The sequence below is a fragment of the Liolophura sinensis genome, chromosome 8, assembly GCF_032854445.1.
Source record: "Liolophura sinensis isolate JHLJ2023 chromosome 8, CUHK_Ljap_v2, whole genome shotgun sequence".
Lineage (NCBI taxonomy): Eukaryota > Metazoa > Mollusca > Polyplacophora > Chitonida > Chitonidae > Liolophura > Liolophura sinensis.
In genome coordinates this window covers 54,287,485-54,431,663 of record NC_088302.1, presented here as the reverse complement: position 1 = coordinate 54,431,663, position 144,179 = coordinate 54,287,485, and the positions used below count along the sequence as shown (strand labels likewise).

At 42.5% G+C, this 144,179-nt stretch overlaps 1 protein-coding gene across 1 annotated transcript; it reads left to right on the top strand.

Annotated features, from left to right (window-relative positions):
- The first annotated feature begins 24,377 nt into the window (after positions 1 to 24,377).
- On the top strand, positions 24,378 to 131,886 carry LOC135473922 (uncharacterized). Its single transcript, XM_064753863.1, is given in 118 exon segments — positions 24,378 to 24,850; positions 26,090 to 26,201; positions 30,477 to 30,724; positions 32,247 to 32,444; positions 33,394 to 33,735; positions 34,356 to 34,560; positions 34,898 to 35,013; positions 35,327 to 35,590; positions 35,882 to 35,970; positions 36,442 to 36,555; positions 36,795 to 36,878; positions 37,686 to 37,913; positions 38,375 to 38,452; positions 38,454 to 38,538; positions 38,816 to 38,856; positions 38,858 to 38,935; positions 39,565 to 39,753; positions 40,599 to 40,849; positions 41,139 to 41,362; positions 41,835 to 42,526; positions 42,528 to 43,608; positions 44,063 to 44,204; positions 44,760 to 46,483; positions 46,863 to 47,054; positions 47,398 to 47,532; positions 47,972 to 48,238; positions 48,592 to 48,948; positions 49,822 to 50,001; positions 50,338 to 50,454; positions 51,389 to 51,541; positions 52,181 to 52,333; positions 52,684 to 52,899; positions 53,269 to 54,699; positions 55,102 to 55,335; positions 55,696 to 55,883; positions 56,397 to 56,808; positions 57,062 to 57,997; positions 58,454 to 60,358; positions 60,676 to 60,793; positions 61,153 to 61,376; positions 62,158 to 62,800; positions 64,227 to 64,441; positions 65,069 to 65,302; positions 66,772 to 67,023; positions 67,385 to 67,519; positions 67,742 to 68,065; positions 68,376 to 68,543; positions 68,954 to 69,064; positions 69,359 to 69,544; positions 69,919 to 69,959; positions 69,961 to 70,014; positions 70,016 to 70,064; positions 70,067 to 70,101; positions 70,103 to 70,139; positions 70,709 to 70,752; positions 70,755 to 70,992; positions 71,182 to 71,421; positions 71,829 to 72,095; positions 72,547 to 72,726; positions 73,213 to 73,320; positions 73,557 to 73,826; positions 75,330 to 75,539; positions 77,469 to 77,768; positions 78,240 to 78,395; positions 78,706 to 78,888; positions 80,039 to 80,200; positions 80,500 to 80,709; positions 81,058 to 81,225; positions 81,951 to 82,223; positions 82,638 to 82,772; positions 83,522 to 83,746; positions 84,295 to 84,426; positions 84,758 to 84,922; positions 85,345 to 85,467; positions 86,155 to 86,326; positions 86,729 to 86,904; positions 87,156 to 87,347; positions 88,361 to 88,582; positions 89,137 to 89,157; positions 92,744 to 92,997; positions 93,803 to 94,023; positions 94,535 to 94,755; positions 95,041 to 95,184; positions 95,786 to 95,950; positions 96,270 to 96,596; positions 97,676 to 97,784; positions 98,074 to 98,333; positions 99,613 to 99,768; positions 100,179 to 101,190; positions 101,550 to 101,700; positions 102,171 to 102,303; positions 102,848 to 103,184; positions 103,688 to 103,836; positions 104,182 to 104,365; positions 104,670 to 104,737; positions 105,025 to 105,354; positions 106,085 to 106,236; positions 106,730 to 106,901; positions 107,033 to 107,208; positions 107,661 to 107,855; positions 108,084 to 108,287; positions 114,801 to 115,007; positions 115,692 to 115,808; positions 116,331 to 116,531; positions 117,136 to 117,342; positions 117,732 to 117,935; positions 118,421 to 118,525; positions 119,102 to 119,242; positions 119,726 to 119,914; positions 120,648 to 120,795; positions 121,074 to 121,237; positions 121,660 to 121,929; positions 122,302 to 122,584; positions 123,038 to 123,370; positions 124,545 to 124,845; positions 126,097 to 126,248; positions 127,232 to 127,347; positions 130,778 to 131,886. Coding segments are annotated over 118 exon segments (29,511 nt in total). The 5' UTR covers positions 24,378 to 24,753; the 3' UTR covers positions 131,075 to 131,886.
- The last annotated feature ends 12,293 nt before the right edge of the window (positions 131,887 to 144,179 follow it).

Genomic DNA, 144,179 nt, shown 5'->3' with positions numbered 1-144,179 from the left:
GTTTTGATGCCTGAATTTTGTAGACGTCCGCGCTGCGCAACCCATGAGGGAAGAGCGTGACGGACCGATGAGCAACAGGGGAGCGAAAACGTCGGTTTGTAAATGTTGAGCACGCGGTCCGCGCTAACCGACAAAAGAAGGTGTCACCCTCACCTACCTCTCCCATTGGCGAAACCTAGTAGAAGCCAAACATCGACATGTTGCAGGTGGCAGCCGAGGAATATGCCACCGGCACTGGCGGTGGTGGGGGTGGCGGCGGCGGGGATGATGACGACAAGGTGAAGGCGGAACCCGTGACATTCAATCTGGAGCAGCGGAAACAGACTTCCATGACGTCGGAGGTGGAGGCGGTGCTGACTCACTTGCTGTGGAATGCTTACGACGTGGCTCTCCACCCCCACATTGTAGCACACGTTGCCGCGGAAGCACACCCGGGCGCCATCGACGAGACCTCCCTTCCACCCTTGCTGTAAGACCGAGAGCTGGTCGTCAGCATCGTGGGCGAGACCCGTACCCGTTACCTGAAAGAGGGACCCGTGCTCATCCAGGCTCGTAAAGGCACCATCACAACCTTGGGCAAGGGAAGAGAGTGAAGCAGCAACTGCGTCCGTTTTTGAACTAGACGCCTATCAAGAAGGCCAACCGTCACTTCGCCCGGATGTACGTGGAGCATATGGCAGCCAACCAGCCCAAGCCCTCCATGACCGGCCAGAACAAGTCCGCAGACGATTAAGTGCTTTTAGCCACTCCACTCTCACCTCTTTTGCGTTTAGGTCTTACCACTATTACCCCCCATTGCCCCAGGCCTACGGTGATCATTCTACCCATGTGTTTACAGGGACGTGACCAGGGTCCGAGTTTTGAACATAGAACATTGCCAAGACTTTCATATCGGTGATTCATTCTCTGTTGCCTCTGTTGGAGTTCACATGCAATAAAATTTTAACGTTGAATCTCCAGTCTCTGTGTTGGTTATTTCTCACCTACACCGCGTGTGTTATTTTTTATTTTTTTTTTAGCTATGGTTCACTCAGCGTAAGTGAATTTTGATTGATAGATACATGGCTCAGTCGGTGACGGCACTAGAATGACGGTGTCTTCTTTGTGTCCTTTCTAGCCTGAATAAGCTGCACACCACACCCAGATGGAAAGAATGGGTGGATGCGGTCACTGTCCCGCTCGACGGCGCTACCCTCGTAACCGAGTTGTGGTTGGGGGTATAGACAGTCAGTGGCAAGCGGACTTGGTCGACATGGGAGCGTTTGCCAAAGAGAAAGACAGCAAAAGTTACCTACTTACCTGCATCGATATCCTCTCCAAGTACGCTTCGGTGGTTCCACTTCGCACCAAAATCGGTTCTCGTCTGATCGAGGCGTTTCAACGCATTTTCAAGACGGGACGCCGACCGTTCTACGTGCAAACGGACGAAGGCAAAGAGTTTCTGAAAAGACCGTTCCGGGCATTTTTAATGGATACGGGGTCTTTTTCTTTCACATGTTTAACGAGACCAAATCCGTGGTCGAAGGGTTTAACCGTACTTTGAAATGACGCATGTGCAAATATTTCACCGCTCACAACACTCGGAGGTGTCTGCATGTCTTACCGGCGCTGGTCCGTGGCTACAATCGAGCGTATCACCGGAGTATACGGCGGGCCCCCATCGAAGTCACCGCCCTAAACCAGAAAGAAGTGCGTTAAGCGTTGTACGGTCCACCCACGTCCAAACAATCGGTGTACCGTTATCGCGCGGGCGATCTCGTGTGTATAAGTAAAGTGAAAGAGAAATTCCCGAATTGGAGCACGGAAATGTTCCGCATCGTCCGCACCCACCCTCGTCAGCGTGTCGTGCACACACTGGAGGACTTGAACGGGGAACGTTTGCTCCTGACGTTTTACAAGACCTAACTGCAACCGGTGACGGCAGCAGCAGACAAGTTTAATCAGGTAGAGAAGATGTTAAAAACGGAACGTTGCCTAGGAAAACTGAACAATTGGCCAAAGAGAGTCGGCTATCCACCCAGCTATAACTCTTGGGTGCCGGCCACAGAGGTCAAACGTATTTAACCCAGAGGATGATGGGGGTGACTCTCATTCCCCATCGACCTACCTCAAGGGATGGATTAGTGGGTACAAGGCTTGCGCGAGAATAAAGGAACCGTGGCAGCCGTGCTCGGAGTTCTCTTGTACATCGGAGTTTTGATGGGTGGGTGGGCCAAGGAACTCAACGTGCAACTCCTCCAAGACCAGTCGGACATTCAATATCTAAAAGGGCAATTCAACAAGACGCTCCTCCGTTGGTCCGGGAAGTCTTTTTTCCCGTGGGCACTACCACCGACGCAGTCGACGAGTGACATCGCGAGTCGGCTTGACAGCTCTGTCCAGGCGACGACCTGATGTCCATCCCGCTACCCACCACGGCGTTTACCTCCGAGCAGGACGCGTCCATGGACCAAGCCATCACTCCCCGGTTTACAGGATTTACAGGATTTCCAAGTTCACCCCAACTCCGCCCGCGTCACCGACCATCGCTCCCTAACAACACTTCGGTACCGATCACCGTTTCCACACCTGTCTATTCTTCACCCACCACGACGCGGCATGGCAGCACCAGCAGCACCAGCAGGAGCAGTAGTAGCAGCCCGTCTACCTCATCCTCGCCGCCCGTGGATACCGCGGCGGTGACCACAGCGACCACCCGAGCTGTACCTCACCCTCACCCGCACGAACCCAGCTGAACTTACTCACCCAGCTTCATCCATGGATACTCGATGGGAGCATCCGTATACCTGCATCGTCAGCGGACAGAAGGGGTGTGGAAAGTCCGTGTTTGTGAAACAGTTGGTAGAGCACTCTCAAGCTCTAATTTATCCACCCCGCAAAGCGTTGTGTGGTGTTACGGGAGGTGGCAGCCATTGTACACAGCGTTATCCAACGTTCGGTTTGAAGAAGATGTGCCTACGCCGGCAGCATTTGTGCAGAATTTGTTCAACAAAACCAAAGATCATCGCACCATCACCCTGAACGCACTCTATTTGGTGTTGTTTAAAAACCCTCGAGACACGTCTCAAATTACCACGATCGCTAAACAGATGGCTCCGGAGTGAACGCACTACGTGCGCGAGGCGTTTGAGGATGCCACCGGCGAACCTCGCGGGTACTTGCTGGTGGATTTCAAACAAGCCACACCCGACCACCTGCGACTTCACACTCACATCTTCCCCGGTGAAATTCAGTACGCCTACCTGCCCAAGTTATAGAACTTCGTACGCATGATCCACCCGCGATGTCTCACCGGCTCCAACGTTACGACCCCTTGCTGTCCCTACTGGCTCGAGCGGCCTCCACCATATGACTTGACGTGCTGCGCGGCGACGATCCGCGTTTACTTCAGTTTTTGTGTAAATGTGCCAAGAATGTGTTAAATGGGAACGTTCCACTTACGCGGACTCGGAAGATGGAGTTGCAGGGTCTTCGCACCTTGGTCAAGAAAAGTGTTCCCCTGCATAAGAAAGAATGCAGTGGGTCTCTCATTCCAGCGATGCTCACCCCCCTCGCCGGCGTCGTAGCATTCCTCATCGGTATTAGCCTCACTAAGGCCATATCTGGGAGGTAATGTAGCATGCCAAGAAAATGACCTTCGTCGAGCCGCGGCGCTTAGACACGCTCACGCGGCAACCACCCCTCTCCCAATACCCTGTGCCCAGTACTGTTAAGGCCCTCAACGCGCTTGACCAAGAGATGTCACCGACACCAGCGTTCGAGAAGGTCGCTGGGATGCCTACAGTCCCATCGCCAGCCTGAGCGAAGGGGGGCCCGTGGAAATTCTCGTCACCAACGCGGACGGTGACACTTCTTTGGATTTGGCTAACACCATGTTGACAAGCTGAAGCGCCTGCACTGCGACATGCTCTTTCAACGGCGTCAACCGCTCAAAAACGTGACCGCCCGCATCCGTCTCACTCCGTCCAAGGATGCGTTTACTTTGATGTCCACTGAGGAGGGTCTCGATTACAAAACCAGCTTGGAGGAGGTGTTGATTTTTGTGCGCAAAGTCAAAGTCACCAGCGGTGTTCAACTGGGGCATTTGAAAGCGTTGGCCAAAGCCCCTGCCAAGTACCCTATGTGCCGCGTGCTGACCAAGTATTTCTCCGTGCCCAAAGGGGCCACACCCTCACCAAAGAACAAAAACCTATTTCTGGGTAGCTTACCGACACGTTTAGTGGTGGGATGCGTGAGCAAGACGGCTTTTAAAGGGAGCTAGCACTTGTAGTTTTCCAGTACTTGTACACAAACTTCGTCGCCTTGCATGTCGGTGGACGTCAAATTCCTGACAAGCCTCTGACACCCGGCTTTGAGACCGGGAATTTCGTCAGAACGTACATGAACCGCTTTACAAACACGGGGAAAGTGTTTCATGACGAGGGGAACTCCAACCACGTTCGACAAAGGCAACACGCTGTTTTTTTCCATTTGATCCAACCTCCACGACGATCACCAACTGAACCTTTTCCAGAAAGGTGATTTGTGCCTGAAGATGCGGTTTTTCAGGCCACTGCCGGAAACCATTAACGTGGTGTGCTACGCCGAATTTAACAATGTCATAGACATAGAACAATATAAGCGTCATGTCCGACATTCCTACCATGAATGCGACGTCTACGTTTATGGCTGGATGTTACTTTGCCGAATCCTACAACATTATCATTCAACCCATACGGGAAGACTGAACCAATCTCTAGCATCCAGAAAAGATCGCAGTCACGGATTTTACGTTCAAATTCGACATCTGTCTCATTTGCTGATGGATAAACCGATTCTATTATTTGAATGCTGAAATGGTCCCAGTCGTTGTCGGAGGCAGAGAAATGCTTGCCTATTTGCAATTGTTTCTTGCGCACGGACTTACGGCGCCGGCTCACCCGTAGATGTAGTTTCTGGGTGGGATTCCCAACATACTGCTGACCACACTTGCATGTTACCAAGTAAATACAGTTGGAGGCAATACAGCTTAAGTTAACGTAGGAATTAACAAAAAACATATACCGGTCAGTGAAGAAATAAAAGTAGCGGATATATCAAATGATGGACATGTAAGATAACTGCTATGTCCACATTTGGAAATAGTTCAATGTTTGCTTTGGGAATTCAGTGTCAAACAATCGTTCCGTTGGATAGAACACGGTTTGGTGGAAATACCATGTTATATTTGGATAGAATTGAGTCTTAATGCAAACGAAACATTTATTGCCGAAAAGTGTTCTGTGACTTCTCGAGTTAAAAAATTTTTTAAAAAAAGCAAACAAAAAAAACATGGACACAATGCAATTGCGACGTGTGATACAAGCGGACGTATTCACCCTGGCCGTGATGGGGGATATCTACGCTCCAGACCACTCCCCTTACCAACTGAACAACACACCCTGAGCCTGCGTCATCAACACAGGCACGTGCACCCGCCCCAGACAACACTGGATAGCTGTCTTCATAGACGTGTGCCCAGACCCACTCCGTCTCCGGGGAGAATACTTTGATTCGTAAGGACTGCCACACATCCACACCGATATCACCGCTTCAAGGCAACCATTTGTCATGCTCCGCCTCGTATACCGCCCGCAGCTCACGTTTAACCAAGGATTCCCAGTCCGGGTCAGACCAGGCCATGTACGCGGTGTCTGTGTCCATCTCCCAGTACTCCCAGTCAGCCTTGTGAAAACGAACCATGAAATCATAATAGACCTCCAAAATACGGAGTTTGGCGTACTGGTACACCATGCATCCTATTTGCAATGGCAGGTTGTAACGAATGGTCCTCTTGCTGCTCACCACTTCGAAGATGTCGTCATCAATTTGGTCGACGGTACGGCACAGTACACTCTACAGTAACTTGCTCGTCTTGTTAGGTCACAGATTTTCACATTCACGTGTCGGTTTTCTTTTGTCACGGTTTTGCCCTAGCCGGAATTTCCCAACAACTTCATCGTTTCCCTGAAACCGAGTGTAAGACGGCTTGGTGTAGGATGAGGTAAGCCATCATCTGTTCGACGAGAGCATGGGGATCACCGGGAGAGATGAAGCACACGGCCTGGTCGTAGTCGTGCACATTGGAGTCTACGCTAACACTCATGGGGATGTGATAGGACGTCCATTTCGTTGAGCCGGTAATCGCTTCGTCCACAGGGGCCAGGTAAGTTTCAAAGTCGTAACATGCTCGGTAAGGGAATATCCTGTCGTCACCTTCCAGTAGGTAAATACCCATGTCCGCCAAGACTTCGAAAACAGTGTGTTGATTGAACGGCGTCGGTGCATGACTGACCGTGCCGTCGTAATTTATATGGCCTACTAAACGCCTTATGACACACTTCGCACGTGATTGGGTGTAACGAGCCATGTCCTTGATGTAGCTGAAATGCTGATTGTGAAGGTTTAACCGCATGGTGGAATTATAGCGCTGTGCACTGCGATGGACGAGTTGAGCCGAGTAAAAGTTGTTGCTACGCCCAGGTGAATGGATCTTTGCTGGGGTAAAAGTAACGCACCTGTCCTGTCTCCTTGTGGCGAAGGATGTAACCGAAGCTGTAGTAGACGGTGAACGCGGTTGGCTTGTCGTCATAGATAGCGTTCAGATATTCGTATATGGGTCCGAGATCACTGACCCGGTACTGGTAGAGGTCCTGCACAGGCCTGCCGCGATAGAAATGCTTGCGGATGGAACACTAATGCTGCCTATACAGTACGGTAGGGTACGGTACAGTACAGTATGGTATGGTACGGTATGATATGATATGGAAAATAGTAATGGTAGAGTATAGTATATTTATAGTAGAGTATAAATATAGTATTTTATAACTATAGTAAAGTATAACTATAGCAGAATATGACTATGATAGAGTATAATATAAATATAGTAAAGTCACATTCCATTGAAACAAATGGGCTTAGATTAGCCATACAGCGCCATCTGTGATGTCCAATAATTATTAGTTTTTTCAGTATTACATAAAAGGCACTAAATCCAGAGAATATGGCCACAGAAACGTGTTCGGCAACATATATTTATTATTTGATTGGTGTTTTACGCCGTACTCAAGAATATTAGGTAAAAAAAGCTTATAATTTATCATACGCCCCAGACCTTTACACCAAGTCACCCTGCTATGCGACCGTACCATTACCAGACTGTAGGTTTACTATATTATAGCTATACAATGTTATAGTTATACTGTAACATTGTACTCAACACTACAGCTATACGATACTATAGCTATACGATACTAGTGCGTGTGTATGTGTGTGACTTCCTACACTAGACTACACTACACTACACTACAGCTATACGATACTATAGCTATGCGATACTAGTGCGTGTGTATGTGTGTGACTTGCCCTGCCGTGTTCAGCACGTCCAGGCGTCTTCCCATGCACCTGCTGGTGCCGGAACAATTGCGTCCGTCGGGCAAGCGTCCGGGCTGACGTAGGGCACGTAAACCTCTCTCCCTCCACGTGGTATGCTCTCTTATGCCACTGCCAGTTGTCCCGTCTGGAAAATGTCTTGTCGCACGTTCAACAAGTAAACTCCCCCCGTGCCGCGGAGGTAGGGGACGTCAAGCTTGCTCCTCCCTGCTCGGCGTGCTGCGTTTGCTCGTGTCGGAGCCGGCTGTCCCCGTCTGGAAAATGTCCTGGCGCACGTTCGACAAGTAAACTCTTTCTTCGTCGAAGTCTTTCCTCCTCCTCCCTCGGCACAGGGTCTTGCAGCAGAGGGTTAGCAGAAGCGGATCATTTCATACTGATAGCGTAGCGCCTCTCTTTGTGTGAACGTGGTCTGGCGTTGTATAGGCAGGTATGGTAGCCGGATTAACTTGCTCTCTTCACGGCTCACACACCTTAATTCTATCCCATCCGCGCGGATGTCAACGAAATTCATGCACCAAAACCGCGTGGTCACCCATTGGTCAGTTTTGGCACGAATGGAGCTGCTCAACCCAACTTTACAAGCCGACGTTTTCGCTCCCCTGTTGCTCATTGGTCCGTCACGCGCATGCTCCTCGAATTGGTCCGTCACTTGCCTCGCCTTGAGCGCGGACTCAACGACACGCCTGCATCGCTCATTGATCCGTCACGCATCACGTTCCTCGTTAATGGGTAGTTGCTCAAAGGGAACGTCAACGAAATTCAGGCGCGAAGACTGTGCGGTCACCCATAGGTCCGTTTGGGCGCGAACGAGCTAAAGGAGGTTCGCTCATTGGTTGGTCACGAGCCTCGCGTTACGCGTCTCGCTCTTAGCGCGGACTCAACGACACACTTCCACCTCCCAACCACGTCCACAATACGATACGTTCTGTCCCTTCTATACTACTCAGGTACGGCTGGTTGGTTGTTGGTTGTGGGTTGTTCTGTCTCCTCTGCCTCCCTGATGGTGATGGAGTAGCATTCGGAGATTTGTGGTGACGGACTTCTGGTTGTATTTCCCGAAGTACTGGTCTCCATTGTTGATATATAGATATATATATATATATATATATATATATATATATATATATATATATATATATATTTATATATATATATATATATATATATATATAAACGTTTTCTTATTGTCTTATTCTTGTACTCTTAGTTTTCTTAATATCTCAATTTCTTATTTTCGTGTTTTAGCGCTCTTGTGTTTTCGTATTTTAATAACAAGCGAGATTAAGAAAGGACGAATGACATAAATCAGCCACTACACATTTCCGATCTTAGGTGAGGTACAACTGAAACAGCAATTCTACACAGAAGTGTGTAAAATATTACATACGATGGAGCTTCATGGGCATGATGAACCAATGAGTTTCACATGCGTATTACAGACAGCAAAAAAGTGTGAATTAGTTCTCGTTTGTGGGACAGCAATGATTTCCACATTCCGGAGATTGTACCCTATGTTAACAGTTATTTTATTTATTTATTTATTTATTTCTTTAATGGGTGTTTTACGCCGTACTCAAAAATATTTCACTTGTACGACGGGGTCAGCATTATTGTGGGAGGAAACCGGGCACAGAAGTGCTCCAAACTATATCAGAATGTAGTCACCAATAGTTAGTATAAACGAGCTGTATAAGATAATGAGCGCTTTTCCATACTTAGCCTGCACTTTGACCTTCGCAAAGACTCAATCGTGCAATGACGATATTTCATTTGATTTATTTATTTTTTTGATTGGTGCTTTTCGCTGCACTCAAGAATATTTCACTTATACGACGGCGGGCAGAATTATGGTGGGAGGGAAACTGGCAGAGCTCGCGGGGAAACCCATGATCATCCACAGGTTGCTGACAGACATTCTCACGTGCAGTCGGAGAGTGTCGCGTTACCACGTGTTCACTCAGCAAATAAAAACAGCACAGACGAGTTGACTGATGTAAAATATGTCCGTTTACTGTCATGCCATGTGGCTCGGCTCAGCTGTCCCATCATACAATACGTTACATGTCATATGTGTACATGCACTAACATATTACAAGTACACATGTACTAAACACCACACCCCTTTTCTAAAGTGAACATAAAGTCAGCCACTAAAGTTGAATTAATTAATAAAGTAGTATTCCAGAAACGTTTTAATTTTTTTTTGAAAATTCTGCACTGCTTATTAATAACATAAATAGCAAACAACCGTCAATACCTAGCCACTCACTTGGTGACGCCATTTTTCCATGTTATGGCTATGTAGAGTGACGTCACAAAACCTAGGGACTCTCCCGTACCATCGGTATAAACAACACGACAATGAGAAAATACAAACAAAAACGCCTGATACCCAACCAAAGAGTATCAGCTCAGTTTCGTGCCCAAAGGGCCGATGTTTTTTTCAGTGTGGCGCTCGATCGGGGCGATGCTCGTAGACACAAGCGTCGTGTTTTAGCGGCCATGCTCGTCCTCGATCTATCAGGGAATTTTACCGAACATAGCAGGATCTTCTGACTGATAACTGACCCTTTCATCGATGTTTTGGGAAGATGTTTTCGTAATAAATCTGACTTTTCTAAGGAAAACATAATGCACAGTCACAAAATTTTACTTCCAACAATGACTCTCCCTCGGCAGTTTTCTTGCCAGCTCACCCTGACAAGTTGCTGCAGTATCCTGTCCAACAATTACGTATTAACAATGACACAGGCAGCTGTTCTCAGTTCCCTGCTCATAAATGTGTTCGTTCAAAATCATCAGGTTAAACACTTAAACTAACCTCAAAATCTAATGTATTGCATCGAAGTCTGTATATCCGCTATAAGAAACCACACTGACAATCGAGAGCTAATAAGTTTTTTGACGTGACAGCCTATTATCACGTGACAATTTCAGCGCTAGTGATTGACCTCGTTCATAAGGGCTTCTACAACATCCCCAATGCTGAACTTCATCTTCCCGGCTTTCAAAACTTTTTTTACATACATTTCTGTGATAACTGTGTCCTGTATCCTTTTTTCTGTATATATACAGTGTAGACTTCTATGTTTTAAGGAAGTCTCTATGACTATGACTTTTGTAAAGATCAATCTCTACGGCAACATCAGACTTTCAAGGCGAATTAAACTGCAAAGAACAATTCTTAAACGTAATGTTAAAAGAACCTTATCCAATTAAGTATTCAAGTTTCAATCAGTTGATTTGGTTTCTTGCAATCTGTTTCTAACAAATCTTAGCAGTTTATCTGGGTGTTAAAAGTAAACTCTTTTTAACTTTGAAAAACTGTCTTCCATTTCACAAAAATTATTATGTATTCACTGTAACACTTCAAAATCAAGGCGACCTGGCTTTCTCACTCGACCACCTGAACGTGTCGTTATGTAGTCACTTGTTTGGGACACTGTTCGGTGGTTCACCGATTGTTCTCTATCATTGTCCTGAAATTCCCTTGTAGACAGGCGTGAGCAGTTTTCACACGGAAGTAACGTACACATTTCCTTAAGGTTACTGGCCTTTACTGTTAAGGTTGGCTCCTTAACCACAAGTTGTGAACCGTTGCATCGTTTGATGTCTTTGGAGGTCTTTACCTATATCAGACGGTCTTGCTACTGAGCGCAACACAGTAGCTTCTGTCTGTCCTGGTTTTCTTACCTATATATTACCCAGTAAACATTACCATATTGGGCCAGTACAGGTTACTATCGGGTATGTGAAGGCTATACCGGGCCGGCACAGGATCGATCGCCTGCTGCAAATAACGCCGTTTGACGGCAATTACAAGCCGGCATTGACTTGCCGTAACTCTCCCTGTATTATACATATCGCGATATCGGCACTGTAACGGGCAAGCTCAGGTAAATATGGCTTAAATCAAGGTATTGGGCCAGTACCGGCCCAATTGTGACAAGCATGTTCCGGTGAAATGCATTGTGGTATACCAGGTATCGGGCCCATCTCGACCCAGATGTGACAAGCATGTTCCGGTGAAATGTATTGTGGTATATACCGCATTGAACAACACGTCGTCTGTGAAGTCTGTGAAGAATTTTTTGCAAAATTTGCCGTAAAAGCGTGAAACTTTGCTCAAATAAATTCATATCAGTTCAGTACGTTTTCACATAAATTTCGGTGGTAGTAACTAGTAGCCTTTATATCAGGTTATTTTTCGGAAAATTAGATCTTCCAACAAAACAACAACAACTTTCACATGTTAATGTATCCATACACAAATGTATCTGAAACAGAATGTCTCAGTGGACCAATAGGCGGAGAATAAAGAGGGAAATTAAAAAATTATCTTACTAATATTGGCGCATATAAGATCACATCTAGCTCAAATAAGGGTCACACTTCAAGACAGCCCATGTACTAAACAGCCAGCTGAGGTGAGCAGGTCTGGTGTGGAAAATTCATATGTCTCGGACGAGGAACCATAGCAACAAAACCAATACGATTGATATTCTTAACAGCTCTACCGATTATGTAGCTTCTGATTCTGAAGTAGAAAGTTCAGACACAGCAGATGAAAAAACACAAAATGAAATCCACCTTGCCCAAAATTGGGGATGTGGGCCACACTAAATAATATTCCACATGTAGCATTAGGGGAACTCCTAACCATTCTACGACATGATTACCCTTCATTACCCAAGGATCCTAGGACTCTTTTAAGTACAGGTAAAGTTCATGGTATAAAAGCAATTAGTGGTGGATCTTACTATCATGTTGGTATTGAAAGCTGTCTCATTCAACAACTTAAAAGTGACACAAATTAACAAACCCTGAAATCCTTAATCTGCAAATAAATACTGATGGTTTGCCACTTTTCAAGAGCAGCAGCACACAACTTTGACCTATTTTAGATATGGTTCAAAACATGACTAAGCCAACGCCATTTACCATTGTCTTATATTTAGGCACGGAAAAATCAAAAGACACTTATGAGTTTTTAGTGGATTTTATGTAAGAATATGAAAGGTTGCAAAGGGTAGGTATACACCATGAAGGATGAACGTACAAGGGCAGTACTTAAATCGTTTGTGTGTGAAGCCCCAGCGCGTGCATTTGTTAAACGGCTCAAATCGCACTCAGGTTATTCAAGCTGTGAAAAGCGCACACAAGAAGGGGTGTATGATGGAAAGATGACGTTCCCCGAAACTAACGCTCCGCTAAGGACTAATGAATCCTTGAAAAACAGGAAGACAAGGCTCACCACACCGGAGAAAGTCCACTAATCACAATGGTTTTCCATGGTGTCCTGTTTTCCTAACGGTTACATGCACCTAGTAGCTCTCGGTGTAATGCGCCGTCTGTTGATCTTACTTACGAAAGGGACCATTAACTTCGTTTGGGGCTTCAAGTGAAAACTGAAATATCAAATGCCCTGATACAGTTAGCAAAACACATACCAAGGGAATTTTCGAGGAAGCCTCGTTCACTCTCGGAGTTGGATAGGTGGAAAGCTACAGAATTCTGCCTGTTCCTCGTCTATACTGGCATGGTCGTGTTGTTTATCAGGTCTTCAGAGTGAATAAGCCCTTTTTCACTTATACGTTGGACTCGACACGTCTACAAATCAATGAAGTTTTCAGCCTGGAAGACAATCTCTATGTCGATAGTGTCCATGGCATGCAAAGAAATATGTTTTACTACCATACCGAAATATCCATGTAGTTATTCCAGTTGTCCACACAAATCTGTCACACTAAAGACTATAGTAGATGTTCCTGAAAATCTCTCATTCTGTTGACTGAAATACTTAGAAAAAGGATATTAACCTATTTATTTTCTCACGGTTAGCTTGTGAAACAACATCATCCAAGAAAAGTATAAAATAATGTAAATATAACACCACACAAGCCCATTTTGTGTAAATGTACTGAACAAATGAAATTTGCTCCAAAATGTCCAAAATGTATGTTGTTCTGGTTTTTGAAAAAAAAAAACAAATGAAATAGAGTTGGTCCACCTCCATCTGGCTGCCAACTAAAACGAAGTGCTATTGGCCTCCATTTCGGTATTAACAAGGCCGTCAAAGAAAGACTGCTGCTTGACACAGAGACATGGGACACATACACCATGCGAGTCCTGTCTGCTGCTGGTGAGTATTCAAGACATCTTATCCCTCTGAATGTTTTTCCCCATGATAGCCAAGTTGATACAAAAGTGCCATGAATAAAATGCTTGTGAATAAGGTTTTATGATTTGATGTAAATATGTGTTACTTTATTAAAATACAATATTGAAACCTCTTGGTGACCATATCAGGCATACAACGAGAAAAGTTTGGTGTTGGAAAGGAAGAAAGTTTGATCCATGCGAAAGATACACTTCACTTGTTCGTCGGGGGTGGGGGTGGGGGGGGGGGGGGGGAATAATACCGAACATGTCTATATTGGAAAAATAAGAATGGTATAATTGTGTGTTACCAAAGTTTTATCGCCTTATCCCACACAGATACTTACCGGGATGGACGATGTAAACTGAGGTTAGCTGAAGATACATCCGATTTACAGTAATAGTGTTGTACTATATAATGTGCATTCTACATATGTTTGTGTGATATTGATCATCACCAAATAATTCCCTTGCAGACACAAACAAAAGAGATATCCCTCAAGCGAGAGTGATGACGACGAAGCTCTCATACCAACGCAGCCGAAGCAAAAACGTCTTGCACCTGCACCTGCTCTGCCAGATTTTCCAGCATTGGAACTGGAGTCGGCATTCGACATATCCCTCTAAGGAGAGCCAGGTACATGTTTGAACGCAATACCTTACATGAACATCAGCTGATTAAACCACTTCCTTTGGCAGGCCGTTTTGGCCTTCATGACATTGAGTTAAGATGTTATAATGAATTCCTTTCAGATGTCTTAAATTCACATTCATATGGCGTATTAGTAAATGATTTTAAGATGTGTGCGAATAATTTTCACATAACAGAAAAACTGTACCAAAATGGCTCCTTGTATATGTTAGAGGATGATTTTTTGTCTTCATACGAATGCGAATGTCGGTTTCGACGCCTAGATTTAAGAAGGCTTCAGTCTGAACTCTAACGATTAGCCACGAGTTTGACAGTTGGTACAGTTGACTAACTAAACATTGTCAACATGCCTTATACTAAAATTCGTCAAACTTCTCCATTCAGAACCCTGGTCGCTGCCGAGACTGCAGAATCTCCTGTTGCACAAAATACAACGAAGGATCACATCCACTAACAGGTGCGAGCTTGGCAGTTTTGACACTGTAACGGAAATGTGTGTGGATTAGAAAACAAGCAGCAAAAAAAAACCCCACTACAGTGAATCCGATACAGATACTAGCACACTAGTGTCTGTTTAACAGCTGGTATTTCTTCTACGTTGATATTGTTCATTGAAATTATCACATATCATTAACATAAGTTTTGTTACTTTGTTACTAATTTCTATGAATTCGTAGGCGCCGCCGTTCAAATTCTGAAGGCAGTGAGTGCCATAAAAGTTACCCTCGAGGACATCCTGAGGGAACAGTCTTCTCAAAGAAGGCTATTAATGAAAATACTGCAAAAGGACAGCGATGGACCGGACACAGCAAGCATCGTTGACAACTTTCTGCCTGTGCAGTCCTTTGAAGATCTTGACACAAATGAGTTCAAACTTGTTGACCGGGCTACAAAAAACGCCTTGGTAATTAACTTATGTTTTATAACCGTTTTAGTCTGAAACACACATTTACTAATTGTTTGCTTGATGTTTTATTAAATTTCGTATGCATGCTATTGTAACATATACGTATCTTACTCTTCGCTCACTTGAGGTGGGCGTTCCACAAATTTCTAAGAACAGGGTAACTCGCAAAGTTTTTCAATTTTCCTGTTTCGAAATTAAAACTGAATATTAGCAAAGCTGACAAATAGTACACATTTAAATCCTTATTTGTCTTCATCTTCAGTCCACTGAATGGTTAAAATATTTCAAATTCTGCAGTATTATACAACTTTTTATCAGTTCGGTTGTTTTAGGTCCTTTGTTTTAAGGCTCGTCTGTAAAAGTTCGAAGAATAATGTCCCAGACGTTGAGCCATGCCGTCGACCTTAAAATGAACTGGGTGGGAAAGAAAGGATGGAAAGGGACCGGTGAAGTCCCGAAGAGAGCATTTGGTGGACTCAATGTCTGTGATGCTGTCAGAAGTTAAAATAATTAACATTCACATTTTTCCCCGGGTTGCAATAATTCTACTACATCTCCTTTTACCTCTTATTGTATGAGTGTGCGGATGCTAAAATACATCCATGTGGAGTTAAATAACACAGTTTAATCATATCACAGTTTGAGAAATTGAGATTATGATACGTAAATATGTGATGATGCAAATAAGCAATGGTCATGTAGAGCGTGTTGTCATATCAACGATGGATAACCATTATATACGTTGTTTACAATCATATGGTTGTTAGTAACATCAACAGAACACGTTTAAGTAGCACGTTAGTTTTACAAGGTATTAGTTATCGATGTATTTCTGTCTCTTTTTTATGTTAGGATCGGTATTGAAGAACAAGCTGTACTCAGCCACAGCGGCTTAAATTGATCGAGAAATCATGGTCTGAGAAACATAGCTGGCAGCCAGGGAGGAAGAAGGCAGAGAGAGGTGAACAAAGGTGGAGCCAGTGAAGAAAACCATTCAAAACAACAAATTACATTACATAAACTAGAATGGAATAATAAACCATCGTCTAATTTTAATGCACATTTTTGGACTTTAGGTCATCTTTTGATATTAGCTATTTGTTAATGGCGCACTGGTCAATCTTTATTACTTTTGTATATGTTATTTTGGGTTAAAAAAAACATGTATTTGCATTATAAATGCTCTGTGTGTATGCTCGAATGTTCTTTGTGTATATGATCGATTGACCTTGGTTTCCTTTCTTCCCCATTTGCCAACAGTCGATCCATTCGAGCAGATATTCTTTCGACCAGTGGACAAATACTCAGTTTTCGATGGTAACTGGCTTTAATAGTTTGTAGCATCAACTGTATTTTTAATTCCCTCAGGATCAGAAAGATTTATACATCTGTTGTGTTTACTGACTGAATTCAGGCGTCAACTGGTTACTAAAAATGGGTATTAACTGGTAGGTATGACTGGGCCGGTGATGCACAACCGGCTCTGGACCTGTACGGGTTTGATAATGGATTAATACCACTCAACGCGATTGGCCCAACACCGGTTTCCCACAACTGGTCCCGTGTCGTTCACGAACGGTGGAGTACTGGGTTAGTTCAGCTGCGCCATACGGGCCCAGTACCGAAAAACTACAATTGGCCAAATTTTGGTACAAAGCAGCCCACTGACGGTTTGATTAGGGCTATTTGTACAGGCCCAATTAGAAGCCACTGTGCACGCCGGTATGCCACTACACCGGGGAGCCAGAATCGGTGCGATAGTAAAAAGTAACTGGACCAGTACCGGCCCAGTTTGTAAATGTTTGTAAATTCTGTCCTGGTAAAAGTACTTGAAGCCGTTTCACTTTATGTAACTGATCAAAGTTACGTTTGTGTCCCTCCTTTTGCTTTTGGTCTGCAGACTTTATGTTGTTAGAATCAGACCACTGAACGATGATAGTGGACGGCAACACTAGTATTTTGTTTCATTTGTTTCTGAATTTCCGTCCCATTAATAAATTAAGATGAGCAATCTCAGTGAACCTCGAATAATAATCCACAATCACAAGGTAGGTGTTGCTCTTCCATTTGAACAGCTCTATCCCGACTTTCTGCCAGGGATAATCCGGCATCATCAAAGGAAGTAGTGATTCCGGTCGTTGTCTTCTCTCTTTTACACAGATAGGACACTTCTTGACTTTAATTTTCAACTCAGACGAGAGGTCTGGCCTAAATACAGAAATTGGGCTAGAGCACAACACTTTACAATACCTTGATGACTAGCGTGTAGACGATCGAGAATGTCCCTTCTCAAAGTTTCTGGATAACGAGTCTATTCCCGAATAGCAACAGTCTTTGCTGCTCTGAAAACTCGTGTCTTATACACCAGTAAGGTCGAAGCTCTGAGTCAGTCTTCGCTGTTGTCGGCCATGCGCCAGTACAACACGGCATGACTTTTTGTTATACCTTGTCCTCAGTCAGCGTACTACCAATTTCATCCAGTCGTTTTTCTGTGGCTGGCATGTTCTCTAGTACTATGTTTATTAACAAGTTTGTCTCGCCTTGTCTGGTACAGTATCTGGTGCTCGAGACAATGTGTCGGCGGTAGCAAGGTTTTTACCTGCTGCGTGTACAACTTCGTAAGTATATCTCATCAACCTCATCCTGAAGCGTTGGGTTCTGGGCGGCACAATATCCAACAGCTTGTTTTTCAACAGGGCCAACATTGATTTGTGATCAGTTTCTATCGCAAATTATTTTTAGTGCAACAAGAAAGTCAGCTAAAGCATCTTTTTCCACTTATTTTACAAAGCGTATCTTTGCTCTGTGGCCTTCATAGGTCTGGATGCATAGAACACAGGTGCTCAGTCACTTTGAAATACTCTGAAGAAATACAGCACCCAATCCGTACGATGACACGTCACAAGACACCTTTGTTGGTTTGTCTGCACAGTAATGTGCAAGTAATGGCGTTGAGGTAAGATCATTTTTGATGTAAGTGAAAGATTTCTCCTGTGGTTCACTCTCCACTGGTTCTCTTTCACAGGTAACTCTTACAAAGGCTTTGTTTTCTCCGGTAAGTTGGGGACAGATTTTCCAGCTTGGATGGCCAAACCTAACATTCGACGGACTTCAGTCACGGTTGTTGGTCTAGGAAATTTCTCGATCGCTGGTACTTTTTAGGGTCAACAGTGAGGTTTTCCGTAGAAATCCTGTGTCCTAGAAAAGCTCTCTCTGGTTGCGAAAACACACACTGGTCATTGAGGGTGACTCCTACATCTTATAGTTTCCGTAGTACTGTATGAAAACTGTTCTTGTTCTGTCATGTTCTTCATTGCCTTTCCCTGATATGAGAACATCGTCAATGTCACAAACGACTCCAGGAATACCATCCAGCAGCTGAGACATGATCCTGTGAAATACTTCCGGGCCATTGGAAATGCCAAAGCAGAGGCGTTGGAAACAATATCTCCCAAAAGGAGTTATGAATGTCGTCTGAGGCATTGGCGATTCATCAGGAGGAACTTGGTAAAATCCACTATTTTACCAAGTTTGGAGAAAACTGTTGCTCCTGACAGCTGTGCCAGTAACGGGTCTGTGGACGGAAGTGGAAAGTCTCTTTCAGCTTCCCAAGCCCAGAAAATAACTTTGGGTAACGTTCACTGTATTTGCCACCTGAGTTTTCACTGTCCACTACATTCACCCGCTGAAGTAATTCGAGCTCTGTAATTGCAGGCCGGCCTAACAAAGGTTGCCGTAGACCTTGTGCTATAAGTCTGCGTGGTTGAATGTTTTGACGTGTGTAGTTTTGCAGTGAAATGTCCTAATACTGAAAGCTGTTTTCCACCAGGACCAAACAACTTATTCTGCGAACTGTTAAGTTTCACTTTCAGACAGGGAGCGAGGTGTGACGGAATAACAGTCACGCCTTTTGAAATCAACCAGATCGACCCAGTCACCCACATGTACTTTCAGTTCAACGTTCCACCGATCAGTGCTTCCGCCACTCATAGGTTCCTGCAATGACAAATCCTCATCTTCCTGAGCTGCACTGACTAATCGTGAAGTAGGGCAACGGACTGCGAAATGTCCCCGTTTGCGTCATTTATTACACTAGGTGTACTCTGCTGAGCATTTGTCGTAACTATGTGGTTGCCTTCCACATCGATGCCAAGTTTTCTTCCCTGACTTGTAATTTTATTTCCTGGATCGTCACTGTCCTGTAGGTTGATTACTTTTCAGTCAGCTAACGTCGGCGTCGGCTTCGGTATCGCGTTCAGACATTGTCTTAGTCTGACTCCTAAAAGATTCGTACGCTCTGCGGATTTCTATGTATCGTGCTAGTGTTAGTTTTCATGATCTAAGGAATCTCTTTGTGAGAGGTCCTAGGTACAGACAAAAGAGAAATTTCAACATAACATCTAACATAAAAAATATCATCTCGGCGCTTGAGGAATATGTTAAAAAATGGTCAAAACGGGAGAAAGTGGATTCGTCGGTACTTAACTATTGGCTTGAGATTGTCAGAAAGAAAGTTAGTTTAACTATACACCGTCTAGACATTGATGCTCTATTTAAAGTTAAACAGGTTCTGAAGGATCCCACTGTGCAAGAAACACTCGCTGACCTTCATAGTAAATTTGTCATCACTGTAGCAGGCAAGGCTCCTAATAATGTCCTCTTTATTTGCAAGAATTATTATTATCAAATTCTTGTTCAAGAGCTATGTGCATCTACAAAAACATCCACGTATTCTGCTACTACATGTACTCTGGAGGAACTAATTAATAAACACAACACCTTTCTTAAAGAAAGGCGCCTAAATATACCTACCCGTCATACAGAAATATCACAACTTTACTGTATTTCTAAAATGCATAAATACCCATACAAGGATTGATTTATTGTGGGTTCAAGAAGTTGTACCACCGAACTCTTGTCAACCCTACTTACGAGAGCGTTACAAGAAATAAAGTCATTTTGGAATAAGTATTGTTGTGCCATAACAAAAAATTCCGGTGTTAACTGCATGTGGATTCTTAACAACTCCAAACGTCTTACAGAAGAACTTGATGCTCATATGCATATACCTTACAAAGACGTATCCACATGGGATTTCTCTACACTCTATACTACAATTCCTCACAAAGATCTTATCGTCGTTAATTGTCTCGGTATTTACTAAAACAGGTCACCGTTACATTAACGCCAGAAGCAATAAGGCTTTGGTTCTACTATATATAAAGGTTACCACTCATGGGATGTTACATTATTTATTGAATTACTTGAATTTCTCATTAATAACATCTATGCGAAATTCGGGGATACCATTTACCAACTGTGCATAGGTATTCCAATGGGTACCAATTGTTCGCCTCTTTTGGCAGACCTATACCTGTTTTCATATGAATACGACTATATGCAGAATTTACTTAAAAGTAATACCCTTAAAGCTCGATCCTTTTCAGTTACCAAGCGGTATATTTATGATCTACTGGCGACGAACAAGGTCTCCTTTCACACCGCGTTTACGACAAAAGGGATAATTTCAATTTTGATATTGTAAATTATCCTTATTTGGATAGCAATATACCAAAGGGCCCTGCATATGGGGTATACATATCTCGCCTTGTAGCATTTGTCAGATCTTGCGTGATTGTGATGACTTTAATCTGCGTCACAAGTTGTTATTTCAAAAACTATTTTGTCAAGGATACTCCATCAAACGCCTTCATTCTAACATTCTCAAATTTTACAATGATTATAACACTCTCGTTGGCAGGTATGGACAGAGCGTTCAGAATCTCTGGCGATCTGCATTGTGATCAACCACATAGACGGCGCTGTCATCCTTATGTACACATCTATCGCGTGCATGGTATTTAACAACATAGATGGCGCTGGATGCCGAGTGTAACCGTCTATCTTGTAGACAGCTTTTATACAGACCAACATGTATGTGTAACATCATAGATGGCGCCTCTTGTAGTATGAGATCCTTACATATTTACGTGAAAGACGTAATCGTCCGTTACTTTTGAATTACAATCTGTTCGCTTAAGGTCTGTAACGCTGGTCATTTTCGAACTGTATCTAATACCGCTTAACCTAGAGCTAGGGGCCGTAAAGGCAGCCATGCTCATTACATCTGCATGATGCATTTATGAACGTTTGCAATCAAAGCGCGACTGAGATACCTTGTTTAATTGTTATTTGACCAGGAACTCATTCATGGACTAAGAATTTGAACTTTGATATGGAATTCATGCCTGGAATATCCACTGTCTGCTCGGCATCATTGAAAACTGATGACCGCTTCTCTCTTGTGTGTTACCTATTTGTATAATTCCTATTTGTATAATTTCTTACATACCTTTGTCGTTGGAAGCTACAGTTAAACGTTGTTTTGGAAATAGATCTTGCGATTATCGACGTGGAACGCCCTTTACGGACTACGATTGTTATTCGAATGTCGGATATGACGCTTATATTTCTGTCTTCTAGAAGCTTTTCACGAACAGCGTCATCTCTCACACCAACAACTATACGATCACATGGATAGCATTCTTTCTTCCAATTGGCCAAAATTGCACGTTTTCAGAGCGGCAATGTACGCGTCAATCGTCTCAAGCGCTGCCTGACAACGTTTGTCGAACCTATTGGCTTCATAAGCCTCATGCGTTTCTCTCACGCAAAATTCCTCGAATTTCCTAAGAACACTGTCAAGGTCACTTTGGTCTTCCTGGTCCGAAAATGCCAGATCGTCGTAAACTTCATGGCATCCTCCCCGATACACGTTAAGAGAACTGCAGATCTGTACTGATATGTCTCCGTGTCTAGCCGTGATGCTACCTCATAATTCGCCCACTGGCGTTAAAATCTTCTTTTATTCTGTTCAAGATTTCCGTTAGAAACATGAAACTTGCGTGGAACAGGTATATTTGCACAAAATCGTGTGGGTGGAGGTTGTGTGTGTCCGTAAGGGGGGGGGGGGGGGATGCATCTTCCTGATCTGATAGCGACATGTTCATAAGGGACAAAGGGTAACGAATTTTGTCCTACAGTCGTGATGTGGCTTGAAGGGTTATCTCCCCTGAACGTCAAAGTGTCCGGTCGCAAAGGTGAAGAGACAGTACTCTTGTCGAGAGTTATGTGTATGGTATTACTGACAGAGTTATTGCCCTTTATGTTGGTTTCACTTATAGTCGCTAACCGTTTGGTGACTATTTTCTCACAAATCCGTTTTCCCTCACTTTTCAGTCCAGGTAAGTGAAATCAGCATCACATGCAGCACTTCTAACACTATGTCGAGTTACCAAGTGTTCACTTAGCACATAAAGATAGCACAGAAGAGTTGAACGATGCAAGATGCCCGTTTACTGCCATGCCATGTCGCTATGGCTCTATCAAAGGACCAGGTAGGCATATATTTTTTTTTAATCAAAGGGCTCTATCAAAGGGTGTATTACACGTCATACATGTACGTGCACTAACACATTACATGTACACATGTACACATGTACACATTATGGGTGGAAGAAATTGGAGTTCCAGGGGTGAACCACGCACCGAAATTAGTAACTTTCCTTCTTGTAAGGTGCATCATACCGGTGGAAGACAAGTCGTCTTCAAGAAACGGTACACCACACGTTCAAACGGTCCCGTCGTCGATCTGTTATTATTGAGAACAAGCATTGAGAACGGGAAATATACACCCGGTCCCTCAAGGCCGGGTTTGAGCCTTGTGATTGAAAGACAAACGCCTAAGAAGAAGCTGTGTATAAAGTATTACAATATTGAGCAATGACCGAAAGACCATGATATGTAGACACCAATCGCTTAAAGTATTTACACTATACTCTGTAGCAATCAGGGAGTTGGGATCCTCACTGCACGAGCCGTCTATAATATATACTCTTTGGGATCAACCCTAACAACACGGTCGTGTGTTCGATCCTAACTCCTGCTGACTTTGGAACGGCTTCACGTCAGGGGGTGTGTCTGCAGATGACTGGCGAGATGCGGTAGTGTCCTGTGGTATTAAACTTGCACAATAAAATACCTGGAACACCTGACGGTCAAATGTGATTATCTGAGGGGTCCAAAATGAAAGATTAACTATTAATCTTATTTAAAACCCGTCATGTGACGGACGACTTCCTATGACTTTACCAGTTAGCTGTCAACCATATTGGAGATTTCAAATCAATGATCACAAGACCATCTTCCAATACAACACATTTTTTGATTTTGTTATAACAATGAAACATTTGTTACACTGAGATCTGTGAAAAATGTTTCTTTTATTCCTTAGTGCTTGGTGACATTATACAATCGTCCGTACAAAAAAGCCTAAAATCGCAGGAATTTTTTTGAAATGTAGACCTGTGAAAGGTTGAAGTATTATCTGTAATGCTGCTCTGTATATAAATGTGCTGCGACTATAATATAACAGATATTAGTTTTAGATATGAGTGACATTTTGTAGTACATGCCACTGTTTGAGTTACAGTATAATACTGGTAATATCAGTAAATTATTGGTGAATGTATATAAACTATAGGGCTATACTAGTATATAATAATTACAACTGTCACTTAGATACATATTGTAGCTGGCTTTCACCTTATAATAACTTTTACACAAAGACCACACAAACAATGTACGTAGGCCTGCGGGGAAATCTACAAATTCTCTCTTTAATGCCGGGATCGAGCCCACGCTTCGTAGGCCCAAAGGGTTAGGCCTATGTCTTAGCCAAGTGCTCGGCCATGAAAAGTTCGCTACCCCTCAAATGCTAGGTCTACTAGACCTAAAACAAAGCCCACAAGGACAAGGTAGGCATATAGGCCTAAATATGATGTAAAGATCATATCAGATTTTTATACAATTACAAATTATTCATATATATATATATATATATATATATATATATATATATATATATATATATATATATATATATATAAATCTTGTACCTGAACTAAAACTTTCATAGAAAAAAAAAGCAGTGATTAAGCTGAACAATTGTTTTCTCAAGGACTACATAGACCTGCAAGGAATGATACAACTTGGTTAGTATGTATGCTTACATCAGTACATGAACTGATACATAACAGGTCGACATGTTGGAGCTCTTGTATAAGGGTGGATTACATGATGTCGACTCACGCCCATAAATAAGAAATGTCTGTAGGTCGCTAGGTAACGAGACGCTCTGCCTTTGATAGAGGTGAAAGGTCGCCATTTTGTAATCATGTTTACAATACAGGACCGGGCGTGTTCAAGGAAATCGTCCAGCGTGAACCGATCGCTTTTCACATGTGGTTTCATCAGGAGATTATGAACCCGTTTTTCTGAGGTTTAGCACATGAGTCAATTTAACCTTTTACGGGCTGTGGTAACTTTCGAATGAAAACACACAGAAGTTACGAAGTTTCTGATGCCTTTGAGACATTACAACATCAACAAGTGAAGTGAAAAACGGGCACTTGTTTCTTTCGATTCGAGCAAACTTGAGGAAAGTGCGAAATTCTTGTTTTTCGATATATGATTTATGTTGTGCTCTGTTGAGGTCGGCTCTTCGTGTTCATAACGCCATGGAATAACGCAGAAATTACTGAAGTTCGTGGAGTTTCGTAGGACCATGGACTGGTGGGTTGTACATGGTGGAGGCGGGGATAGGTCTGCTGGGAGAACACTGGTCATCGCGCTGGTAGTGGTGCTCTATTCTGCTTGGGCAGGTTAGTATCTCTATATTGTAAACATACACATATTTACTTAAACAAAATACACATCTAGGTAAAAATGTAGCGTATGAAAAAAAATTAAGTTAGTGTACAGAAAATATAGGCCTATGTACATTATAGTTTAGTTAAAGTAATGAGCGATTTAGGTAATATTTCATGATCTGATAGTTGACTGCCACATCATTGTGTGTACATGTATGTGTCAGTGAGAAAAATTTGCTTCCTTAATTTAAGAACACAATTGCATATTACAAGGCTTAACTGTGCAAGTAGATGATGTAACATTGGCATATTGGCGTTGAAGAAAATGTATAGTTTCCTTTTAGTATATTTTCTGTTGTCTGTAAAACACCGGCACTGTTGAAAGTGACATTAATCCTGTAGCTAAAAGCCAAGGAACAAGCTTCATGGGCATTTTTTGAGATCGCTTTTCGCAACATATGGCAGAGGGCATGACTTGGCTCGTTTTCACAATGAGACCGAAATAAGTATCATCAGCAACTAACAATGGACAGCAACCTACAACGCCCACATTAAAATTTGACAGTACTGTCCGGTACACCCTCACTTGTCTTCAGGTTTATGTGAAGTACTGACCAGTGGGCTTGGTCGGTGTAAGTAGGTGATTTGCTGGGGTGTCATGTTTGGTGTCTTCACCATTGTGGTTCAGTGAAGCAGCGTGATAAATTTGAAAGTGTTGAAATGGAAATGGAACAAACAAGGCTTTGAAAAGAAAAGACAACACTAGACCAGATGCATCTAGTAATAGAGTATCACACAAAGTTTAAAAAGCATACCTTGAAATTTTTATGATGTTGCATTACGGAGAGATACAAGTTCAAAATTTATATCTCTCCGTAACGCAACATCATAAATATATATAAGCAAAATCTCGTACAATGAGAAAATTGGTAATGTCGTTATTAATTTTAACCAATCAGGTGCAAGTTACTTCCTATAGCCTTATTGGTTATATTACTTGTTGTTATTTTTTTTTTTTAAATGCTGACATCATCATGGGGTTTGTGAATATTATTACTTAGCAATAGCAGCCTAATATTCTCTCAAAATGGATAAAAACATCACCAGCTTTACCAAGACAGGAAAGTGTGTATGTACATTTGGGCTTGGAAGTTAAGGTTTTACACAAAGTGTAATATTTTCTTGAAGAATTTATATATGTATATAACATGTTTTTCTCTAGTTGAATTAAATTTTGTTTTGTTTTTGTAGGTGTTGTGTCAGGCCAGTGTAATTGTACAGTGGACTGCGTGACATCCTGCAGTGCAGGGGAATACTTCCATTCCAACTCCTCTCTATGTGTGCCATGTGATCCAGGATACTAGTAAGTTCATTAATCAGTTATTGGGACATTTTCAAGTCTGTTGTTAATTGATTAATTTGTGCATATATACAGACAGTGACATTAACAGGAAGGATTTGATCCTTTAATGTGAATTATTACATTGCATGTATGTTTGAAATTAGCTACCAAAATAGTATCACTAATATCCACACTTCAACAGTTTAGTCATTTAAAGTGCCAGAAAACATGGGATATTAGGGCTTTCCAGAAAACTTTTAAAACGATTTTCTCTCGTGGACGGGACCTTGACCACTATAGGTTCAGCCTGCGGGTGTCTGAGGCAGTCTTGTGAAATAAACATGGATGGAATTGGTAGATAAAGTGTTACCAGCAACCCTGAGGTCAAAATCTGTAGTAAATCTTCAACCTTATCAGTGACTAAAGCACATTTTTCATTGGAGTTCATGCATACAATTATTGTGAAAATGAGCCCAAAATTGATTAGTTTTTGTCAGCAAAGACACAAGCTTCATAAAACTGTGCAGTTTATTTCTCTGCACCCAACAGATCTCTCAGAATGTTTCAAAATATTGGTTGTAGAGGTGGTTGAAAAGGTTGAAACAGTACACATATTTATATGTATTTCTGTATTTTTTTTGGTATTTTTTATTTTACATTTTTATGTGCATATTGCTGCTTGCATGCTTTGACATGGTCATCAGCTGTCAGAAAATTTAAATTTATAATTGTTGGAAATTCTTTGAGCATTAACTGAGGGCAATATCAGTATTGATCTTGAGAGGCGTGACAGACTGATAGCAGACTTTCTCATGTCCTATTGACTAGCCAATCTTAGGTATATGGACTACTCAGTGGCAGCTATGCCAGCTTGTCCATTGTATATGTTTAAGTGTGTGCTGGATTTGTATGCTTTATTGACAGGACTGTGCACAAATACCCTTATTATAAACCTTCCATGTGTACACAAAGGAACTACATGAAAAAAACCTTGGGTTCATACAGTAAGCTCTCCCCAGCCACTGTGCTGTGTGGAGGTCAGTGTGATAAAAACTTGGACTCAAGATATATATATATGTATATATGTATGTATATATATATATATATATATATATATATATATATATATCTTGAGCCTGAGTTCTTATGACATTAAATATGGCACCATTTTTAAGTAAAAGAATATTAAAATGTCCAGTTTAAATGGTCAATGCAAAGGCCACTGAAAACTATACCCAGATCTGGTTTTTATTTCATCTTTTTTTTTTCATTTTTCTTTTTTAAATTTTAGAAAAATAAAGAAAGTTAATTTTAGATACATTGCTGAGTGGTCTTTCCACTGATCCTTGCTTCCTCTCTGTAATCTTTCACTTACTTTAATCTTTCACTCACTTTAACTTCGGTGTAAAACCTGTTATTTCACAATTTGGTTGTTCACAAATATTTTATGATTCAGATTACATGAACTTGTTTTAGATTATGTATTTAGACTATTATAAACATATATGTAAATGATATTATAGAGCATGTTACAATTAATGTTGTTAATGTCAGAGCAGAACAAACAGACCTCATTGGTTTGGATTTTAACAACCACTGGTAATATTTTCTAAATGAGCTAGTAGTGGTAGATTATATTTGTCAGTCAGTATGGGACATGGCATTAAAGGTAGTTGTCAGAAATACCTGTGTTAACTGTTCTCATTGAGAAGTAAATACTAAACCAACTTTTCAAAGACTCTGGTTATTGTCTTCATGGATTTGTACATACTTGTGTAACTCATGACCAAACAGGCCAGAAGTAGAGCTGTGTTTGCTTTGTTGAAAGGTATTTATAATTTAGGAAATCTGTGGTATTACCCCCATGGATTGGAATCACACGGGCATGACACGGGTACAAGTGTGTACTTCTCTCTTTTAATCACTTGACAGTCCTGGCAGGGATCCAAGCTCTGTATAATACTCCAGCCGGGGTTGTGTATGTTTTTATGATTTCAGTTCTGATAAAACATGTTTACCTGAGTCACTGCCAGGCTGTGCCTTTCTCTAATTACAGGTAGCATTGTCACGTATCAGGCCAATTTAACCTGTCACACTCCATTGACCAATATTATGTATTCAGAAGTATAGAATTTCTTCGGCTAGGAGTTTTCCGTTCTGTATGCATTTCAACGTCAATGGTAACTGACTGGCTATCAAAATGTCTCACTTCCAGTGCAATGAATACACTGACAGTGACAGAGTGAAGTGAAGCAAATACTAACTGTATGGGGATGACAGAGTTCGGCATGTGCATACAGTACATTTCTTCCTCCCAGAAATGAAAAACCGCTTGCACATAAATGGAAATTATGATCTCATGCAAGTAGACTGAAGGGATGGCTGTGATACAACGTATTTTATCATCCAACCTCGTAATGACATACTGTATTAATCTACCAAACAGATAATAATTACTAGAGTTATTCAGGAAGAGGGGTGGAAACATACCTGAACAAACATATTTTTCTGATGTGATTTATAACTCAATAAATCAATTTTTAATCTGGAACTTTTGGGAGACTGTGGGATATACAATATGTTGAAGTGACAGGAAAGAAGATGTCATGTCACTTGTATGCCATGCATGTATGGTTAAAAGGTAAACTAGGGTTTGGGTGATATAAGTGGAAACAGCAATATGTTGAAGTGACAGGAAAGAAGATGTCATGTCACTTGTATGCCATGCATGTATGGTTAAAAGGTAAACTAGGGTTTGGGTGATGTAAGTGGAAACAGCAATATGTTGAAGTGACAGGAAAGAAGATGTCATGTCACTTATATGCCATGCATGTATGGTTAAAAGGTAAACTAGGGTTTGGGTGATATAAGTGGAAACAGCAATATGTTGAAGTGACAGGAAAGAAGATGTCATGTCACTTATATGCCATGCATGTATGGTTAGAAGGTAAACTAGGGTTTGGGTGATGTAAGTGGAAACAGCTGTGTTCTTGGGTTATAGAGATAACTTGAGTCTGATTGATCAAAATTAAAAGCAAAAGTGGCACTTTTGATTTTCTCTGTGTGTGTGCGACTTTGCTTACTTTGAACTGCAATATCACAAGGACAAAAAGTTATGCTTTTTAAGCTCAGGGTTTGCACACATGTAGAGCACAATAGCAGGAGTGGGATGTTCCATCGTTGATTGTGCATATTATATACCGTAAATTACTGAATTCCTGAATTTGTATTGTGTATAAGAATCAATGTGAAAGAAAGTGTTAGGGGTGGTTTCTCAAGAAGTACTGCATGTATTGAGCTCAGGGTTTGTACACCTGTAGATCAGAATAGCATGAGAGGGATGTTCCATCATTGATTGAATGTGTGCATAATAAATACCGTAAATTACTGAATTCCTGACTTAGTGAGTGCTTGTGGTTTGACGTCGTACTCCTGACTTAGTGTATTGTGTATTACAATCACTGCTAAATAAAATGTTAGGGCTGGGTATGTCTAGCTTGTATTGACCTGAAGTTTTACATGCATGTAAAGCACAATAATGCAAGGGGTAGGTACCATCGCTGATGCTCTGTGAGCATATTAATTACAGTAAATTACCAAACTGTGGATTTCTGTTCTTTTTGCATTGAGGTGAAGTTTTGTATCCATGTGTCTCATACAGGCGAGTTCTTTGGTAGCTACCAATTCTAAGTTAAACTTCATGCGGGATACATTATCAGTGCATATATATATTGAGTCCTTTGTTGTCTTTTCTTTGAAAATGTCTTGAAATACGCGTGTAAAATGCTCAGATGTCATCCTGTTGTTGACAGATTCTACAATGCCTTAATTGTGATGCCGGTTGGTAACCATTTGACACAGCAATTCTGCCACATGCCTTTGCCTTGCGTAGCTTTCTGATCTTGTTCACTTCATGGTGCTTGAGTTGCCGGTTTCATTGTTATGGAGTCAAAGTGAAATAAATAGGCTTTACCAATTTGTATATATGTGTCTACGCTAGAGCTACTATGCAGGTTTGGTGTTTGGGATTTGGTCAGTGTAAAACATTTCGAGATCTGGAAATCCAAGCCAAAAACTTTTGTTTGTCATTATTCATTTACCCCACCAGAGTGTTGTTTTTTTTCTTTTTGACCTTCAATACTATATCCCTGTTGTTCAACTAAGAGTGTTGTATGGCAGTTTGTGTGCATTACATTAAAACAGTTTTACCAGAAGACTCTAAGGCCGGGACATTTTACTTACATGTATATTAATATTGAGAGCACTTCTGTGATAGTCACTCTTGTTACATTGTAGTTGTGCAGGTGGGACCTCAGGGCAGGAGCCATGTCCTGTTGGGACGGCCAATCAGATTTCAGGCAGCTCTGATGTGGCAGATTGTCTCCAATGTAGTGAAGCTAGTGTAGCAATTTCCCAGGGCTCCGCTACATGCGTGCCTTGCCTGGCTGGTTCAGTGGCAAATTCTTCGAGAACAGCATGTGAGGTGTGTCCACAAGGGAGTTACCGCTCAGATACAGACTTAAAGTGTCAGCCATGTCCCGCAGGTGAGTTGTCATGTGAAGTGTACAGAGATACTGTATTCACACTGATTTGCTAATTAAATGACTGTTTTGTTCAGAATAATGTAACAACAGCATATATAGACCATTCTCCACTCCAAAAAATACATGCACAACTTTTTTTTTCTTGGAAACGGCTAACTAGAAAATGTATTTACAGTAATTAAGTACATTGATATTTCTGTTCTTTTACACTGTATATTGTGGTAATATTGAAACAATATAGTGTGAATTGACTAAACAATCAAGAATAGTCATTAACTATATAATTGCCATATTAATTTACAATGGTAAGTAAGCATGAGTAGATCCAAAAGTTCTAAGTATTGTTATTGTTGGATATCATTTGGGCTTTCATAGATATATGTATAACATAAAGCTTCATAAATTTTGCCTGCAGATGGTCGTGGGTTTCCCCCCATGCTGTGCACGGTTTCCTCCCACCCTTGTCACCCTCGTATAAGTGAAATATTCTTCAGTATGGCTTAAAACACCAATCAAATAAAATAAATAAATCCTTAAATTATGATAACAATGATGAATTTTTAATTGGTATTGTTAAACAGCTAAGTGAAATCATGTTTATGGTCTTACAAAATCATAAATAGTATATGAAAAGTAATTCTCTTTAATTGACATCTATAGGAGTACTAGGAGCATAGGGTGATGTACATGTAATTATCTTGCACCTCCCCATGTTCCCCACACTCAACTGCAAAAATCCAAAAGTTAACAATTACAAGTTATTTGTTACAAATATACTAGTAATAAAAGTGATCATGGCATGATAATGCTTGACTTGTGTATACAGGGTGTGCCAGAAGTCACGCACCATCCAGGTTGAGGTTGAATGCTTGAGCTACAGAGCGGTGTGTTGCCCCATCTCTTCCAAACATAAAAATCAATTCAACTCTTTTTTGTACTATTAGTTATTAGCCATAATTAACTCTGAAAGAGAGAAAAAAAAATTTAAAATCAGTATTAACTCTGAAACACAGAAAAAAAAATGAAAATCAGGATGGTGCACGACTTCTGGGACACCCTGTATATTAGGTGATGAATGCTCTAACCCCTCAGTCTATGTTTACAGGTTCTAAATGCCCGAATGATGGGATGTCAGCTCCTATAGCCTGTCCTGTGGGGGAATACCAGAATGATACCTCTCAGAGTGATTGTATCCCCTGTCCCTCAGGTCATGAATGCTCTAACCCCTCAGTCTATGTTTACAGGTTCTAAATGCCCGAATGATGGGATGTCAGCTCCTATAGCCTGTCCTGTGGGGGAATACCAGAATGATACCTTTCAGAGTGATTGTATCCCCTGTCCCTCAGGTCATGAATGCTCTAACCCCTCAGTCTATGTTTACAGGTTCTAAATGCCCGAATGATGGGATGTCAGCTCCTATAGCCTGTCCTGTGGGGGAATACCAGAATGATACCTCTCAGAGTGATTGTATCCCCTGTCCCTCAGGTCATGAATGCTCTAACCCCTCAGTCTATGTTTACAGGTTCTAAATGCCCAAATGATGGGATGTCAGCTCCTATAGCCTGTCCTGTGGGGGAATACCAGAATGATACCTCTCAGAGTGATTGTATCCCCTGTCCCTCAGGTCATGAATGCTCTAACCCATCATCCTCACCCAGTCAGTGTATTGCTGGACAGTACGCACTTTCATCCTCCACTAATTGTTCACAGTGTGACTCAGGTATGTAGTTTATCAGTCATTGAAACTGGTTTGTTTATTGGTATTCATGAAGATTCTGATTATCATAAATATGCTTATCTGTAATCTTTGTGTTTTGTGACAGTTGCAGTATTTCATTTTGCTGCTTGAGTCATTAATATGTTGTTTTTGTATTACTGTTTCGATGGACTAATAGTTGGAGCGCCCACCTCAAAGTCGGGAGACCCAAGATCAATCGCGGGGTCCAATCATACCAAAGAGTTTAAAAAATGGTTCCTGTTGTTGCCTTGCTTGGCGCTCAGCACTCAGAGGTTAGAGTAAGGAAACAGGACTGGTTTTCACAGTGTCATGTCTGGTGTCTTCGGCATGATGTTTCAGGGGCAGCAGCACTTTGGCAATATGGACTTGCCCAGTCACTAGAAGACACAGCTGATGAATCCTTTTCATCATATGACCGAAAAAAAAAGCATACATACATACATACACACATATATAAATAATATGTTTTTTTTTTTTTGCTTTTTTGTTTTTGTTGATTCACAAAGACAGTAGTATATTGTTTTTTGGCCAGTGATATTCCTGTGCCAGAAAGAGTTATAATTTTGGTATTTCGAAGGTTTCTCTGTACATGTACTTGCTAACCTGTCAAGGAACACTAACTATATCTGACAAACTACAGGGGACAATTACAAGTGACATTTATGGTTGTCTAACATTTGGTAAATTTTTCCTTCATGATTTCGTTGCAATTTTTTCTGTGAGTGAAATGAAAAATACATGTTTTTTTTACACCAAATTAACAAATTATGTGATATTTACAGGTGTTGGGCATCATCCTCTATGGCTCACACTGTCTGTTGTTATTTCATATGTGTTTAGACAGGAAATTTTATTACGAGTGTTTTTTGGAGCTATTGTATTAATTTATACCCGTGTACATGTATATATGTATCATGATTTCTGTTGACAGGTTACTACAGTGATGCACCAGGGTTCTCTTCCTGTCAGCCTTGCACAGCGGGGTACTACTGTACAGCTTCCACACGGACACCATGTGGGAGTGGGAAGTATAGCTCTGCCTTCTCCCTCAGCTGTCAGGACTGCCCAGAGGGTTATGCATGCCCAGGACCCTCCACCCAGAGTCCTGACCTCTGTCTGGCAGGGACATACGCTGCTAGCCGCTCTTCTTCTTGTTCTAACTGCACCCGTGGTCATCAGTGTCCTGCCGACGGCATGTCCACACCAGAGCCCTGTCTGAACGGGACGTATGCCCCATCTTTAGGGGCTGTAACCTGTGATCTTTGTCCTGCAGGTGTGTAACTCTGTTCTGTAGTAAGCTTAGCTTAATGTTAGCTGTCTGCACCCATGGCCATCAGTGTCCTGCCAACGGCATGTCCACACCAGAACCCTGTCTCAACAGGACATACGCCCCGTCTTTAGGGGCTGTAACCTGTGATCTCTGTTTTGCAGGTGTGTAACTCTGTTCTGTAGTAAGCTTAGCTTAGTGTTAGCTGTCTGCACCCATGGCCATCAGTGTACTGGTGACGGCATGTCCACATCAGTGCCCTGTATGAACAGGACATATGCCCCAGTCAAAAAGGCTGTAACCTATGATCTCTGTTTTGCAGGTGTGTAACTCTTTTCTGTAGTAAGCTTAAAAGGGCTTAGGTTAGTATAACAGCAGCATAGTATTCTGCTTTCACGTGATATTGTCTCACTACTAGGAGCTAGGAGTTTCTGAGGCGCAATTCATCAAACAACAAAACAAGATGACAAAGTTCAGGTTACATGATATATTTGACACAATTGGCATAATTTTTACTTACTGTTCAAATCACTATATCTATTAACCACCTACAATGCAGTATGAAACAATATGAAAGTGTTAACCTGGCAGTTGATGGAGGTCATCATCTTGTGTAAAATCTACAGGGATGAAGTGCCCGGATGTGACTGGCTCTGCAGTGAACTGCCTGGCTGGAGAGTTCAGTCCCCTGGGTGTGACTATCTGTAGCCCCTGTGATGAGGGGGAATACTCAGCCAGCCCGGGGGCAGACTCCTGTAGTGTGTGCCCCGAGGGACAAGCCTGCCTCAGCAAGAACCAGGCTCCTCGTAACTGTTCCATGGGCGAATACAGGTACTGTATCTAAGCACAAGATAGTGGATCACATAAACATGTTCACTATGTGACATTGTGTAACATTTTGATAATATTTTTTTTGTTTCTCAATTTTGTTTTTTGCTATAGCTAAATTGTATATAAAATGTTCCTAGATTAGTATTTAAATGTATGTGCACCATTGTTTTTGCTTAGGACAATCATTTTCATGAGTGCATATGTCATGGTAAGTTTTGTCAGAAGTACTTGTAAATGACTTTTAATCAGTAGTGTTTGATTTTAATTTCGGACTAAAGTTGTAAAACACTAACGATACTCTGTGGACACTTGCTGAACTGACTTGTGCTGGTTTCAGTCTTGGTGGCCAGAAGGTGTGTACGGCCTGCAGCCCAGGCACCTATAAGGATGTGGAGGGGGTTGGAAGCTGCCAGCCATGCCCAGCAGGTTTCTCCTGTCCTACACCATCAGCAGGTAAGTTAGTAGTGGGTTGGATGTTACAGGCACAAGACCTAGTGAGAAGAGTAGGATGGTTTTTGTTGTATGTACAACAAATGTCTCTTCAGAATAAGTGTTTGATGGTGCTTCTGATCCTGTGTAATATTAATTGAGAGATGCTGATGTGTGTTAAACATTGTAGTATGTTAACTGTTAAGTTCATCAGAAATACCTGGCTGAGAAGTGAACCATTTACTTATCAAGTGTGCAGCTCTTGATTTTCACAACACAAAGTTGACTCATACCTGTTTGTCATTTTGGTTATTATGTACTTGTGTTATGTGTGTAGCCCAGTCCTGTTCTGATGGAGAGTACTCCTTGGGTGGAGATGTGAGCTGTCTCCCCTGTCCAGGAGGCTACAGCTGCTCCAATAAGGATCAAGACCCTGTTGTTTGCTCTGCCGGTTCCTACTCCAGTAACCGCAGCCTTCTGTGCTCAGAATGCCCCCAGGGTCATTATTGTCCAGATAATGCAATGACAGAGCCCATTCCCTGCCCTTCAGGATGGTACCAAACCAGCACAAACATGACAGTATGCACAGAGTGCCCACAAGGTTAGTGAATGCATTTGTTCCACTTTCTCTTTTGTTTATAAAACTAGAAAAGTAGCAGAGTTTTAAGTCATTTCAGTGGCGTAAATTTCTGAAGGCAGATTGTGATGCTCAGATAGAAGAAACAAATATGATATAACATTTAATAGGAAAGCAGCACCCAACCTATTCTAACATAACAGTTGATGGCAAAACAGCACCCAACCCATTCTAATATCATTCTAAATAACTATAAATGACTTGTTGTACATCTGTTTTGTACTGTACTCTGTTTTATCTGTTTTATGTTTTCAGGTCACAAGTGCACCTCCCCATTTTTTTCCCCGACAGCCTGTTTAGCAGGACAGTATCAAGATGGGCGTGGCATGCAGACATGTATTAATGTATGTGAACTACATGTCAAAAACAATGAATTTTCACATGTTATTGTCACAATTTGTAGCTTAAAATGTTTATACTTACATGTTCATGGTTTTCCATATTGTACAGTGTGATATTCTTTTTATTGTGTATATTTACAGTTTCAGTATTGAATTATCTTCAAACGAAGTATGTCGCCACGATATGGCTGAAATATTGCCGATGTGGCGTTAAGCCATAATCATTCATTCATTCAAATGAAATATGCCTCAAACGTGAAAACATCATAACATGTTACGTGTACGCTGATTGTTAGGATATTTTTAATATGGAACGCAATGAGATATTGTTTTTTTTTTTGTCTTTGCAAGGAAGCCTTGATGTTTCCCATACAAAGTTTGTGGTAAAGAATGTTTTGGGGATTGGTAAATGAAAGCTTTCCACGATTTGCATTTTCTGAACTGAACTTGGGAACATCTACTTTTTGTTGACAGTGTCCATCTGGGTTCTATGTGTTGGGGACTGGGAATTCAGCCTGTACAGAATGTCCAGCTGGGTCCAGATGTCCTGATCCCTCGTCCTCTCCTGTGCCCTGTGCAAGTGATGAGGTCAGCTCTGCTTTAATCAAACTTCAATAAAGAGTTGTACATTTGTCTTCCATATTATAAATGTTGAGAAAGTTTGAATGTTTGATCATAATTTCCAGTGCACCATTGTTAAGATATTTAGAGTGATCTGTAAAAACAGATGCATGGAATCAACTCTTGTGCTAGGTCTACGTATGAAAAGCTGAACAAGACAATGAACTAAACCATTGACCATGTTTAATCCTTGTGTTTTTTGTCAGTACTCCAATGCTGGATCCACAAGTTGTTCTTCCTGCCCACCGGGTAAAACATGCGGATCTGGAGGATCACCCACATCCTGTGTCGTAAGTCACCAGATTCCCAGAAAGCAGAGCTATGATTTTAGCTGCTCATGTTTTAGCACACCACAGTAGTCTGGTGGTAGTGTAGATTACAGTAGGGTATAGGAATTATAGGGCTTTTCAAATCTTAATTAGAGGCTAGACCACAAATGTTAAAGGAGAAGAAAACATAAAAATGATGCAAATGTCAGATGAAAGGGTGTGGAAAGTTATCTGCAGATATGGTCTTTAATTTTTTTTCTATCAGGAGATAGGTATGGTTTTGTATGGTGGGTATTTGGGACCACCTCTTGGTATTTATTGTTTTCGCATTATAATGTTTTAAATAAAAATGTGATGCATGTCTAATAAATTTATTTCAGTGTAAATTGTTTTTAATATCCAAAGACATGCATTTATTCTTATTGCAATAAAATTTATAAATATATAAAAAATTAATTTGATTAAAATTCAATTTCAACGCATTTGTTAGCTGAAAAAAAGAAATTCTAAAATTAATATATTTATTAAACATACATTATATCCTCATTTGAAACATTATCATGCAGAGACAGTATATACCAAGAGGTGGTCCTAAATACCCACCATACAAAAATTATTTTCAAATGTCTCGAAATGTTTCGAAAAATCAAAAAAATTATTGAAGACCATATTGATAACTGACTTTTCCACCTCTTTCATATGACCTTGCAAATGCAAGCGGTATACGGGCAGAATTACTTGTTGACATTATAGATGCACACAAAACTACTAACCCTCATGCACTTTATATTACATTTGTAATGGGAAACCTTGTCTTCACTTTTACAGACTGGTGAATATTCTAATGGGACTGTTTGTGTGCCATGCCCTGTGGGGTATTATTGCCCCTCCCCTCTGTCAGGCCCACAGATCTGTGCCCATGGAACATACCAGGACAGTGAGGGCCAATCTTCCTGTGCATCCTGCCCTCAGGGACACTCCTGCTATGATGTCAGTGCCTCCCCTGTACAGTGTGATGCAGGCTTCTACAGTCTGGCAGGCCAGGTCGGCTGTACCGTAAGTTTGACGCTTTATATCTTCACTGGATCCCTTATTTCTGTCCCAAAAACTACATTTCCAGGTTATCTTGTGTACAGGGTAAAGACAGTGCTGATAAAGCTAATGAGGCAAAAAAATACAAGCAAATAAAAAACAAAACAAATAAAAAACACTGAAACTTTTGTGTTTGTTTACATTGCTTCTAATTTGGAGGAAATATGTAGCATTCAATAAAATGTTTGAACATTTGACACTTGCACAATCAATGGAGTTTATTTTCACTGCCGGGATTGAGTTTTTTCAGGTTAGTTTAATGATTTGGTCATTTAAGTGAATTTAAATCTATGAATGGTATTTAACTTTATAGACGTGCATATGCCTAGCTACCTTCTATTTTGTGTGTTTTGTTCTGTTTTTGTAAACCCTGTGACTTTGTTAGGTTTCCTCAAATTCTCTGTGTTGATACTGTTCTCCACTAGTTGTGTCCAGACGGGTTCTACAGTTCGTCTGCATCAGGGTCCTGCACTCTCTGCCCCGCTGGGAAACGCTGCTTTGACGGGAACTTCCTACATCGCTGCAGAAGATTGTGATGCAGGCTCCTACAGTCCATCAGGGCGAACCAGCTGCTCTGTTTGTGCAAATGGTAAGTTTGGTCTTGGGCATTGTTGTTGTGAACTTATCACCTGCAAGTGACCAGACGGCTCATTGCCACAAAACTGTTTTAAACTTGGTCTAAATTCAAATTTATTTTAAAATCTTGTTGTCTTCAAACTTAGGTATTCAAATGATAATTGTTGGTGGCTTGCTTCAGGTAGAAATTTATATTTCTGTTTCACACTTAGCAGTGAGTATATTTGCAAATGGAATTTAATTGAGATTCTAGCTATTTGACCTGTACATGTACTGTATTTTTGTTTTAGGTACATACAGTGGAGTGGGTTCCAGTCTGTGTTCCCTCTGTCCCCCCAGGCAAACACTGCTTTGACCCCAGTGTGACCCCTGTTACGTGTGGTGATGGCTTCTACAGCCTGGGAGGAATGGTAAGATGTTTACACATATCCCGGGATGATACAAGTAGTGCACAGTTTCCATTTGTCAGTATCGGGACTTCACAGGAATTGAGAAATGTCATGCATTGACCAGATGGTATATTCACATCATGCTGAATTGGCAGAGACTAATAAGGGAGACTGTAAAATACGATACATTGTCGTGGTCTAACGGTTAGGGTGTACACCTTGTAAACAAGATACATTGTTCTGGTCTAACAGTTAGGGTGTACACCTTGTAAATATGATACATTGTCGCGGTCTAGCAGTTAGGGTGTACACCTTATAAACACGATACATTGTCGTGGTCTAGCTGTTATGGTGCACACCTTGTAAACATGATACAAAATTAAATAAACGTTCAGGTCTGATGTACAATCATAGTACTTCTTTGCTTGTAGCTGTTCAGTGAGAGAGAATAGGCTATATTTTGATTGTTCCAGTGTCAGTTTAATGTGACTGCACAGGGTGTCCTGCCTGGTGTCTGTGAATAATGCTCCAGTAATGCAGCACTGTAACTGACAGAAACAGAATCCTCCCATTTCATGATGACTTTATGCTGATGTCACCAGATTAAGGTGAATGGTAATATTCACCTCTCACCTGCAATAATGTTTCAGGTGCAGAGTTGTTCCCCCTGTCCAGCAGGTTTTCATTGTGCTGATAAAACTTCAGCCCCAGTTGCTTGTGCATCAGGTTACCACTCCTCTGAGGGCCAGCTTAACTGTGATGCCTGTCCTGTTGGATTCAGTTGCCTAGACCCCAGCCAAGCACCAACAGCCTGTGATGCCGGATACTACAGTCCATTTGTAAGCATAGCTGGCATAAGTCTTAGCTGGTTTAGTTTGTTATCTCTATGAATTTTGTATGATTTAATCTATTTAGTAACTTTGAGTTGGACAATAATTTGTGTGGTTGAAAAGTGACAGACATATGGCTGAAACAAAAGGAAAGAGAAGCTTTTGTGTATAAAATAGTGAAGTTTGGAGCAATGTGGAATCAGATTGTAAGAATACTGAGCAAGTCATGAAAGTAGCCATCTAGCCAAGTCTGTGGGCTATCACAGTTACTTCATGTTGGCTTCGTCTCCAATCATAAAACCTGCTGATGGTCGTGGGTTTCCTCAGGGCTCTGCTCAGTTTCCTGCCTCCTTAATGCTGGCCACTGTCCTATAAGTGAAATGTTCTTGAGTATGGCGTAAAACATCAATCAAATAAAGAAATATAGCAATTAGTAAGCTGTTTCCCATGGCTGTTTGCCCACTCACTGAGGAAACATGATAAACAAACCGTTATTTCAATGATATAAAGTTTATTGAACATGATTCGATTCAACTGCACTCTGGTTTTTTTGCTTTCTTATACATTTATTTTTAACTTTTTTTTTTGGTGCTTATTGGTAATAATGTCTTTATTCCTGGCCAGTCCTTCTAGCTTGTTTAAATATAGTTTCTGTAGTGTACATGTAACTTTGAACTGATAATTCTTAGTACCGTCAAAATATGCAGCTGTTTATGATTGGCTTTACCTAGTTTCTTATGGAAGTAATTTTAAGATTTTTTGATATTTTAAGAATACAGGTTTGGCTGTGATAAATACCAAGTACGTAGAAATGAAGGTAGAATGTATTGATATGTCATTGTGTGTGTTACCAGGGAAGTGCCATGTGTATGATCTGCCCAGCTGGGTACGAGTGTGAGTCCTCCTCTAACAGTCTCAGTGCCTGTACCTCTGGCTGGTACAGTCTGTCTGGAAGTCTCAACTGTACTGAGTGTCCCGCGGGGTCCATGTGCCCCTTCCCCTCTCTACCACCCATCATGTGCTCAGTGGGAACGCATACCAATGGTCAGGCTGGCCAGACCAGCTGCACTGACTGCCCAGCAGGCAGCGAATGTCCAAGTATAAGGTGAGTCGGTTCGAGGATGTACCTTACCTGTAAGTAAATGCTGGAACAGCCCATGTAGTATGGCGTTGTACGCCATACTAGCCTTCTGTTTCAGTGCACACTTGACTCATTTCGGCAGATTGATTGCTTTTTGCACTAAACGTTGTAAGGGAATATAACCGTGAAGTCATATATTCTTGTGTATGATGTAAAGAAGCGACCAAAAAAACTAAATGATAGAAAAGAAAAATGTATATAATTTGCATAAAGATATTTTATCTCTTGTTGTGATGCATCTTGATTTGTACAGCTCTGCCCCAGTTACCTGCAGCAGTGGAAGTTATAGCCTGGGCAAGTCCACCCAATGTACAACCTGCCCTGTAGGGTACGAGTGCTCCACAACGAACCAAGCCCCAGTAGCCTGCTCCCCTGGAACCTATTCTGTTGGCAGTCAGACCTCCTGTACGGCCTGTGGGGCAGGGATAGCCTGTCCCTCAACAACCACCTCCACAGACAGCTATACCTGTCCGCCAGGTACATAGTGTTTTAGCTGGACTCAGTATTCAGGAACATGGTGTTCCAGTGAGATTTATATCGGCCTGCTACAAGGAGACAAAATATTTAGTGTTAAAAGTGAATCAAACCCAACTGCACTGTCCACACATAGAATGTCCTGGTGAATTTGTGTATTTTATGGGCATATACATCTGCGGGCAGCAGACCAGGATTACATGTGCAGTGGTTGTGATATAGCATTACATGTGTGCAAAAGATATACATAAGCCTCTTGTAAACTTCCCAAGGACATGTACATAGATATTGCCCAAAATGGGTGGTGTTGCAAGTATCTGTCTTATCTTAAAATGGTTTACACTTTATTGTTTTGTGTTCATTTCACAAAAAGTGAACAGCTGCCTACATCTGTGGTACCCTGATCTAAATGTTTATAATTCTTTGATCCCTTTTTTCAAAGTATACATATATACATTTTTTTGGTTTGTTTCAGGGTCTTACTCGACAGGCAGCCAGTCCTCCTGTACTTACTGCACTGCTGGGTTTTACTGCCCCTCCACTACAGCCAGCACCAGCACCATCTGCACCACTGGTACCTACTCCTTTGAAGGCTCCTCCTCATGTGACCCGTGTCCTGCAGGATGGCAGTGCCCTTCTCTGGACGGCTCAGAGAATTCCCCATGCCCCCCAGGCTTTTACAGTGCGGGTAATGCCACAATCTGCACACCGTGCCCAGCCGGTGTGGCCTGTCCTAACACAGACTCCAACATCACCCTGACCTGTCTTGCAGGGACATTTTCGGTCGGGAAGCAGACAGCTTGTACCCTGTGCCCACCGGGCTATGCATGCCCCAGCACCACTGCGGACACCATGACGGAATGTACTACAGGTTTCTTCAGCGAGGGTGGGCGCGCTGCCTGTGTGGAGTGCACAGCTGGGTATGCCTGCCCGTCTAAATACGACAGTTACCGCATCACCTGTCCACCTGGAACTTACTCTGAAGCAGGGGCCACAGCATGCACAGAGTGTGAGGCTGGTAATGAGTGCCCCAGTACAGATAAAGCAGGCACGGGGTGTGCCGCTGGTTACTACAGTCTAGGGTTCACCACAACTTGTACCAGATGTCCAGCAGGGTACTTCTGTGACACTGGGAGTAAGGGACTGCCTCCAGTGGTATGTCCAGAGGGGTCAGTACAGTCAGGCCGAGGCCACTGTGTGTACAAACTGTGATGCAGGCTACAGCTGTCCTGAGGGTAGCACCAGTGCCACGCCCACATCCGCCAAGTGTGCACGAGGCTACTACTGCTTGGGGGGAGAATTGGAAACACCCTGTCCGAAAGGGACCTACGGTGGTGCTGAGGGCCTGAAAGCAGATACAGAGTGCACCTCATGTCCCCAGGGCTACTATTGCCCAGAGGGCACAGCAGGTGCTCCTTCCTCTAGCCTTATTTGTCCCCGGGGTCACTACTGTCCAGAGAAGACCGGGGACTACAAGGAGCACCCGTGTGATGCTGGAAGCTACTACAACAACCTTGGAGCTGTAACTCAGAATGAGTGCCAGAACTGCCCCCAAGGTCGATTTTGTAGTGCGGGTACGGGAGACCCTTACTGTGATGCCTGTATCTGCCCACGAGGGTCCTACTGCCCCACATCCACTGGCACGCCTGTCCCGTGCCCTGCTGGTCTCTACACAGAAGAGGAGGGCAGCACAGGTCAAGAGTTTTGTAAGACCTGCCCTGCAGGTCACTATTGTGAGGAAGGGACCCCCACCCCCACCCCGTGCTCTCCGGGCACCTTTAACCCCATGGTCAGTGGACAGAACGCCACAGCATGTGCCCCATGTACATCAGGGACCGCTTGCACAGACTACGCCCTCACTAAACCTAACTATCCATGTTCTCCTGGCTACTACTGCCCTGGGGGAAACTACCGCCCTAACCAGACTGAGTATGCCTGTCCAGCTGGGACCTTCACTGACTTCAACAACCTGACAGCCGTCGAGCAGTGTGAACAGTGCCTGCCCACTGTGGCCTGCCTTCTGGGCACTGGAGGCATGCAGAAGTCTCCTGTAGCCTGTGGGATGGGCCACTACTGCCCTGCAGGGACTGGGTCTCCCACCCAGTACCCCTGCCCGGCTGGCACCTTTACAAATCTGACAAACCTGGCTAGGGCTGAGGACTGTTACATTTGCCCCAGGGGGTGGTACTGCCTGGAGGGGTCCTCTGCACCCACAGACCACTGTGACAAGGGACATTGGTGTCCAGATGGTAAGTTGTGCCACTGCTTTGTTTTTTAGTGGGTACTCGAATCTATGTCATGTGAAAATTTTACTCTTTTTGAGATAGAGGTAGGCTGCTGAATAACACAACTGCAGCTGGGTCAACTAGAGGATTGGATCCTGTGCCTTCTTTGCTATGAGACTTGGGGCCTACCTGCTGCTTCATGAACAATGCTAGGCATAATGAGCCAGGGAAATACATGTATTGTGTTCACCACTGAAGGAAGTGTTATATACACATTATAATTATACTAACGAATTAAAATGGCAAAACCAATATGTGAGTTAGATGAAAGTTCTTGTGTTATAAGAAGTGAAGTGTGTCGGTGTCTGTGTCTCCGTCTCCATTCACAAAGCGAATGCACCTAAAAATCTGCATTTACAGTAATGAGTCAGAATGGCATTGGGTGAGCTATAATATTTTAACACTTGGCTTGTTTCAGGCACACCTATGGGTGACAGTAACCCTTGCCACGCGGGGTCTTTCAGTAACCACACAGGTAACACCAGATGGGAGCAGTGTGAGGACTGTACTCAGGGGAGCTACTGTCCTCAGGCCTCTGTGTTACCTACACCATGTCCAGCGTGAGTTATCCCCCCTTCTATAGGCACCTTTATTATTATGTATAGGGTGGATGTCCAAGAATAACTTACATAATATCACTTAGAACATTTGCTAAGGCTTATTAATTTCCCAGCAGTACAAGTCTATAACTTCTGAGCATCCCAGTCATGCCATGTGGAGTGGTCAAGCATAGTTTGGGTCATTGTGATATCAAGAGACCAGTGTAGTATTAAGGTAGCAGAGACCAGCGTAGCTGAAGTTTACTGGGTAGGAAGAGCCTGCTTTATAGGGTGCGGTAGAGATGCATGTAAATTTGTGTTGTGCTGCTGAAAGACTTTACCAGTATGTGTTCTTGCCAAGAGAAGAATGGAGAGGAATATAGTTTCTTGTGTGACTCAATGTATCTAATAATGAACAATAAGCTCACAACCTCTATAAAGTGAGATGATTCAGCAGGTGCTCAAATGTTCAGGTATAGCATGAGGTGAAAAAGATATTATTTCAGCTTTTTGCCCCATGTAAGTGGTCAGTGGAATAAAACTTGTTTGTTTTTTCTCTGTTATTTGTATTTTCAGAGGTACGTTTCGCGAAGACACAAAGGGAGAGGCCCTGGCAGACTGTAGTGAGTGTACTGCTGGATACTACTGTCCTGGGGAGGAGAATGTACAGCCGTTACCCTGTGAAAAGGGGAACTACTCTGATAGCGGAGCATCAGAATGCATCTCATGTGAACCTGGCCATTATTGTGACCAGAATGCCACGAGTTTCAGCTTCATGGAGATGTACAGAGTATGCCCGGCCGGCATGGAGTGCCCTGAAGGAATGGTACGTGCGCCTGATCTAGTCCGAGACCAGTGTCGTAAAGGGCACTACTGCCCCAGAGGTGATGTGAACCCCTGGCCCGTACCATGCCCCAACGGAACCTTCAACGCAGAAGTCGGAATGAAGCAGGTGTCTGACTGTCAGAAATGTCCACCTGGCCAATACTGCATCCCAGAGGGTCTGAGTGAGCCAGCTGGTGATTGTCCAGGGGGATATTACTGCCCATTAGGGACTGGCGATCCAGAGTCCTTCCCCTGCCCGATAGGGTTTTACAGGAACAGTTCATCTAAGGAGTCATTCCAGGACTGTGCAGAGTGTCTCTCGGGGTACTACTGTGACCGTGAAGGCCTGGCTGAACCCATCGTTTGCCCCGCTGGTTATTTCTGTGTCAGTGGCAGTACTTACGCATCTCCTTGCCCCCTGGGGACCTACAGCTACTCTGTTGGCTTGCGGCGTAGCTCTGATTGTACTCCGTGCCCTGGTGGCTACTATTGTGATGGTATTGGTCGCACCTCACCCACAGACGTTTGTGATGCTGGGTTCTACTGCAGAGAGAAGGCCTATACCTCTGCCCCACCAGATGGAGCCACTGGTGGTGTTTGCCCTGCCGGAGGCTACTGTCCTCCTGGATCTGCTGTCTCCACCCCATGTCCTGTGGGGAAATATAGTGCCTCTCCTGGTGCGAAGACCGAGTATGACTGCATCCCATGTGACCCTGGTTTTTATTGTGCTGGCTCCAGTGGTACTGGTGTATCTGACCAGTGTGCTCCAGGTTATTACTGTACGGGAGGGGCGGGTGTGCCTACTCAATATGACACCCCGGCTGGCCACTACTCTGAGGCAGGGGCCTTTAAACCTGAACCATGCCCCCGTGGAAGCTACCAGCCAGCACAGCGTTCATCCTCATGCCTCGTTTGCCCCCAAGGTTATTACTGTAATGGAACAGGCACTGTTACCGAGACCATTTGCCCTACAGGGTATTACTGCCCTGAGGGAAGTGAAAACCCCACACCCTGCCCACGCGGCACCTTCCTAAATGACGTGGGCAAGTACACAGAGGGCCATTGTAACCCCTGCACACAGGGCTATGCTTGTGAGTACTATGGCCTTAGTGAACCCAACACACCATGCTACCAAGGTCATTACTGCTCTTATGGTGCCAACATCTCCACACCCATCGGTGAGTCCTTTGGTGATCTGTGTCCCCCAGGGTACTACTGTCCTGAGGGGACTGCAGAGTTCGCCCACACCCCCTGCCCTAATGGCACTTATTCTAACTACACAGGCAATGCTGGCCTCTCAGACTGCATGTCCTGTGATGCAGGGCTTGTCTGTGCTGGCCTGGCACTCACACAGCCTAATGGCATCTGTTCAGCCGGATATTTCTGCCGGGGTGGGGCTCTCACAGATAAACCGAATGATGGAGGAGCGACAGGATCTTACTGTCCTACAGGACACTACTGCCCAGAAGGATCGGGTAGGTGCATAGTAAAGTCTTAAAGGGAGAAAACTATAGAGTAATCACAATAAGCCTTGTCGTAGAGTTACATGGTTACCTTTCAAATCAAATTTTACACTCAGTATCAGGCTTCTTTTGTGGTATTTGTTCAGTGGAGTATTATCCTTCATCTTTCTAGATGCATGTATTTATTTACTTTTTTGGTGTTATATTTTTTACCTATATGACAGCAAGCATTTTTATGACTGGAAGAAACTGAATTAGCAGAGGTTATCTTCTTACATGTAGAGTATTTGCACAAAAGAAGTGTATCTCCATTCCGGTGACAAGATTCATGGTTCTCATACAGTCCATTGAAAATCACATCCTTGATGTGTGTTTTGTTTCTTGTGAGCAGGTGAACCAGTTCGCTGTCCGCCAGGTTCCTTTGTCAATGTCACAGGCCTGGACTTCTGCTTCAACTGTCCCCCGGGTTACTTCTGTACCGATGGAGAGGTGCCCCTGAAGTGCCCTCGGGGCTACTACTGCCCGGGTAACACCACCTCTGCTCAGCCGCCCTGCCCCAGAGGGACCTACAACCCTGACTTGGGTAATGTCAGAAAGTTATGATTTAGTGGAACAATACCTTGAAAACAACACTTTTATGTTTAACTTGTCCCATAGGGCAAGTAAATGTTCCGTCAGAATGGACCTTATATTGTATAATTTCACAACACTCTCAACTTATGAAAATTCAGGGTAGGCTTCAAATGGGTATAAATTCATTTTGCAGAAAAATATCCTCTCTGTTTATCATTCCAGTTTTTTTTTCTTTTTATTAGAAAGCGTGTAAACTTTAAAACAGTCTGCTATTCAACTGCTGTAGCACCACAGTGCATTAAATATGACAGTTTATATGCCAGCATTTTTATTAACTTGTGGTGTGTTATCAGGAATGGCATTGGAAGCACACTGTAAACCCTGTCTGGGTGGATACTATTGTGACAAGTTAGGAGCTGTGAACTTTGACCCAAGCCTTAATGACACAGGAACAGGGCCATGTGACGCTGGGTACTACTGTAAACAAGGTAAGGCTGATGGTTTGTAGGGGTTAATGTAAAACTTTTTGAAATTAAGCGTGCTTATTTGCTCACCAACATACATTTCAACCATTTTGGATAGCATCCTCAGTTGTGTTTCTGGTTTGTCAATGTACCTGTACTTAATTAGCTTTATAGATGTGAGGGACTCATTTGGTAAAGTGTCTCATAAATTTGACTCGTGGGATTCTCTATGGAAAACAATCAAAGAGAATTATGATCTTCAGTTTTTATTGACATGTGAGTAGGAATTTAATTTATGTTATAAATTTTTGTTAAAGTAGTGTAATGATTGTACAAGAAACTTGACAGCTTTAAATCTTAGATGGGTTTGTGCATTCCTTTATCCTGCACAACGGGAATCAAAACATAGATGACTGAATGCAGTATGTTGTTAATGTTAGTTGTTGAACTGGGCCTTTAATAGGGGTAAATGTGAGCACACCAACAGAGGACACAACCAGTGGTATTGGGGGCCCCTGCCCCACAGGGTTTTACTGCCCACAACAGACAGAGGACCCTATCCCCTGCCCCAATGGAACCTACAGAGACACTATTCAGGGGAAGAGTTTGTCTGACTGTCTGGCATGTAAGCTGGGTCAGTACTGTGGGTCCACCAACCTGTCTGATGCTTCGGGACCATGTGATGCTGGCTTCTTCTGTCTCCGTGGCAACAACGCTCCAAACCCAACAGGTGACAAATACATAATCTTTGTTGACTTATTTTGGTTCATGTGGGAATAATAATGTCTGTACAGGTCACTAATGTTTGTTATTCCTTTAAAGATGTCTCATTCTCTGAACAAGACATTTCTAGTGTACCTTCAGAATGAGTCAGATTGAGTTATTTCACCCTTCTGTCTTATTGGTCATCGAGAGTTGCTCTTTATAATTTTCTGTGTTCTAGAATAACTTGGAAAAAAAAATCACAAAATAAGCAACACAAATATGGCAGTGGTGAGAATGAAAATCAACTGTATCATTTGCATGCAGGGTTTTGTCATGTTCTTTTATGCCGCCTGAGTGAAACTGTGATATTTGTACTAGGAGATGAGTCGGACAAAGGTGGTCCCTGCCCTGTTGGTAAATACTGCCCTGTAGGGACCTCTTACCCACTTGGGTGCCCAGCAGGGACGTACAACAACATGACTGGTCAGGCAGAGTGCTGGGAGTGTCCTGCCGGGTACTTCTGCCCGGACAACATCACCACATATGAGGACTACCCCTGTCCTGAGGGCTACTACTGCCCTAACGGCACCCGTTTCAGCATTGAGTACCCATGCCCCACTGGGCATTACCGTAATGTTAGCCTGGGTCAGAGTGTGGATGACTGCTACCTGTGTCCAGGGGGTCAGTACTGCGGACAAGAGGGTTTGCCTAACCCCTCAGGACCCTGTGATGAAGGTAGGCTAAACTTAACCTGACAGTCCCCTGGCATGCAGCTTCCACAGGGAAGGTGCCAGCCAGTGTGCCGTCCAATACTGAGCTCTAGTCTTCTTGGCAATCTCATCATTTACTGTTTTCAGAGATGGAATAAGAAGTGGTATATGTTTTCCTGGTATATAAAAAATACTACGGCATGGAGAATAAAATCAGAGCAGTGACGCCACTGTGATGGTTGGCACATGGTCACACATACACACGGCTTCCATCTGAACAAGGTGTTAAATCTGTAAGGTCTTCCCATAGCAAAATTTAAATGCACAACTCTGTCTTGTTTGTCAGAAGTTGTTAATATCTTAGAAGATAGGTGCTGCATTTGGTCAAATTTTGGTGTGTTAAAATAAACTTTCAGAAGCTGTTGTACTTTTAATGCCAACACATAAGTCTTCCTGATAAGAAATTCATCAAAACTTAATTTAAAAGTGATATACATGTAGTTGATGAATCAATTAGAATCAAGCAAAATGTGTCACTTGAAAAATGCTAATTTTTTTGATGAAATAGAGTATGTGTGTTTTCTAACTTGATCTAGCGACACGAAAAGCATCACATACAATATAGATCCCTTCCACTGGGTAACCCTGTTTCTGGCCTCTTAACAGAATGTCTGTTTGTTTATTTCTTAGTGACACACGGTGAAAATATGGTGACCAAATCGTGATTTGAACGCAATGTCTGCGTAATTTAAGCGTCTTTGTTTGTGTTTTAATATCTCACTGTAAATTACATGTTCAAGAATACGGCTTCCTCACTGAATTGTTCTTTCTTCCCCCCCCCCCCCCCCCCCCTTCATTGTGTGCTAATGTTTTCGATATGTTTATCACCACACTATAGGTTACTTCTGCGTGATTGGGGCATCCTCAAGTCAACCCACGGAGTACAACAACTTCACATCTGGTGATTGTCTATGTCCAAGTTCCCTGACCGGCGGTCAGTGTCAACCAGGCTTCTACTGTCCCCAGGGGTCAGAAGAACCAGTCATGTGTAGGGAGGGTCGCTTCTGTGCTACCCCAGGTTTGTGCATGTTGTTCTTTTCACACTTTAGCACAGAGTTGGATACTTTTTGGAAGGACTTTTTTGACTTGCCATTTGGCAAGTAAACAGAAAACAACATTCGCCAAATCGATATATTAACTGCTCACCAAGTCAGATTCGCAAATAAATTAAAATAGATAAAACATAGAAGCAAAATAGATAGAAATAAACAAACCATCCCTAGAAATGACATGAAGAGATAAAAGTATTGACACTTTATTGCAGTGTTTATTATATACGTAAGTTTGTTCACAACAAAAATCTGTGTGTTACCAAAACAGCCAGTTAAGTGACAAAAGTGATGTTTTGTTTTAGGTTTGCCTGACGTGACAGGTTTATGTGCCGCGGGCTATTACTGTAACAGAGGAGCCACACGGGATAACCCAGTGGATGGGGTTACAGGAAATATCTGCCCTGCCGGTAGATACTGTGGTATGTCTACCAAATAGGAAACGCTCAAGCCTTTTTGTTTTCTTAAAGCTTTCTTTTCACAGAAGTCTTCTTAAGGTGAAATGAAGTTCTCTGGCCATTAAGAAGAGTTCAGTAATCTTGTCTCTTAAAATGTGTATGAAAATTTTTTTTACCTTCCATTCAATATCACCCCAGGTGAGCTACTGTAAATGCCTTTTTATTCGTGGGCATAAACTTTCGCGGATTTGGTAAGAAGACACATTTGCGGGAATCAGTTTTCGCAAATCTTAACAGAATTTTTGGACAACTGATCAAACTTCAATACAGAAATGTCAAGTAATAAAACAACTCAAGCATTCAAGCAGCAATGTTTTCATTTAAACTTGTTTGTACCTGTAAGATGTGACAAAAATTCTATACAATACAGTAACTTGATCAGTTAATCCTCCTTGGCCTTTAATCTTTTGAAGACTGTTAATCTTTATAAGACAAAGCCCTTACCTGCTGTGTTAGCAAATATTCATGTCACTCCCTCCGAAATTATAACTGTAATGCATGCTACATTAATAAATTACTTTCATGGGTTTTACTTTCGATGGCACTTATTTTTGGGGAAATGTGTTTGCCGCGAAATGCGCGAATGTGAGCACCACGCAGATAAAAAGGCATTTACAGTATTATCGTAGCAGTCATCATCAGTTGAGCCGTCTGCACATGTGCTTGATCTGTTAAGAAATAGTTCATGTCTTGAATGCTTGTATCCAGTTTTATCTTACTTGTGCCACATGTACTGCACTGGAAAGAATGCTGATCATTTTCAGTAACAGTACATTATGGATGGTTGATATGACACAAGACTTGAATTCCATCTGTATCCACTTAACCTCCTGACAGTGTCTTTTCAGCCGCACAATGTCCTGTATTCTGCTTAAACTCATACTTCTTTCCCCTTTAGGTGTAGGTACTGACAGTAACCCCCCTGGCTGTCCGCGAGGCACCTTCTCCAACCAAACAGGGCTAGCCTCTGAAGCTGGGTGTTGGGCCTGTACCCCTGGGTTTTACTGTGCTAATGAGGGACTGACTCAACCCACTGGTCCCTGCGCAGAAGGTAAGGGTGCGGAACAGGCAGAGATCATGTGTTGCTGTACAGGACTGTTGATGCTGTGTGATTATCGTGAACACAGGCTTAGGAGTAGTTTTGTCGTATTTCTAAGATAAATTAGATTTAAGAGGTTTGCAAGGGTTTTATCATAAATAATTCCCTCAGCATTAAGACAGACATTTCTTCCTGTAATCTTGTGTTGTTGCCAGCCAAGCTGTCAAATTTCCTTTGGGATTGGTTCTTTATGACAGGTTCAAATCCATCACCTGTTGGGTCTACTGTCAGGAGGTTGTGTCAGGTACATGACCCTGGTGTCTTGTTTTCTCACCAAAATACCCCCATTTTCTGCACCAAAAATCCTAACTGACTATGTAAATGAAAGGTTCATGAGTATGATCTGAGTAACCAGTTTGGATAGTTAAGACAAAGTTTACAGAAGGTGTACAGAGTTTTACTATCACAGTTGCAAACTTAACGGTGCATCAGTGCAGTGAGGACCTGGTTAATCTTGAGTATGCCAGGTTTACTTGGTTTGTGCATAAACACCTCAAGTTGTAAAGTATAAGTTTATTTCTATACATATACACATGTATGGTAGACAGTGTTGCTTACTGCTGTGATTTGTTACTCGTGGTGTGTCGTCAGGTTACTACTGCCCCAGTGGTCAGAACATGAGTGACCCGTTCCTGTGTAGGGCGGGATACTACTGCCCAGAGGGGAGTTATGAGGAGATTGCCTGTGACAGTGGTACCTACCAGGATCAGACTGGGCAAGGCAGCTGTAAGACTTGTCCCCAGGGTGAGCACAGGGAGGGAGCTGGAAATTACAGTTACACTACTCAGTCCAGTTGTATTTAAACATCATAGTGGTTAAAATTTAATTTCAAAGGATTCATAATGTGTTAAATCTTGTGTTGTGTTTAATCTATTTGTGTGCAAATGGGTGCAGTACTGGAATATTTTCAGCTTGATTGTAAGCTATATGTATAGATACATTAACTATGAAATAATGCATATACATATACAGGTATGCGGGCCCTGAATCTTTGTAATACAAATACTAACAGGTGATGACGTATAGTAAAGACATTTTTCAGGAATCATTGAAAGTCAATTAGCACCAATATCATTCCCCTCACTATGTTTCAGGTTACTACTGTGATTATGCTGACCGTCCGTTGACTGACTACACATCGTACCCCTGCCCCCAGGGCTATTACTGCCCTAATGGCACCCAGCATGGTAACCAGTACGGCTGTCCGCAGGGAACCTATAACCCATACAGTCTTCTGGAAAGGGAGGACCAGTGTACCCAATGTGATGCAGGGAAATACTGCGATACTGTGGGACAAGCAACAGTCACAGGTATGCAAAATTAGCCACCAGAAATAGCATTTGAAAAAGTTTAAGAAAAAAAAAAAAATGAAATTAAGTATTGGATGAAACTTTGAAAACCATGTTCTGAATTTGACATCTTCAAGACATCTGGTACTAAAATATGGCAGATATAAGTGTGAAGTTGCAAAGAATTTATAAATTAGTGTTTTATATGGAATTGATTGAAAAGGTTAAAATATTTGAAATAGAAAGGAATAATGAAAGTAAACTTGTCATGCAGAAGACATCTTTCAAAAGATGGAAAATTTGGACAAAATGTGAGACAAGTTAATATCTCCATCATGTTGTGAGGCTGTATATTGGTATCAGTTTAATCCGGAGAATATTGCATTTCAGGTGACTGTGACGCCAGATACTGGTGTAAGAGTGGATCTGCCTCAGCTACACCTACTGACGGTGTGACAGGAGAGCTCTGTCCCCAGGGTCATTTCTGTGCCATAGGTACCACTGTGCCCACCCCATGTCCCCTGGGAACCTGGTCTAACAGCACTGGGTTAGGGGATCAGACAGAATGCCAAGACTGTAGTGGAGGCTTCTACTGTAATGGCACTGGGCTTACAACACCCTCTGGGCCCTGTGACCCAGGGTTCTACTGCTCGGGGAAGTCCACCACCCCAACCCCAGACGACGGAGGCACAACAGGTGCCCCCTGCACCCTGGGGCACTATTGCCTTGAGGCTACGGCTGTGCCAGTGCCCTGCCCTGATGGGACATACATGACAAACACAGGGGCTGAGGTGTGCTGGAACTGTACCCCTGGTCATTACTGTGTGACAGGCCTCAGCCCGGATACCTGCCCACCAGGCTACTACTGCCCAGAGGGGACGGGGGTCATCTGGCAGTCCTGTCCCCCAGGCACATTCAGTATAGCCGCTGGCCTGTGGGATGTGGAGAACTGCACACAGTGTACAGGTGGGTACTACTGTAGTGAGCCTAATGCAACAACTGTTACGGGAGAGTGTGATGCAGGATACTTCTGCACCTTAGGATCTGATTCTGCTACACCTGATGTTAACAGTACTGGGATGGCCGGACCCTGCCCTGCTGGTCACTTCTGCCCACAGAGGACAGTTACCCCTCAGGGATGCCCCGTGGGGACGTACAGCACTGCCCAGAAACTGACCAATGCCTCTGAGTGCACTAGCTGCTCATATGGGAGGTATTGTGACGCAGAAAGTCTGACAGATCCAGCTGGAGATTGCCATGCTGGCTTCTACTGCCTCAGGGGGGCATCCTCGCCTAATAACCCTGTTGAGGGTGTGAGTGGTGGTCCATGCCCTGCTGGACACTACTGCCCTAACGGAACCGCATATCCTCTGGTGTGCCCAGCTGGATCATACAACCCCTCCAGCGGTCAAGCTCTCTGTACACCTTGTCCTGCCGGCTACTTTTGTCCAGAGAATTCCACAGATTATTCAGGGAACCAGTGTTATACAGGTCACTACTGCCCCACAGGCACAGCCTATGGGGATGAATTCCCCTGCCCCCGAGGATACTATAGCAACAGCCCTGGGAGACAGAGTGTGGATGAATGTAGCCCGTGTTCCCCCGGTTATTTCTGCGAGTCTGCAGGATTATCCAGCGTTACTGGACCCTGTGATGAAGGCTGGTACTGTGTGAGAGGGGCCTGGTCTGCCACACCCACAGACTACGGCAACATGACGAACAACGGGGAATGTTTCTGCCCTAATAACAGCACAGGTGGACAGTGTCAGCCTGGTCAGATCTGTCCCAGGGGATCAGGTCAACCTCAGCTATGCCCAGCAGGTAAATACCTCTCTGTTTACTGTAAAATCGACTTTGATTCTGCAGGTGATGGCCCCTGACCAATGAGATTGCAAGTTTATGCAGCTTTTAAGTCAGGAGGTTTGTCAGGCACTTAAAAAGGCTTGTTCCTGTAATTTGCTCTGAACTTTATGTATGTATATTTATTAAGTAGTTATGTTCTTTTTACCAGGATTTTTTTCATATCTGTTAGCTGTGGTAATTTATGGAGTACTAATGGTCATGTGTCAGATATTAGGTGATGTCATATGAGCATCACAACCAAAGTCTTGAATTTGTCATGTAAAATCACTGAAATACCAAATTAATTTCAAGAAATGCGGAACCTTTAAGATGACAAAAATTTATCTTAATAATAAATAACTGTAAACTTCTCCATTTCAGGATACTACTGTTCCCTACCTGGCCTGTCCAATGCCACAGGCCTGTGTGACTCTGGGTATTACTGCACCCTGGGTGCTTCACGCTCAGACCCCCATGGTGACTCTACAGGTGGCCCTTGTCCCCCAGGACATTACTGCCCAGAGGGGACCAGTGACCCAGAGGACTGTCCCCCAGGGTACTTTACCAATGCTACAGGCAACTCAGACTTCTCTGAATGTAGGCTGTGTACTGAAGGTGAGCTGTAAATACTATTCACATCTAAGTGGGGCCATATATTCAAGAATTAATCCCTGAACATGCATCTGTTTAAGAATTTCACCCCAGTATGTAGAGGCTTAGGATTTTAAGAAATCACTTTTCAAGTAAGGTATGAAAATTAGGTAAGTTCCTGTATTTTGTTTGGCAGGTTTGTACGTGGAATAAACTAAGGCATGAACTTAACTAAGAATACATATATTTGGGTTATGAACCTGTGCGACAGTTAACAGATTGTAAGCCCTCTGCTTGTCATGTAATGTCCAGATAAGCTGAATCATAGGTACATGTCACACAGCAAAGTTTCTGTGATCAGTGTACACATGTTTGTCTCCTCAGGTTACTTCTGTGAAAATGCTGGCTTAAGTGAACCTACTGATCAGTGTTCACCTGGCTACTACTGTCCGGTCGGCCAGAATGTATCGGCTCCATCACTGTACATCTGCACTCCTGGTCATTACTGTGAAGCTGGCAGCCCCACACAGCTGGCCTGTTCATCTGGCTCATATCAAGATGAGTTTGGACAGGTAAGTTATGTTGCTTTCTCTGACAGAATTGTAACTGTTAATACAAATCAGCCACTTGATAGAATATGTATGCCCTGTTTCCCAAAAGGAATTATGTTGTTTGCATTGTGATAATCTGGATGTATAAAATGGTGTTGAAGCTATAGACTGTGGGATCATTGTGATTACACTATGTTTACCGTAAGATATCCATTGCCCTACAGTGGTTTTATGGAATTTTCCATCAGAAAACTTCGTTGCAAGCCTAAATAGTTTTGGTATGATAAGCCTTTTTGAAGAGGAAATAGTTTTGTACATGTAGATTTCAGAACCATTGATCAGAAAATAAATTTGAATGTTATTTGTACCGTCAAGTATTTAGACTGAAATGTAAATGCATTTGGAAGGTCTCCAACTTCAAAAAAGTCTTAGCCAGGCAAAGCTTTTGCAAACTGTGAACAGTTTGATTGTGTCAGGGTGGTGGGTTGGGTAAAACTCTCATGCGATTCACATGAGGGTTGTAATTTGTTGCAGGCTGTTTGTAAGGAGTGTCCAGCAGGCTTCTACTGTGATGCAACTCTCCAGAATGATACTGTCTGTTCACATGGTGTCCAGAACCCTGTGCCATGTCCCGTTGGGCATTTCTGTCCCAATGGTACCAGATTTTCATCACAGTATGGATGCCCCAGAGGAACCTTCAGTAACCAGGAAGGTTTGACTCGCTCTGCAGAATGCTCGCCATGTTCACCGGGCTTATACTGTTTAACAGAAGGGCTGCCAGCGCCCACTGGGCCCTGCCAGGCTGGTTACTACTGTACAGAAGGGGCTTCGTCGAGCACCCCATCTGACAACACTACAGGTAACATCTGCCCCGCTGGTGCCAACTGTCCAGAAGGATCACCTGCTCCGTCCTTGTGCCCACCAGGAACATACAACCCCACAGAAGGCATGTTGGCAATATCTTTCAGCTCTATCGGGTTTCTGTTGTTTTATCTTCTTGACATTGAAATATCTGCTATACAAATTTACACTTGAATTGTCTATGTTTTTGCATTATGCTAACCTTATTGATAGCGCTACAAGATTCCCTATGGAGCTGTTTAGATGTAGTTTTCAGAAAATGTTTGTTTATACCAAGGTTTAAGTTTACCTGCAAGTTACCTGCTGTTTTGTTCTATAAACCTCTGTGTTTTGTACAGGTATTGAGTCTGAACAGGAGTGTTTGGCATGTTCACCTGGACAATACTGCGCCTCTCATGGTCTTGTAGCTCCCACTGGGAACTGCTCAGCCAGGTATTACTGCTCGTCTAACGCCTCCACGGACTCCCCAACTGATGGGGTGACAGGGGATGAGTGTCCAGTGGGACACTTCTGCCCAGAGGGCACTGCCAACCCTATTCCATGTGAGCCAGGAACCTACACTGATACGCGCCTCAATGATGTATGCTTGATCTGTACCCCAGGCTACTACTGTACACAGGGATCTAACCCTCAAGCCTGCCCTGTCGGATTCTACTGCCCAGAAGGTACTGGGCATGTTTGGAGCGCATGCCCAGCCGGTACTTTCAGCTCCGCCACTGGGCTGTACAACATTACACAGTGTACGTCATGTACCGGAGGATTTTACTGTGACCAACCCAATGCAACGTCAGAGACAGGACCATGTGATGCAGGGTTCTTTTGTAGAAGTGGCTCTGATGCACAAAGACCATCTGGGCTGACCCTGGGAGATGCTGGCCCATGTCCTGAGGGTCACTACTGTCCCCAGCAGACCCAGGATCCTTTTCCCTGCCAACCTGGTTTCTTTAGTAATGTGACAGGCCTCACATCAGATGCTGAGTGCCAGGAATGCCTGGCTGGCCACTACTGTGATATCCCTGGTCTCTGGTACCCAGTGGGCTTGTGTCGTGAAGGGTACTACTGTGCTGGGGGTTCTAACAGCTCCAGCCCAGCCCTGACTATGGTGACTGGTGGCCCCTGTCCTTCAGGGACCTTCTGCCAGGCTGGGTCCATCTCACCTGAACCCTGTCTGGCTGGTACGTACAACCCTCAGGAGGCACAGGCTAACTGTACAGACTGCCCACCAGGCTATTACTGTACCACAGGCAGCAGCAATATAACAGACTGTCCAACAGGTGAGTGAAAAGACCAATAGAACCTCAAGATAGTGATGAGCCTACTTGCATTTCTCAACTCACCCGTGTGGAGTTACGACAGGTTGTCACAGTATAAACACATACATAATAAACAGTAAACATCAGAGGGCACCAATGTAAATGTACCTCATTAAAGACTAGACATTTGAACCTTAAGGTTGCATGTTCAGAGTATCTCTTGCATGCTGGGTGGTTTGCCAGGTAAATGTACATGTATACACTTCGTATGGGAAATGTATAAATCTAACAGGGATGATATGATTGAATATTCTTTTTCCCAAACAGTTTGTTAACTACAGCTAGTATCAGGGCTATGCCCCAACATGTGAATAGCAGGTCTGCCAGTCGTTATACATGCATGTGTATTGATAAATGCAGATGTAATGTGTTTATGTTTTGAATTCACTGCCAATCATTGTGTACTTATATCCACAGGTCACTTCTGTCCTCTGAGGACAGAGTTTGCAGAGCAGTACCCATGTCCTAATGGTACTTTCAACAATGTAAGCAGTAGAGCAGGGCCTGAAGCTTGTCAGCTGTGCACCCCAGGATCGTACTGCCCAGAGCCTGGGCTGACAGAGCCTGTGGGGCTATGTGCACCAGGCTGGTACTGCACCCTGGGGGCATGGTTAGACAAGCCCACGTCTGTGGGCAATGACACAGGGGATCAATGTGACTGCCCGTCACAGATGACTGGAGGATTCTGTACGGCAGGAACGTTCTGTCCCCAGGGATCCACAGCCCCTCAACCCTGTACCCCAGGATACTACTGCCAGACCGACAAACTACCTGGTGTGTCAGGAGAATGCTTACCTGGATATTACTGCAGTGGGAGTGCCATTCTGCCGAATCCTGTCAATGATACAACCGGTGATGTTTGTCCTAAGGGCCACTATTGCCCAGCTGCCAGCCCCTACCCGACACCCTGTGGTGAAGGAGAGTTCAGTGACCGTTATGGTAACCACAATGCCAGTAATTGTCTGCCATGTACAGCAGGCATGTACTGCTCGGGAACTGGTCGTGAATTGCCTGATGGCCTATGTGATGAGGGGTGGTTCTGCCCCTCTGGGATGACAGTACCTCAGCCCCCAGGGAACAGGTGCCTGGCAGGACACAGTTGCCCACAGGGCAGTGCCCAGCAGACGCCCTGTGCCTCAGGCTCCTATCAGCCCTTACCTGGACAGGGAATCTGCCCCACCTGTCCTGCAGGACTGTACTGTGACCTGACAGAAGCTATGACTGAGGCCCAGAGCGGGGTCAGTGCCCCATCCCACGGGGTTGTCACACCGAAGGACTGCCCCGCAGGGTTTTACTGCCCCAATGGAACCAGGACAGACAGAGAAAACCCCTGTCCAGTGGGAACTTTTAGCAATAATACAGGTTTGGAGAGTTTGTCACAGTGTCGCCCGTGCACACCAGGTTATTTCTGTGAGTCAGAGAACATAACCTCCCCAACTGGTCATTGTCAGCCTGGATACTACTGTGTCATAGGAATGTCCTCTCCTGCACCCTCTGCCTCAGCAAACGGGGGCCCTTGCCCTCAGGGTACCTATTGTCTAGAGGGGTCAGTTACCCCAACACCCTGTCCAAAGGGCACATTTGGGGACAGGCAAAGGCTACCGGCATTGGAAGATTGTGCCATATGCCCACCTGGAGAGTATTGTGACGTGTCAGGCCTTACTAACACGAGTGGCCTGTGTCTACCGGGATACTACTGTAGTAACGGATCAGAGGAGGCGGCACCTGTGGGGAAGGGCTATGGAGACGAATGCCCTGTGGGTCATTACTGCCCAGAAGGCAGCCATCAGCCCGTAGCGTGTCTTACAGGGTTTTACCAACCTTATGTCAGAATGACCAATGTTACTGCCTGTCTGATGTGCGACCCTGGAATGTTCTGTAACACCACTGGGGGCGACACTGTGTCTGGAAGCTGCTATGAAGGGTTCTACTGCACTGGTGGGGCCAGCTCCCCTGCGCCGTATGATGGGGTGACTGGGGATATATGCCCTGCTGGATCATACTGCCCAGTAGGATCTCCTCAGCACTTCTTCTGCCCCAACAGCACCTACACTAACCACACAGGTGCATCCCAGTGCTATGACTGTCCAGAGGGATATTACTGTGTGAACAGGGACAGAGCTGACTCCTGCCTTCCAGGGTACTACTGCCCTGCTAAGACTGGAGCAGACTTACAGCTATGCCCAGCCGGTACCTTTAACCCCAACTACGGCATGTATGATGTCAGCCAATGTACACAGTGTGACGGTGGGAAATACTGTCAGACGGCAGGGCTGCATGAAGTCACAGGAAACTGCTCAGCTGGCTATTACTGTCAGTCAGGTGAGATAATTGTCTCTCTCTCTCTCTTTCAAGGTATGAACATTTCAGTGACATTACTTTGTGTAATTTGTGCAGAAGTGGTAATGTATGTTTTTGTTTTGTGTTTTGGAATGAAAGTAACACTTAGATATACAACAATACCTCTTAACCACGAGCAGATGCCAGTTAAGTGAATAGTAGAGGAATGCTAGAAGCCTGCTGAAGGTGTGGTAGTTGTGGGATAGTGGAATGCTGGAGGCCTGCTGAAGGTGTCGTAGTGGTGCGATATTGGAATGCTAGAAGGCTGCTGAAGGTGTTGTTTGTTTTGTTGTTTGCAGGAGTTGACACTGCTACCCCAACTGGAGCCCACTCTGGGAGTGGAGGGGAGTGCCCAGTGGGTCATTACTGTCCAGAAGGTACAATTGACCCCATACCCTGCCTACCAGGCTCCTACAGGTGAATAAATGTGGATATCCTTAAATGTAAATGTACAAAATTTTCAGAGTGTAGCCAAACACAACATAATATTATTTACCTTACATTTAGGTTTCATTTATAAAACTTTTTATGAAGTGTTCAGTATTCTGGGCCCACTTGTGTGAAGCCCCACTTAACATTATGAGCATGTAACAGCCCTGGCAACGTAATGTACTTTGCTGGTTACCTTGGTAGTTGCGTGCTGGTATCGTTAAGAAGGCTTCGTTACAAGCGGGCACAGGTACATGTACCTGTAAGATGTTTAGTTTATTTTCTGCTTGATACTTCTGTAAATTTTCATCAGTTTTACATGAATTTCCAACTTTGTGATATTCTAGTGACAGCCCTGGCCAATCATCATGCACTAACTGTCCGCCTGGGTACTACTGTGTACAGACATCCACTGATTACACCAGCCAGGTGTGCCCCAGGGGCTACTACTGCCCAGAGGGCACCAGCTCCCCACACCAGTACCCCTGCCCCAAGGGCTCCTTCAACCCTGTCAATGGCAGTGATGACTTCAGTGACTGCTTAACATGCACTCCGGGACAGTATTGTGAAGGTAAGATAACTGTAGAGGTCGTGTGTGAAGAGATGATGAAGATGACTTACATTGGTGTAAATAAGTAATCTATTCATGGAAGAATGAATGAGTGAATTATTATGGTTTAACGCCACATCGGCGGAATTTCAGCCATATGGTGGGTGAGAACAAGCTGAAAACATGAGTTGAATAGCTTTTGATAGGGTGATGAAAACATCAAAAATGAAACAAAAATGATTGGACATGTTTAAAACCAGATGGAAAGAACCAAAAGAGTTAAAACGTGGAAACCACTAAATTTATGGAAGGAGACCCGAAAGTACATTTGACACTTTAATGGAAAGTATTGTATCTGATTTTGTCACTTGTATTTGATTAGTATTCAGCACTATTCCAAAGGCTAATTCAGCTTAATGTATGATGGTGGTCAGGTTTATGGGTGGAGGGCAGTGCCTAGAGTAAACCATTGCCCTTTTCCTAACCTGGCTTATAATGAGTCATGGACAAATTAGCAAGAATTTGATTCAAGTCTGAGATCAGAAGCCTGTCTGCAGTGGCCAGTTTAACGCTTTGTATGTAAAACAGAGAATGCCTGTTTAATCTCATGATTCTAGTGTGTGTGATCAAAATGTGTATGCATAATTTATGAAGAGGAAAACATAAAAAATAATACCCAGCCATTTTGGACATTCTAAACAGATGTCACATGGAAATCTTCATAAAGACTTCATTCATGTAGATTTACACTGTATGAATTTACAAATGTTTTAAGCTGACCTTGTTGAACTGTTTGTTGTAGCTGACGGCCTGTATGAGCCAACAGATGACTGTACTGCAGGATGGTACTGTACTGGAGGGTCTTACATGGCCCAGCCCCACACTGCAGGGAATGCTACAGACCTCTCAGAATGTACCTGTCCTCTGGTTAACTACACAGGTGGGCAGTGCTGGCCCGGAACATACTGCCCCAGTGGGGCACACTATCCAATACCATGCACACTAGGCCAGTACTGTATGCAGTATGGATTATCTGCCCCTGAAGGAATCTGTGATGCAGGGTTTTACTGTAACGGGAGCTCCTCACGTCCTGACCCCCCAGAAGGGGTGTGTCCCATGGGGTACTACTGTGAGGCAGGGTCACACTCCCCAATCCCATGCCCTGCTGGGACCATGTCAGCCAGTTCTGGTAACACCAACCTGACGGACTGTGCACCGTGTACCCCAGGCTACTACTGTGCTGGGCCCGCTAACATTAACTACACAGGGCCTTGCTCACCTGGGTACTACTGCCCTGCAGGTCAGACTACAGACAGCCCAAATGAGTATAACTGTAGTGTGGGTCACTTCTGCCCAGGGGCTGCCCCTCAGCCAGAGCCCTGCCCCGCAGGAGAGTACCAGGACGAGGAGAGGCAGAGTAGCTGTAAGAACTGCCCAGCAGGCAGGTGAGATCAACTGAACATCTTAAGACGTAAAGCACCTAGTAAATGATAATTGTGACATTTTGAATTTGTGTAACATCTGTGCAGATGACTAGGGAATGGAGTGATGCAGAGGTTTAGTTAGGGGACTTTCCAGTGTGGGTCATTTTTTGATGCTACATGAAATTTCGGTTTGCCTTCATGTTGGAAGATACCCCTGACTTGTTTTCATGAAGCTACCATTGAAGCTTTGACAAAGGTGGTGTTTATAAAGTTACCATTTTTAGTGGAAAACAGTGTACAGTAAATCACCTATGATTTCTTGAATTTTTTCAGCAACTAATAACTCTGCTCTGTTATTAAAGCTGGTGAAAACTCAAGTGAAATTTGGGGGCTCAGTTGGCTAGAGCGCTAGCGCAGCATGATGACACAGGAGCCTCTCACCAATGTGGTCGGTGTGAGTTCAAGTCCAGCTCATGCTGGCTTCCTCTCTGGCCGTATGTGGGATGTGGATGGTCATGGCTTTTCCCCGGGCTGTGCCCGGTTTCCTCCCACCAGAATGCTGTCCCCCATCGTATAAGTGAACTATTCTTGAGTACGGCGTAAACCACCAATGAAATAAATAAATAAATAAATCAAGTGAAGTTTGTGTGTTTTCTCACAACTAATCATTCATCTTTCCTGTAGTTTGTACTTCAGTTTTTAAAAATTTCCATAAAAATACAGTTGATATACTGTACTTAAGATATCAGCCTTGTTCAGCACTGATTGTGTTCTGTTTGTGACATTGAGACCCCGTAGAGTCCTGTATGTTATCTGATTCCTTCATAGTAATTATGATACCAGGTGTGTTCAGCACTGATTGTGTTCTGTGTGTGACATTGAGACCCCGTAGAGTCCTGTATGTTATCTGATTCCTTCATAGTAATTACGATACCAGGTGTGTTCAGCACTGATTGTGTTCTGTGTGTGACATTGAGACCCCGTAGAGTCCTGTATGTTATCTGATTCCTATCTGATTAGTAATTACGATACCAGGTGTGTTCAGCACTAATTGTGCTCTGTTTGTGACATTGAGACCCCATAGAGTCCTGTATGTTATCTGATTCCTTCATAGTAATTATGATACCAGGTGTGTTCAGCACTAATTGTGCTCTGTTTGTGACATTGAGACCCCGTAGAGTCCTGTATGTTATCTGATTCCTTCATAGTAATTATGATACCAGGTGTGTTCAGCACTAATTGTGCTCTGTTTGTGACATTGAGACCCCGTAGAGTCCTGTATGTTATCTGATTCCTTCATAGTAATTATGATACCAGGTGTGTTCAGCACTAATTGTGCTCTGTTTGTGACATTGAGACCCCGTAGAGTCCTGTATGTTATCTGATTCCTTCATAATAATTAGGATACCAGGTGTGTTCAGCACTAATTGTGCTCTGTTTCTTGTAGCTACTGTGACCCGGTAGAGGCAGCCTCATATTTCGGAGTGCCCAGCCATGGAGTGGTGACCCCTGAGGACTGCCCTGCTGGGTACTACTGTCCTCCTGGGACTGGCCCTAAACACAGCTATCCTTGTCCCCATGGGACTTTCAGTAATCAGACAAACATACAGACAGCCAGTCAGTGTGAGCCGTGCACCCCAGGATTCTACTGTGCAGTGCCAGGTAGGATTCTGTACATTAGGTTGTTCAGAAACAAAATAGACACTTTGCATTATTATTATTTTTTTTTGCACACAGGAATATTGTGCATATCAGCTGTACTTTTGTTCTGTCCTGCATCAAGTGTGGTTTTAAGTGTGGTTAAATTTCGGATGTTTTCGGTAATAATTGTGAGCCATACAACAAATTCATACATTACAAAACATAATATAGTTAAACTTATTTAATAGTTTACTATTAAACTTATTTAATGGTTACAGTAATGGGTTAATGGTACCAATAGCTTTGCCAGCACCGTGATGCCACGATGTACAGGTACATCTACCTCTCATTGTTAGTGTCGCTCACACTGTTTTAATTTGTGAACCATAATCTCACTATCTAATACACAAAAAGATAAAGGTAAAGGTTTTGTGCTGTCCTGTGGGGAGGAGCCAGCAGTCCTGTTTGTCTGTAGTAAGGTATTTTTAGCAGTAATCAGTGTGCACCCTGATTCAGGAGGAAAGTCTGTGAACCATAAGAAAACTGAAACCTTTACACTTCACAAAGATCAAGCTTAAGACTAGTGTTGAATTTTGGAACCTCTTTGTATTAATAGCATGTACTAATGTTAATGCATGGATATTGCAGGATTGACAGAGCCAACGGGAGAATGTGCAGCTGGCTATGTTTGTGGTAGTGAGGCGAATAGCTCGAGTCCAGTAGATGGCACCACCGGATACATCTGCCCACCAGGACACTATTGTCCAGTAGGCTCAGGCCAAGGAATCAAGTGTCCAGAGGGGACGTTTAGCCCAGAAACAGGCCTGCACAATGTCAGCGAGTGTCAGCTCTGTTCTCCCGGCCAATACTGTGATGTAGATGGTTGGTCTTCGCTTCTAGAAAATATCCATATGTCTACAGTGTACTGTGTCGTTTTTCTTGCTGCAGACTTTTGAACCCTGATCTGTATGGTGAAGCTTTAGGCATGTTTGGATCACAGATCTGTCCTAGCTTTAAGTCACACTTAACCTTAACCTCTGAGCAGTTTATTGTGCTAGTAAGGCCAAGCCTTAGGATCACAGATCTGTCCCAGTTTAACTCACACTTACCCTTAACCTCTGAGAAGTTTATTTCGCCAGTAAGGCCAAGCCTTAGGATCACAGATCTGTCCCAGTTTTAAGTCACACTTAACCTTAACCTCTGAGCAGTGTATTGCGCTAGTAAGGCCAAGCCTTAGGATCACAGATCTGTCCTAGTTTTAAGTCACACTTAACCTGAACCTCTGAGCAGTTTATTTCGCCAGTAACGCCAAGCCTTAGGATCACAGATCTGTCCTAGTTTTAAGTCACACTTAAACTTAACCTCTGAGCAGTTCATTTCGCCATTAAGGCAAATCCTTAGGATCACAGATCTGTCCTAGTTTTAAGTCACACTTAACCTGAACCTCTGAGCAGTTTATTGCGCTAGTAAGGCCAAGCCATAGGATCACAGATCTGTCCTAGTTTTAAGTCACACTTAACCTGAACCTCTGAGCAGTTTATTTCGCCATTAAGGCAAATCCTTAGGATCACAGATCTGTCCTAGTTTTAAGTACACTTAACCTTAACCTCTGAGCAGTTTATTGCTCTAGTAAGGCCAAGCCTTAGGATCACAGATCTGTCCTAGTTTTAAGTCACACTTAACCTTAACCTCTGAGCAGTTTATTGCTCTAGTAAGGCCAAGCCTTAGGATCACAGATCTGTCCTAGTTTTAAGTCACACTTAGCCCTCACTTTTGAGCAGTTTATTGTGCTAAACTTGTATTAATCTTTCATAACAAAATTGTAATATTAACATTTATGTTCAAATCTAAATTCAGGGATACTACCACAAGGTAAGGTTGAGTCTAAGACAGCTGCTTGATTGTGTTGCTAGGGCTTTAATGTTTGGGTTGTCAGGCACATGGTTGAGGATATTCCTTTTTTCAAATTATTTTTAACCCTCATATTTCCACCTTATATATTCTCTTTCATGTCTGTGGACTATTCTCAGCTGTGGCACATAATATCAAATTGAATAAATAAATATTGTTCAGTTCTTATCACACATATGATGGAGGATTTAATCGAAACTCTCTTTGGTGTGCTGTTTGGGTTAGTTTTGTGTTATGTCAGAGAGTGAGAAATCAACTTAACACTAGCTTTGTTCCTTGTGACATGAACACTGGTCAGAGAGCTCATAGCATTTTACTTTTATTTCCATTGTGGCAGACTTTCTATGTGTTCATATGCATTAGTGGTATGGAAACATTTTGTATTTTACGTGCACATGAAATGATGAAGTATTTTAATGCATTTATCGAATTTGCTTCAGGTCTGACTTCCCCGGCTGGGAACTGCTCGGCAGGCTATTTCTGTACTCTGGGAGCTGTTGACCAGAGTCCAGTCGGCCAATTGTATGGAGATGTCTGCCCTAGTGGACACTACTGCCCAGAGGGTACGGGCACCCCAGAGCCCTGTCCTGCGGGCACTTACCTGCCAGACTTCGGGAGACGCTCTCAACTGGACTGTCTGCCCTGCCCTGGAGGGAAGTACTGTGTGAGAGAAGGACTGGCAAACTATACGGGTAAACTATATATTGTGTCAGGGGTGTGAGGTTAACATGCATTTTCCATGTCACATATCTATAGGTGACATCTCAGCACACAAAGTAAAAGGCAATATTAATAGGCTTACAGTGTTATCAACATCAAAAGCATTTCCAAATCTTTATTTGTGTACACTCAAAGTCAGTAATTTAGTGTGGGTAGATCAGTGAATGATGTGTTAAGAAATACTGTGTACCAATCTGTAGTATCCAGAAATGTGGTCTTAGAATACATCATATCTTTTATTTGGAAGTTACCATATTTCTTTATATGTTGATACTTTGCTGCATATAGGTTCTTATAACAGAGCATAATAACACATTTGATGCTTTTGTTCAGATGACTGTGATCCTGGGTTCTACTGTGAGACTGGTTCTAATAGCAGCTCCCCAACAGACGACATCACTGGGAATGTCTGTCCAGCGGGCACATACTGCCCCACAGGAACAACGCTACCCCTACCCTGTGCTGACGGTGAGTGTTACGACCTAAGGTACCACTTCAGATTGTACACTTGACACCTTTAGTCATAGCTTTGTTAATCACATGACATGTGAATTAAATAATTTATATTATTTAGCTTAAGGATGCAAACGAAAACAAATGTCCTATTTATGTGGATTTGAGTGGGTGAGTTGATTGGTGGGTGATTTATTGATTTCAGATGTGCTAATAACTGAAAGATGATTGTTTCAGGTTACTACATGAACCACACTCAGGCCAGCGCCTGTGATCCCTGCCCAGCCAGGTATTACTGTGTTAACAAAGATCGGGTTGATCCGTGTCCCAAGGGGCGCTTCTGTCCAGGTGTGACGGGCTTCAACATGCAGGTCTGCCCGGCGGGGACGTATGGCCCGGTTGAGATGCTGCTGTCAGCATCTGAGTGCACACAGTGTGATGGGGGTTTTTACTGCGACACCCCAGGACTGTACAATGTGTCTGGGGCTTGTGCCCCAGGCTACTACTGCCAGATCGGAGTTAATACTGCGACACCTAACAACAACAATACTGGATTTGGAGGTAAGATTGGACATGTATGGGATATGGTTGAGATTGCCAAAGCAAACATCGATATTGTGGAAAGGAGTTTTTAAGGTTACAGCTGATGGTTGACATTTAATTTTGAACCTGTTGTAAACCAGTGCCTTTACTGGAACCACCTTATTGCCAATTCAATGTTGAGGTCTATTCAACAATATTCAGTACTCCTGCGATTGTGAACCTGTTTAAGGGACATTGAACTACATATAAAGTATGGTTTACATTGTATAGTACTTAATAATTTTTGCCAAAAGTTTATGACTACTAAAATATCTTTCTCCTATGACAGGAGAGTGTCCCATTGGTCACTTCTGTCCAGAGGGTTCCCCTGAGCCAATCGGATGTCCAGCTGGGACATACGCAGACCTGACTGGCCAATCAGTATGCACTTCATGTGAAGCAGGCTACTACTGCCTGGCTAACTCAACAACTTATCTGGGTGCTGAATGCCCAAGAGGTAAGCTGGTACATGGCTTTACATATGGACTGATTTGTGAAAGCTCTTGTTACCTTTGTAAGTAACATACAGAAGGGCTTTAAAAGCACCACTAAATTTGTCTACATTCTTTGTTTGTCTGCTGGTTGAGGAGGTGTGTGACTCAAGCTGTTGTCTAAGAAGTCATTATGGTTGATCTCCAACATATAATAGAAATATTCTAAAGTAACCCCAGTATGACACTATCAAGTAATTAAGTTTTCCAGCAGTTTCCCCCGAACATTTTTCTGAGGGAGGCAGCAGTATGGTCCTCTAGCCTTAGTGCTATGACCTTTTTGTCATCATTCTAGGTAAATTGTGTACATCATCTGCTGAATTCTTATACTTATGTTTTCTAGTTTTGATGTCTTGTTATTGACCTTTACAAACAGGTGCATACTGCCCGCAAGGTACCCGCTTTGCCAGGGAGAACCCTTGTCCTGCAGGAACTTACAACAACAGAACCAGGGCTAGCTCACCCTTCAGTTGCCTCCCTTGCATAGGTGAACTCTCTTTACTTTTGGTTTGTGGAGTGCATATACCAACTAAGGATTTGTTTTCAATTAGTCATGGCTATTTTTCATTCTTAAACACCTCAAGATGATTGTCACATACCTGAATACCTGATATGGGTATTCTCCTTGTATAAACCTAACTGCCTTACCTTATATGCAATGGTCTTGAGTACTGGTTAAATTGCTTATCATGTGAACACATTCCTCCATTTTAACCTGAGTGAAGTAGCCTTGAGTACTGTTAAAATCACTAATCAAGTAAAACCCATTTGTGCATTTCAGCGGGGCAGTACTGCCAAGGTGATGGGTTGGCTGAACCTACGGATTACTGTGCTGAGGGCTGGTATTGTTCAGGGGGAGCTTACTCTGACAAACCTCAGGCTGCAGTCAACGCCTCCAGCTGGTACAGTGTGGAGGTGGACTGTCCTATATACTCCCTCAACGACACAGGAGGAATATGTCCAGAAGGTAGCTTCGTCTGTGTGTCATCTTAGTGGTGGATATTCAGTAGTTAAACATGGGTCGATTGGTGTTTGCAATGCCACATGGATTTCTTGTGTATTGTTGTTATATTACAGCTGTCCCTTTGATGTTTTAGATTGTTTAGTGTCTTTTATATCTTGTTTCATTTGATGATGGTAAAATAAAAGGTGGAATAGCAGATCATAATGAAATCATTGTTTTTCTGAGTTACACTACTTGTCTATGAAGAGATATGGTATACAGCATTTTTAATGCAGTAACTCCAAAGAATGACATATTTCTTATAGGTATTCTTTGTACACCTTTGTCAATTAATTTTATACGGTTTAAGAATAAATTCCACCCTTTCCATCTTTTAGGTACATACTGTCCCCTGGGGTCTGATCGCCCCACCCCTTGCCCCCCCAGGGATGTTCTGTGCCCTCACAGGTCTACCTTTGCCATCTGGGGACTGTACAAGAGGGATTCTTCTGTAATGGTAGTGGCTGTAGTTCGTGACCCCATCCCCTGCCTCTAAGGGACACTACTGCCCCAGCGGTACCCCCCACAGAACAGGCCTGCCGACCAGGTACTTTCTCAGGTAAGTGATAAATGATAATCATATTGATATCTTACATTGACAACCACATTTGTACACTTACACTTTGCATATGCTCAGTGCATAAACTTGTGTTTACATTCCACTTTTATGTCTTGTGAATGCAATTGGCTCGGCTTGATCATCTATTGCAATTAAGCTTTCTCCAGTTGTTTATTTATTGAATTGGTCAAACGAAAATTACGACTAAAATTTTGCTAACTAGTCAGCTCCGTGTTAGTATAATGAAGACAACGAACATACAGTATCCCCAGCATATAAGTGTTATCGAGCATGCTGTGGTACTCTGGCAGTTATGGTAATCTTTAAGCAATGGGAATATACATGTACATGTATATACAATATGACAGTAATATTGTGAGATGAATTTTAAGAGCGATTGATTTTGTGCCATTTTGAAGTTACATTAACATCAGTAGCAGACCAATATGTCAGACATTTAGTTTCAATATAACATATTTCCCTATACGTGTAAGTGTTCAAGGGTGTTACATGTTATTTGTGCACCATGTATTAATACATGCCGTATATTGTGCCCACTCATCCTACAGATCGACAACAGAACGTGAATGTCAGCGACTGTGAGCCATGCACCCCAGAGGTCAGTACTGTCAGGAGTACGGCCGAGAAACACCCAACGGACCCTGCAACGCTGGCTACTTCTGCCCTGAGGGGAGTCCCACCCCGAGACCGGTGGATGCTGCTTGTAGCCCTGGACACTTCTGCCCAGAGGGGAGCTGGAATGAGACGGGATGCCCATCGGGGACCTATCAGCCCCACTGGAAGCAGTCTGACTGTGATCCCTGTCCAGCAGGAGCATACTGCTTGGCCTTTGGTAAGATTGCCAAAATTGTTTTGGCAATTTTTTTTAACTGTTTATAAAGAAAATCTATAATTGTACTTTCATCTGCCATGCAGGCGAATGTTGCAAATTGTATGAACAATAGCTCACTTTGTGTTCCATTCATGTAGTGTGTATAGTGTGTATAGTGCATAGTGTTCATTTATTTCCTGTTACATTCAGGTGACTATGAAGTTCTGGACGACAGCAACATAACAGTGTCTGGGAATTTCAGTGGCCGATATCGAAGCTATCGTGGGGTGTCTGTGCCCTCAGTGTGCCCTGAGGGTTCCTACTGCCCAGAGAGGACAGAGTTTGGTCACCAGTTCCTGTGTCCCCTGGGCACATACAGTAACAGGACGGGACTGTCGAGTCACACTCAGTGTACTCCTTGTGACCCTGGGTATTACTGCAGTGGTCTAGGTGAGATTGCTGTACAGCCCTGCATTAAGGTGGCAGTAGTATATTTTGCTTACTGCTTTCTTCTTTTGTGATTTCTTTTTCTACATAGTCACATTAATATATGAATTATGCTTCATAAAACTTAATGATTATTTCAAAATAATTTTATCATTTCTTTATTTTAGTATTCTTATTGTCTTAACCCCATTCAATAATAACCAAATCATCTTTTAAAAATTTTTACAAAGCAAGCTACAGCCAGTTTGTTTATCTGTTCTAATCACTCAGTAATTACAAGTCATTATTGAATTGCCATGTGACAAGTCCACAATCTTCCATAAGAATCAATAATTCTCTTGTGAAACATACATTGTGGAATGGTTAAGCATGCGGTATTACTGTTCAGACCTTAACATGTCCATTTACAGGTAACACTGAGCCTACTGGTCAGTGCTCAGCTGGATTCTACTGTATCTCTGCTGCCTACAATTCCACTCCCTCTGACGGTCTTAGCGGGAATATTTGTCCAGCGGGTCACTACTGCCCAGTGGGCAGTGTTCAGGGCACTGACTGTCCAGTGGGCACATTCAGTGACCGTGAGGGATTGATGACCAGCTCTGAATGTGAGGCATGTTCTCCGGGCAGCTACTGTGGCCAGACCGGGTTGACCAATCCTACAGGGCTATGCTGGGCAGGTCAGTACATCATCACAAGCACTTGGGACAATGGCAGATACATGTCAGTGGATAAACAGAAGGTTTACTTTTAGTTAATATTGACAGCATGCTAGTTTTAGTCATTCCAGTCATAGTGAAGTTCTCTGTATCTTTCTGAAGATGAGGCATGGTTTGAACTTTACATGATTGCTAGTAGTAGGATTGAAATGAAACATGAAGCACAGTACACAAAATTATACCTGTAATGCTGTTAATTAATGTTGATTCCATGGCTGACTGAGGAATGCCATTTCATCTGTCTGAAAGCATAAACTTTTAGTTGAACTTCTCTGTGGTAGAATATATTCAAACCTAGTTCTCTCCCTTACTTATTAAGGTAAGATTGCTTGAGGTAATAAAAACAACAGTGATGTTACCTGGATTTGGTCCAGTTGTTTAACAAACTGGTGTACTATCTGAACTATTTCAGGTCATTTCTGTAGTCTGAGTTCTGTACAGCCTAACCCAGTTGGGGAAGCCTATGGTGATGTCTGCACAAGTGGTCACTACTGTGTTAATGGTACCCACACCCCAGAATCCTGCCCCACAGGGACTTTCTCTGACAGCACTGGTCTCGGTGATGTTGATCAGTGTGTTCCATGCACTCCTGGTAAGTTGGTGTAACATTTATGTGTGCAGGCTTTCTGTTCTGTTGTTATAAAATGCAAATAATGATGAAAGCAGAGTTAAACTTTAAGCAAACAAGAATGTAACAATTCAAGTGCAAAGTATCAAGCCTTTACAAAAATCACTTGAAGAGATTACTGAAAAAATGTGGATGGAAATCATGGTCAGGAAGTTTTAATAGTAAAATAAAATGACTAATCTTGTAGCTGTTCTTTTTGCTACTGAGAACAAGACAAGTGTTTTTTTTTAGTTTTTGTTTTGCAAGTTTTCCTGCTGTGAATCAGGAATGGACAGTTGTCCAAGGATGCTGTCACTGCTTTTATACAGCACTTGAGAAGCATGCTTTTAACATGTCTTCATTGATAAGTGTTAATATCAAGTTATACAAAACTTGTTTATAATTTAACCACATGTCATGTACAGTGTGGGTTTAAAGAAATAACATGTGATATGTTGTTTTTTTCTATAGGTTATTTTTGCGAGGGATTGGGCAAGGTTAATGTCACTGGTCCATGCAGCGCTGGATTCTACTGCACCAGGGGAGCTAACTCAAGCATTCCAACGGATGGTATCACAGGTACGGGTTTGAATAAGAAATTTTGACCACCATAGTACTGATGGGGTATGTTGGAAAAGAGCATGGCTTCCATGTTTAAGTGCTATCACAATTTATATCAATATTAAGGAGCTTTTCAGTAGTATGTGAATAGGTTTTTGAATGCTAGTAGCTTTTTTAGACTTGTTCTCTTCGGTTAATTAGGTTAATTGGACAGTGTCTCCGGGTAACTAGTTTTGCCCTTCATTACATTACAGGTGACATTTGTCCTGAGGGTCATTTCTGTGTGGAGGGATCCCCTGCCCCACAACCCTGTGGTAACGGAACCTACATGAACTTCACGGGGGCTGCAGCCTGTCTGGTCTGCCCAGAGGGGCACTACTGTGTGAACCGTGACCGGGCTGACCCCTGCAGGCAAGGCTACTACTGCCCCGAGGGGACAGGGGCAGACCTACAGGCCTGCCCGACAGGTAGCTTTGGGAATCGGACAGGCCTGGCCAGGGAGGACCAGTGTACACCATGTCTAGGTGAGAGCCGGGGGTTAGAAAGTAGGAGCAACAGTGTTCAGATGATGTACAGCAAATTTTGTGTGGGATCAGAGGATTTTTGGAGACACAGTCATATTTCCTTAAATAGACACAAAACTACCAGTTTTGCAAGTAATGATGCTCAGAAATATAATGCGACCCAAATCTTGCCCCCCCAAAATCGGTGGTGTGCTTTTATATGAGAAGGCTTACATTTTGAATGACAACATCTAAAACAGCTAACAAACTAGGATTTTCAGCAAGAAATATATGTAAATAGCCCTGGATCATTCGCTTTATTTCTTACTGTTGGTGTTTGATCCAGGAGTAATTTCAGTATTTTAGGTTTAAGATTTTGAATATCACATCGGCATAAGCAAAACTAAAAGAACTTTTCTATGAATAATTACATTTCCTGGCAAGCAAGTTTGATTCCAATTTCATGGGGCATTGTTGCTGTTGCATTATTTTTTATTTTGTTCAGTAGCTACATGTATGTAATGGGGGTACATGATCAAGTTCATAGTAGTCTAGCAAGTCCACCATTGTGCATCTGAGGCATTTTGAATTCCATGAGTTACTTCTGATACGAGCAGGCATAGACAAAGTGGATACCAGGTGTAAAAATAGTGGGCGAACCTACATTAACTGATTTTATTTTGTGGAAAGGTTTAAAATACACAGAGTTTAGTAGATCACCTCAGGCCCATGCTTAAGCAATAGCAGGCCATCTTCGCAGGATATGAGCAGGACAGTGCCGAGATGCTGGTATGACTATGCTTAAGCAATAGCAGGCCATCTTCGCAGGATATGAGCAGGACAGTGCCGAGATGCTGGTATGACTATGCTTAAGCAATAGCAGGCCAGTTTCGCAGGATATGAGCAGGACAGTGCTGAGATGCTGGTATGACTGTGCTTAAGCAATAGCAGGCCATCTTCGCAGGATATGAGCAAGACAGTGCCGAGATGCTGGCACTCCATATATAAAAACCTTGTGTATCGTAGAACACTATGATTGGATCTTTAGGTAACAGAACTTTTACTCATTTATAGTAAACTAACAATGAAAATGCATTTGACAAAACACAGTTCAAAACCACATAGGCCTATATAGGATCTCAAGGTGATTTCGTTACAGTATGATGTAGCCTATAATGCCCTAAAGAAGCTTCCCCAAAACAGCGCACAATAACTAGGCTATACTGTATTGAATAAGCTTTGTGTGGTTTCAAGTGTGTTGCCAGGACATGTGGGCACTATCGTTGATATGTTTGTTATCCAATCAATGATGTAGAGTGAATCATGTAATTTTGTGAATCATCAGACCAAAGACTGAAGTACTGATGAAGACCCGCATGTAGCTTTAGTCTGATTCAACATTACAAATTCTTCATTGTGCTAAAATTTTAATGTACGTCTTGGAATTCTAGCATGACTGTTAGATCATGTATCAGCTCTGTTGATTCCGATGATTTACCCCTATCCTGTCCCTTCCCTTCACAGGTGGCTATTATTGTGGTACAGCGGGATTGCCTGATGTGGAAGGAGAGTGTCAGGCCAGGTATTACTGCGAATATGGGGTAGACACCGCCACGCCTACCTCCTCTTCTCCCCACAAGGGTGTTGGGGCTGAGTGCCCTGTAGGGTCTTTCTGCCTAAGAGGTTCCACGATACCCATGCCCTGCCCAGCTGGCTCCTTCACATCCAGTCCAGGTAATACCATGAAAACCAGAACATCTAATGAAAGTCAGAAAAACTAACATCACAAATTCTGCATGTACAGTACAGCTCAGGCTAAAAGTCAAAACCAGGCAGGATATTAGCGCTATCGTAGAGGTCTTGTAGGGAGTTTGTGCAATGTTTGTGTAGGGCTTGTAGGCCTAAGCACTGACTGTGCAAAGCAACAGCAAAGTAGATTATTGTAGGGTTAATCTGGGATTAAGATAGATGTCTGTCTAAATAAAATATTCGGAAATGTCATGCAGATACTGGAAGAAAAATTCACGTAGGTTTAGTGTCCAACAGTGACACTAAGAACGATAGGCATGTTGTATTTGAGTAAGCAGATGATGTTCACAAGTGTCAGACTTTATTGACTGACAAACACTGTATGGTTTTGAAAATTGTAAACAGTAGGAATAAATTAATCTCAAAACTGGCTGCTGGAGCTAAATTTACTGTGTAAATCACTCGCCTGTACAACTCCCCGGGTGACCATTTGGTCAGCAACTGAGCAAGTCTATATAGACAATTAGTGATGTAGGTTAATCTTGAAAACTGAGTTAACACACCAGTCAGATTAAAAACAAATACACCAGCCATTTCGGGTTACTTGTTGAAAACATCGGTAGCTGAAGCTCGGCCTACATGTCCGTCCACTGGAATTAGCATGAAAGGTGTGCAGTCTGGTGATGCCCAAATCTGACTTGAACATATGTGCTCTGGGTTATCTTTTCTTTTTTTTTTTTAGTTCTTTTGGCATGAGACTTAGACGATCTTTGCAGTAATATGAATACATAATGTTAATTAGTCATCACCATTATACAAACGCGACATATTTGTGCTATTGCACATGCTTTATTCACTAGAAAGTCGCTCAGTCGGTTAGTGTGCTAGCGCAGCATAATGGCCCTGGAACCTCTCACCAATGCCGTCCCTTGAGTTTAATTCCAGCTCATGCTGGCTTCCTCTCCAGCCATACGTGGGAAGGTCTGCCAGCACTCTGCGGATGGTCGTGGATTCCCCCCGGGCTCTGCCCAGTTTCCTCCCACCATAATGCTGGCCGCCATTGTATAAGTGAAATATTCTTGAGTACGGTGTAAAACATCAATGAAATAAACAAATAAATAAACAAAATTAGTGTGCCGATCGTCGACATCACTTTGATAGCATATTTACTCCCGTGTTCAAGTTGATAAACTGATTTTGTTGTGCAGAGGTAGGTTATATATTGCAAGGTAAATTTTCAGCTTTTCATGCCCAAGTATATGTTCAGATATGTTCAAGGGGACAACACCTTAGGGCTTGCAAACAAGGACGGGCCTATGTCTGAAGAAAGAGCAATATTCACACCTTCCAACCATAATCCTGCGTGCCTCAGCAGGTCTCCGACACAGCCCAGTAGAGAGTTTGTCACGTGCCAGTGGAGCGTTATTCAGTGTCACGAAGGGCAATACAAGCGGCAAACAATTGACTTTTAGCTTGAGTTGTACTGTACATAGTGAGAGATTAGAATTTGACCTTTGTAACAAAATACAGAACTGCTTTGTGGAAATATTGAAATACATTTCTTTGCAGAAGGCATAATCTGCTAGAAATTCGCCCAGTACATCTGTAAGACTGCTTAGATGTGTTTGTAAGAAGAGTTTCAATAACAGCAAAATGTTCAAGCCTAGTTCACAAAGAAAACAAAAGATTGAGGAACTGAGCTATCACAATAGGATACCCTAGATGCCATCATTTGTTTGTAATATTGCTTATCTTACATGTACATGCATGCTTAATTCAAAAGAGTGAATAAATGGTATAGTGTGGCTGATTTGTACGTGTATATAGTGTTTGTTCATACATGTATTACCTTGTGAATAAACAAATTAACCAGGCATACTTTCACCACCTTGTCTCAAATCGTCATGGTTACAGGTCAGTCTTCTTGTCAGCAGTGTCCAGGGGGATATTACTGTCTACAGAACACCAGTGACCCCTATTCTTTCCCCTGTCCTGTCGGTCACTACTGCAGCCCTGGTACAGAGTTTGACACTGAGCACAAGTGCCCGTCAGGGACGTACAACCCGCTGACCACCCAGGACAACAGCCTTGCCTGTCTGGACTGCCTGCCTGGACAGTATTGTGAGGGGGATGGGCTGGCATCACCCACAGGGAACTGCACTGAGGGATGGTACTGTACTGGCAGGGCCGTCCAAGCCAAACCCGTGGTCATAGGTAAGGTTAGAGTCACGGAATCCAGGGAACAGTCATGTGAGAAAGAGAGCTCTTCCCCTACTGAAAAGGCTGAATTAATTCTTCACTTTGAGTGTCTATGATTTTAAACAGCAGAAGTAAAATTATGAGATTAAATTTCATGGTATTTGATTTCACCAGGGAATTTCACTTCTGCTGTTGATTTAAGACATTTGTATTACAGGTGACAAGTATTGGTTTGTAAGTAATGTAATGAGAAAATGCAGATTGATCTGGGTTGAATTATTCTAACTTATCCCAAGTGTTAAAGTATTATCAGATTAAGCTTTTTATCCATGCGAAATGCTAAAGGTGTGTCCACTTTGGTTGTTGATGTAATTCTCTGGAAACTAGACATTATGCAGAATTTTGCTTTTATTGGAAATGTTTCACCTAAAAGAATGATGTAACTTTCAGAGTGAAACTATTTTGAAATCTGTTGTGTTTTATCAGGGAATTTCAGCAGTGTAGACTTGTGCACATGTCCTGATGTACCTTTCACTGGCGGTAAATGTCAGCCGGGGTCATATTGCCCTTCAGGCTCGTCTGCACCGATCAGCTGTGATCCAGGATCGTACTGTGCTGACTATGAGCTCTCATCACCGTCAGGTATGTCCCACAAAGCCACAACCCAGGCATTTTGTTGAGAATTTTGGTATAGCATTTATTTATTTAATTTGTATTCTACTATGTACTCAAAAATATTTCGCTTATACACCATCGACCTGCGTTATTGTGAGATTAAACTAGACTAAGTCATTATTCTCGAGTAGGACTTTATAATCAAGACCAGTTAAATATCCTAGATTTTTGTTCTTTTGATATTTAAACACAAGAAGAAATAATTCTGTTTTTATAGTTGTTTATTATTGATTGAGGTTTATTAAGATCTCCCATCAGTCATGTGTTTCATTTACAGGCCCTTGCGATGCAGGGTATTTCTGTCCTAGTGGGCAGAGTGAGCCCAGCCCTGCAGCCTATCGTTGTTGGGAGGGGCACTACTGCGAGGAGGGGTCAGGAACGGCTACACCCTGCCCTTCGGGAACCTTCTCTAACGTCTCTGGGACCATCAACGTCTCTGACTGCAGGCCATGTACACCAGGTACAGTAATATGACTGCCCTGTATTTCAGGAGAGTAAAAGAAAACTTTCAACTAAATTAGTGTACTAACAGTATGAGTGTAAAGAAAGAGGCAATGATTTGCTGGTGAGTCCAACCCAGACGAAATTGGTCATGCTTTTATATTCGTTTACTCACCTACATCTGATAGTCAGATGTGTTTGCTTTCTTACCCAAACCTTTTATTTTATGCTGGATGGCACTTTCATATCAAGGAGTATAATTAGGGCTCTTGAATAAAAGGAATAAAATAATTGTTACAGGTGAAGAAAGAAAGAAGTCTGTGTGACCTGCTTAGGACTACCATAGTTCACCCACTTCATAATTTTGGCCGCAGTCTGTTAACTATGTTTTCAGTGAAAATAGAAGCATTTGTTGCTAGGACTGTCCTACTTGTGGGTGCTAGGACTGTCCTACGTGTGGGTGCTAGGACTGTCCTACTTGTGGGTGCTAGGACTGTCCTACGTGTGGGTGCTAGGACTGTCCTACGTGTGGGTACTAGGTCTGTCCTACTTGTGGGTGCGAGGACTGTCCTACGTGTGGGTGCTAGGACTGTCCTACTTGTGGGTGCTAGGACTGTCCTACGTGTGGGTGCTAGGACTGTCCTACGTGTGGGTGCTAGGACTGTCTTATGTGTGGGTGCTAGGACTGTCTTGCGTGTGGGTGCTAGGACTGTCTTGCATGTGGGTGCTAGGACTGTCCTACGTGTGGGTGCTAGGACTGTCTTACGTGTGGGTGCTAGGACTGTCCTACTTGTGGGTGCTAGGACTGTCCTACGTGTGGGTGCTAGGACTGTCCTACTTGTGGGTACTAGGACTGTCCTACGTGTGGATGCTGGGACTGTCCTACGTGTGGGTGCTAGGACTGTCCTACGTGTGGGTGCTAGGACTGTCCTACGTGTGGGTGCTAGGACTGTCCTACTTGTGGGTGCTAGGACTGTCCGACCTGTGGGTGCTAGGACTGTCCTACGTGTGGGTGCTAGGACTGTCCTACGTGTGGGTGCTAGGACTGTCCTATGTGTGGGTGCTAGGACTGTCCTACGTGTGGGTGTGATAATGATTATTATTTAGAGAAGTCTCAATTGTTGATGCTACATTCCCATAATGTACCTATGCCCACCTGTGCATTACAGGGTATTACTGTGACGGTGAGGGCCTGGTTGTGGAGAGTGGTCCATGTGACCCTGGGTTTTACTGTCCTGGGGGACAGACATCTCCTACCCCTGCCCAGTACGACTGCCCAAAGGGGTCCAGATGCCCACAGGGGAGCCCAGCCCCAGAGATCTGCCCACGAGGTAAGTCAGGAAGGCAGATCAGTAATCACTGGTAATCAAAACAGAAAATCTATAATCTGCAAAAATATAAGGACATGCCTTTCTGTTCAGTAACGTTCAGCATTAATAGTACATTAATAGTACATTAATAGTAGATTAATTAATAGTAGATCTGAGGATGACATACACTGTTTTGTTGAGATGTTTCAACTTACCTGTAAAGTTTTTGAGGCAACCTGTAATGAGATGTGTGTGAAAAACATTTTTGTTCGTCTTCATTTCAAGGATGTCAGTACATATCTCTGTTTGTTTCTTCACAGGAACATACCAACCATCGAGAGGTCAAGCGGATTGTGATCCCTGTCCATCACGGTTTTACTGTGACCCTTACCAGCTGGGCAATGTGACTGGGATCATAGACCCAGTGAACTGTCCCCAGGGTTATTACTGCCCCACAGGAACAAAACATGCGTATGAGAACCCATGCCCACCTGGGTCTTATGGCGATGCAGACAGACTTGAGTCTGACGGTAAGGCCACACACTAGCTCGAAATGACAGGTGCTGTGATAATACTACTGTCATTCAGTGGAGAATTTGTATAAGAGCTCAGTGAAATTGCTGATACTAAATTTACAAGAGCACCTACTTTTTTTTTGCCTGAATAACAATATTTTATTGTCTTCAAGCTTTATCGTGAAAAAGTGATAAATTATAAGCACCAATGAAACAAAAGGAAAAGTAAATAAATAAATAATTGTTTAATGCATGGAAAGGCTATATCAAAGTATAATGGGTTGAATATACACACTTTGTTTTGCTCTGTCTTTCCCAGTTGAATATTATTAACTCTTCATGTTCTATCTGTTTTTGCCACAGTTGAGTGTCGGCAATGTATCCATGGCTCCTACTGCGAAACCCCAGGGTTACCCGCCCCTGAGGGACTGTGTGATGCAGGCTATTACTGTGGAAGAGGGGTGTCCACGCCAAGGCCTGCAGATGGAGTTTGTCCTGTGGGTCGCTACTGTGAACAGGGATCTGTCATTGGTAAGGGGTATCTTTCCTGAACTACTGGGTAATCAGTGTGTCTTTGTGAAGTGTAATGTTGTAAGGTGTAGCATTGTAAAGTGTAGCATTGTGATGTGTAATGTAAAATGTAACGTTCTGAAGTGTGTAAACATTCTGAAATGTAACTTTGTGAAGTGTAACGTGAAGTGTATAAACATTCTGAAATGTAACTTTGTGAAGTGTAACGTGAAGTGTGTAAACATTCTGAAATGTAACTTCGTGAAGTGTAATGTTCTGAAGTGTGTAAACATTCTGAAATGTAACTTTGTGAAGTGTAACGTGAAGTGTATAAACATTCTGAAATGTAACTTTGTGAAGTGTAACGTGAAGTGTATAAACATTCTGAAATGTAACTTTGTGAAGTGCAACTTTCTGAAATGTATAAACTTTCTGAAATGTAACTTTGTGAAGTGTAACATTCTGAAGTGTGTAAACATTCTGAAATGTAAAGTTGTGAAGTGTAACTTTATGAAGTGTTACTGCAGTTGTTACCACAGAGAGCTTCTGCTTAATTATCCTTATTCACTTTCATGGTATGTCATGTCCAGCTCAAACATAATGTTATCTCACTGCAGCTTGACCTGCGAGTAGGTCACTGTGGTTATATTTTCAACATGGACTGAGTTTCATGTCATATCATTTTATACAGATACCAGTGTCCACCAACAGTCTAGGTTCACCAACATTGCAATGATCTGTTATAGGTGAGCCATGCCCTGAAGGCACCTACAACAACTTCACAGGTCTACGTTACGCTAATGAGTGTATACCATGTGACCCGGGCATGTCATGTCCCACTACCGGACTGGTGGAGCCCTACCAGGACTGTACAGCTGGGCACTACTGTGTGCTGGGTGCCTACACCCCCAACCCCTCCAGTGAGAGCTACGGCTATCTCTGTCCAGTGGGGCACTACTGCCCTAGCGGAACCCCCAGCCCCGTGCCCTGTCCGAGGGGATACTACCAGCCAGGAACAAGTGAGAGAGTTTGTCAAAAATCATGTCATACATGTAATTTATACTGGGTTAGTTTTGATTGCATATGGACATCTTAGGGGATAGAATGGAATAAATTTTGAGTGAAGCAAAGTTATTATTTAAAAAAAAACAACCCTTAATGGAGCACTCTCACTGGCTCAGATGGTTAACATGCCAGGCCCTTGACCAGTGAGGCCAGGTGTTAGATTCCAGCTCTCGTTGGCTTCGCTGAATCTTTCAGGTGAAAGATGGTGTCTTACACCATGCACTTGAATTCCCTCCATCCATATACCAGACCGCTCAGTCTGACACCTAATTGACAAAATTTTTGAGTACGGCGTAAAACACCAGTGAAAAAATAAACGTAAAAGGCAGTGACATTGTGTTTGACGCTATGTAAATGATTCTCACTAGGCAAGCAGAGTCTGTCAGACTGTGTCCCGTGTGAGGCAGGGTACTACTGCCTGGAGTCTGGCAACAATACAGTCACAGGCAGGTGTGCTCCGGGTTACTACTGTGTGGAGAAAGCCTGGGAACCAACACCAACAGGTAATGTTACATGTATGGAACAGCTGCCTCTCCTCAGTATTGGCTATGTAGAAGTAGTACATGCAGAAAGCATTAGTATTAATCTACGTGGATGTACCCTATTTCTTTAACCATTTCATGTTTTAAAGAACGACTTTGAAGGCAATTTTTCCACCTCAATCTTTGGATTATCGTGGTGATGGTTTATGTTTGGTGGGTTTTCCTACATCAGGGCATTGCTGTACTTTTTTTAATTCAGGCAGAGAAATGCCCATATACTATGCTTTGAGCAACACCAGGTGAACTTGTGAAAAGGTTGAAGAAATATGGTAGTTGAGTCTTGGGATGTACAGTTCTGGTAAAATTCAAGATCTTTGGTACCCTAATTACTCAACATTTTTGAATATGAAATATCAACTTTACACCTTGAAAACATGTGAAAAGGTTGAGAATTACACTAACTTCTATTCAAGTTAAGCTGTGTATCTTTTGCTCTTTGTTGGCTATAAGCTGGCTGTGAAGAAGCACACATTTATTGCTTATCTATTCAGCGTGAAAAAACACACGTACATTCATGCACATGTAGTTCTCTGACATTTTCTATAATTCAGATGTCATCTTTATATATTGTAGTGAAACCTTAGTGAATGTTTTTCTTTTCTTTTTTAAATTTTGTCAAGCTGATATAGACAACCGTATAAACTTGCACACCTTTTAATCTGAAGTTTTACAAACTGTAGCAGTTTCCCTCTGTCTTTCTGTACCTGTAGATGGTGCTACAGGCGATATCTGCCCTGTAGGTGAGTTCTGTCCAGAGGGGTCAGACACAGGCACCCCCTGTGCCCCAGGCACCTACATGAATCACACGGGTGCTGCCTCCTGCTACACCTGTCCTCAGGGTCACTACTGTATCGGCGGAGCTAACCTAGACCCTTGCCCTCAGGGATTCTACTGTCCCACTGGCACAGATAGTGGCTACCTTCCCTGCCCTGTTGGTAAGATCATTGGCTTTAGGGTTTCAAGAGAAACCAGATATATGTGTTAAAGTACAGCATTGAAAATGGAAAATCTGATAACTATTCAGATTAAGTTGAAAATGAAAAATTTGATAACTATTCAGAGTTTATTGTAAATTTGATGGATTGTTGTTCACTAGTGCAGGTGTTGCCTGTCATGTGTACGAAATATGGTAAAGCAGGAATAGTCATAGTCTAGTCATATCAGTTATTCTAAAGAGGTGCATAATTTAGCCTTATGCCTCATATGTTTTAGTGTGCATTAAGTTTGAGCTGACTTTGCTATGGAAGAAAGAACCTAGACTGGCATATAAATCAGGATTTGTTGGTTTGATGATAATAATGCTTGATATTATATTGTAAGCGACATTAGTAATGTTGCTAACAGGTTGAAAAAACTTGTTGAAATAGAATAATAAGTTAACAAGAATAACGTGGTAGTGCTAATAATGCTTGCCGCATGTGTTAGAAGGTTAGACGAGTCCTCAGCACAAATGTATGTGTACATTGTCTGTATGGTGTTGTAGGTACTTATGGTAATCGTCTGATGTTGACTAATGAGACGGAGTGTACCCCATGTGTGGGAGGTTCGTACTGTGCAACTCCTGGCCGCGCTACACCCACCGGCCTGTGTCAGGCTGGGTACTACTGTGTCTCAGGTAAGAGGGTCCTATCTCAACTGAACAGGGTTATCTCCCCCTTGTCTAATGCTTCACACTGCTTCAGACCAGTGTGTTGAATGGAAATGATTCACATTTCTTAATTGGTGAAAAAATTAAACAGCCTTTTTTGATTGAGCCTCTACACAGATGACTGACTAAAAGCATGGCTTTATATGAAACACAAATGTTGCAAAAAGTTTACTGACCTGATAATGACCATAAATTTAAGATTTAAGACATCACCCAATGTGTTCATTACTCTTGTTTTCTCTGCGCATAAAATTGTTAAACAACAAACAGTCAGTCAGTCATGCCCATGTGTTACCAGGTGTGAGTGTACCTACCCCATCCTCAAGTGTGCCCCACACAGGGAGTGGTGATGAGTGCCCTGCTGGAAGTGAGTGCCCTGAGGGCTCCAGCTACCCTATCCCCTGTCTGGCTGGCACCTACACTCCAACCCCTCAGAACCCTGCCTGTCTGGCCTGCCCACCTGGTAAGCTCTACTGTCTCAAAGCAGACATAATTGAAGATGGAAAATCTAGTTTTTTGTGACATACTCGCTAATGAAATTTGTAATAATTGATTTTAAGAAGTAACCAACAGTAGTGTAAATGTAGGAGTTTAAATTTTTTATGTAATAGAAATTTAAAAATTTTCTATTATTTAGGGAACCAATTATCATCTTGATCAACTTTGCAACATAAATCAGTAGGAAGCCTATAAAATAAAGTCCAAATTGTGTATGGATTATGTAGTTAAAGTTTGAAATCACCTGAGAGAAAGTTCTTTACAGTGTGTTGTCAGCTTTCTTATAGCCTCATTTGCTATTTAGGTCTTAAGTTCACAGTTGTTCAGTAATATATGGTTGAAATATCTGGAATTTACACCCCTTTACTTGCCATTCCCAACCCGCAGGCTACTACTGCCTCAATGCCACAGCTATTCCCCTCCCTTGTCCTACTGGTCACTACTGCCCAGAGGGGACAGAGTTTGACACCCAGTATCCGTGTTTAAAGGGGACCTACAACAACAACACAGGTAAGAATCCTGATTTACCTTTTTCTTGTAAGTCATACATTTAACATTCTAATGAGAAGAAACCTTGATAGCTGGCATTCACTATAATTGTTTTAATCAGTATGAATGATAGTGAGTTGTCAGCTAGGTAGTTTATACACCTAATTGCTTGAATAAGCTCTCTGAAATTGTTACCTGAGATGTGAAATGTGAGAAAAAGACTAATTTTTTTATGTATTTATTTATTTAATTGGTGTTTTGCACCCGTACTGAAGAATATTTGACTTATACGATTGTGGCCAGCATTATGGTGGGAGGAAACCAGACAGAGCCCAGACGAAACCCACGACCATCTGCAGGTTGCTGTCAGACCCTAATTTTATTATGATGTCAGAAAAAAATTCACAAAATGGACTGGTGCATGAATTTGTTCCGATGGAATTATATACTTCCAAAAAAATGTCTTCAGCGTACAGTTCTGCTTAAACTACTTCAACACTGGAAATCATTTGTTTCCTTTTGCTTGAATCTTTTAGAATCACCTTAGCTACAGAATTTTTGTCATTAACTTGACTAGGTTGATATAGTGGTTAGTTTAGGGGACATTTATCATTTAATGGTGCTTATCATACATGTATACAAGTCTGCATCAGTGTCTGTGTCTGAATTTACGTGGTCTTGACTGATTTACCTCCCTTGACTTGGCAGGTGCCCTCAATGACAGCAGCTGTGAGGTGTGTACCCCAGGTTACTACTGTAATGGTTTGGCCAACACTGTACCTGATGGGCTGTGCGATGCTGGATTTTTCTGTGCAGGAGGCTCATTCCAGCAGCGCCCCTATGACCCGGGCATGCTGCTGACATCAAACGGAACTACCATGTGAGGAGGAAAAACTTTCATTGACAACATGCATAGTGTTCATGCTGGCCCACCTTAAGATGATGATCTTTTCATGAAAATCTTGATATTTTGTCCTATAGAATCCCTCTTTTATTTACAGTTTTACAAGAAAAGCTTCTTTTTAATGGTATAACGTGCACTGTTTGTTACAAAACCAGACTTCTTATTAAATTTTTAAATATTGTATGTCCGCTATATTGTATCAAAAATGTCAAGCTCTATTAATGATGTACTTGTAGACTAAGATATTGAACTTTTGAGTGGAGGCCATAATTTCACTAGACAAAAGCCCACTGATGGTAGTTCGATCAGTTTTTATAGTTCGACGGCATATGTAGATGATTGTTGAACATTTGCAGATTTTGATTTTTGATTTTCCAGAGATTTGCTGTCAAATGTGACCTGTACTCCGACCTGGGAATGTGTTTGTCCTGCATATGAGATGACCACTGGAGGTGTGTGTCCAGCTGGTCACTACTGCCCCCAGGGCTCTGTCCATCCTGTGCCCTGTGATGGTGGGAAGTACTGTGCTACATCTGGGCTACCTTTACCCACAGGTGAATGAACAGTCTGTTACAGGCTCAAGATTGACCTGATTTTTGGAGAACTGTTAACTTTGCACATGTTCTTATACAATAAAATGCCTTTCTTGCAATAAGTGAAGGGTAATAATTTAGGTTAGTCTCTCCATCTTCATGTACATGTGTATGTGTCATGCTTTGGTTTCTGTGAAATAACTGCTGGTTGGTTGTTGGTTGTCCGTGCAGTAATGTAATGTATTTTATGATGATATCATATTTGACTGTAGGTGATTGTCTTGCTGGTTGGTACTGTAACCACACAAGTGAGGCCCCTAACCAGTACATCTGCCCCATGGGTAGCTATTGCCCCTCAGGCACAGGTGTCCCGCTAACCTGTCCTGCTGGTACCTTCTCCAGTAACGAGGGAAACAATGACCTGGCTGACTGCTTGGATTGTACAGCAGGCATGTACTGTCAAGGTAAGATAACTGGTAATGAAAGAGGCTGGAATATTCCTAGAATAAAGTGAAATAACTGGAATACATTTAACACAGGTTAATAACTGTGATCTCACTATTCTTGGCTGCCAAAGCAAGAAAACTGATACTGTAATAATTAACAAAGGATGAAAAGAGAAGTCACACAATTCTTGGCTGGGTTCAACGTTTGAAAAAGTTTCCTAACCATGATTGAAATCATATCTTTGTTGCCTTGTTTGGCTAAAGCATTGCAACTGTTGCAGCTGTAGTTTGTCTGGTACCTGGGAAAATGCAGTGTGTTCTATGTATTTGCCATCCTTAAAGTTCAATCTGCTTTTGTACAGCTTTAAAAAAACAATTGATATAATACCGATAATAAAGGTGCATTTGAACAGACTGAATTCAAAGAGGGGGCCTCCGTGGCTCAGTCGGTTAGCGCGCTATCGCAGCGTAATGACCCAGGAGCCTCTCACCAATGCGGTCGCTGTGAGTTCAAGTCCAGCTCATACTGGCTTCCTCTCCGGCCGTAAGTGGGAAGGTCTGCCAGCAACCTGTGGATGGTCGTGGGTTTCCCCCGGGCTGTGCCCGGTTTCCACCCACCATAATGCTGGCCGCCGTCGTGTAAGTGAAATATTCTTGAGTACGGCGTAAAACACCAATCAAATAAATAAATAAATAAAATGAATTCAAAGACAAGTTATTTTAAATCTGTGGCCAATTCCACAAAGCCAGTTTTGACTTAAGTCAGAATTTGAAATACGATCTTAAAGCTTATCGTTCAGTTTTAGAAATGAAATCAATATTATCGTAAGAAAGTTCAAATTTCAACTTACAGTATCAAAAACTAAGCATTCTAAAGAGGTTTTAAATTTTGACTTAAGTCAGAAATAGCTTTGTGGAATTGGCCCCTGATTTGATTCAGTGAAGCTCCAAACTGAAGACTGCAGCCAAAACAAGCAGATTGTGTCAACCTCCAAGCTTATCATGTCATCTGCATGCCCTTTCCTTTTCAGGTGATGGTAATGTGTTGCCAGATGGCGACTGTGACCCAGGTTACTACTGCCCTGGTGGTCAGAACAGTTCCTCTCCCGCAGAGCACCTCTGCTGGACCGGTCACTTCTGTCCACTGGGGTCAGCCCTGCCAGAGATCTGTGTCAATGGGACATACCAGCCTAATGAGGGTCAGAGCGACTGCCTCGTCTGTCCGGCTGGCTATTACTGTAACCCCACTTCAGGTGAGTAGTCTGGGGAAACCTCACCTCAGGGCCAAGGCCCATGAAGATCAGGACTATAGTTTGACACTTTAAAGACCCAGTGTTATGCATTTTCATGGTACATTTATCCATTTTACTTGAGGTGAAGCAGATGTCTAGAATAAGAGCTGTCCATCTGTTTCTGCTGAGAGCAGTGTTCTGACTTACAGCGGGGTAGATATATGGAATACCCATTTGTCATACCATTACGTCATCACTTCCTAGCCACACCCAATTGTAGTTTTCCAGTTCATTCCGCCAGTTTAACCATTGTGACAAATCTCATTTCTTCAGGTTTCCATGAGTGGGAGAAAGAAATATGCTCTGGTTTTCAAGCATTGTTTCTCTCAGCAGCAGGAAAAGCTTTGTATTCAAGGTTTTTGCCAAAGTCATAACTGGCTAGGTGGAATTGGTCCCTGCGTGAGCTGGGCCTTTTCGGCATAAGGACTAGTTTTAGAAAGTTTCATCGAGTGTAGTCAGAAGCTATGCAAACATTCAAGGACTGTAAAAATGACATATTTATTTCTGTCTTGTAGGAAACAGTACAATTGTTCATGGTAAACTTTTTATTATTACAGAAACTTCAGCCACTCCTGTTGTTTGGTGCACATTCACTCGCACTCTTACCCTTATTCAACCGTAATGCACTTAAATCTATGCACTGCTTTTCCTTTGATGACTGTGTTGCTCAAAATTTACTATGCACATTGGTTTTGTAACACAAACAGTGTGACAGTGTGGATATTACTAACATACAGAATGGTTACCAAACTGCACATCACTGACAAATTACACAACACTTGACAAATGGCACGTCACTGACAAATTACACAACACTGACAAATGGCATGTCACTGACAAACTGCACAACACTGACAAATGGCATGTCACTGACAAACTGCACAACACTGACGAATGGCACGTCACTGACAAATTACACAACACTTGACAAATGGCACGTCACTGACAAATTACACAACACTGACAAATGGCACATCACTGACAAATTACACAACACTGACAGATGGCACATCACTGACAAATTACACAACACTGACGATTGGCACGTCACTGACAAATTACACAACACTGAAAAATGGCACATCACTGACAAATTACACAACACTGACAAATGGCACGTCACTGACATATTACACAACACTGACAAATGGCACATCACTGACAAATTACACAACACTGACAAATTGCACGTCACTGACAAACTGCACAACACGGACAAATGGCACATCACTGACAAATTACACAACACTGACAAATGGCATGTCACTGACCAACTGCACAACACTGACAAATGGCATGTCACTGACAAACTGCACAACACTGACGAATGGCACATCACTGACAAAGTACACAACACTGACAAATGGCACATCACTGACAAATTACACAACACTGACAAATGGCACGTCACTGACATATTACACAACACTGACAAATTACACAACACTGACAAATGGCACATCACTGACAAATTACACAACACTGACAAATGGCACATCACTGACAAATTACACAACACTGAAAAATGGCACATCACTGACAAATTACACAACACTGACAAATGGCACATCACTGACAAATTACACAACACTGACAAATGGCACGTCACTGACAAACTGCACAACACTGACAAATGGCACATCACTGACAAATTACACAACACTGACAAATGGCACATCACTGACAAATTACACAACACTGACAAATGGCACGTAACTGACATATTACACAACACTGACAAATTACACAACACTGACAAATGGCACATCACTGACAAATTACACAACACGGACAAATGGCACATCACTGACAAATTACACAACACTGACAAATGGCACATCACTGACAAACTGCACAACACTGACAGATCGCACATCACTGACAAATTACACAACACTGACAAATGGCACATCACTGACAAATTACACAACACTGACAAACTGCACGTCACTGACAAACTGCACAACACTGACAAATGGCACATCACTGACAAATTACACAACACCGACAAATGGCATGTCACTGACAAACTGCACAACACTGACAAGCTGCATGTCACTGAAAAAATGGCACGTCACTGACAAATGGCACATCACTGACAAACTGCACAACACGGACAAATGGCACATCACTGACAAATTACACAACACTGACAAATGGCACATCACTGACAAACTGCACAACACTGACAAATGGCATGTCACTGACAAACTGCACAACACGGACAAATGGCACATCACTGACAAACTGCACAACACGGAGAAATGGCACATCACTGACAAACTGCACAACACTGACAAGCTGCATGTCACTGAAAAAATGGCACGTCACTGACAAATGGCACATCACTGACAAACTGCACAACACGGACAAATGACACATCACTGACAAATTACACAACACTGACAAATGGCACATCACTGACAAATTACACAACACTGACGAATGGCACGTCACTGACAAACTGCACAACACGGACAAATGGCACATCACTGACAAATTACACGACACTGACAAATGGCACATCACTGACAAATTACACAACACTGACGAATGGCACGTCACTGACAAACTGCACAACACGGACAAATGGCACATCACTGACAAACTGCACAACACTGACGAATGGCACATCACTGACAAATTACACAACACTGACAAATGGCACATCACTGACAAACTGCACAACACTGACAAATGGCATGTCACTGACAAACTGCACAACACTGACGAATGGCACATCACTGACAAACTGCACAACACTGACAAGCTGCATGTCACTGAAAAAATGGCACGTCACTGACAAATGGCACATCACTGACAAACTGCACAACACGGACAAATGACACATCACTGACAAATTACACAACACTGACAAATGGCACATCACTGACAAATTACACCACACTGACGAATGGCACGTCACTGACAAACTGCACAACACGGACAAATGGCACATCACTGACAAATTACACAACACTGACAAATGGCACATCACTGACAAATTACACAACACTGACAAATGGCACATCACTGACAAATTACACAACACTGACGAATGGCACGTCACTGACAAACTGCACAACACGGACAAATGACACATCACTGACAAATTACACAACACTGACAAATGGCACATCACTGACAAATCACACAACACTGACGAATGGCACGTCACTGACAAACTGCACAACACAGACAAATGGCACATCACTGACAAACTGCACAACACTGACAAGCTGCACGTCACTGACAAATGGCACGTCACTGAAAAAATGGCACATCACTGACAAATGGCACGTCACTAAAAAAATGGCACATCACTGACAAACTGCACGTCACTGACAAACTGCATATCACTGACAAATGGCACTTCACTGACAAAATGCACAACACTGATACACTGCACAACACTGATACCTGTGATTAAGACTAACAAACTGGACAACACTGATTCAGTGCTTAACTGTATAATACTGACAGACAGTAGACCTCAAGTCTCAGGGCTAACACAATCAAGGTATATAACTTGAATAAAGATTTATTTAAATTTAAGTTAACTCTTATAATAAACAATAATCTGTAACTTTCATGACAATATATCGTGTCTGTATGACCATTCATGTTGGTTAATTTGTAGTGATCTCTAATTGTTTTTATTTTTCCTGTGTTCCCTGATGGTTTTCTAAACTGAAACTTTTAGTTGAACTAAAGTGAAGTTTATTCATAACTTTGATTGTGTGACCTACATTATTATTTCGTTGTTAACGACATTAGCTACATGCTCATGCATGATGCCATTTCATTCAGCTGATGCCTGAAGAGGTCACAAGTCAATCAACCCCTTGCTATATCAGCTGTGATTTATACGCAAATGTCTCACATACTTGCATGTATGGAGATCTGATGGTTTTACATGTAGCTAACCACATACGTGACCAAAGTAATATTAGTCCAGCATAACATAAATTAATGTATGTTTAAAGGTTAGTATGTGCACTAATGAAGATAAGTGTGACAGTGTGAAGTTTTTATCACTATAACAGACTGCATCATGGCAAGTGGGGTTGTATTTTGTAGAATTACCTGAGGATTTGTCTCATTATTTGTGTATTTTCACAGGTAATTCGGTGTCTATCCCCACACCTTGCCCTGCTGGATATTACTGCCCAGAGGGGACAGCACTGGCTTATGCCAACCCCTGCCCACCAGGATCCTACGGACCCAATCAATATTATAGCAGCCTGGATGACTGTGTGCCTTGCCCTGCTGGATCCTTCTGTGCAGAGGATGGATTGTCCCAGCCCTCAGGAGAGTGCTATGCTGGCTTCTACTGTACAGGAGGAGCCCGCTCTCCAACCCCTGTGGATGACCAGGTAAATAAGAACAAATGTCTGAGTAATGTCTGTTTATAATAGTTAGTGATTGATTGTTTATACTCAACAGTCACTGACTGTTCACCCTCAGCCATGATTGATTGTGTACACTCAACAGTTACTGACTGTTCACACTCAGGCATGATTACCTGTGTACACTCAACCGTCACTGACTGTTCACCCTCAACCATGATTGACTGTGTACACTCAACAGTTACTGACTGTTCACACTCAGGCATGATTGACTGTGTACACTCAACAGTTACTGACTGTTCACACTCAGGCATGATTGACTGTGTACACTCAATAGTTACTGACTGTTCACACTCAGGCATGATTGACTGTGTACACTCAACAGTTACTGACTGTTCACACTCAGGCATGATTGACTGTGTACACTCAACAGTTACTGACTGTTCACACTCAGGCATGATTGACTGTGTACACTCAACAGTTACTGACTGTTCACACTCAGGCATGATTTCCTGTGTACACTCAGCTGTCACTGACTGTTCACACTCGGCCGTGATGGCTGTTCAAACATAAGGCATTATCTGCTTAGACAAAAGTCATTGGCTGTTAAAATGGATGCTAATCTTAAAGCATTAAGTAAATGAAATATCAAAATACAAGAGATGACTACCTGTGTGGATCTTGTTGAATGATTCTCAAAACTTATGTACAGTATTGTGGTACTTGTTTTTTGTTCATTAGTTAAATTAGAAACATGCACCATGTATACTGTTTGATTTGTTTATGTTGAAAACATGTAATATAATAAATTGATGGTTGTTCAATGTATCAGGTTGACCATGCCAATAACATCACATTCACCGGGAATGACAGATGCCCCGTTGGCCATTTCTGCCCCAATGGCACCAGCTACCCACGACCATGCCCTATAGGCACCTTCTCCACCCAAAGAGAGGTAGCCAGTGAGGCAGAGTGTGAGCCTTGCCCACCAGGGCGCTATTGTAACATCCAGGCCTTCACCAATGTGACTGAACCACCCCTCTGTGATTCAGGGTAAGCACTGCCTTATGGTTTCGTTATTTACTGGCAGTGAATTGTCCCAAGTAGTATTTAGAGTGTCCTGCTTCAAAAAGAAACTATGTGACTCATATAGAATTCATGTTGACGAAGAGTTTAAACGTAAAGTAAAATACAGCAAGGTTTATTAAAGAGCGTACATTAACTCACATATTAAGGTATAAATGCACAGTAGTATTAGTTTGGTAATAAATCACATGTATATAATGTCTCCCTGTCTATAATGTTATTGGTCAAACATATAGATGTGAAGATAGTAGATTGCTGCGTTTGGTTTCCATGGCATGTATGCTAGCAAGATATGTATTTGTTTATGATGCTCCTGTGTGTAGATGAGTGTGTATTTTGACTTGTATTTGATTTTCTTCGCCAGATTTGGATATCATAATTGTTAACTTCAGGGATGATGTGTTTGAAATGATAAACATGGTATATTGTGATAATTCACAACTTGTATTAGTGAATCTTATTGTTTCCCTCCTCACAGGTATGTGTGTACAGGAGGTAGCACGACCCCTACACCCACAGATCCTGCTGAAGGCTACCCCTGCCCTGCTGGCTTTTACTGTGGGGAAGGGGCTCTCATAGAGACAGGCTGTCCAATTGGAACCTATCAGCCAAACATTGGCCAATCCAACTGCACTACATGCCCTGCTGGATACATGTGCCTAGATGCAAATATGACTACTCCAGATAGCTGCAAAACAGGTATGCTACTGAACAAAAGTGTGGTACACATAGTGTTTTATCACCTCTTTGGGAAGGAGGCTGGTTCTATACATCTGGTTGTTTCAATAGCTGGGTTTTTCACTATGAATTAGACTATAGACTATTGCACAGTCAAATTTATGGATGGATGAAGAGCAGAAAACCTAACAGTAAACCCAGAACCCACCAAACAGTTTCAAACCTGACAATTTTCTCTACACAGAGTTTTACCTAATTTACCTGTAAGTCTGTTTCATGTGTCAAACACGTTCCTGTGTCTTTCAGGTTATTACTGTCCATATGACTCTTCCCCTGTACCCTGCCCTGCGGGTACTTTCAACAACATCACAGGTCTGGAGGCGGAGCCTCAGTGTACAGACTGTACCGCAGGAATGTACTGTGAAGGAGTGGGCAACAGCTATCCCTCAGGTACACTATTTAGCACTTGTCAGAAGCAGATTCCAAAGTGTACTGTTAAAGATGAGTTTTTAGATTGTTTTAAAAAGACATGTTACTATAATGCAAGGAATGAAATCATATGTAAATGTTACCATCTTCAATAATTTGTTTTTCCTTCCTTCCTTGAATGTACATATCACTCTGTATGTCTTACATGTACCTCTATACTATTGTCATGTTATTGATGTCTACCCTGTTCACATTATTATTACCAGTGTCGGTTCAATGGCCCACGCACAGAATTAAAAGGTTCTGGTTAAATTGTTCTGCAGTTAATAACACCTTTATTGTAGTTATACTTTTCGGAGCTCTCAACACACAGCTCTTAACTCTTTATTGCAACTTGCAAATGGTTACCACCCAGGCTCTGCATGGTTTCCTCCAACTGTATAAGTGAATATATTCTTGAATACTGTTTTGGAATGAAACACCATTCAGTTCAATAAATAAATGAGTCTTGATTGAGTATTTACAGCCTTACATGTATTCAGCATCCACTGGTTTGCTCTAGGCTGTTTTGCTGTCTGGTTGTTTTACTGGCTCTAATATTTTTTCTGCACACTTGTTACAGGTGACTGTGAGGCTGGATATTACTGCCAGGGTGGTGCTGCCAGCCGAGCCCCTTCTCCCTCAGTAAACTACCCAGATAATGGCCTCTGTCCTGGGGGTTTCTACTGCCCCTCCGGCACAGCCATCAGGATACCCTGCCCTGTGGGAACCCTACGTAACTTTACAGGTGAGCGTATGTTGATTCATACTGGACTCAATTCTGGCATAACAGTATGCTGCTGTCTACATGTAGCACAAGAACAAAGAGGGCCCCTTGAAAGCTTGAGTTAATTTTTTGATTGCTTTATGTTTCATTTACACAAAGTATTTCAATATATGCAAGGTTTTTATTTCTTTGTATCAAGTATGAAAACTGTTTTTGCATATTCATACACTTCACAATGTGACTTTTGTTGTGGCAGTGAATTACCAGTTTCATGTCTTGGTTTATAGTTCTAAAATTATTTAAGGAAAGCTTATCTTACAGTTGTCTCCCTTGGTTGTAGGTGGTGCCTCACTAGCAGACTGTTCCCCTTGCACGGCTGGTTATTACTGTGCTAGTCCTGGTCTAACAGAGCCATCTGGCCTGTGCTCTGCTGGTTACTACTGTCCCGCTGACAACCAGACAGCCTCTGCCACCCCCACAGGCCTGGAGTGTCCCCCGGGGTACTACTGTCCTGAGGGATCGGCCGTTCCAGTGCCGTGTCCGGCGGGAGAAAGTCAGCCCAACCAGGGCCAGTCCAGCTGTGATCCGTGCCCCGCAGGCTATTATTGTCAGAGTTCTCTGATACCTGACCCTCAGCCCTGTGTACCCTACCACTACTGCCCTCCAGGTAAGGAAAGGAGTCTTCATGGATCAGTTGGTGAAAACTGACAATCTAATAGTTAATAAAGGTTTTCCTTAATATTAGACAAAATAAATCTAATACTTAATCAAGACAAGTTAATGCAAAACCTGAATCTTCATAATCAGTGGTTCTTACAAGCGGAGAACTGTGATACTGTGTCAAAATAGGTTGACTGAAATTGTTGTTTATGCACACAAATAATTTTACTGTCATCAGGAGAGTGATTTCGTTGAGGTGACGCAGTATACATATAAATGTGTATACTGGTAAATTAAATGTAGAGCAAAAACTTAAAACAAAATACAGATGAATCCATGTAAGTAAAAGATTGAGCTCATCCAGTAGAAGTTACTGTGTTGACTATGGTCAAATAATTGATAGTAACAGGTAACATCTAAGTATGTGAAGCACCACATGTCATATGGTGAGTACGGTACTGAGCCCTGTTAAAGAGGTCGTGTGCTTACAATACCATGTGAAACACCACACATGTCACATGGTGAGTACCATACTGAGCCCTGTTAAAGAGGTCGTGTGCTTACACTACCATGTGAAACACCACACATGTCACATGGTGAGTACCATACTGAGCCCTGTTAAAGAGGTCGTGTGCTTACATTACCATGTGAAACACCACACATTTCACATGGTGAGTACCATACTGAGCCCTGTTAAAGAGGTCGTGTGCTTACACTACCATGTGAAACACCACTCATGTCATATGGTGAGTACAGTACTGAGTTCTGTTAAAAGAGGTACACATGCTTACACTACCATGACCATCAGTAAAAGGTAATTAGCCTTTGAAAATATGCTATCTGTATTGCATTATGGAATTATTTGAAAAAGGGGTGTGTTTCCTGGAAACTCAGCAACACTAAAATTCAATAAAAAGATAAATACTTTGACTGTGGGTGGATGTACATATAGTTGTGCTGTAAGACTTGCTCCTTTGTAGAGAGGTGTTGTGGATTTTGTACAGTCAATGTTCATTCTGTGCTGATCCACTGTGCCAGGTGATAGCTTTTCATTTCTGATCTGTGAAAACATTGCCTTCTCCACAGCTACCAAGTATCCAATAGCCTGTCCTAATGGAACATTCACCTATGACAACATGACAATGCTGGAGGCAGCCTCCGATTGTCTCCCTTGTGTGTCAGGTAGTTTTTGTCGGTGAGTAAATAAATGCACTTATTTGTCTCCAAATAAACTTGAACATACACCTGGTCACTTATATATTATTTGTTTTAATTTAATCAGTTTTGTATTTATAATTTACAGTATGATGGAAGATGGCATGTATTTGGAAAGTGATAAATTTTTGTGAAAGAGAAGAAAAAATCATCTCATAAAAACATGCATATATATATGTTTATAGGCAGTCGTAACCTGACTTGGCTGTTGGACTGCTGTTTTTCGCATGTAATTGCCAGTATTGTGATAACTTTACTATCTTGTACAGGTATGGCCAGATAGCAGGTGACTGCTCAGCTGGGTTTTACTGCCAGGCTGGTTCTGATGATTACACACCTAGTGGCCCCACCCCATCCTTCACCTGTCCCCCTGACACTATCTGTGCTGGACTCTGTCCCCGTGGTAGCTACTGCCTCGAGGGCACTCCTGTCCCCATCCCCTGCCCTGAGGACACGTACAGATTGACTGACGGGGCTAGACAGGAGGCAGACTGTGATCCCTGTCCTGCGGGCTTTGTCTGCTCAGAAGGTTGGTACAGTCAGACTGTTGCTCAAGTGGGATGGACAAAAGCCCCAGCGGACAAAAAACCCGCGGACAAAAGCCTCGTGGACAAAAACCCCGGTGAACAAAAGCCTGTTGAAGCCAATCGTTGATAGGTTCTGTGAGAAAAATTGAAACTTTCTACCTGATGTAATGTTTCAGATTTTAATATATGTTTACAATAGAAGCCCTTCTTACTCGTTCAAAATTATTTTGAAAACGTGTACAGAGTTTATGAGAAGAATGCTGTTGAACCTGAGTGCCCGACAGGATACGTTTTGATGGCAAGTTTTTATATGGCAAACGATGTCACACTATATGTAACCCTCGTTAACAAATATTTAATGTTTTGTGGACTGCCCGACATATTTTATTAGTTGAATAAGACAACTGCCAGGGTTTTTGTCAGATGGAGTTTTTGTCCGTGGGGCTTTTATTCGCCAGGGTTTTTGTCCTGGATTCATTACTCTAGCAATCATTGATGCGGCTGTTACTCAAGCAATCATTGATCAGGCTGTTACTCAAGCAATCATTGATCAGGCTGTTACTCAAGCAGTCATTGATCAGGCTGTTACTCAAGCAATCATTGATCTGGCTGTTACTCAAGCAATTATTGATCAGGCTGTTACTCAAGGAATCATTGATCCGGCTGTTACTCAAGGAATCATTGATGCAGCTGCTACTCAAGCAATCATTGATCGGGCTGTTACACAAGGAATCATTGATCAGGCTGTTACACAAGCAATCATTGATCCGGCTGTTACTCAAGGGATCATTGATCAGGCTGTTACACAAGCAATCATTGATCTGGCTGTTACACAAGCAATCATTGATCAGGCTGTTACACAAGCAATCATTGATCCAGCTGTTACTCAAGGAATCATTGATCCAGCTGTTACACAAGCAATTATTGATCAGGCTGTTACACAAGGAATCAATTATCAGGCTGTTACTCAGACAATCACTGATCAGTTATAAATATACATGTACATTCAATGTAAAATTTTGAGTTTTACATAAGCATCTGGTAATTGTCAGCATCATTAAATTCTGTTTTTGTTCTGATTTTTATGCAGATATTGTGACACACACTGTTTAGGTAAAAATGCTTATTTTTACTAGATATATAGATTTACCACTCACCTACATGTATATTGGAATATGTATAATTTCCCTATTGATGCTGATCTTCAACTACATGTTCATCTCTGTATTTAAAGTGATCAGTGTTCTTGTACTAAACTTCATGTCCTATGTACCATGTTAGGCACCGCTGACCCTGTCTCTTGTCCCCCCGGGTTCTACTGCCTTGAAGGCAACGGCACCACGCCCTGTCCTCGCCTGACCTACCGGGATGTGGATGGGGCAGCTACCCTCACAGACTGTCACCCCTGCCCCGCGGGGTACTGGTGTAACTACACAGGTCAGTAGGGACAACCAGAACTTTGATGTCTTTACACTCAAAATGGCATTGTGGGTTTTATATCACAATTTCTAAAATTAGGCTTTAAAAATGTATTCCTGTCTTATCAAAGACATATTTTATTTTTATGTATTGCCATTAAAATTTGTTGTCTTGTACAATGTTTCTCAACGTCTATGAGTGTACAGCGGACTACTGTTTTAAACCATATCTCTGTTGTTTATAGTAGACAAGTGTTGTGTGTGATTTGTTGCTCTTTGCACCCATATGCTGGTATTGGATAACAGGTGTGCTCCTGTTCTGGGAAGTCATATTCAAAGTCTAAATATCTGGTAGATGTTCAGTACATCAGGAGAGGTCATTTTGTCCCCATAGTAAACTGTAAAAGTTTTTCTTTTCTCCCCCATCAGGTATTGCGGACTACACAGGTCTGCTGTGCCCGTCTGGTTACTATTGCTATGAAGGGGAGGAGCCCCAGCTGTGCCCTGCGGGCAGGATGAGGGACGTGCCCGGAGCAGAGGGTCCCCTCAACTGTACCCTGTGTCGCCCCGGGTACTACTGCCCCAACGACACTGTTAACACCCAGGGCATACCCTGTCAGGAGACCTATGAATGCCCTCCAGGTGCATCACTTGAAATAGACTGTCGTTCAGGGCACTATTGTGTGGGGATTACCGGAATTCCCCCCATTTGCCCTGGGGGTTACTACTGTCCCAATGCCACAGACACCCCAATACCCTGCTACTACCCAGAGTATTGCCCAGAGGGCAGTAATATGACTTTGAAATGTCCTCTAGGGTATCGGGCCATTGACCATCCAGGGGTGAGATATGACATTTCCATGTCCTGTGAGATTTGCCCAAATGGAACATATGGAAATCACACAGAAAGGGAGGTATGTTTGATCTGTCCCGCTGGGTACTATTGCCCAGCTGGCACTGGGCACGGAGACTCTAACCCCTGTCCTATTGGATCCTACTGCCCTCTGGGATCAGCCCAGCCTCAGCCCTGCCCCAGGGGAATGTACGGGAAACTGTACAGAGCTCAGAACTATGGGGATTGTGCCCTCTGCCCAGCAGGCTATTACAACGACCTGTTGGGGCAGAAGGCATGTCGCCCCTGCGGGACCTCGTCCACCTCTGCTGAGGGGAGCCCCACCTGCACCTGTCTTGGCAGTCTGCGCTCCTTCCAGCCGTCAGATGGCAGCTGTAAGTGTCTTTCTGGCCACATCTACTACAATGAGGCCGACATCAAGGAGGATGATGGGAATAGTGACATTGACTGCCAGCCCATCGTGGACACCCGCTGTGGCATCTATCAGACACGTATCTCCTCCACCAGGGAGTGTGTAGACGCCAGCACTTATGACTGCTCCGTGACTTGTGTGGACTCTGGAGGAGTACTCAACATAGACTATGGCATGTAAGTACAGGCTACCTTGTAAGCTGTGGCACCTGAGAGGTCAGATAAGGAAAGCAGTTATCATCTTTAAAATCTGGTTAGCCTGGTGCAGAAAATGATTACCAGAAGGAACTGGGATATGATGGTATTAATGAAACTAGACAACAAAGTCGTTCTTGGTGAGCTGTTGTACTGTGAGTTGAGTAAAAAAAAAGTTTTCCCTGGGGCCTGTTAGAATTACAGCTGGAATAAGCCAGAATTACATGTAGCATAATTACCTCATGTTTAGATTTGGTTATGTAGATTTGCAGTGACAGTTCTGTACATTGTGTTAAATAACTCTGTAACATTATTGTCATGCTGTACGTGTCACTGATCAGGTGTGTGTGTGACGTGGTGACGACGGCAGAGGAGATCTGTAACCGTACGTGCAGACGGACAAGCATGCCCAAGCTGGGCACTCAGTTACTGGAGGATGGGACAGTCCAGATGACAGTGACCCACCCACTGACTGGTGTGACAACTACGGTGGTGAGGACACTAACACTTAAACATCCATGAGAGAGGATTAACCTCTTTATGTTTTTCCAGCATGATAAAGCTTTGGTTTTCATTGAGCATAAAATCAGGTGCTGGGTCACCTGTGTAACTATGAACTCTACATTCTTTGACTTTAGAATAAGAGATGTCTGATAAAATGATTCAGTAATTTCCAATACTAAGCGAGAAGTGAGATTCTGGTAAATTGTCAGTGCCCTACCTCGTAGCTTCTGTTAATTACTATGTGCAAGTATTAACGTTCATCTTGTTTTTTTCACTCATAAGTGACAATGTATATATCTGCAGTCTTTTTGGTTGCTGCAGACTTGTATGAAATTTGACCTGATATAATGGGTAGTAAGGTTGGGGAATGCAATAGTTTGTATGTTGTTGGATCTCAGTGTTTTGGTGTCAGCTTGCATGAAATACCTTGTATGATACATGACTTATTCTCTTCTCAGACTGTATCAGGTGTGATTGGCCCCAGTGAATTCACCACAGGTGTGAAAAACACCCAGGTGTGTAACTTCTATCCTGACCGAGTCACAGGATCTCTGTACAGGGACACCTCTGAGGCTCTCACTGGCATATTTGGTGAGTACAAAGATGAGTTTGTAGCAGGTAAATTGTGTCTGTATGACCTTAATGGCTTTGTGTAGAGGCACTACCAAGTGCTAAATGTTGTTGATGAATAATTTGTTCCAATTTAAAGTAAGTACATAAAAAGGTTATGAAATTTTCCCAGAATCCTCAATTCTTAAATTTCAGCAGATATAGCTTCTGTAATATTATGCATCAGTTATCATAGCTCTGTTTGTAACACTGTAAGGCTGTATGGTGCCCTGTCAGATGTTGATGATTTTCCTCTTAAAAACAAGTTGTACAATTGTTTACTTCTGATTTTATAACCTGGACGAAGAAATCCCTTGACCAGTGAGTGCGCATATTTGTATCAGTGTATTAAATATACTTGGCTGTAGCTTTATAATAGGATGTTAGTCAAGCAACATTGTGTGGTGCAATTGATTTCTCCACCTTATTGCTGTCAAGTATTACAAGCTACATGTTTGTATAGCCATGTGGCATAAAAAGACAGTCCAATAAGTAAGTAAAATAAAACGATCACTGATATTTCCAGCGGACCTGGAGAATGTGACAGATGTGGCCCCTGTAAGTCGCCGTCGTCTTCTGGCCACTGCAGTCCCCAACAATGAGATCACCAACCCTATCATATGCCTGGCCGAAGAGGACATGGTTCTGTTCAAAGTGACCATTGACTCCACTGACCGTACAAACAGTCACTACCCTGTCTACCAGAAGGACCATCTGTTTAACAGCAACCCCTCGTTTGACTATGGAGCATTCAACCAGCTGAAGACTTATATAGAGAATACCAACATGACCATTACATCTTTCGCCCATGTCTTCCCAGATGCCGGGAATTATGTGTTCAAGGATGCTCAGAATGCTGACAGGTGGGTGTTCAAGAGCATGTGTGTACTGCTGCAGACTGGAAGAAAGTTCCTGATTTATTCAGAAAACTGAGAAATAAATGTATATAAAAACACATGGGACTGGTCTTATGAAGTGATTAATGCTGAATTCATTCAAAACAATAAATTTGGATCAAGATGGTTTGGTGTAAATAAGGGATCTCCATCTGTGCACATTGGCCCACTGTTAAAAGTAACATGTAAGAACATGTGAGATTTTGACAAAGGTCACTTAATGCATAAAAATTTTATTTAACCTTGATTTCAGACTTTTGATAGCAAATTGTTTTGCCAGATCTTGTCCATGGTATATTATTGTATGAAGTGACGTGAAGGAGAAATATAGTGTTTAACACAAGCGGTGGTTGTGGCTTACCCTTGCATAAAGAAGACCTGTCTTCAGTCCCAGATAGAAGTTGGCTATCATGGTCATCCTTGTGTGGCTCTCGGCTCTAATATGTATATGTGATGCATATGTGTTACAGACAGGTGATCATCTCTGTGCAGCCCACAGGCTCTACCTGTCCCACAGACGAGGCAGCTGTTCAAGCAGCCACACCCACTAACCTGGCAGGCTTCGCGGTCACCAAGTCTGCCGCCACGAACCAGGAACCAGACTGGGGTGTCATGATAGGTATGACAGAGGTCTGACCACATGAGTGCACACACGTAGCCTGTTTTTGTGTGGAAAACTTTGTTCTCCATTTACAGGAATTTTTTTACAGGTCAGCTTACACACATCATGAGTATTAATATTTTTGGCAGTTATTGTCAAACATGCATAAGAAAAGGACAAGAAAAAATTGTAACACTTTTTCAGAATTCTTGTATTCCCAGCACGTACATGTATCTGTTGCGCTCCAGGTGCATGAGACAATAATTTACAGTAGTGTTTAAGAATAACATGCTAATTGTTTTTTTTTTCATTTGAAGAGACATTCATGCGTACTTGTGTTAAGATTATCTTTTCATACTTCAGGGCTTATGGCATTCTTTGGAGCCTGTGTCTTACTGCTGGTGGTTGCCGTCATAGTCTGGCGTCCACGAGAAGCTGGAATATATCCCATGAAGCACTGGTTGCCACGATATCGCAGTTTGGGGGCACCACCTCCTGTACCATCCTACATGCGGTATGACATTAGTCACTGGGACCAGAAAGCTGTGTAAGTTTGCAGTTTGCTACTGTGTTTGTTGCATGTTTGCAGAATACTGTTGGAATTTTCATTTTATATACGTGTACAAGGGGCAGTGTGGTGAAATAACCAAACATTTTAACATTTTGTAACAGAATGACAAATGTGATATTTCAGATGTTTAGTTCAGTAGTGAAGATTATGGACAGTGTGCTTATAGTCTTCATCAGTTTAGGTGATGACCATGTTCTAAAAAAGGTTTATTTAAAGCAATTTTGGCCTTAAACATGGTATATGTTGACTTAAGGTTCATATTTTCCTTGTGTTTGTGCAGTAAATCTGACAGCCTTGGACCACGTTATGACGGGGATGGAGCAGAGAGAGACCTGTCAGCATCTATGGGTTTGTGCTTAGTCTTTATATTGAAAGTAAATGTCTCGTGCCATAAATGGCAACATTGGTAGAAGAGTACTGGCAATGATTAGAGTTCAGATAACATTTACATTTTACAGACACAAACTTTAACAAATCTTAAAAGAGCTTTTGTGTCAGTGAGTGAAAGACAGTAAAAGAAGGCCTTTGTGAGCCATCATTTATTCTCTTCCAGGAATAATTATGCTCTTGTAAATCAACAAATTTGCATTGGCTCAGAATTTCTTGACAACTAAAATTTACACATTCTCTTTCAGCCTGGAAAAGAGAGCAAGAACTGGAGAATTTCAATGTGCGTGTATTATATGACAAACTAGAGGATCAGAACCTACACCTGGCCTCGCAGCTGGCCCGTCAGCAGGAAGACCTGGCTGGTTTCTACGAGAGGATCAGCCGTCAGAACGATGACTTGAAGCGACTTCTGGAGAACATGACCCCAGAAAAACTGCAGGAGCTGGAGCAACGACGCCAACTGGGATCAGGGGAGAGAACTGTGGAGGGCTTACAGGGAGCCAATAGCAGTGGTGCAACCATTGTCAATGCCAACATTAACACAGGCGGAATTAGCAAACAGTATAGGTTTGCAGGTATGCTTGTCGGTAGTACTGGATCAGTATTTCTGTGTAATTGGATTGAACTCTGTAAATTTTACACATATTTAACATGGTACCTGTGAAGCAAATGCACCCATATTATTTACTCTGAATAGGGTGGTTAACCTTAGAGTGCTGGAAAAGAGGAAGTTTAATGATTCCAGATAGACTCATGCCATGAAACTAAGCAAGAGGAACCGCTTGGATAAAAATATAGGAAAAGTTTGTTGATTTACAGCACATGGGTGAGATATGAATTCTCACCAAAATTGGCAGTGCTATGTATGATATTTCTATCTCCATACAAACCCTGATTGGTGTGTTACAAGCCTACATGTAAATCATGTAGATAGAATGACAACATTTCCTGTACACCTAGTCAAGCTTTCCCCCGTTTGGCCCCAACATGGGTGAATGAGGCCACTAACTTGATGTGATAACAACCATGTACATGTAGACAGGGAACCTAATCCTCGATTCAAAAACTCTAAAATTTCTAGCTTTTGTGCTGGGTGCTGAGAACTTGGCAGTCCTACATCTGTAAACCCTGATATTGTGAGGTGTCCAGCCTGGTGTTTTATACAAGGTACTCCACTAAAGCATCATTTCAAAATGTATAATAAAGACAATGGGGTCTTCTTTAGTAAGCCATTTTAAGCCTGCCACTAACATACACACAGTGGCCCTGCCCATCAGTCGCTCATGTCCTTGTGTGCCCCCCCAGGTGGCAGTGACCGTGAGGGTGAGCTGATGGCGGCCCTACAGCTCCTGATTGACCGACTCAACTCTGGTCAGATCCCGATAGACCCAGCCATGGTCAGTCGGTCAGGCAATGTGACAAATGTGGATGTGAGAAGAGCTGGCTCTAACCTAAAGGTCAGTCACTATCATAGAATTGGTCTGTTGTCTGTGTATATTTAGTTTATGCTTTCTGGGATTTGCTGCTGTTCAGGTGTCAGATCTGGCAGGTTCATTATCATAGGATTAGTCAGTTGTCAGTAGCTTAAAAATATGATGCCTGGGATGTGCTATGGCTCAGTGTCAAAACTGTGTTCATGCCTATGCTCTCATGTGCAGCATCATTGTCACCATCGATTCTGTAATGGTTACAACTACTCACTACTTGTGTTTGGTCAGTTTACTTGGCAGTGAGATTAGGGTGTTCTCAATTAAAGTAAGTTCCACTGTGATAGTGTAAATGATTTAAGGGTTATTTCTTGTCGGTAGTTTTCCCTGAATGGTTTTTATAATCAAATAAATTCTGATTTGATGAGAATAAGGATTCACCATGGTTCACAAGCAGGTGTAAAGATTACTCTCTCACATAGTGTAATCAGTGTTTGAAACATTTTCGTTTGTGCTATTCAAGCCTGGTACTCATAGCGAGCTGCTGCGACGACAGAATGGAGAGAGGATTAGCCTCGAGAGAGATTTGTCAGGGGAGGAAACTCTGGCACTTGAAAAACTGGAGGAAGAACAGGATACCAAGAGGGGACAACTTTTAGACAGAATGACCTCAGACTTGGCAGAAAAAATGCAAGGTAAGTTTTGTGGCAATTTTTGTGTTTAATACAAACATCATTTCAGTACGTAAGCCTAGGGCTAGGTTTGACAGTAGAGATTGCTACACTGGTGTAATGGTGTATGTTCTGATTTGTCTGTGGCTGTGTAGGGAACCTGTCTGTGGAGGAGATGAGGAGGATTTTGAGTCAGCATGAGGAGGATCTGGAGGCAACCCTGGGTAAACAGACCAAGGAGAGGCAACGGCAGATGGAGGAGCTCAGGCAAAGGCTTGCTGAGAAACGCAGGAATAAAGAGGCTGCTTTGAGGAATAAACATACCAGCGAGGTGTGTACAGTGTCGCAAGCCTAGTTATTGATCATGATAATGAAATAATAAAATCTCGTAAAGTGAAGGGGTTGTGGATTGTATGATCCTGAAGAGAAATTCTATTAATACTTGTTAAAATGTGATGAGAACTTTTTAAAGTGATAATTAATTGCATCGGTGCTTCTGCCATTTTGAAGGCAGAGAACACACAAGCATGAAGTACATGTTACAAGTACAAAGAGCATTCTACAAAAATCAGTCAAACTATTTTCCTGGACAGTGTTTAATGGTCTTTCATCTGATAAATACTTTATTTTAGTGTTTTGTTTGCTAAAAATGTACTGAATATACATTACTGTCCTTAGATTTACAATTATAGTTTCTCCACTGTGCAATTTAAAATCATTCATGCTTTCTTTTTGTATTAAGCTTTTAATTTATCTCATTTTCTGGCCTGTTCATCCCCATAGGCTCAATCTATAGGGTTGCCTCCCCCTAAAGTAAGTGAAGATAATGCAGAGGTTAAACTGAAGACAGAGGAGTTCCTGTTAAGGGGCGCTAAGTCAGAGGAGCAAGCTGGTCTTGCAGATGCTGAGATGAACACAGATCTGAAGTTGTCTGAGGAGCAAAGAAGTCAGATGTCACAGAGCGTCAAAGAGCAAATGGTAGGGAAGTAGACATTCTGGTGTCTGATTTCATTTTTTGTGTGTCCACTAAGAAATTTTTTGTATCTCAGTTGTTTTTTTTTTTTTTTTTTTTTTTTTTTATATATATTTGTCTTGTGTGATGTTGTATTACCTGTTCTTCCCCTTCTCCACTGTTATTCTCTCCCTGTGAATAGGTTCCTGTAGGAGCTTTGTGACAGTTTGTGTAATCTGTGGTTGTTGTTGTAGGAGGGTTTGTGCCAGCAAGGCTCCCTGGATGATGCCACCCTGCAAGAACTACTGGACAAACAGGCAGAGATGGAGAGCCAGCTGAACAAGATGATGATGAAGAGGAGAGCTGATCAGCTGGGGGCACTCAAGGACAAGATGGCTGAGAGGAAGGCAAGACGACGGAACAAGCTAAGAGAAAGGCAGGAGAAGGAACAGGCAGAGGTGAGATGGTAAAACATGAACTGAAGGAGGGCTAAAGTAGGATGGGTGAGACATGAAAGCTAGAGTAGAGAGTGAAACAGTAAAATATGAGGCAGGGAACTGAAGTAGAGGTGAGACAGTAAACCATGAAAGAGGGGCTAAAGTAGGGGTGAGACAGTAAAGTATGATACAAGGGACTGAAGTTGGGGTGAGACAGTAAAGTATGATACAGGGGACTGAAGTAGTGGTGAGACAGTAAAGTATGATACAGGGGACTGAAGTAGGGGTGAGACAGTGAAGTATGATACAGGAGACTGAAGTAGGGGTGAGACAGTGAAGTGTGATACAGGGGACTGAAGTAGGGTTGAGACAGTGAAGTGTGATACAGGGGACTGAAGTAGTGGTTAGACAGTGCAGTGTGATGCATGAGACTGAAGTAGTGGTGAGACAGTAAAGTATGATACAGGAGACTGAAGTAGTGGTGAGACAATAAAGTATGATACAGGGGACTGAAGTAGGGGTGAGACAGTGAAGTGTGATACAGGGGACTGAAGTAGGGGTGAGACAGTGAAGTGTGATACAGGGGACTGAAGTAGTGGTGAGACAATAAAGTATGATACAGGGGACTGAAGTAGGGGTGAGACAGTGAAGTGTGATACAGGGGACTGAAGTAGGGGTGAGACAGTGAAGTATGATGCATGGGACAGAAGTAGGGGTGAGACAGTGAAGTATGATACAGGGGACTGAAGTAGGGGTGAGACAGTGAAGTGTGGTACAGGTGACTGAAGTAGGGGTGAGACAATAAAGTGTGATACAGGGGACTGAAGTTGGGGTGAGACAGTAAAGTATGATACAGGGGACTGAAGTAGTGGTGAGACAGTGAAGTGTGATACAGGGGACTGAAGTAGGGGTGAGACAGTGAAGTATGATACAGGGGACTGAAGTAGGGGTGAGACAGTAAAGTATGATACAGGGGACTGAAGTAGGGGTGAGACAGTGAAGTATGATACAGGGGACTGAAGTAGGGGTGAGACAGTGAAATGTGATACAGGGGGCTGAAGTAGGGGTGAGACAGTGAAGTGTGATACAGGGGACTGAAGTAGTGGTGAGACAGTGCAGTGTGATGCATGAGACTGAAGTAGTGGTGAGACAGTAAAGTATGATACAGGGGACTGAAGTAGGGGTGAGACAGTGAAGTATGATACAGGGGACTGAAGTAGTGGTGAGACAGTGAAGTGTGATACAGGGGACTGAAGTAGGGGTGAGACAGTGAAGTATGATACAGGGGACTGAAGTAGGGGTGAGACAGTGAAGTGTGATGCAGGGGACTGAAGTAGGGGTGAGACAGTGAAGTATGATACAGGGGACTGAAGTAGGGGTGAGACAGTGAAGTGTGATACAGGGGACTGAAGTAGGGGTGAGACAGTAAAGTATGATACAGGGGACTGAAGTAGGGGTGAGACAGTGAAGTGTGGTACAGGGGACTGAAGTAGGGGTGAGACAATAAAGTATGATACAGGGGACTGAAGTAGGGGTGAGACAGTAAAGTATGATACAGGGGACTGAAGTAGGGGTGAGACAGTGAAGTGTGATACATGGGACTGAAGTAGGGGTGAGACAGTGAAGTGTGATACAGGGGACTGAAGTAGGGGTGAGACAGTGCAGTGTGATACAGGGGACTGAAGTAGGGGTGAGACAGTGAAGTGTGATACAGGTGACTGAAGTAGGGGTGAGACAGTGCAGTGTGATGCATGAGACTGAAGTAGTGGTGAGACAGTAAAGTATGATACAGGGGACTGAAGTAGTGGTGAGACAATAAAGTATGATACAGGGGACTGAAGTAGGGGTGAGACAGTGAAGTGTGATACAGGGGACTGAAGTAGGGATGAGACAGTGAAGTATGATACAGGGGACTGAAGTAGTGGTGAGACAGTGAAGTGTGATACAGGGGACTGAAGTAGTGGTGAGACAATAAAGTGTGATACAGGGGACTGAAGTAGTGGTGAGACAATAAAGTATGATACAGGTGACTGAAGTAGTGGTGAGACAGTAAAGTATGATACAGGGGACTGAAGTAGTGGTGAGACAGTGAAGTGTGGTACAGGGGACTGAAGTAGTGGTGAGACAGTGCAGTGTGATGCATGAGACTGAAGTAGGGGTGAGACAGTGAAGTGTGATGCAGGGGACTGAAGTAGGGGTGAGACAGTGAAGTATGATACAGGGGACTGAAGTAGGGGTGAGCCAGTGAAGTGTGGGACAGGGGACTGAAGTAGGGGTGAGACAGTAAAGTATGATACAGGGGACTGAAGTAGGGGTGAGACAGTGAAGTGTGGTACAGGGGACTGAAGTAGGGGTGAGACAATAAAGTATGATACAGGGGACTGAAGTAGTGGTGAGACAGTAAAGTATGATACAGGTGACTGAAGTAGGGGTGAGACAGTGAAGTGTGATACATGGGACTGAAGTAGGGGTGAGACAGTGAAGTGTGATACAGGGGACTGAAGTATTGGTGAGACAGTGCAGTGTGATACAGGGGACTGAAGTAGGGGTGAGACAGTGAAGTGTGATACAGGGGACTGAAGTAGGGGTGAGACAGTGCAGTGTGATGCATGAGACTGAAGTAGTGGTGAGACTGTAAAGTATGATACAGGGGACTGAAGTAGTGGTGAGACAATAAAGTATGATACAGGGGACTGAAGTAGGGGTGAGACAGTGAAGTATGATACAGGGGACTGAAGTAGGGGTGAGACAGTGAAGTGTGGTACAGGGGACTGAAGTAGTGGTGAGACAGTGCAGTGTGATGCATGAGACTGAAGTAGGGGTGAGACAGTGAAGTGTGATGCAGGGGACTGAAGTAGGGGTGAGACAGTGAAGTTTGATACAGGGGACTGAAGTAGGGGTGAGACAGTGAAGTGTGGTACAGGGGACTGAAGTAGGGGTGAGACAGTAAAGTATGATACAGGGGACTGAAGTAGGGGTGAGACAGTGAAGTGTGGTACAGGGGACTGAAGTAGGGGTGAGACAATAAAGTATGATACAGGGGACTGAAGTAGTGGTGAGACAGTAAAGTATGATACAGGGGACTGAAGTAGGGGTGAGACAGTGAAGTGTGATACATGGGACTGAAGTAGGGGTGAGACAGTGAAGTGTGATACAGGGGACTGAAGTATTGGTGAGACAGTGCAGTGTGATACAGGGGACTGAAGTAGGGGTGAGACAGTGAAGTGTGATACAGGGGACTGAAGTAGGGGTGAGACAGTGCAGTGTGATGCTTGAGACTGAAGTAGTGGTGAGACTGTAAAGTATGATACAGGGGACTGAAGTAGTGGTGAGACAATAAAGTATGATACAGGGGACTGAAGTAGGGGTGAGACAGTGAAGTGTGATACAGGGGACTGAAGTAGTGGTGAGACAGTGAAGTGTGATACAGGGGACTGAAGTAGTGGTGAGACAATAAAGTATGATACAGGTGACTGAAGTAGGGGTGAGACAGTGAAGTGTGATACAGGGGACTGAAGTAGGGGTGAGACAGTGAAGTATGATGCATGGGACAGAAGTAGGCGTGAGACAGTGAAGTGTGATACAGGGGACTGAAGTAGGGGTGAGACAGTGAAGTATGATACAGGGGACTGAAGTAGTGGTGAGACAGTGAAGTGTGATACAGGGGACTGAAGTAGTGGTGAGACAATAAAGTGTGATACAGGGGACTGAAGTAGTGGTGAGACAATAAAGTATGATACAGGTGACTGAAGTAGGGGTGAGACAGTAAAGTATGATACAGGGGACTGAAGTAGGGGTGAGACAGTGAAGTGTGATACAGGGGACTGAAGTAGGGGTGAGACAGTGAAGTGTGATACAGGGGACAGAAGTAGGGGTGAGACAGTGAAGTATGATACAGGGGACTGAAGTAGGGGTGAGACAGTGAAGTATGATGCATGGGACAGAAGTAGGGGTGAGACAGTGAAGTGTGATACAGGGGACTGAAGTAGGGGTGAGACAGTGAAGTATGATACAGGGGACTGAAGTATGGGTGAGACAGTGAAGTGTGGTACAGGGGACTGAAGTAGGGGTGAGACAGTAAAGTATGATACAGGGGACTGAAGTAGTGGTGAGACAATAAAGTATGATACAGGGGACTGAAGTAGGGGTGAGACCGTGAAGTGTGATACAGGGGACTGAAGTAGGGTTGAGACAGTGAAGTATGATACAGGGGACTGAAGTAGGGGTGAGACAGTGAAGTGTGATGCAGGGGACTGAAGTAGGGGTGAGACAGTGAAGTGTGATACAGGGGACTGAAGTAGGGGTGAGACAGTGAAGTGTGATACAGGGGACTGAAGTAGTGGTGAGACAGTGAAGTGTGATACAGGGGACTGAAGTAGGGGTGAGACAGTAAAGTATGATACAGGGGACTGAAGTAGGGGTGAGACAGTGAAGTGTGGTACAGGGGACTGAAGTAGGGGTGAGACAGTAAAGTATGATGCATGGGACAGAAGTAGGGGTGAGACAATAAAGTATGATACAGGGGACTGAAGTAGGGGTGAGACAGTGAAGTGTGATACAGGGGACTGAAGTAGGGGTGAGACAGTGAAATGTGATACAGGGGACTGAAGTAGTGGTGAGACAGTGCAGTGTGATGCATGAGACTGAAGTAGTGGTGAGACGGTAAAGTATGATACAGGGGACTGAAGTAGTGGTGAGACAATAAAGTATGATACAGGGGACTGAAGTAGGGGTGAGACAGTGAAGTGTGATACAGGGGACTGAAGTAGGGGTGAGACAGTGAAGTGTGATACAGGGGACTGAAGTAGGGGTGAGACAATAAAGTATGATACAGGGGACTGAAGTAGGGGTGAGACAGTAAAGTGTGATACAGGGGACTGAAGTATGGGTGAGACAGTGAAGTATGATGCATGGGACAGAAGTAGGGGTGAGACAGTGAAGTGTGATACAGGGGACTGAAGTAGGGGTGAGACAGTGAAGTATGATACAGGGGACTGAAGTAGTGGTGAGACAGTGAAGTGTGATACAGGGGACTGAAGTAGGGGTGAGACAATAAAGTGTGATACAGGGGACTGAAGTAGTGGTGAGACAGTAAAGTATGATACAGGGGACTGAAGTAGGGGTGAGACAGTGAAGTGTGGTACAGGGGACTGAAGTAGGGGTGAGACAGTAAAGTATGATACAGGGGACTGAAGTAGTGGTGAGACAATAAAGTATGATACAGGGGACTGAAGTAGGGGTGAGACAGTGAAGTGTGATGCAGGGGACTGAAGTAGGGGTGAGACAGTGAAGTGTGATACAGGGGACTGAAGTAGTGGTGAGGCAGTGCAGTGTGATGCATGAGACTGAAGTAGTGGTGAGACAGTAAAGTATGATACAGGGGACTGAAGTAGTGGTGAGGCAATAAAGTATGATACAGGGGACTGAAGTATTGGTGAGACAGTGAAGTATGATACAGGGGACTGAAGTAGTGGTTAGACAGTGAAGTAGGGGTGAGACAGTGCAGTGTGATGCATGAGACTGAAGTATTGGTGAGACAGTAAAGTATGATACAGGGGACTGAAGTAGTGGTGAGACAGTAAAGTATGATACAGGGGACTGAAGTAGGGGTGAGACAGTGAAGTATGGTGCATGGGACTGAAGTAGGGGTGAGACAGTGAAGTATGATACAGGGGACTGAAGTAGGGGTGAGACAGTGAAGTATGATACAGGTGACTGAAGTAGGGGTGAGACAGTGAAGTATGATACGGGTGACTGAAGTAGGGGTGAGACAGTGAAGTATGATGCATGGGACAGAAGTAGTGGTGAGACAGCAAAGTATGGGACATTAGGGGTTGGTTGAGATTGGACTAAATTTAAGGTGTGTCGATAAAGTATTATTGCATGGCCTGATCAGGTAGATTTGACACTAAAGCAGAACCAGTTTGGGGAAAAGTAGAGATGTGACTTTCTACAAAACAGTCAGCTGAATGAAGATGAAACGGTAAAGCTTGACACAATTGGGCTGAAGTGGAGGTGAGACGCGTTTGAGGTGTTCTGGCCAGAGTTTGAGAGAATGCACCCAGTGGTTAGGTGTGCAAGTATGTAAAGTAGTATTAAGAATAGCGTAATTTGCGTATATTATATTGTACAGCGCCCACAGGTCAGCGGCTCTTTGTAGGATTCCAGTGTCACACATTAAGCAGGCACCAATCATTCTATTTCACTCATTCCGTCTTCTGAATGTGAGGGACTTCCCCTTTCTACCACTAGTTACTGCCATTTCGTACTGTGATCCTTGGGTTGTACTGTTAATAGACTAGTTCAGTCCTTGTTAAAGGCAGGATAAGAAACATTTGATTTAACTATAAACCAATGATATATATGTATCTAAAATACTGTTGTCAGGTGTGATTGTTATTAAGTATTTCCATGATTTGTGCTATATAATCCACAGCTCTCCTCGAAGTATGACAGCAGTATTTTCATGTACGTTTTCTGTCCAGATTTCAGTGGTAAAGCTAATCCTTGAATGCATGTTTATTCCATTTTTAGCTGTCTACAAGGCTTATCCAGGAAGGGAAGCATGATGAACTTGACCACCAGATGGCAGCACTGAAGTGGATGCAGCAGCTGGAGAGGGATGCGGCTGAGTTGGAGGCTGATGCTGAGGAGAAGGAGCATGCTGGGAAGCTCCAGCGTAGCCTTGATGAGGAGCACACAAGTACACTGAAGGAGAAACATCAGGAGTTCCTGGGCAAGGTGAGGGCAAGCTATGATTTATGTATAGTCTTTGTGTCAGGTGTGAAATGGAATTCCGTCGTACTACATGCTGTACCCAACAAAGATGCAAAGTGAAGGATCACTTCCAACCTCGGACATGGAGTTTGTTTTCTTCCAAATTTGTCCTTAACAAATATGGTATGCATATCTGTAGGACACACATTTTTCTTGAATTAATGCCAGTACTTCATCCAAAGCATGCTGCTTTTTCATGGAAGTATTTATGCTAACAGAGCCTGGCACTTCTCGGAGCTAAGAGAAAGTACTTGCCTTAGGTGAACTGCCAGTCAGTCATTTTCGACTCTGTTTTCTAGGGTATGAAATTTCATCATTTCATAAAGATCATGAGAAGTTTTTTGACATGTTGTGTTAACTGGTGAATCAGTGGAACTGTTTTGACATGCCTTAGCTTATCCAAGGCTGATTCACCAATCAGAAGCCTAGAATATTCTCTGAATTGTGATAGATATTTGTACACGTCCATGAGGTTTTGATGGGATTTAAGGTGAAAATTTTTTAATAAGTACAAATGTACATTGTATATTTACCAGTTGAAACAGTTGCTTAATTCAAGATTTGCTAACTTTTTGCCATGTTGGATCCTGTGACAGGTAAGTACTGAAGATACTTGTAATAAATGGTTGTCTTTGAATTTAAATTCAGCTTCCGGGAGTTGATCAAGTCATTGTTCAGAAGCTTCTAGATCAGAATCGACGCGACAATGAGCTACTGCAAGAAAACCTTAGCCGTGAACGTGACCGGCAACTCAACGACATGAAGGTGGGCAGGACAACATGTAAAAGTGGTGTCTTCTGTGAGGTTTTTTTGGTTCATAAGCTCATTGGGTTAACAAATGTACTCAAGATCTGTGAAAGTTTATGTGAATGTGATTGAATCTGTTCAGTCTATGTATTTCAATGTATATCCTTGAAGCTATTCTGGTAATAATGTATTAGTAGTATTTCTGTTGATGACTACATCAATTTTATGTGGTAAATGCCTTCCACATTATTTTCTGTAAAGTATCAGTTTGTGCATGCTTCATACACAAAATATGCAATGCACTTCTGGGTCCCATCTTATAAAGCTGTCACAACACTACATCAAGTGCATGTACCAGGATGACCTATCTCTTCACTATGGATGCCATGGATGTTATGTTTGGTTTCACATGTTGGGCCTGCATAAGATGGGCCTGCATAAGGCTTTCACAGCATTTCTTTAACGATGTTTCATTGCCATAGGCTTGTATGATATATGTTTCACTGTTACCACTGTGTGCATGCCTGACTTTGTGAGCAGGCTAAGCTGGAGGCCCGCAGAGCCCGTAAGCTGAGGGAGGCCCATCGTAAATCTGAGGAGGCCGCGGCTCAGCAGATTGTAGATGAACAGTCTTGGCAAATGAAGCAGACCCTGGCTGAGAGCGTTCAGGACGACGCCCTTCATCTGCCCTCCGTGCAGTACGGCCACAGTCCACAGGAGGACGTGCTCAGAAAACAACAGGTCAGACACTTTAGTATCATTCTGTCAGCAGTGTATAGTGTGAACTAAAAAACATGGGCTGGCAGTGATGATAGTTAATTTCCATTACGGGTAATTAATTTCCGGAGTGTTTTTGGTGTTCAGAATGAAGCTGACAAGACCTAATTTTTATCTGGATTAAATGTGAATGTATCTTAGAAAATTCTTAATAAAACTTAGTGACCAGTGCACATATGTATTAGTAGATATATGTAGAACATCTTGACAATATTTGGCATCAGTCATTCACGAAATCTTACTACCCTACAAAAATATTTAAATTTCTCTTTATTTAAAACAAGTTTTGGTATCATTTTACAAAGTTTTTTGCAGATGTATTTAGTTTTACAAGTTGTTGTCAGCTCATAACAAGGCTCTAACAGAGTCTTAGCTGTATTTATGTAATGACGCACGTATACATGTAGCCACTGCTAGCAAATGCCTGACAAATAATCATCGTACCTGCACACTGGAGAAGACGATTGCAATCTGTTTATTCCAAAGACATTGACACAATACTCAGTAGCTTTGGATGAAATCGCCTAATCTGCTAGATAAATGAATAGATCAGCATGTTTCCATGTAGGAGCAAGTAAATGAGGAAATAAGAGAGCGTCACAAGAGAGAACAGGAGAAGACAGTGAGCAGACTTGAGGAGGAGGCGAGGGGAGAGGAGACCAGTGTCAGACAGAGGCTGGAGGATCAGGCTGAGAAAGTCCTGAGGGAGAGCAGGAACAGACAGGCTGCAGAGTTAGCCGCTCGCACAGATCTCAGCCAGGATCAACTTAATGCTGTATGTCTAGACGTTGTTTGTCACTGACAAATAATCCTCACCTGTTGCTATTTATCAGGGCTTTTTGCAGTGGCCTTGAATACCACTTATGATTTTTTAATAATTGCATGTTCTCTTATCAAGAGCATATGAGCTATTACAAAAATTACCGGATGAAATATCTCTGAAAATTTATTTCCTCACACTGAATAAAGCACACATTATTAAGGATAAAATATTAATAGTTGTCCCTTATGACCTACATGTATTTAAGATCTGCAAAGTTTCTGGTGATTAATCTGACCACTCTGGTCTAAGTTAAATCTGTTTGTCTTTTTATTGTACAGAATAACATGAGCCAATAATTATTAGTATATCAATACAGTGGGTTTTCATGTCACAAATTGTAGCTAATGGCTGCCCATGAGAAAGAGTTGGCAGAACTTGCGAGTAAGATGGAGTCGGAGAAGACTCGTCAAATTCTCGCCACCCGGGAGAAACTAGCCGAGAAGCGACGCAAGAAGATGGAAGAACTGCGTCGTCGTCAGGAAGTTGAGCTGACAAAGGAGACTTTGGAACAACAGAAAGAATTGGACGATATGAGACTCAAGAAGGTATGTTTATAATTCAGTGATGATGTGGGAGATGTTGTAACATACTAACACGAACACATGAGTTGTTGATAACAATTAGGAAATTAGTTCCTAGCGTCTTACCATTTGATTTGAAAGTGGTGTTAGGTGCAACGTGAAAAAGTATCCAGCAGTAACTGAAGGCTTTAGGCATCCAGGAATAACATGTTCTTCTTAGTATGTTTTGTTGTATTAGAAAGTTTTGGTGGTCCTAACTGGCCAAGCCAGCTGATGATACATAGATAAGACATTTTATGCGTCTTCATCTGAACTGGATTGCCATTTAGTTAAATGGAAATTTTTTGAAATTTAACATTTCAGTTTTTAAGAACTTCAAAATGCGGCTTTGAAGTGTATATACATATTGCATAAGAGTGATTCCAGTTCTTCGTTGATTGTTGGGTGTGTGACATCGCAGATATGTTTATATTAACTGTACAGACTAACTGTTCTCAATAAAATTTTAGATGAAAGAAGTGGAATCCAAGGCCATAGAGGAGGGAATCCGAGAGAATGGAATTGAGGATGGTGACAAGATTATCAGGGCAGTTCTAGCAAAGAGACATGCACAGGTAGGCTTTGTGAGATTTTGTCTACTGTCTGTCCAATTTGTGGTTGAAAATTATAACTTTCCTGACTGTCTACCATGCCTGTTTCCACCCAAACGATATACCCAACACTTGCAGTCATGGGAAAGCATACACAGGAAGTCTCACTGTAGTGTCAAGGATGGTAATCTCCATACTCAAACTCATCTGGAAATATAACCCAATACATTGAGAAGAGAAGCTCTGCTAGAAACTGATTGCCTCTCACCACAGCTGTCATCACTGGCACTGAAGCTCTGCTAGGAACTGATTGCCTCTCACCACAGCTGTCATTACTGGCACTGAAGCTCTGCTAGGAACTGATTGCCTCTCACCACAGCTGTCATCACTGACACTGAAGCTCTGCTAGGAACTGATTGCCTCTCACCACAGCTGTCATCACTGACACTGAAGCTCTGCTAGGAACTGATTGCCTCTCACCACAGCTGTCATCACTGACACTGAAGCTCTGCTAGGAACTGATTGCCCCTCAGCACAGCTGTCATCACTGACACTGACTTTTTCCACACTGCAGTGATTTTGCTCATGTTTTCTATTCAGGAATTGAATGATCTGGAAGGGCGTTTTGTGGCTGAGAAAAAGGTGCGGGTTGATGAGGCTCTGAACAAATTGTGCAGCAAATACAATAAACTGAGAGACGACTTGAAGAAACAGCAGGAGTTAGAGCTTGCTGCATTAGAGGTACTTGTTTGTCCTATTGTGATAAAAAAAAATGCTATGTATTCATTTGTGATGCAGTCTCAGACAGCTGTTGATCAGACCAGTATCTTTACTGGATCCAAGATAAGTTGTTTCAGTGTAGAAGATTGTTGCATATTTATGTAGACTCTCTGCCTGATGATGCAGGTTGAAACAAGAATAGATGTACTTTTTACTAAATAGGTATTCTTTTTTTTACCGTACTTATCATCTGTCAGAGAAAATTATGTGTTCATTAAGACAGTGTGTCTTTTGCTATGAAGATTTATTTCCTGATGCTATAGTAGAAAAGTTAGTATGTTGTTAAAAAAAACAACAGAAACTGTATTATGATCACAGATTTACCTCATTATTAAGTGAAATCAAATGAAACAAAGCTATTAAGACTGGATGTACCCTTTCCTGCAAGTTGTTAATATCTTCTTGTAAATGTTTAGTTGAGTATCCATCTTTTTTGTCCATCAGAAGCAAGGATTAACACATGAGGAGCTCCAGCAGAAGAGAGCAGAGCTACTGAACAAGCACCAGCTGGAGTTGTCTGCCCTTGACGGACAGCAGTCGGCAGAGGAGGCTAATATAGAACAGCAGGCGCTGACAGACTGGGAGTTGAGATGTGCTCGTGCAAAACTTGAACTCAAAGAGAAACATTACAAGGTAATACACAGATGCTAACATCAGAAAAGTTGTTCAGATTTTGAATTTTGTTGTAACCTTGTTATACTTCCCGATAAAGGAAGCTTGTCATTATTGAAGTAATACATGTTGTTTTGCCTGAGAATGGTTTGTACATTCTGAATAATTCAGGTATCAGCTTATACATTTACAGGTATGTCGATCAGACATAGTTAGAAAATGACTCAGTGCACATGGACTGTATACGTATTTGTGAAGTTACAACCCTCCATTTGTATTTGCACCCAACTGATACCAGGTGTACAATTGTGTTATTTGTAGCAGACATTTTATTGTACACAAGTTGCATTACTTGGGCATACATGATCGAACTATAAAGACTGTTTCTCGTGTGCATCTGATCGTAGAAAGCTGTTGTTTGTTGGTGATATCTCATCATGAAATAAGCCCGTTTGTAAGGGCATCTGAGCGCTGTGTAGAGCAGTAGAGCCGCTTAGTCATTGTACAATAAGCACTTCAGTTCCGTCCTGAAGGCGTTAAATCTGTGAGTCAATCTGCAATTGCTTTTGGTTACATAGCTATCCACTTCAAAAATGTGTGGGGAAATATCCAGCAAGTGTTGTATAACTATATTTATACTTCCTGATCTTTGCCTAGCTTGTTATATTAAAACAGAATGATGAAAGTTTTATATTTGCTGTAAAGGTTTTCAGCTACTGTTGCTAGTTAATACCTAGCTGTTTGTGTGCCACAGGAATTCTCTGAGGCTTTACGTGAGTACAGTCCTCACCATGAGGCTGTGGCGTGCGCAGACAATGCTGCTGGGGAACTGGAGCATGTGAAGCTATCCCTGGAGCAGCTGCATCGCCAGCAGGAGGAGGCCATGAAGAGACAGAGACAAGGTGAGGGCAGACAACACTAATGGTTAATAAATGAATGGTTATGGTTTGATGCCGCATCAACCTTATGGCTGTGGTAGATTTGCTTACAGTCAGTTGTGTTGCATTACTTCGCTCTTGGTCAATGAGAGTTTTAGGTTGGATCTAGCTCCTGTTTGTGTGGAAATTTGTGAAGTACATGGCAAAAGGGCTGTGCTGTAAAAGATTCTCTTTTGCCAAAGGAAAATATTAACAAATTTCTCACGACATTGAATAACTGAATCACACATGTTGTGTTTCAGAATTTGATGAATCAGAGAAACAGAAGTTATCTGAAGAATTAACAATGTACAAACAGAAACTGGAAGATGACACAAAGAGGGACAAGGAGAAAGCAGAGAAAAACATTGCTGCTCTCCAGAAACGTAAAGACGATTTTATCAAGGAGAGAAAACAGAAAATGAAGGCAAGTACCAGTCATCTAGAAATGAAAAAACTTACTGTAAATATGCATTTTTACAAGGAAATAAATGTCATAAAACATTGGTTTTGGTAATGAATATTTCTTCTTTCCAAATCTGAAAACACCTCAATGCTTAGAACTTTCAGGATGAGGCAATAGGTGCAACTCAGTCAAAGGTGAAGTTTTAGGTCATTTTCCAATGGCTCTTCGATTTTTTCTTGATTTTACATATTTTATTCATTTTTCATTCACAAAATTTGTAATCTTGTGGAAATGATTTCGCTAAAACTATTTGGAAGATAGCTTCCAATTTGTGTACATCTGTGTACTTTGCATAAGAAGAAGACATACGTGTTTTATAAACACACTGTATAGATACTTGTCATCATTCTTTTCTAAGACTGAGATCCATCCCCATATTGTAGGCCGAACTGGAGAGACTGAGTGAGCAGGGGGCTGGCAAGGAAGAGCAGGAACGTGTGATGGCCGAGTACGAGCGGGACGTGCAGACTGTGGTCAACAAGATGGAGGCTGACCGATTACGGATGCAGAGTAACTTGCAAGATAGGCTGAGGAAGAGGAAGGAGGAAAAACTGAGAAAGAAAGAGAAGGAGCTGAAAGAGGAGGTCAGGCAGGAGACAGAGGAGTTGGAGGCTAAGCAGAGGAGTGAGATGGAGAGACTGAAGGCAGATGAGGTGAGTCTGGGGAGGAGACAGTCAGTTTGAGAGTTTTGAGAGTTCAGAACCTTAAACACTTTATAATTTCCACTACCATGTGTTTCATGCTTTAATATACAAAGATATGAAGCCGTTCTGTGTACTACATATAAATGTGACAATTGTGCTGATGAGGAATTTTAAGTGTGACTAAAGATGTGATAGCTGTGGGTGTCCAGATTGTATCTTTTTTGTGCCATCTGTTGGAGAAGGAAAGAAATGAATGAGAAGTTTACACCATTTGAACTTGAGGATAGTTTTCAGATTAAGACAAAGGAGATGAAGAAATGTTGTAAAGCTTTGGTGTTTTTTATTTGGCTGTATCTCACATGTCAAGGTGTGTTGTTGCAGGCACTGACTCTGAAGGAGTGTGTGAACATAGATCACTTGGTGTCAGGTCGTGGGCACCCCATGCAGCCCGTTGAGGACACCCCAGTCATGGAGGACAGTGGTGAGAGAGTGCCACCTAATGGTCAGGATCACAGTTCTCTCCCCTCCTCCTACAATATGACAGCTCCCCTCAATGAGGCAGAACTAACAGCTCTGTTGCTGGCTTCCCCACTGTATCAGAAATTAGAGGAGATGAAGAAGAATCTGTCTACTGGAACATCAAGTAAACAGAACTCATCAGAAGGTATGAGAGAAATTTGTGTGTTTATGTAAATTTTTCAGAACAGTTAGAATTATTAATGAATATTAGGTAATTCCAGCTGTATAAACATGTAGGCTGGAAGTGTTACATTTGGAAGATTATTTACATATATTGCAATTTTTTGTTCAGATTCATACATACACATCAGTCTTATTTTCTTGACAATGTGAATATCCATGTATATGTACAGACTTATTTTCTTGACAATGTGAATACCCATGTATATGTACAGACTTATTTTCTTGACAATGTGAATACCCATGTATATGTACAGACTTATTTTCTTGACAATGTGAATACCCGTGTATATGTACAGACTTATTTTCTTGACAATGTGAATACCCGTGTATATGTACAGGCTTATTTTCTTGACAATGTGAATACCCGTGTATATGTACAGACTTATTTTCTTGAGGAAATGTTTGATTTTCTTAGGTGAAAGTTCCTTGGATTCCAGTGATGCTGGCTGGACAAGTGACACCGAACTGACTCCAGTGGATCTGAATAAGGTGAAGCCTCGTACATTCATTGTGTACAAGTTTGGCTGTTTTGTATCTGAGCTGGTGGCCACCCATTGCCATCACATGCCAGTCACAATACTGCTAGCTGACAAGATCCCCGCTAACGACCACCTCACTCATAACCGCTACCGAAACTCCTTCCACTTTGACGCCACTAACCACATGCTGTACCTGCGAACGGCGCGCCTGGACTCTGTCGGGGAATTCCTGCTGGTTCTGGTCCACACCCTGGCACACGTCAAAGCTGGTCAGTACTTGACAGGCATTTCAGATGTCTGCATTTTTAGCATTTATTGTGAGCACAGCATTCTGTCAAAGGGTGTAAAGTAGTGTAAATCAAGATATAAAGGTACAATGCACATGTATATAAAGCAGAATTAGATGGAAAAAGCCAATTAGATGGTTGTCTGCATGGTGCCACTAGGTACTGGTACGATGCTGGTTGTCTGCATGGTGCCTCTAGGTACTGATACAATGTTGGTTGTCTGCATAGTGTCTCTAGGTACTGGTACAATGTTGGTTGTCTGCATGGTGCCTCTAGGTACTGGTGCAATGTTGGTAGTCTGCATAGTGCCTCTAGGTACTGGTACAATGTTGGTTGTCTGCATGTTTCCTCTAGGTACTGGTACAATGTTGGTTGTCTGCATAATGCCTCTAGGTACAGGTACAATGTTGGTTGTCTGCATGGTGCCACTAGGTACTGGTACAATGTTGGTTGTCTGCAACATGCCTCTACATGTAGGTTCAGGTACAATGTTGGTTGTGTGCATGGTGCCACTAGGTACTGGTACAATGTTGGTTGTCTGCAACATGCCTCTACATGTAGGTTCAGGTACAATGTTGGTTGTCTGCATGGTGCCTCTAGGTACTGGTACAATGTTGGTTGTCTGCATAGTGCCTCTAGTTGCTGGTACAATGTTGGCTGTCTGCAGGGTGCCTCTAGGTACTGGTACAGTGTTGGTTGTCTGCATGGCATGTCTAGGTGGTACAATGTTGGTGCCTCTAGGTAGTGGTACAAAGTTGGTTGTCTGTATGGTTTGTCTCGGTACTGGTAGAGTGTTGGTTGTCTTCACCGTGCCTCTAGGTAGTGGTACAATGTTGGTTGTCTACATAGTGTCTCTAGGTACAGGTACAATGTTGGTTGTCTGCATGGTGCCTCTAGGTAGTGGTACAATGTTGGTTGTCTGCATTGTGTGCAACTGCATTTTGTCTGTGTGTAGCTTTGTATTTTTATGCTGAAGCCAGCTGTCCCTGAAATGTGGGCATATCAAAATCAAATTTTTTCTGACTGTGAGAGTTATTTTTATCCTAAAGAGTTATTTTAAGGTCTGTCTGGAAGGTAGGATATCTTACTGGAAAAAAATTAGTTTTGCCAGAAAAATATAGCTGAGTACCTGTATTTGTTGTTGTTGTTCCCTCAGGCAACCTCCAGGATGACTCTAACCCAGATTTTGTGCGCGAGTACCATCGTGCCATGGCCGTGGTGTGTGATGACCTGTTCTTCGCACGTTACCGCCGTTCCACGGAACTCTCCCAGTCTCTGACTAGGTCAGATGGTCACAACGTGGAGGAAGGGGCTAACGGAGTGCTGAGCTCCGTCTTCAACTCCTGTCACAGCGAGGATGAGAAGGGTCATGTGGTCACGGACTTGCTGGACACCCGCTTACTGCCGGCCACAGACGGTACAGGTGTCCACTTCAACCAGGACAGGATCAATCATAGGTATCATCACATAATCTGGTATTACCTTAAGCCTTATGAGCAGAAGATATCAGGGAATAAATGTTGAATAAAGCGCATGTGAACATCTGCAACTTTTGATATCTTATAAACTTGCATACATGCATTTAAGATTTTTTGTATTTAAATATGATGGCTTCCTCTCTGGTTGTACATGGGAAGGTCTGCCAGCAACCGGCAGATGGTCGTGGCTTTTCCCAGGGCTCAATAACTGCCCAGTTTTGTATATTTAAGTGAAATATTTTTGAGTAGGGCCTAAAACACAAATCAGATAAATAAATAAATACATTTAAATGTGATTTATATATTTGATTGGCGTTTAACGCCGTGGTCAAGAATATTTCACTTATACTACAGTGGAATTTAAATATGAAGGCTAACTTGTCTTCAATAATAGACCGCCTTCATGTTTCTAATTTTGATCTTCAAGGACATTTTGCACTGTGATGACACCAGATACCCGTCACGTCCGTTGCATCACAATTCTTGCATGATGACACCAGATACCCGTCACGTCCGTTGCATCACAATTCTTGCATGGTGACACCAGATACCTGTCACATCTGTTGCATCACAATTCTTGCATGATGACACCAGATACCCGTCACGTACGTTGCATCACAATTCTTGCATGATGACACCAGATACCCGTCACGTCCGTTGCATCACAATTCTTGCATGGTGACACCAGATACCCGTCACGTCTGTTGCATCACAATTCTTGCATGATGACACCAGATACCCGTCACGTCCGTTGCATCACAATTCTTGCATGATGACACCAGATACCCGTCACGTCCGTTGCATCACAATTCTTGCATGGTGACACCAGATACCTGTCACGTCCGTTGCATCACAATTCTTGCATGATGACACCAGATACCCGTCACGTCCGTTGCATCACAATTCTTGCATGATGACACCAGATACCCGTCACGTCCGTTGCATCACAATTCTTGCATGATGACACCAGATACCCGTCACGTCCGTTGCATCACAATTCTTGCATGGTGACACCAGATACCTGTCACATCTGTTGCATCACAATTCATACTGCACTGTTTGTGGTGTCAGGTTTAGACTGCATGCATGAATGACATTGTATGTCATGTTACTCAAAATATCAAGTCGGTCTATTAGAGAGCTGTCCAGGATATTGAACAAGAGAAATATAAGAAAAACACATTCCAAGTACAAAAGACTCCTTATCTTCAAACTTATTTTCTTTTGCAGACTGTCCAAGTACAGCCAGTTGTTATCTACCAGCAGACTTCAGGATGAGCTGGGTGATGTAGAGACCAAGCTACAGCAGGCCAAGGCTCAGGGGTCAGCCAAGTGTGTGGCCCAACAACTAACTAACCTCAGCAGTATGTTCACCACCTCAGGTACATGTATGTCCTCCCCCAATGTGTGCAACCTTACCACATCAACAAATTTGTACTGTGAATCATACCTTTTAAGGAATTTGTAACTTTATATCATGTATGTAAGGACTGTTTTGATGTGACCAACATTACGTGATTTTAAATCCCTTTTTACGAATTTCTTTTATGCCTTGCTGAATAATGCTATTGCACTTAAAATATAGTTACATTAAGGTCTATGCAGTGCACTAGGTGCATACGATTAAGAGACAGACAGATAGGGGGCCTCCGTGACTGAGGTGGTTAGCATGCCAGCCCGGCGCAATGACCCAGGAACCTCTCACTTATGCGATCCCTGTGAGCTCAAATCCAGTTTATGCAGGCTTCCTCTCCAGCCGTACGTGGGAAGGCCTGCAGCAACCTGCGGATGATCGTGGGATTCATCTGGGCTAGGCCTGGTGTCCTCCCACCATAATGCTGGCCGCCGTCGTATAAGTGAAATATTCTTGAGTACGGCATAAAACAACAATAAATAAACAATCAATATGTGTTGCAGTAAAACTGAAACAAATTAGCAGCTGAGCCCGTATTTATCAAACATCTTCAGACTTTAGTAAAAAATTCAAACACAGTTATAAGTAAAATGTTTTGGTTCCGGAAGTGCAGCTTGTTTACTGTAGAACAATGTAGCTCTCACAATTTCAGTTTGTACTGTTCTGCTTACTATATGGGATTCATTGCGATGGGCAGGGATAACTTAACTAGAGCATAACACTGAGCAGTTTACATTGGTGACAGGTTAGTCATCCCCGAAGAGAACTTCAGCAGCTTAGCACTCGTCAGAAACAACGAGGTTGTATCCACTTGAGTGCTACAGTGCCAGCATGATATAGTTGCCAGTTGTGTCAGTCTGCTTCCTCCCCTGGTATACAATAAGACAATGAATGGTAATCTTTTCTGTAAGATACATTTGTGCCTTCACATTTGCATGGCTTTCCTCACAGGTACAACTGTGTTGACGAGACAAGTGCCGGATAGTTTCCGTGTGGCCAATATGACTGGGCAAGCTCTGTGGCAGACATTTGTGAATGATTTAGAAGAACCAGACAACCAACAGTTGGTAAGTACATAGGGTTAATGATTTAGAGACATGAAACAACCAACAGTCTGCAAGTACATGTAAACTGGGTGAATGATTTAGAGGCACCAGACAACCAACAGCCCGTAAGTACATGTTATCTGGGTGAATGATTTTGAGGCACCAGACAACCACTGGTCTGTAAGTAGATAGGGTGAATGATTTAGAGGCATGAAACAGCCGACAGCCCGCAAGTACATGTAAACTGGGTTAATGATTTAGAGGCACCAGACAACCGACAGCCCGTAAGTACATGTTATCTGGGTGAATGATTTTGAGGCATGAAACAACCAACCGTCCGCAAGTACATGTAAACTGGGTGAATGATTTTGAGGCATGAAACAACCAACCGTCAGCAAGTACATGTAAACTGGGTGAATGATTTAGAGGCACCAGACAACCAACAGCCCGTAAGTACATGTTATCTGGGTGAATGATTTTGAGGCACCAGACAACCACTGGTCTGTAAGTAGATAGGGTGAATGATTTAGAGGCATGAAACAGCCGACAGCCCGCAAGTACAAGTAAACTGGGTGAATGATTTAGAGGCATGAAACAACCAACAGTCCGCAAGTACATGTAAACTGGGTGAATGATTTAGAGGCATGAAACAACCAACCGTCCGCAAGTACATGTAAACTGGGCGAATGATTCAGAGGCATGAAACAACCAACAGTCCGTAAGTACATGTTATCTGGGTGAATGATTTAGAGGCACCAGACAACCACTGGTCTATAAGTAGATAGGGTGAATGATTTAGAGGCATGAAACAACCAACCATCCGCAAGTACATGTAAACTGGGTTAATGATTTATAGACATGAAACATCCAACAGTCCGTAAGTACATGTAAACTGGGTTAATGATTCAGAGACATTAAACAACCAACAGTCCGTAAGTACATGTAAACTGGGTGAATGATTTAGAGGCATGAAACAACCAACAGTCCGTTAGTACATGTAAACTGGGTTAATGATTTAGAGGCATGAAACAACCAACAGTCCGCAAGTACATGTAAACTCTGTGAATGATTTAGAGGCATGAAACAACCAACAGTCTGTAAGTACATGTAAACTGGGTGAATGATTCAGAGGCATGAAACAACCAACAGTCTGCAAGTACATGTAAACTGGGTTAATGATTTAGAGGCATGAAACAAACAACAGTCCGCAAGTACATGTAAACTGGGTGAATGATTTAGAGGCATAAAACAACCAACAGTCTGTAAGTACATGTAAACTGGGTGAATGATTCAGAGGCATGAAACAACCAACAGTCCGCAAGTACATGTAAACTCGGTTAATGATTTAGAGGCATGAAACAACCAACCGTCCGCGAGTACATATAAACTGGGTGAATGATTTAGAGGCATGAAATAACCAACAGTCCGTAAGTACATGTAAACTGGGTTAATGATTTAGAGCCATGAAACAACTAACAGTCCGCAAGTACATGTAAACTGGGTGAATGATTTAGAGGCATGAAACAACCAACCGTCCGCAAGTACATGTAAACTGGGTGAATGATTCAAAGGCATGAAACAACCAACAGTTCGTAAGTACATGTAAACTGGGTGAATGATTTAGAGGCACCAGACAACCAACAGCCCGTAAGTACATGTGATCTGGGTGAATGATTTTGAGGCACCAGACAACCACTGGTCTGTAAGTAGATAGGGTGAATGATTTAGAGGCATGAAACAACCAACGGTCCGCAAGTACATGTAAACTGGGTGAATGATTTAGAGGCACCAGACAACCAACAGCCCGTAAGTACATGTTATCTGGGTGAATGATTTAGAGGCACCAGACAACCACTGGTCTGTAAGTAGATAGGGTGAATGATTTAGAGGCATGAAACAACCAACAGTCTGCAAGTACATTTTTCCCATAATTTGCCAGTCTCAGTGATATAACAACAGTGATGCAAATTTTCAGGTTTTTGGTACACTGGATAGGAATAAGATTTGTCTCTGTGAAATGTCAAAAATAGCCATTTTTGGTGAAAGGAAATGAAACGCTTGACACTGCACACACCTAAAACAAGGTACTGATACTAACAAACACAAGTTCAACAGTCACTGTGTCAGGCGTCTAGGACAGCGGCATGCCTCGGTAACAGATTTTCATGAAATAAAACACCTACAAACTTACCTTACTACTTTGTAGATTCGTCTGCAACTGGTGTACCTCAAGAATATTCTTAGATGTAGTTCATTCTATTTTCCACATCGAACATGATAATTGGTCCCACTTTGACCTTTTGATTCAACATCAGATCTACCATGTCATGGAAAGCCCAAAACGGATTCAGTGTGATTTTGAAATATCATAGACACTGTTTTGTTGAATTCTCCAAGTTCCATGATGGTTAATAAGACCAGCAAATTAGTTTTGAAAGGAATTGTGTGCGTTTAAAGTCTAAATTTGAATGTTTTGTTCAGTATGATTTTCGAAATCACAGCTACTCTCGACCTGTAAGTTATTGCATGGTGTCAGAGAGATTTAGGTCACACTTTTGGAGCCATATGTTTGGACAAATGAGCAGTTATGAATGCTGATATTTTCGAAAGAAGTTAAAGCTCGTCGTCTATCACACTAATGGATTGTGTTATGTTTTCTGTTCACAGAAATCACACACTTGCTCAATATTTTCTAGAACTATATTTTGGAAAATATGTAGTTTGGTCACAACCTTTTCACATACATTGATATCAGTCTACATCTCATTTACATACATTTCAAAACAAACAGATGTTGCCTTCTCTATCAGCCACATACACCATTCGAGATAAATACGGGATACATAGGATATGCAAGCCGTGTAGCATTATATCAGATTTATGAAATCCGCAGTGCGAGATTTTTGTGTTTCGTGTTCCCAATTACACCACTCTGATATAATGGTCACTCATTGTATATCCTCTATGTATATGTAGATAATGAAAGTATCTTCAGGCATCAGCCAACCAGCTGTCAGTAAGTAAATGGGATCACTAGTTTACATATCATTAACTCCAAATTTCATCCTCCAGCATTTGACCTACTTGTAGGGGTTGAATACATTGCCTTTTCTTGTAAAGCTTAGCATGATCTTTTGCAGTTTGCCTTGCTGGATGTCCACCTAGATGTATGTAAGGAACATGTTTATTGCACATAGAAACTTATGTGCATGGAGATAATCCTCTGGATCGGAGATCTGTTTTCATTCCTCACAGTTCAGCTTTCAGATGTAAAGATCTATATTCTTAAATATGCACTCACTGACCTGGACCTAAGTGCTTTTGCTTGCAATGTTGTCAAGGCGTCAAAGCTGTACACTTCACAAACATGTTTCCCTTGACCTTGAAGTAACTTTGAAGTTATATGACAGTACAATATTGAAATTGACTTGAAACTGCACTTCACTTTCAGACTGAGCCCCCAGCAACTGATAAGGACCATACAGAAAGGAATGACTTACTTCTAGAAGACTTTGCTACTGTCTCTCATCGTATTTTGGAAACCAAAGAAAGGCTTTCTGGGTGGGAAGATGAGCTGGAAGCTGAAATCGCCTTGGAAACAGAAAAGGGCAAAGGTCAAGCCCAAAACAGGCGCAAAACGCTGAGCCAAACAATTCATCAGTGTCGAGAAACATTGAACTCATTGGAAATGGAGAAAACCAGAATTCTGAGTGCAATGGACAGTGATAATGTTGAGGACAGTGCTTAATTAAATTTTTCTCAGCTATGTTTACTCTCTTTTTTTGCCAAAAGTGAGGCTATGTGTATAACAAGCCAATGTCTGTGTCATGTTATTTGCCAAACTGTATTTACAGTTCCCGTCCAACTTTTATCATATGTGATATTTTATAGACTATGTTTATATTTTGTGACTAAATTTTGTTAAAATGTATGATGACTTACAGATCTTGTTAGACCAAAGTGATTTTCCATTAAAACATTTATACTTTGTCAGCGTTTTATGAACATTTACCTGTATATACTTGTGTATATTTTTTGTATTATACTGTCTAGCATTTTTGTTTGTTACAAAAACATACATGTTGATAGAGTACATATATTTTTACACGGATATAGAGCGGTTTTTGTGCAATCTTGTACAAGTCTAAGACAGTTATATGTGCAGATGCATACTTCTACTATCGAGTTATCACTTTTGTATGGTTTTTCAGTATTGGTAATTAATTCTTCAAAGAAGGGTGAAGACATTGAACCACATCCTTTGTGTAACCATCTGGTAAAACATGTCTTATGAATGGCTAAGGGGGTTCGTGTAAGGATGTTATGTAGTACATGTATATGATACAGATTATTTCACAGTTAAGATTTATTATTTAACTGCAAAACCTGTTTGTTATTCATGTGTATATGACAAGAGAGTTTACTTTTATTTTTGCATGATTTTGCGTAAATCATGTACGCATAATCTAGATGTTTGGATGTTATTTACATTTGAACCGTCCACCTCAGACTGTGATAATATTTTTCATGTTGGGACAAATACACAATAAACTACATGTTGCTGAATTTTAAACGAATGACTGATACTTTGATTTTGGACTTTTCAGGTGGGATAAGTGCGTACACGTGTATGAAACGTACATCTGTGAAGACCTGTGTGCCAATTGGCTACACGTGATCAAATCTCACAAATGGCCTCTGTGGCTTTCGTTTTTGTGACTAGACATAGTGTCAGGTCTGATTGCAGTATACAGTGAATTGGCAGGGTGTAATGTCTGGTGTCAGTATTCAGCATGTTCATTGAATTTGGAGTCGGGTGGGAGGGGGTGATTATGTCTGGTGTCAGCAGTATAGAGTAAATTACAATGCATACCGTCAATTGGTGAGGTGTCTTGTCTGGTGTCAAGAGTATTCAGTGAATTGACAGGGTGTCATATATGGTATCAGTGGTACAGTGAATTGGTGAAGTACCATGTCTGGTGTCAGCAGTATTCAGTGAATGGGTGTGGTGTCATGGCTGGTGTTAGTATACAGTGAATGAGTGGGGTGTCATATCTAGTGTCAGTATACAGTCAATCGGTGTAAGGTTAACTTCCCCCATCAGACTCACTGAAGCTGGCAACCGGTGTTTGCCGGAGTAATGTCAAGTGTTCTCTGTTTTAACTTTAATACCTTAAAAAGAAAAGAGGGGCCGTGTGCATGTGAAACTAATAGCACAGATTCTTGACAGTCCTATGTCTTTAACACCCTGTAACTTGGCAGTCGTTGATGTGGTTTTGTGGTCTATAGTGAGAATCTTTCAAAGGTTTCTTCTGGAAACAGCGTTCACAGAGTGGGATTTGTCTTATCGACTGGGTGTCGGATGAGAACGGGAGAGGCTCTGTCATCCCGTTTGTACATATGGACTAAAATGGAGTGGCATTTCCCATTTTGCCGTGTTTAGGAATTATGAATTAAGAAATTAGGAATTAAGTCGGTACGACAAATCTTTCAGACCGGATTGAGATAATTTCCTTACATGGGTTTTCATTGCCATTTTCCTAATTTCTTCAGCACACAAAACACATCTACGTCTACATGTATGTTAGCTGATTTTGTTATTTTGACATTCTGATGAACGGTTTCTCACATGAGTATGGAGCAGCTTTAAACCTCTCTTCTTTCCACATTTATTTTGGAATTGTTTGCTGTAGAAATGGGTTGGTCTTCGCTGTCTCAGCACCACAAAGCTCTTTATAACTGATGAAATGCCAACAGGGTGGCGAGTTGGAATACTTCTGAGGTTCTCCACGGTCTACTCGGTTTCGTTCATCCATGAACCACAGCACCGCCATATAAAGGAAATGATCTTTCAGGGTACAGTGTAAAACACCAAACAAATAAAGCACCTGAGACCTAAACGACTGTTGGCCAGTAGGATAAAAGGGTATCTCAAGGCGGAGACTTTTTGATTCACAATATGTTTATTCAGTATATTCAAGTTGAATAGTTACAGAAATGACTGATGGGAATGCCTGAGCCTGTTGCATAACGCAGTGAATGTTGGTTAATGAGGTAAGGCAGGATGCCCGCTAATCAATCCAGAGGTCTACGTTACACACTTTCGCGGATATCACCAACCTGTCCCCGAAAAGCGTGCCGTCTGCGGAGGAAGCACAAAGTGACAGAATGTTTAGTATATATGAAAGAAATATGTACACAGGTTACACAGTACCCCAGAAACAAATTGTAGGCTACACGTGCACTATATATCATAGACACAATCCTTAGAGAATTGTACTTCACTGAAGCAAACAGTGAACATTCTACAAACAAATCGCACACAAATATAGATAAATCGTGAGCAAATATGCATCATAGATACGAATCGTACACTAATATATATCGCTGACGCAAACAAATGGGGCATAAAACTCAGACACCAATCGTACGACAATTTGATTCTTGCACTCTTTTTCTATCTGAACTCATTTATTATTTCATGGTAAATTATCTGGAAAGGTATAACTCGTGCTTAGGGTTGAGAAAAACAGAAGAGATTCTACATACTGACGGCTTCGAAAGTACATTGACTGAAAACCACTTACAGCTGACCGTTTATGTCTTGATTTTATTGGCAAGTAAGCGTCAACGGAAACACCATTGACCAAACTCTCTTATTTGGCATTTTTAGATAGCTTTTTCACTTTTATTTTCGTTTTCGGATGAAATCCTGATGAGAATAAAGAAAGCACAAATAGAGCCCATGTAAGATTAAACACGGTATTTGGGGGAAAAGGAAGTTCGAAGATCCCACAAGTTATGATAAAATTAAACTGAAGGCATTCAATTTGGTCCAAGATTTCGCTTTCTTCAGTTCTGTTCACTTCGGTAAGTCAATCGCTAGTCTCCAATCCAAAATGCCTAGGTAAAACATGGCCTTAAATCTTAAAATTATCAAGAAACAAAAATACCTTCAGTTTCGTAAGCCACACAGTTAGCACTCTTCTTCGCGTAGATAATCATGGGGGCGGCGCTTTTGCTGTCGTAGCTACAACTTGGGGAGGAATCATTCTTAGATACAAAAAAATACCCACAATCCTCTGGGCAGGTGTCTCCATAGTGTCTATTAATGAGGAATTGGCGGTCGTTCAACGCATCCCTGAAACAAATGTAAACGTAAATTTCAACCCACTCTTATCTAGTAATGATGTACATGTAATTTCACTGAGTACATTTTATTTTTTTGTAATATTTATATGTCCCAGTGGTGAAGCAACGTCTAAAATGGATGGCGTACAACAGATCGTTTATTGGTTTAAACTTGGTATTACATAATTCAATTGTTTATTATATTCAAGGTCATACAATTTTTTAGCTAATCTGAAGCATAACTTTTTTTTTGTCTTTGGTCATCATCTTTGCCAAATAGTTTTTACCTCCACACCATGCATAGAAAGGTTCTCGCATACCAGACACGTGTGAAGAAACATCAACTCAAAAGTCAAAGGTCGAGGCCATTCCCAACAGTGAAACAGCTGGCATCTGTGGGTTATGATGACTTTGGAAGAGCAGCAGCTCTGAAGTTCCGCATACACGGGAGCTAAAGACCCAACTCAACTCAACTCGACTGTTGGGTCTGGTCATACGCGCTCGTGTATGAGGAATAAGGCCGCGACAGTAGTTGTACTCCAGTAGTTGTAAGCCCATGCCCGTCAATAGTCCCATAGTTGTATGACCATCAGCGACTGGGACGAACTCCCTACGACCAGTTGAGTCGAGCTTTACATGTTCTCGTGTACGTCGAGCTTTACATGTTCTCGTGTACGTCGAGCTTTACATGTTCTCGTGTATGCCGAGCTTTACATGTTCTCGTGTACGTCGAGCTTTACACGACACGTTCTCGTGTATGTAGAACTTTACACGTTCTCGTGTATGTCGAGCTTTTCACGTTCTCGTCTCCAGATTCAGCAGCTCATATTTAGTGGTAAATGCAATCCAGATTGAATAGCTGAGTGATACATGAACAAATCGTCGGCCAATAGCTGATTTATGCTATTGTATGCTAATAAGTGGCATTTAGTTGTGGCACAGAAGTTTAATATCCCAATGGACTTACCCACTCAAGCGGAAAAAATTGAAATCACCAGTTTTGAGATCTTGATAAGGGGAGGCAATCAAGCGCGATTGTGAGAACCAACTTTCCACGGTAGATCCCAGGCCGTCAAACAGGAACCATACTCCTTTCACACCGTCGGAAAAAACCTCCAACTTCACCTGAACGATTAAGTGTAGACTTGTTTATTGATTAATTTGAATACATAAATCAGGATTTATGAAATGAACTTTTCCTGTGATGTGAAGCATTTATTTGTCGTTTAAAACGCCTAAATGTTTTTCATTCCCAGACTTTACATAACCTTTCCCCACCCAACCCCATACTGCACAACACATCAATTCCCCTATATATTGCTTAGGATATACATTTTGGGCACACTAATTAACCTCCTTCCTCCCTTCACATACATAGCTTACCACTTCTCCTCTGTGCATGATTACGGTCTTACCACTTCTCCCCAGTGGATGGCTTACTGTTTCTTTCTAGGCATTGCTTACCACTCCTCTTCTATAAATGATAACTTGTGCTCTGTACACGGACCCCAAACACAGCTTACCACCTCTCCTCTGTGCATGGCTTACTGTCTTACCACTTCTCCCCAGTAGATGGCTTACTGTTTCTTTCTAGGCATTGCTTACCACTCCTCTTCTATAAACGACGACTTCTCTTCTGTACCCAGCTTACTGTCCTTCCCCCAAACATAGCTTACCACTTCTCCTCTGTGCATGGCTTACGGTCTTACCACTTCTCCCCAGCAGATGGCTTACTGTTTCTTTCTAGGCATTGCTTACCACTCCTCTTCTATAAATGACGACTTCTCCTCTGTACACGGCTTACTGTCCTACCCCAAACACAGCTTACCACTTCTCCTCTGTGCATCTCTTACCATCTTACCACTTCTCCCCAGCAGATGGCTTACTGTTTCTCCCCAGGTATTACTTACCACTCCTCTTCTATAAATGACGACTTCTCCTCTGTACACGGCTTACTGTCCTTCCCCCAAACATAGCTTACCACTTCTCCTCTGTGCATGGCTTACGGTCTTACCACTTCTCCCCAGTAGACGGCTTACTGTTTCTCCCCAGGCATTGCTTACCACTCCTCTTCTATAAATTTGCACTTCTCTGTACACGGCTTACTGTCCTACCCCCCCCCCCCCCCCCAAACACAGCTTACCACTTCTCCTCTGTGCATGGCTTACGGTCGTACCACTTCTCCCCAGCAGATGGCTTACTGTTTCTCCCCAGGTATTGCTTACCACTCCTCTTCTATATATGACGACTTCCCCTCTGTACACGGCTTACTGCCCTTCCCTCAAACATAACTTACCACTTCTCCTCTGTGCATGTCTTACGGTCTTATCACTTCTCCCCAGCAGATGGCTTACTGTTTCTCCCCAGGCATTGCTTACCACTCCTCTTCTATAAATGACGACTTCTCCTCTGCACATGGCTTACTGTCCCTCCCGAGACATTCCTTACCATTTCTCCTCTACAATTGACTTACCGCCTTACTACTTCTCTACAAATGACTTACCGTCTTACCACTTACTCTGTACTTGGCTTACGTTCCTTCCCCCAGACATTTCTTACAACTTCTCCTCTATACCTGACTTACTGCTCCTCCCTCTGGCTTACCGCTTTACTACTTCTCCTCTAAACATAGCTTACCGCCTTACCACTTCTCCTCCATACATGGCTTACCGCCCACTTCTCACTTCTAAGCTATACATACCTTACCGCCCTACCACTTCTCCGTGAAGAGATTTATTTTATCAGTTCAGAGGTTGCAGAGTAAGTTTCCAGTACGACAGAACTACCTGTTTTGTAATCAGATGCCCCCAATTGTCTAGTATACGATAATCTCTATAGATCAGATCGCTGCTAAGGTCCTTGGCAGCTGTTACGTCCACGTTCATATTGCCGCCGTTTAGAAACATATCCAAAACATCGCGGCCATCGCCACTGGCGGCTTTAAACACCATTTTCCATTCACAACGCCCATCTGAAACAAAACATGATCAAGTACACGGTAAATGTAAAAGAAGGATCAGTCAAGAACAAGTGAAATAATTTCAACATCATGATCTAAATTCTGGAAAAAATACATTTATTGCTTCTCCCCATCTGGCAAAATTGCTATAGATAAAAAAAAATGAATACCAGTATATACTATGCTTGTCCTTTGGGTTGTAAAATATGTAATACTGACTCAGTACCACAGTTAAGTTTGTTCTGGCTAAAAGCCATTTACTTCGGTGATGATAAAGAACTCTAAAACAGAATAAAATGATCCCTTCTCTGATTGGCGCATCGAACACATTTACAGTAAACTTATTCATAGGTGAGTTCGGTAAAGATCGAGTACATGTAATGATTAAGTAAATTAATTAAGTTGGTTCCAGAAACATGTATGATGTGACTAAGTAAACTTGGTCACAAAAGACTTTGGTGAAGACTGGAGAACATGTACAGTGTGACTAAGTAAACTTGGTCACAAAAGACTTTGGTGAAGAATGAGGAACATGTACAATGTGACTAAGTAAACTTGGTCACAAAAGACAAAAGACTTTAGACTGGAGAACATGTACAATGTGACTAAGTAAACTTGGTCACAAAAGACTTTGGTGAAGACTGGAGAACATGTACAATGTGACTAAGTAAACTTGGTCACAAAAGACTTTGGTGAAGAATGAGGAACATGTACAATGTGACTAAATAAACTTGGTCACAAAAGACTTCAGTGAAGAATGAGGAACATGTACAATGTGACTTAGTTTACTGGCTATCTAACATTTCATTGTACTTGTTGCTTTTCGTCATTAATGTAAGGCTACAAGCAACACTAAGTTTTTGGATACATTTATGGATCAATGCATGTTACACTTAGCTTCGTGATTGTTGTATTGAATGACTGTCTGTATAATTGCTGCAGGGTATAAGTAACAAATTAGTCTGTTCAGTGACATATACGTGTACATTGCTGTTTTTCCAGATCAGCCATGCCAACCAACTAGCGTAAGGCTACTACCGCAACCCTTACAGGTGCCCATCCTAGGCCCAAACGTACCCGTGTAAAGAGCACAGCCTCAAATCCAGCAGCCCCTCAAGCTCATGCGACCCCTCCAATCCCTTCCCCACCATGTGAATGTCCATCTGCCACTCAGGTAGCGGAAGAAGTTATTCGTATTCTACAAGGCCGTCTGCGCAGATGACTCTCCTCCTTGCCCGCCCACCTCGGCTTCCAAGCACAAGACTCTACCACCTCCCCCGACGATATGTCCCGGTACCTCCTTGCCCCGGGAACGATCCCCAGTACCATTACAGAGCTTATTTGGTAAGGAGACCTATGATATTGAAGACCTGCCCATTTTTAACTTGGTGTCATCTTCAGTGCCTCTGGGATTGAATGTAAATGCTAAGCTAAGAACAAAAATATTTTCAAACGAATTAATGTAGATTTTGGATCCACATCAGAGGATGAATAGTATATCAAACTGTCCTCAGATTGCAGAGTTGTTAATGTCAGTTCACATGGTGAAAAGAGTATCAGCAGTATCACACAGTGGTAGCAGGTTTTCGACATTTATATGTCTCTCTACTGTTCCAAATACCCTGATCAGATCACTGGACTCATCAAGTATGACAACACTGTACGCTTACTGGATCAACACTTTAATTTTGATGCAGTCAGATATTACGATGAGAATTTCCGAAAACGCTACCTAGTTATTAGACTGGAGCATGATTCTTGATGAGTTATGGAGACTGTGCAGTCTAAAATCCATTGCTACATTTTACACTTTCCTATCCAAGCGCAGTCTTCGCGAAACCCAGCCATTTCTTTCGAACAATAGAAATAAACCCTTCCAACCCGTACCAGTATGGCTTTTGTTGGAAATTTCTCAAATTTGGAAAGTGTCAGGTCAAAGGAGTGCACAAACAAACGTGAATGTTCCAAGTGTGGTGGCAAATACTCATTGTCTCACAGTAGTAAACCCCAATCCCAATAAGGCATGTGCCAATAGTAGTAATGTCATTATTACCCACTTCAACCTTAAACCTTAAACCAGTTCATATCAATATAGGTAAAGCCAACGATCCATCCATGTGTCCTGTGCATGCCCTGAAACAATATCTTCGGCTATCTCGTCATACAACTGGCAACATTATTTCTGTTGACTGACACTTCTTCAAAGTTTCTTAATACGGGGAACGGCACCTGATTTCGGGATACATTTGGAGGCTATATCGATTAGCTGATCCGGGAATAACTGGATAGGATCAACTGCATCAAGAAAAAGGTCGCTAGTAAGTGTTTCACCACACAGAACAGCAAAGCGGGGCCAGTCTGCTTTATCATAATTAAAGCCTGGAAGGGAGGATGATACCGGCTCCTGAAGGGTAAGTATAGTGGGGAAGTGGTCGCTTCCGCACAGATCATCATGGACGCTCCAGCTAAATTCCAAGCCCTGCATCAACCAGAGCCAAATCAAGGACCGAACAAGTGCTCTTTGCAGGATGAAGGTAAGTATGTGTGCCATCATTTAAGACGCATAGAGAGTTATTAGATATAACATAAGAGCCCTTCTAGTTACGTTCAGAGTCACCCCAGAGAACACTGTGGGCATTAAAGTCACCCAAAAGAAGGCACGGTTTAGGTAATTGATCATATATAATTTGCAACACTTGTTGGTGAAGAGTAGAAGGTTGTATATAAATAGAACAGATTGTTAATACTATACCCAGTGTGATACGCACCGCCACCGCCTGCAAGTCGATGTTCAGTGCCAGTCTATTGAGTATTACGCCCTACCTGATCGAAAGAGGAGAACCGCCTGATGCCTTTGTAGGCGTGGCAACAGCGTGATGAAATACATAACCTCGACATTGATAACTAGGATCAGTCATTAGAGTTTCCTGCAAGCTAAAAGCTATAGGATTGAGGTCTTGAGCTAACATCTGGAGCTCTGCGAGGTTACACCTCAATCTTCTACAGTTCCACTGTAAGATCTTTGTAGTAGCCATTATGAATACATATTTGTGTTTTTTTTCGTGGACTTTTTATACATCGCTGCCCTAAGCTTAGCAAAATTCTCCTGTGACAACGTTATCAACTTCCTCTGCTTTTTGAACCGCGTCGCAATGTGCGATAATACGACCCCAGGGATGTTGGGACAGGTACCAGGACCTCACCCTTGCCATTGGTATAGGCAGGCAAGTCTTCGGGTGCATTCATTTCCGAAAGAGATTCCTCCATACTGGATTCTCCACCAGCCCTAGACATATCAGATTGCTGAGAGCTTCCCTGAGGATAAAGACAATCTGCTATATCTTTAGACATTGTAGGCGGGTCAGGGCTGAGCGTGCTACCCCATAAGGAGGGGCTCTTACCAAGTGCACCTCTGGAGGGCGTCACGCCACTGGATTGCGTCTCCTTAATGCAGGATGGCGTAGTGTTCGAAATTTCTGACGATCTAGGGAGTGAGGAGGTATTCGAGATTTGACTCATGCTGACAACCCACTCCGAGCTATTTGACGTCTGAGATGCCTCGCAAAGGCTCTGTGGCCCACCTACTACTGGCGATTCGCTTAACTTCCTGACCTTATTTGTAGCATCAATGCGCTTATTTCGATTTTTTTTGCTGGAGGATATGGAGTTGGTGACAACTTGCCACTCTCCAGCTTCCTCGTTGTCAGCAGTAGAGTTATCCAAAGTCCCCTTATTTTGTTGACTGGAAGGAACAGACTCGCCAGAAACCCCAATTTCCATATCATCCCCATGTCCCTCACTATAATTACCATCATCCTCTTCTCGACCTTCATTCTCATCTTTATTGTCACTTTCAACTTCATAATCATTACTATCTTTATCATCATCATCATTATCATTGCAATCGTTATCGTTATTATCGCCATTGTCATTTTCATCGCTCAACGGGCAGTCCTTTTGAAAGTGGCCTGCCTGTTTACACTTGAGCCATTTATCCTTTAAAGGACAGTGGGCCTTGAAATGTTCTGTGCTATCGCAGATGTGACAGGCACGGACCTGACCTCTGTACCACCAAGGAATTCTAAAATTCCCAACCGGAATTGATTGTGGAATGATCTCGGTCACACCACCCATGTAAATACGGCTCATACCATTCTCAAGTGACCTATCAAAAAGGTAATGTTCCCGGCTGACGTGAGGGACCGTCCCATACTGGGACATCAAACCTCGAATAGTGTCATCGGGCACCTCGATAGGACATCGAGATCTAACCAGGAGCCTTTGCTCCTCCACATCATATATTGGACAGTCTACCCCTTTGAATGTGAAGCCACTAGCCAACAGCTGTTCCTTCACAGTTTGCGTAGCCACTGTAACATTTCAGACATCTCTAGAGACATTGATTAGTCCCTTTAAGACATTAGGCCCACTCCCCACTAACTCCTTTAGCCGATTGTATACATCAACCGGTTGTACACCTCCCTGTATTACAAGCTTAAGGCTTAAGGGTCTATTTACTAGCCCTGCCCACAACATTGTGGGCCAGAGCGAGAACTACTACCCTAAAGAGAGGACCACAACTATGCGTTTGGAACAGTGTGGATGCTGAGTGCGAAATAGATAAGGTATTACAAAGTGGAAATGCACTAAACTAAACAGGCTATTTACAGAGAGGCTAGTGAATACTTCCTGCCGCTAAGAGCGACAGAGCGTAATGTCTCACCACCCTCAAACTGGGTGACCACTAAACAAAAGCTGAGAGCACAAAGGCTAGTTCCACGGCCAGCTAGGCGAATATTGAATGTACTGTTTATTCTTTTCATTTATATGCTGACAGAAAACATAATGTTCAGTTTTTTTCTCATGTTTCCTAATACATATCATGTATTGTGCTGCAACAGATTTCTCTCGGACGGGTTAAGTGTGGACTGCAGAACTGTTTGTAACTGTTTCTATCCTTTTGTATACCAGTGGTCCTTGGCCTTTGACATGAATATATTACACATGTTGTTTTGAAATTGTTCATCTAGAGCTGTAAATTCATTCAATATTCTAGAAATTGGTATTACATTATCGTCATGTCAAAACAGTGTCAAACAGATATTTTGCATTGTTGTAGTAGTCATAGACAGTGAATATGTTGAAAGACTGTTCCACACATGGTTTTTTGAATGTGTTCAGCTTGGACTGCAAATTGTTTCTGGCAGTTGAAATTATTGTCATGTCAAAACAATTTTCAGAAAGATGGTTTCATTCTTCTAACAGTCGTGGACATTGAACTTGTGGAAAGATAGAGTGTTTTTGAATTGGTTCAGCTTGAGCTGCAAATTCATGCAGTCAGTTGGAAACATGGTGTTCGTTCTGGTAATAGATTATGAACATATTATTATGACTGCACTCCACCTTGTGCTCTGAACTTGTTCAGTGTGGGCTGTAAACCTTTAGTCCATTGGAATTGTTATGACATCATTGTCATGTCAAAACAATTTTATAGAAATGGTGTTTTTCTTGTCAACTAGCCAAGATGAACGTGTTCAGCAAGAGCTGCACCTTCTCCTGGTTTTGGTTCTTTAAGGCGGTAAATTTCTTCTATAGATGTCTATGTTGTACCAATGCTGGGCCGAGGGTGAATCGTCTATTGCCCTACACAGGATTAGTCAGAGACTTCGGGGGGTTATTACAGTTACCCTGACTTTACATGTCAAGGCACTTATTCTGTTATAAATGCCCCCTTTATCTGAATCATTCTGTCATCTTCAATAAATGAAAAATTTTATCAATCATTCCAAAAATTCTCTGTCTCTTTACAGCTTGATGCAAAACGAGATCTGTCTCTGAGGGCTACCTGGATCTGGCATCAGGGGGGACTATCCAGATGTAATAAGGATAGCCTACCTGGATCTGGCATTAAGGGAGACTATCCAGATGTAATAAGGATAATCTACCTGGATCTGGCACCAGGGGGAACTATCCAGATGTAATAAGGATAATCTACCTGGATCTGGCTTTAAGGGAGACTATCCAGATGTAATAAGGATAATCTACCTGGATCTGGCACCAGGGGGGACTATCCAGATGTAATAAGGATAGCCTACCTGGATCTGGCATTAAGGGAGAATATCCAGATGTAATAAGGATAATCTACCTGGATCTGGCATTAAGGGAGACTATCCAGATGTAATGAGGATAATCCACCTGGATCTGGCACCAGGGGGACTATCCAGATGTAATAAAGATAGTCTACCTGGATCTGGCATTAAGGGAGACTATCCAGATGTAATAAGGATAATCCAGCTGGATCTGGCACCAGGGGGGACTATCCAGATGTAATAAGGATATGCTACCTGGATCTGGCATTATGGGAGAATATCCAGATGTAATAAGGATAATCTACCTGGATCTGGCATAAATACTTCTCTCGTTGACGGTTATAAATGTTATAGCATATCGAAAACATATTGGAAGCTATGCAATTACATTCTGTACAATTTCCAAAACCTCGTATCGGGTTTTCGCTTTATTCACCTTCCCGTTTCATTTGTTTTCAATCCATGAAATTCTAAGCCTAGCTATGAGAATCACGAATTTCTTAATTGTGACATTAATTAAATAATTTTGAAAACTAGATTTACTCCCCAAGGCTAATATAACAAAAGGGTCGAGTTTTAAAAGACATAACTGTATAGCAATTTCGTATATGGCCATGTTCATGTATGAAATCAGCTATAGGCCTCTATGCGTAAAACGCTGAGAACTTTGTACC